The following is a 144,179-nucleotide window of genomic DNA, read 5'->3' on the forward strand; positions in this document are numbered from 1 at the left end:
GCGAACCGGATCACATAATTCTTACCAAACCATCTCAACGAGCAAGTGCCATGAATCCGGCGTTTACGGTATCATCCCTGACCCATAATCGTAACAATAAATTTAAATGAAGAGAAATAATAAAATAAGCAACTAAGAAATAATACATTAGTAGGGTACATGCAAAACAGAGCAATAAACAGTACAAAATGACAAGTGACGAGACATGTTGCAATATAGATGGAAGGGTATCAAAGTTCTTGATTGTAGAGCCCTTCTCGATGTCGGATGGCTCTTGACGAGTGCAGGTGTTTTCGGAATTCCTTCTTCCATCGGGCGAATTTAAACGTGAGGCTGCTTAGGTACACTGCCATAAGGAAGATTCCCATTACGGCCAGGTGTGAAAGCGTGCGGACCCATGGGTGCATTTGGACATTTGAATCCCAGTCCCAGAGGCCCTCCCACCGTACAGTGACTCTAATTTCACTAATGTTCTATTTTATTCCCCATGTTTGTTGCACTTTGGCGAAGGTCTCGTGTTCTCTGATCAACCTTGTCCCAATTTGGTGACGTTTCTCAGCGAGAAGTGTTATCCCGGTATCACATTTTTCACGATAGCCCACCAAGCTTCATCGTTTATTAGTGTTTTCTCTCTTCTGTCTATGTGACTGCCATCTCAATAACCCCTATCCTCGCGGGAATATGTGATTCAATGCAGGTGGTGGTGTTGTGGATGTTACATATGGCTGCACCATATTGATAAGTTTCAGCGAGGTTGTCATACAATATTCTCCCTCCCCCTGTAAGCTTCCCGGGTGACATTCCATTTCAAATTGCGAATTTCCAGTTTAGGTCAGTGGATGTTCTGGATCCACACAGGGCATGTTCATTTTCATACACAGGATATGGGCACATGACCGTTTTGTCCGTGTGTTCCCATCCCTCCAGACTGGTGCCAAAGAGCTTCCCTCCTTTAGCATCCACATCCCTCCTTTACGCGACCTTTTCTTTCAATATTACTGGGATCCAGGCCTGGTGCGGACGCCGGGTTTCCTCTGCAACTACCGTTAGGCCAGACCTTGATCAGTTGCCGTAATTGACAGTTCCTGACTTTGGCGTGTCGTTTTCCTCCGGTCCAGGTGTTCAATCTGTTCATCGCTGATCCAGGACTTTTCCCCTGCTGACCTGGTCAAGGCTCTCCTGTAGTTTGTCGACCATCCATTGCACAGAGATGCTGCACAGGGTTCAGTTATTTTGCCTGGCATCATCTTCCACCCTCCCTCGGGCAATCTGATCAATAGTTTGGGCATGTCCTTCTAACACAGTAACCATAAGGATACTAGCCCTCTTCTCAGCACAATCTTGCTCAGCATCTTGCCGAGGATTTCCATTTTAGCTGTCCAATGTCTGTTTAACTTGTCGGGTTAAGACTTTGAGCTTATCATCCAAATCATCCAATTCTTAATTTCATAGCCTGTGGATTTGTTCTGAATAACCATAGCAGGGCACGTCTGTGCTAATTTCAGCCCTTATTCAGGGCCCTGGGCTCGACAGGCTAGCTCCATGCACCCATGGTTATTGTTCACCCACCAATCACTAGTGAGGGTGGTCCTCACGGAGCTGTTCTCAGAGCTCATATTATCTTTCATGTACACCACTCTTAGCTTGTTCCACCCACAGGTGATACTCTTATTGATGGGTGCACCCATTGCATGCCATTCTCACATTTGCCTGCACCTGGTGGGGGAACCACATATATCCGAGGGATCGTAGACTGATAATCTGGCATCTGTGTTTCGGTCCTTCCCTGTCCACTCTGAGACGAGAGATCCCAGATAGCAAAGCAGGATGGATGTCATTCTGGGGGAGATCAAGGTAGTACTTGTAATTCTTATTAATACCTGATTCTATTTTCCTTTCCTTTGCTAGAATGTCGTCTCACACACATATATTTTTTAAAACAACGAGAAGTACGTGAATGAATAATGAAGGCCCAATAGTGGCATGCGAAGGGTTGTTGGGCGATGAGTGTTTAAAGGGCTTGAGTAGGGGAACCGTATCAAGTGAATTTCCACTCGATAATGGCGGGAAACATTTCTTCCGGGGTGTCTCAAATAATAACAGATGGCGGTAGTATGTAACAATTCTTCTAACCAGTGGGGGAAAAAAAGTCTGTCACGTCGTTACAAAAAACATTTTTCAGGGGGTATGTGCCAGCTTTGGAGTTCGCCCTTGCCTGTGAGGGGTGGTATCTGCACCGTCTGAGGAAAAAGGAAAGGGAGGGAGAGGAGAGGTAAACAACTGTGTGTAGTCTTCCCACTACATTTCGGGGAGCCAATGTGCGAGTCCCTTGGAATGTGGCACCTGTCCTTATTGTCGGTGGACTGTGGCACAGTATCACAATGCACACTTCATCCCACAACACACTGTGGTGTGTCGGGGACTGTGGCACAGTATAACAATACACAGGGGCTGTTTAGCACAGGGCTAAGTCGCTGGCTTTGAAAGCAGACCAAGCAGGCCATCAGCACGGTTCGATTGCCGTAACAGCTTCCCCGAACAGGCGCCGGAATGTGGCGACTAGGGGCTTTTCACAGTAACTTCATTTGAAGCCTATTCGTGACAATAAGCGATTTTCACTTTCACTTCATCCCACAATACACTGTGGAGTGTCGTGGACTGTGGCACATTATCACAATACACACATCATCCCAAATCACACTGTGGAGTGTCGGGGACTGTGGTACAGGATTTTCTGGGTAGATAAGAAGCCCTTTTTCAATTTGATGATGCATGGAGTGGGTGGATAAAGATATTTACAATTCGGACCGTGATGTCCTGATTCCTCCTCAGCGGAGGGAAGCTACGTGAGAGGGCTTTTGCTGTCCGGTATCCGCTGCGTTGCCACCTCTGGCAGTGAGCGCCGGTTCAAGCAGTTATGGTGCCGGTGCTAGGGGCACCATATGGGGTAATGTTGGTGGGTGCCCCATCATTTTCGTCAGGGTCCACTATGTCGGGGGTTTATCCCTGAGGCCCTGAATATTGGGGAAGGTACCGGGGGTGTGTGTTCTGGCCCCGGGGTACCGGGTGGTGGTCGATAACCTGGGGTACAGGCTGTAGAACCTGGTTAAGTTCAGGTGGTGAGTAATGAGGCCCCCTTGTGGCTGAAATAGTCCTTCTGGGGGGACATGGGTGAGAATTCTGCTTGGAGCCGAATTCCTTCGTTGGTTCACATGGTAGCACCCGGTTTTCTTGTTGTCTACCATGACATTGTACACCGAAGGGTTCGCCTTATCTATGAATAGGCTCCGGACTATTTAGGTGACAGGAGCGTACCAGGCTGAAAGACCCTGAGCATTATCTGTTGCCCAACCTCATATTCGATGAGTTTTACATGACCTTCAAAGTCGGCCTGATTTTGCTGCTTCCGTTTGGCCTTCTGAAGGGCTGCGGTCCGTTGTGCGGCCTGTGAGTTTTCCGGGGTCGCTCTCACGGCATTCTCGTGGGTGAGGGCCGTGACTTCGGGCCCCGATGTGTTCGTGCACTACCATTCTCTGACGAGATACAATTTGTAGCAGATGCATTATCTAAAGCACAGATACAAATAATTAGTAGTGAAATTGATGAAGGTGGAGATCTCAATCTCATGTCAGTCAATCTCATTTCTACCCGACCACCTGTATCAGATAGGAAACCACAAGTTATCAAGAAGATACAAGAACGTACCAATGAGGTAAAATCTGTGGAATGTGTGAAACATAAAAATAGTGATGCTCATGTCGGCATGGATCCCAAAGATCTTAACGAAAAAAGTGTACATATTTAAACAAAAATGATTACAGAAAGCAATGGACAGCCAATCTGATCCACATCTCGCACAATTGAGTTACAAATTGTCACATGGTAAATCACCAGCAGAGTTACTCATGAATAGAAGGTTGTGTACCACACTTCCATACTTGGGAAAGGAGGAGGAGAATGCAGTGGTACTGCAGGAAATGCAAAACATTGAAGCAATACAAAAGCAGTTCTATGACAGAGTGTCGAGAACTATACCACAGCTGAGTAGTGACGACATTTTGAGAGTAGAAGATTCAGGCAATTGGTTGAGAAAAGCCATTGTACTTGAAGAAGTGGCACTTCGCTCCTACAATGCACATACAGAGAGAGGATGGGTTGGTTTTAAGAAGGAATCATCGCGCACTCTTGAAAACCCGAGAAGACTTTTACAACAACGTGATGGATGACGAATCTGCATCAGAAACAACGTCAGCTGCAGTGTCAGAGTTCAGCAGTTCTTGAGCACGAGAATCTCATGGAGAATATTGAATCTCCAAGTTCTGAGCAACAAGGTCAAACGTTGAGAAGATCAGCCAGAGACAGAAGAACACCGGATCGACTCAATGTGTAGATTTGAACTATTTATACATTCTGAGCTTGCTGTTCTTGTGTATGTATACATATGTAAATATACGGTTGTTAATTTATTAATTTATTCCTTCAAAGGAACGGGGATGTCGTAATATCAGGTTTGTGTTGTAATTCACTGATCGGCTACTTGGAGTCTTATTAGCATCAAAGTGAATGTCAGAGTCAGGTCAAGTCGGACTGACCAGGGATGTGGCTTGTGCATCTTCATCGGGCAGACCACACCAAACTCCACGTTGCGCTTGTACAATGCTGCCTTGGCTCGACCGAAGGCTGCCCGTCTCGTCAGGTCCTGGTCTATCTGTATACCCTTTTCGTCCCACTCCACATCCCACTTCTGCTTGGCCCACCTCAGCTCCTTCTTCTTCACTTGGAAATTGTGTAAACAGATGGTCATATCTCTCGGTGGCTCATCCGTTCTCGTTTTCGGCTGGAGTGATCGGTGGGCCCTGTCCAATTCATACTGGGAGGGATCCTCCCGGTCCCCCATCAAGCCACATATTGTTGAGGGCTTCTGCCTCCAACCCTCCATCCCCTCAGGCACACCCACGATGCTCGGATGTGTCTTTCTCATCTGTTGTCCAGTTCTTCTTCCTTGGCTTTCAGGCCTCTGTTGATCTACGCCACCCTCCGCAGCTCCTCATCAATCGAGTTGATCTGGTCGCTGTGCCGTGACAAGACCTCCTCCACCCCCGTAGCTTACTCTCCCTGCTCCCCCACCACCATCAAAGTCCTAACTCAGACCTCCCTCACTGGGACAAGGAGCTCACCCGCCCACGCGTAAAGCGAGGCCACCATCTGCATCCGATCACTTTCAAAATGCTTCACGAACAACCACTCGACCTTTCCGTCCATCAATTCCTCCACCGCTCCCCCCACCCCTCGATGGGCTCTCTCCCGCCACCTTTACTCCAGCTGTATCCCTCACCACGCTCCGCGCTGGACTTTCCCTCGCTCCCTTTCTCTCTGAATTCTGCTTTCCGGATTTTGACATTCTATAAATGCCCCAAACGTTCTCACAACTTCTCACAAACGCATTTTCCCCAAAACTGTGCTTAAAGGGCCTAAAAGAGACTGATCTGGCAGGAGCCCCCAAAACTGCGAACTCCACCTACAGGCCACAACCGGGAGTGCACAGCAAACTGTTGAACATTTAGTTTGAAGGGAGGGAGACTTTTTCTTTCACAGTTGTTTTTTCTTTCTGTTGAACAGGCGTTACTATAGTTGTTGATTCTTTTAAAGTAATTTTGTATTTTATTTATGACTAACGGTAATTATTTGGAGGTGAACATAGGTTTGGTTATTTGTTTCAGATCTGGGGAATTATTTCAATCTGCTCGATATTATTATATATATATTTACGTGTGACATGTTTTAAAATGTTTGTCTGTTTTAATTTAGGTTCTGACCATAAGACCCGTAAAGCTCTCCCGGGGCTTGATACTCTCGCTGTCCTCATAACCTCTGATTTTTTTAAAATTTGTGTTCAAAGAATCACTGCAGTGCAGAAGAGATCATTCGGCCCGTCAAGTCACCACTGAGCAGCAGAGCGAACACTCTACCCTGGCCCACGCCCCCATTCTATCCCCATAGTCCCACCTAACCATTGGACGTAAGGGGCAATTTAAAAAGGATAATCCGCCTAATGGATCCAGGTTGGGTGTTCTTCCAGAGAGTCAATGTAGACATGATGGGCCGAATGGTCTCCTTCTGCACTGCAGGAATTGTATGGTTCTATTCCATCGTTCTGGGAAACCGATGGAGACACGAGGAGAAGACACAAATTGCGAACAGTCGCTCAAGCTGTGAATTGGACCCGGGTTCCTGGTGTTTTGAGTCATCTGGGTGACATCATTATTTCACAGTCCGAGATCAAATAAAAACAGAGAAAATGGGTCAAAAGCAGGCAATCCGGCCCTTCGGTTGAGGTTTCAACGTACATCGTATATGTGAATACTTAACCATTCGCACTAAAGGTCTGCATGTTTAATTAATCCGTCCAATCATTACAAAGGCACGTCTGTTATCTTGCAATTAGTGACATTGATGGTCTGATATCTGGGTGTAGCCATCACAATGGTACCTTGTTACACATTTTAAAACAGACCTTTAATTGTAACATATGCAGTTTCTGTCCATGAAAGCTGGCTTCTGAGAGACACACGGTATCGTTGTAATATCTGTTCGACATGGCAATTCCACAATCTGAATTCAAGTAATGAACTTCTCCAGTAACATGATGAAACTATAGATTTTAAATGGTTCTGCTTCTGATATCTACCTCGCACTGCTTGCGTACAAGGCGACACCACTGTCCACTGGCATGTTGCCAGCTCAACTGCTGATGAACAGGGACCTGCCTACAACACTTCCAGCCATACACGTGCCCAACCTGGATCGCCTCCCGGTGCTGCAGAAGGTGCAGCAGTTCCGAAACCAGCAAAAGCAGGGCTATGATGCTCATGTCACCGATTTGACAATGTTATCCACGTTCGACACTGTCAGGATCAAGATACCGGATGGTGACTGGTCTGTTCCAACTGTCGTTGTTCGACAGGCTGCGCTCCACTTGGATGTTGCACCTATGGCTGATGGTGCTGGTGCGCGATGAAACAGACGGACACTGTGCAAAGTTGCCTGCCCACAAACACTTTCTTCTCCATTCCCGTCCATTGTTCTGCCACCTCCTGATACCTCGAACTACGAGGCTACCAGTCAGGCTCTTATCCCGTCTGTCAAGGCGCCATCGTCCCCACCAACACCTCTCTGGCGATCGGCAAGGATCAGACGCAAGGCTCACAGACTGGACTTATGAACATTTGTTTTGTTTGCTATGTTCTTTTTTCTCACATCAGACAGCTGTCTTCGCATGTAATTACCTTCACTGATGCCGCCGCTTGTAAATATGTTCATATATGCTACCACATGGAAGTACCTTCCCATCTGCCAAAAAAAACATAAAAAAGGGGGAGATGTCATGATATGCAGACATGCAGATAATGATATACAGACAGGCAGCTAATGAACACAGAGAACAGGGCATATCCAATGAGCAGGCAGGACACTCAGGGGTGGTATATCACTATAAAAGGCACGAGGCACTCTCACCACCTATTTCCACTGATGAACATCTACAGAGAGAGTCAGGGTGTATGTATACTATCACACCTCCAGCACGTAGCTAAGAGCTAATCTGATTCAGTCAGATTGGGTAACCACACTTATGTTAGCAGAGAGCCGAACTCATAGAGAACTGTGCTAACTGTGCTACTGGTTCAATAAATCATATTGAACTAACTTCAACGACTGGAGTATATTTTTCTCAAAGCTGCATACAGTTGCAGCCCGTGTTATCCCAGTGTACATAACACATCAGTGCCTTGGGTGATGGGAGAGTTACAGAGTATGGTGGAGGAGTGGATAGAGACAGAGAGGGACAGATAGAGGGGGATAAAAAGAGATAGATAAGCACAGAAAGAGAGAGGCAGGGAGAGACACACAGAGACAGGGAAGTGAGAGAGAAAGAGAGTAAGAGGAACAGAGATAGAGCGAGGGAGAGAAAGAGAGACAGGGAGAGATAGAGGGGGTAGAGAGTCAGACACAGGGAGAACAACGGAATGAGACAGAGCGCGGCAGAGAGACAGAGAAAGAGAAAGATAGACATAGAGAGATGGAGACAGATAGAGAAAGGCCGAGAGAGACAGAAAGACATAAAGAAAGAGAGAGAGGGAGGGACAGACGGAGATAGAGACAGAGAGAAAAACAGAGGTCGAGAGAGAGACAGTCAGAGAGAGAGAGAGACAGTCAGAGGGACACACATATACAGTCAGAGAGACACACACAGACACAGATAGTGAGAGGGAGAATTGGAGAAAAAACAGGGAGACGAAAAGCGAGACAGAGAGAGACAGGGAGACAGAAAGGGAATACTACCAGGACAGGTACAGCACGGAGAGTAAAACTCTCCCATTACAGAACCCACACCCTGTTTGCTTTGATCTGTCTCTCTATGTCTCTCTGTCTACCTGTCTCACTCTGCCTCTGTCTCTGTCTTTCTCTCTCTCTTCCTGTATTTCTGTCTGTCTTTTACTCTCTCCCTCTCTCTCAATCTCACATTCTGTGTCTCGCTCTCATTTTGTCTCCCTCTGTCTGTCTGTCTGTGTCTCTCACCGTGTCTCGCTCGCCCCCTGAATCTCCTTGTCGGTCAGTCTCCTTCTCTATCTTTCTCTTTCTCCCTCTGTGTTTCTCTCGTTCTCTGTCTCGCTCCTTCCCTGTATCTCGTCGTCTCTCACCCTATCTCTCTCCATCTCTGTCTGTCTCCATCTCTCCCTCTTCATCTGTCTCCCTCTCCATCTGTCGCTTTATCTCTCTCTCTCTCGCTGTTTCTCTCTTTCGCTGTCTCACTGCCCGTATCTCCGCCTCCCTCTCGCTCTCTCGACCTTTCTCTCTCTCTCTCACTCTCTATCTCTCCCTGTATCTCTTCGCCTCTCTCTCTCTCTCTCTCTCTCTCTCTCTCTCTCCCTCTCTATCTCTCCCTGTATCTCTTCGCCTCTCTCTCTCTATCTCTCTCCCTCTCTATCTCTCCCTCGGTCTTTCAGTAACCACTTTTCTCTCACTGATCGGCGACAGGGCACATTCTGAGTTGTCTCCGCTCTCTGCTCAGTAGTAACTAAACTGATTTTCAGGGTTCATTGAATCTATTTTGAGTCCAAGCAAACAAAATAAAGGTAACAAACTGAGGAACAAAGAAAAAAGGGCCGCTCCAGTTCGGGCCCTGCCCGAACGTAACAACGATCAACGGAAACTTAATAAACCATCAAACGAGAATGCAGTTAAAGGATTCAATAAAGAACCCCAAGCCCTGCGGTGCCCACCGAGTACGGGAGGCCTGGATAGGGCAGATTAGAAGTGTGGGGCTGAAGTGCGAACAAACTTTCAACAAAAGATTCAACAGAAAACTAAACGTGGAGTGCAGCCAATAACACGTAAGATAGACATGGTCTGAGCACTCCACAAGGCCGCAAAAACGGCAGGCTTCTTGGGAATCCATGAACCGGTCCAATCGCTGATTCTGTGGCACTGCGGCACCCTCCACCCCAGGTCCCCAAGATTAGGGTTAAGGGTTAGGCTTAGGTTTAGGGGTAGGGTTAGGGTTAGGGTGATGGGGAGGCCTCCTCCAAGGAGGGAACTCCGGTGGGGGCCTCCGCCGTTGCACTGCAACAAGGACCGCCATGGCGTGTCCGGGCGACAGGCGAGGGTGAGGAGGTGAATCGTGTGCAGCAGCAGCCCACACAGGAAACCCCACCGTGCAGTGCGAAAAGGCACGGAGGGCATTTGCGCGAGGTGGGTAGGATTGTGGTGCACCAGCCCCAGAGCGATGTTTCGGGGCCTGGGGCCAATGTGGAATTCAGTCCGAACAGTTATCACTCAGACGGGATACCACCGCACACCTGTGCGTCCTCCAGACCGCGAGTGCCGTCAGGTCCACGTACAACCGGTTTGAGGTCACGGGTTGACTTGGCCACGAGCTAGATGTCCAACGCCGCACATTGTGCTAACTCACGCGGGGTCATCCAGCTCACTCCTCCGCCACCCAGAACGTCCCCGATCCTGGTCACCCAGCAGCCAAAGCTCACTCCTCCGCCAGACGCTCGAAGTTGGAGGTGCGGATTCCTGAGCAGCGACTCCCTGACGCCAGCCAATACTCCTGACCGAGGCGGGGGGTGGGGGGTGGGGGGGGGGGGGGGCTGTGGCGTGATGCGGCCACGTTCCAGACTTTCAAAATGTCCTGGTAACGACTTTAGAGGGTACGAAGACCCAGCAGCTCAATGAACAGGAGCTGTAAGTCAGAATTCGGGCCATGCACTTGGCAGAAGGAATGCGTCACCAGGGTACAAATCGTGGAGGGGGTTCAATGTAAAGGTGTTGCTGCAGGGTCTGAAGGCAGACGTTCACTACAGACACACGCACAAACATACCCACACACACACTCACTCACACACAGAACTCAACACACACACACCCATATTCAACAAATACGCTCACAAACACACACTCACGCAGACTGACACATGTACCCAAAAACTCTCAAAAACACACGCTAAACACACTCAGACACAAAGGTCGCACACACGCAAACTCACACACACACATATATGCTCATACACACATGGTGAAAACAACATCAGACATACACATGCCGTCAAACATCCACATAGAATCACACACACGCAAATAGTTTGAATCATATCTCCAAAGGAGAATTTGTGTCAGTAACTCACCTGTCTCATTTACAACACTCGGTGTATTCACACACATGTACAGTGATGCGCATGTAGATTATATTACATTTCTCCTTGACTCTGACTCCACCAATAACTCAATTGTCTTCCTACTTTAGAGCTGCCTGTCTCTGCCAGTATAGTTCCCCTGATGTTACATCCACGTTGCCAAAACCCCTGCCCAGTTTTGCCTTCAGCGTCCAGTGTGCTCTGCAGCCATTCAGTGACGTTGGAAACCCTGGCGACAGGGAGGCAATAAACCATCCTGAAATGCAGCTGCAGAATTAACTGCCCAATCCTCGAATTAACTAGATCTCCGATCACTATTGCTCTTCCAGATTTCGTCCTGCCCCCAGGTGGAACTCAGCTTCCTGGTCTGCCAGACAGGTTCTCCTGGATGCATTCCACAGATAAACCCTCACTCACATCAACATTCAGGACTGGGTGGAGAGTGGGTTGCCCACAAGGGAACTCCTGCCCCACATGTCTGCTTCTTATCGACTGTCCTGGACAGGGGGAGCGACCCTGTGTTCCCACAAATCACAGGGACGGGCTTTCCAGGGGAGCGAGGTGCCCTGTCCCACTTCAATCTGTCATCCCACTGCCTCCCCCCCCCCCCTTCCTCAGCAGCAGTGGGCTGGGGTGAGGAACTGGCCCTGTCCTGGGAACCGCGGGGATTGACAAAGAGGCGGAGGACTCTCAGGAGCCTGGGCCGTGCTTTCTCGGAGCGAGTGACCGTTAGATTATGGCTCAATAGAGGGCTGGAAGGCACTTTTACGATGGAGGAAAGAGTTCAGTGTGTCTGGGTCGCAGAGTCAGCACTCAATCCCCAAACTGGTCCTAGATTTCGGTGGAACCACCCAGAAAAACACACTGACGATTGGAACTGAATCACTGATTGGTCATAGTTAAAGAGGCAGCTACACACATAGTGCAGTGGCGCCACCCAGAGAACACATCGACAATTGGAACTGAATCACTGAATGGGCGCAGTTACCGAGACAGCTGCATCCCAGAGTGCAGTGGAACCACCCAGCAATCAAATAAATGGCAGGCAAACTGAACAGTTACTTTGCATTACTCTTCACGGTGGAAGATACCAGTGGGCTGACAGAGCTCCAGGAGAACCAGGGGGCAGAGGTGAGTTCAGTGACCATCACTAAGGAGAAGGTTCAGGGGAAACGGAAAGGTCGGTATGCGGATAAATCAACTGGACCGGATGGCTGACACCCCAGGGTCCTTAAAAAGAATTGCTGAGGAAATTGTGGAGGCATTTATTGTGATCTTTCAAGAATCACAGGAGGGAGGAAGGGTCCCAGAGGACTGGAAAGTGGCTAATGGAACACCACTGTTAGGAAGTGGCGAAGATAGAAGATGGGAAATTATAGGCCAGTTAGCCTATCTTCGGTCATTGGTAAGATTTTAGGGTATGTTATTAAAAATGAGGTCGGGGGGAAGCACAGTGGTGCAGTGGTTAGCCGTGCTGCCTCATGGCGCCAAAGTCCCATGTTCGACCCCAGCTCTGGGTCACTGTCCGTGTGGAGTTTGCACATTCACTCCGTGTTTGCGTGAGTTTCGCCCCCAGAACCCAAAGGTGTGCAAGGTAGGTAGATTGGCCACACTAAATTGCCCCTTTTTTGGAAAAAAATAATTGGGTACTCTAAATTTATATTTTTTAAAATGATGAGATTGCGGAGTACTTGGAAGTGCATGGCAAAATAGGACTGTGTCAGCACGGCTTCGTCAAGGGGAGGTCATGTCTGACAAATATGTTAGAGTTCTTTGAAGAAGTAACAAGAAAGTTATACAAAGGAGAACCAGTGGACGTGATTTGTTTCGAGTTCCAGAAGGCCTTTGACAAGGTGTCGCACAGGAGATTGTTAAATAAATGAGAAGCCCGTGGTGTTAAAGGTAAGATCCTGGCATGGATAGAGGATTGGCTGACTGGCAGAAAGCAGAGAGTGGTCAGAAAGGGGTCTTTTTCAGGATGGCAGCCGGTGAAGTTTGCTGTACCTCAGTGGTCAGTGCTGGGACCACAACTTTGCACAATATACATTAATGAGAAGGAAATTAAGACAATTTTGCGAAGTTTAGAGGTGATACAAAGATCTTTAGAGGGAAAGGGAGTATTGAGGAAGCTTCAGAAGGACTTGGACAGGCGAGGAGTGTGGGGAAAATAGTGGCAAGCGAAATACAACGTGAAAAAGTGTGAAGTTATGTACTTTGGCATAGACCATTTTCAAAATGAGAAGATGCCGAGGAAATAAGAAGCACAACGGAATTGGGGAGTCGTTGTTCGCGATTCTCGTAATGTTAAAGTGCAGGAACACACTAACAATTGGAACCCAATCACTGAATGGAACAGTTACAGAGGCAGCTACACCCCAGAGTGCTGTGGAAACACAGAGAAACACATTGACAGTTGGAACTGAATCACTGAATGGCGAAAATTACAGAGACAGCTACGCTCCAGAGTCTATGGAACCACCCAGAGAAACACATTGACAATTGGAACTGAATCATTCACTGGTCACAGTCCAGTGAGGGATGTCACTGAGACAATGTGAGATCTAGAGATGGGACTGATTGTGTTTGAGTGCAAGGCGTCCATTCTGTTATTGTTAGTTGATCAATCTGATCAACACAGTTCAGTGTTTGGAAAGAGGTCACCTCATCAAAATAACATTTTCCATCACTGAACTCAATGTCGTAATCTCTTCGTTCATATCTTTAAAAATAGATTGAAAGATTTTGCAACCTCAACATCCCTGAGGTGGTTCCACAGGGTATAAATTGAAGAGCTTCGGAATATATAACCTCAGATTTCAAGACAGAGACTCATCACTACACACTGAACATGCTTTATCCAATTGATATTGCTGAGAAAATATTCTACCCAATCCTTGCTGTTGTTGGAATTCCTGGTAAGTGACTATCACCATTGAACTGTATGTGAGCAGTTCATTGATTTTAAACTGTGACTGAAAATGTTTAATGCTGATTTCGTGCTCACTGTTATACAGACACCTGATCAACGATATCATTCACTTCAGTAAAATGCCTCGAAATATATCATTGTTTTAAACTCTTTCATCAAGTGACAAAAAGTCTCTGATTGTAACTCACGTGATCTCTGATCAATGAAGTTATTATATTGAGTGGAATCTTGTCCAATGTTAGATTTGATTTCAGTTAAGGCAATCTCTCTGAAGGAAGGATTAATGCGTGTAGGAACGAAATCACACTGAGTGTGAGTCACTAACCAGAGTGGAATATCTGACAGCAGTGAACAAATATTACTGGACGTATCTGTCAGTGTAGAATTCTACAGTTTACGCCCTCCCCTTCTTAAACACCAAAGACACATTTGTTCCTTTCCTCTCTGCAATTTTTATGTCTGTACCCACTCCTCTACCAACACCACCATCGCCATATGCCTACTGCCCAGTATATTGATGCTGATCTTCTGTACTTACTGTTGGTGGTTCATGTACAATGAATGGTTAATCAGTCATTTCTAGGATCTTCGTCCTTCTCTCTGACAGTTAATTTACTGGGAATTCTGATTCTATGTCGGGGAAAGTGTGGCCTCTCTACCTGCACCACTCGCTACATGGTGGCCATGGCAATGGCGGATCTACTGTTTATTATCACTGACCCCATACTGTACGTCATTCGTGGTTATTATTTCCAATGGAGTTTCCTGTCCTACACATCAGTGTGTCGTGTTCACAATGTCCTGCTATCTACATCCAGAGACTGGTCTGTCTGGTTCACCCTCACTTTCTCCTTTGATCGATTTGTGGCCATTCGCTGCCAGAAACTGAAAACTAAATATTGCACCGGGAAAACTGCGGCTGTGGTTCTGTCAGCAAGCGGCCTCCTGCTCTGTGTAAAAAACATCCCATGGTACTTTACATATAAATCCAGAGTGATAATCGACAATGTTGAGCGGTTGTGTATTTCAAAGACAATCTTTTTCAATGATCCCGGGTGGATTGTGTACAACTGGTTGAATAAGATTTTAACCCCATTGATCCCATTCTTCTCAATCCTCTTGATCAATGCTCTGACAGTCAGACGCATTTTACTCACCAGTCGCGTCCGGAAGGTACTGAGGGCTCAGAGTCAGGGAGAGAATCGAAGAGACCCAGAAATGGAGAGCAGAAGAAAGTCAATGATTTTACTCTGCAGCATCTCAGGAGCGTTCATCCTCCTCTGGACCGTGTATGTAGTAAAATTTTTCTATTTGTATTTAAGTGGATTAAATTATCTCACTGAACCTCAATATATTTTACAACAAGTCGGATTTATGCTGCAGGGTTTAAATTGCTGCACAAACACATTTATTTATGTGGTGACTCAGTCCAGGTTCAGGGAGCAGATCAAGATCATGGTGAAATACCCGGTTACATCGATAATCAAATTGATGAATAAACAAAACTGACTGAGCCCCTCAGCCAATCAGGAGCTCCAGCCACTGACTGAAAGCACCTCAACCAATCAGAGAGCTCAATCTGTGACTGGGAAACTCCCCAACCTATCAGGGCGCCTGAACCCAATCCTGATTCAATCCTATTGTCCAGGAATGTTGTGCCGGTGGGTTGACAGTTTCTGAGTAAACTTGTAACGTGGTTACCCGACCGAATGCCTTTGACAACATTTGCAGCACTCCCAAAATCTCAGACACATTGCTGCCTGTATTGTGTGAATCCAGCTGCGAAATATCTGCACATTTTAAACTTTCACTACTTCTGTCTTCTCATCATTTATAAAGAACACGGTTCTGTACTTTTTAAGCCTAAAGCTCTTCAATTTACATTTCCCGACACTGAAACACATCCGCCAGTTTTGTCTATTCACAAAACATTAATATCTCTGAGCAATTTGTTGTTTCCAGTTACGGTGCTGACATTGTGTCTAATCTTTGTATCATTGTCAAACTAGGATGTGTAGCAGTCTATTGAATTGTCTTAAATGTTAATATTTACAGCAAAACTCTGAGTGCTTGTGTGTGTGTAAACATGCGTGTATGTCTATAAATCTTAAAATAACATTGGAGCAGGTGTCGGCCATTTGGGCCATTGAGCCCGCTCCATCATTCAAACAGATCATGGCACACACACACACATATGCACACACACACACGGACACTCTCACACATGCACTTACACCTCCACAGGGACACAGCCACACTCAGGCACGCACGCACACACGGACATAAATAGTTGTTTAGGTCTGGAATGCACGGCCTGAACACTGTGGTGGGGGCAGCTTCAAAAAGGGAATGGGATCATTATCCGAACAGGAAGAATGTGCAGGGTTACGGCGAGAAGGCAGGGGAGTGGATTTCGCTGAACTACTCATTGGGAGAGCTAGGACAGACATGACGGGCGGAATGGCCTCCTTTGCACTGGAACAATTGTGCGATCCAGTGATGTGATACACAGATCGAGAGAGAAATATATATATTTTTTTTCAACATTTTATTGAGGGTTTTGTTTGCATTGTAACAGCAACAGTATAAACAATATACACGAAAATATAATCATAGTGCAAATACCATCTCCTTCCCCAACAGGTCCCACCATTAATTAAACCTGTAATAGAACATAGAACATTACAGCGCAGTATGGGCCCTTCGGCCCTCGATGTTGCACCGACCCGTGAAACCACCTGAAGCCTATCTGACCTACACTATTCCATTTTCATCCATATGTCTATCCAGTGACCACTTAAATGCCCTTAAATGTGGCGAGTCTACTACTGCTGCAGGCAGGGCGTTCCACATCCCTATTACTCTCTGAGTAAAGAAACTGCCTCTGACATCTGCCCTATAGCTAGCACCCTTCAATTTAAAGCTATGTCCCCTTGTGTTGGTCATCACCATCCGAGGAAAAAGACTCTCACTATCCACCCTATCTAACCCTCTGACTATCTTATATGTCTCTATTAAGTCACCTCTCGCCCTTCTCTCTAACGAAGACAACCTCAAGTCCCTCAGCCTTTCCTCGTAAGACCTTCCCTCCATACCAGGCAACATCCTAGTAAATCTCCTCTGAACCCTTTCCAAAGCTTCCACATCCTTCCTATAATGTGGTGACCAGAACTGCACGCAGTACTCCAGGTGCGGCTCCACAAGAGTTTTGTACAACTGCAGTATGACCTCGTGGCTCCGAAACTCAATCCCCCTACTGATAAAGGCTAGCACATCATATGCCTTCTTAACAGCCCTATTAAAATGGGTGGCAACTTTCAGGGATTTATGTACCTGGTGCCGAGATCTCTCTGTTCATCTACACTACCAAGAATCTTGCCATTAGCCCAGTACTCTGCATTCCAGTTACTCCTTCCAAAGTGAACCACCTCACACTTTTCCGCATTAAACTCCATCTGCCACCTCTCAGCCCAGCTCTGCAGCTTATCTATGTCCCCATTTAACCAATAACATCCTTCAGCACTATCCACAACTACACTATCCAAATCTAAGCTAAACTGCCCCCCCCCCTACCCCCAACCCCCCCCCCCCCCCCCCCACCCCCATCGTCTGCTGACGATTAATTCTCCGTGAAGAAGTTGATGAATGGTTGCGACAACCGGGCAAATCCTAACAGTGACCCTCTCAAGGAGAACTTTATTTTCTCCAAACAGAGACAGCTAGCCATGTCCGATAGCCAGGTCACCGACCTCGGGGGCTTCGAGTCTCTGCATGCTAGTAATACCTGCCTCCGGGCTACCAGGGAAGCAATGGCCAGAACATCTGCCTCTTTCTCTTCCTGGACTCCCGGATCCTGCTACACCCCGAAAATCGCCACTCCTGGAGTCAGTGCCACCCTTGTTTTTAATACCTTGGACATGACGTCAGCAAAATCAACTCAGCTTTGGACATGTCCACATCATGTGGACATTGTTCGCTGGTCCTCCCTCACATTTAGAAAAATGAAATGAAATGAAAATGAAATGAAATGAAATGAAAATTAAATGAAATGAAATGAAAATGAAATGAAAATGAAAATCACTTATTGTCACGTGTAGGCTTCGATGAAGTTACTGTGAAAAGCCCCTAGTCGTCACATTCCGGCGTCTGTCCGGGGACGCTGGTACGTGTTTTGCACACCTGTCTTCCACCCCAAAGAATCTGCTCATCCGGACCACAGTCATGTGAGCCCGCTGAACGACCATGAATTGAATCAGGCTGAGTCTGGCACAAGTTGCGGTCGCATTGACTCTACACAACAGGTCAGCCCAAAGGCCCTCCTCTATCTCTCCCCCCCCCCCCCCCTCCCCCCAGCGCCTGCTCCCACTGTTGCTTCAGCTCCTCGGTCTGCGTCTCCTCTGATCCCATAAGTTCCTTGTAAATGTCAGAAACGCTCACCTCGCCTATCTATCCTCTGGAAACTAACCTGTCCTGAATTCCCCTTAGCGACAGAAGTGGAAAGGTTGATACATGTCTACGCAGAAAGTCCCTCACCCATGCTATCGAAATTCCTTGCTCCCCCATCAATGCAATCTTCTCCTGCAGCACCCTCATACTCGGAAAACTCCCCTCTATAAACAATTCCCCTCATCCTCTCAATCCCCGCTCTCCGCCATATTCAGAAGCCCTCGTCCATCCTCCCCTGGGCAAACTGGTGATTTTCGCAGATTGGGAACCAGACCGATTCTCCCACTGCTCCCACATATCTCCTCCATTGCCCCCAGACGCTCAAGGCCGCCACCACCACGGCGTTGGTGGAGTACCGCGCCGGCGGGAACAGCAGAGGCGCAGTTACCATCGCCCCCAAACTTGTGCCCTTACAAGAAGCCACCTCCATACGTACCCATGCCACCCCCACCCCCTCCCCAACCAGCCACTTCCGAATCATGGCTATGTTAGCCATCCAGTAATAATTGCTAAAGTTTGGCAGAACCAGCCCTCACTCTTCCCGACTCCGCTCCAACATTACCCTCCTCACTCGCGGGGACTTGTCCCCACCCCCCATACAAAGCCCGCAATAACTTTATTGATCCGCTTAAAAAAAGGTCCGTGGAATAAAGATGGGGAGACACTAAAATACAAACAGGAATCTCAGGTGGACCGTCATTTTCACCGTTTGGACTCTCCTAGCTAGAGACAAAGGGAGCGCATCACATCTCTGGAAATCATCTTTCATCTGATCCACCGACCGGGCCAAGTTCATTTAATGTAGCTGGTCCCAATCCCGCGTCACTTGAATACCTAGGTACCTGAAACTGTTCCCTACCAATCTAAACGGCAGTTCCCCCAGCCGCCTCTGACCCCTCGCCTGGACCACAAACATCTCGCTCTTCCCTATATTAATCTTGTACCCCCCTTAACCGGCCGAATTCCCCTAAAATTCCCATGAGTACTTCCATCCCCTTAATTGGATCTGAAACATACAGAAGCAGGTCGTCCGCATACAGCGAGACCCTGTGCTCTACCCCCCCCCCCCCCTCCGGACCAGCCCCTTCCAGCCCCTTGAGGCTCTCAGAGCAATTTGCAGCGGCTCTATAGCCAGCACAAACAGCAGTGGGGAGAGGGGGAATCCCTGTCTCGCCCCCGGTGCAGTCTAAAATAGTCCGAAGTCTCATGTTCGTCCGTACACTTGCCACAGGAGCCTGGTACAGCAACCTGACCCAGTCAATAAAGCCTCTCCCAAATCCGAACCGCCCGAGAACCTCCCATATATAATCCCACTCAACCCGGTCAAAAGCTTTTTCTGCATCCACCGCGACCACTACCTCCACCACCCTACTTTCCGGGATCATCATGATCACGTTTAGCAGCCTTCTTACATTGGCCAGTAGCTGCGTGCTCTTAAAGAACCCCGTCTGATCCTCCACACTGACGTTCTGTACACAATCCCCAATACTGGAGGACACACTTTTTGCCAACAGTTTGGCGTCTACGTTCAACAGGGAAATAGGTATGTAAGGACCACATAGCTTCGGGTTCTTGTCCCGTTTCAGGATAAGCGAAATCGTGGCCTGTGACATCGTTTGGGGCAGAGCACCTCTTTTCCTTGCCTCATTAAACACCTTCATCAGCACCGCCCCCAACATCCCTGTGGAAGTACTCAGGGGTGTGGAACGCCTTGCCTGCAACAGTAGTAGACTCGCCAGCTTTAAGGGCATTTAAGTGGTCACTGGATAGACATATGGATGAAAATGGAATAGTGTAGGTCAGATAGGCTTCAGATGGTTTCACAGATCGGCGCAACGTCGAGGGCCGAAGGGCCCGTACTGAGCTGTAGTGTTCTATGTTCTATCCTGGAGAACGTTTTGTAGAACTCAGCTGGATACCCGTCCGGTCCAGGGGACCTTACCCGACTGCATGGCCTTCAAGCCCTTCACTATCTCCGCCAACCCGATCGAGGCCCCCAGTCCTTCTACCAGCTCCTCATCCACCTTCAGGAACGCCAGCCCCTCCAGGAACTGCCTCATCCCCTCCGGCCCCGCAGGGGATTCCGACCTTATGCCCTGCTGTAGAAATCCCCAAACGCCTGACTCACCCCTGCCGAATTCCCAAGTTCCCATCCCCGTCAATAACTTTCACTGTTTTTCGAGCCTCCTCCCTCTTTCTGAGCTGCTGTGCAAGCATCCTGCTGGCCTTCTCGCCATGCTCGTAGATCGCCCCCTCGCCTTTCTGAGCTGTTCCACTGCCCTCCCTGTGGTTCACAAGCCTAACTTCGCGTGCAGCCTCTGTCGTTCCCTTAAAAGCCCCATCTCTGGAACCTCCACGTACATTCTGTCGACTTGTAGAATCTCTTTCACCAGTGGGTCTGTCTCTGCCCTATCCGTCCTGTCCCTGTGAGCCGGATCGAGGTCAGCTCTCCTCTCTCAACTGCCCTCAGCGATTCCCAGACCACCGCTGCTGAGACCCCCCCCCCCCCATATCATTTACCTGCAGATAATTTTGTATGCATTTCCTCGACCTCTCGCAAACTGCTTCGTCCGACAACAGCCCTACATCTAACCTCCATTGCTGGCGCTGATTGCTATCTTTACTAACCTGCAGGACAACCCAATGTGGAGCATGGTCCGGAATTGTGATCGCCGAGTACCCCGGCCACCAGCCCCGCCAGCAAGACCATATCCAAAACAAATAAATCGATCCAAGAGTATATTTTATGCACATGGGAATAGAAGGAGAACGCCTTTACCCTCGGCTGCTTAAATTTCCATGGTTCAACCCCCCGCCCCATCTGCTCCATGAACCCTTTCAGTTCCTTTGCCATTGCTTGCCCCCTGCCCGTTTTGAAGCATGACCGATCCAGGCCGGGATCAATAATTGTATTAAAGCCCCCTCCCATGATTAGCTTGTGCGATTCCAGGTCCGGTATCTTCCCCAACATCCTCTTTATAAATTCCACGTCATCCCAATTTGCGCATACACATTAAACTGGACTACCTTCAGCCCCTCCAGTTTACCACGAACCATCATATATCAACCCCCCACATCCAAAACTTTTCTACCCACCTGAAATATCACCCGCTTATTAATCAAGATCGCAACCCCTCTAGTCTTTGTGTCCAACCCCGAGTGGAAAACCTGACTGACCCAGCCTTCCCTCAGTCTAACCTTGTCCACTACTCTAAGGTGCATCTCCTGCAGCATTACCACGTCCGCCTTCAGTCGCCTCAGGTGTGCGAACATGCGTGCCCTCTTAACCGGCCAATTTAACCCTAGAACATTCCAGGTGATCAGCCTGGGTGGGGGCAAAGTGCCCCTCCGTCGATCAGACATCCCCTTTCTTGGGCGCGCCTCCAGCCCCTGTGCCGCACCTCCTCCGGCCCACCCCACGGCGGCCTCCGCACCGACCCCCTCACTGTCCGTCCAATAAAGCCCCTCCCTCGTCAGCAGAACCACAACCCCCTCTCACCCCCCCCCCCCAGCAACACTACTCTAAAACCTAACCCATCTAGTAAAATAAACAAATGCACATCCCGCACTGCGCTTCCGTGAGCCAGCTCACCCAGCTAGCTTGGTGACCCCCGCCCCCGGCGCCTAAATGTCTCCCACTGATTGTTCCCTTCCCCCGCCCCCCCCCCCGCTCGTACAAACACATTTCCTCATCTAATAATCCTCACACAAACACCCAGCAGCAAGAAAATACTCCAGCCACCGAAACTCAAACAAGCACGTCTCCACCCCTAAAGGTGCACACCAATGAAAAAGACATTGCCAACATCCACCGAGAAGAGAACCCGAAAAAGAAAAATAGGCTTTCCCCCTCCCCCCTCTTAAACATAACTCAAAAGCAGAAACGAAACAATAAGAGTAGACAAAACCAGTTTAAAACAGAAAAAAGGCCCCAATATAGGCCAACAAGTTGCCTCAAAGTTCGAGAGTTCTCAGCCCCCCCCCCCCCCCCCCCCCGCCACCCCACCCGTCCAATTATTTTAGCATAGTCCAGGGCATGCTCGGGCGGCTCAAAATAATGATGCTGTTTTTCATATGTGACCCAAAGACGAGCCGGATCCAGCAGTCCAAACTTCACCTGCTCCTTGAAGAAGATTGACTTAACTTGGCTGAAGCCTGCCCTCTTCCCAGCCACCTCCACATTCAAGTCCTGGTACACCCGCAGGATACGTTCCCTTCGCCGACCGATGAATACATTCCTTATCCAGGAACCTGTGGAATCTCACTACCATTGCCCTCGGAGTGTCCCCCGCTCGCGGCTTCCTCGTAACCGCTCTATACGCCCTGTCCACCTCCAAGGGTCGGGAGAATGCCCCCTCCCCCAGCAGCTTTTCGACATACTCGCTACGTATGGCCCAGCGTCTGCTCCCTCAGCCCCCTCCGGGAGCCCGACAATTCTTATGTTCTGCCGGCAGGACCGATTCTCTCAGTCCTCCACCTTCTCCAGAAACCTTTTTTGCTGGGCCCGAAGCATCCCCACCTCCAGCTCCACCGCTGTTTGATGGTCCTCCTGCTCAACCAACGCCTTCTCAACCTTCTGGATCGCCCGATCTTGGGCGTCCAATCTGTGGTCTAGCCGAACAATCCATTCTGTAATCGGGTCCAAACAGTCCCGTTTCTTCTTGACAAAGCCGTCCTGGATGACCTGCATTAGCTGCTCCGTTGATCGCTTCGCCGCCACCCCAGTGGTCAGGTCCTCGCCATGCTGTCTCCTGCTGCTGCTTCAGTAAAGCTCTTGCCTATCTACTTATTTCTGCCTTTTCGTGCACTTCTGTTTATTTTCTCCATACACTAACACGGGGACATGGTGCCCAATTAGCTCAACCTTCGAATTCACCGTTTAAAACCAGCAAAGAGCCCGGGGGAAATGTGGAAAAGTCCGACCAGGGCGGGAGCCACTAAATGTGCGACTTACTCCTTCATGGCCGCCCCCAGAAGTGGGGTGTTTAATTTTTATCCTTTTAGTCTGGGGTCTGCTGATTTCTTGGTGTTTGTTATCGAGGGGATTCTCCTGAGAGTGATTGTCATTGATGCGACTGAGTTCTCTGTGATTTCCAGTTATCACGTTTAGGAGATTGTCTTTTAAATCGTTTGCTGCTATGAGTCTACTATCTTTAGCTGTATTTTATATATTTATTTGCCTATTAATAACCAATGTCAATTTTCTGTTACTTAGCAAAGTGTGAAAGAAGTTTTAAGTTTTGTTTTAAAATAAAATACTTGAAAATTCAAATTGAATTACTGGCAAACTGCAAGCTTAGCTCTGATCTTAACTCAGATCTGAATTTAAGATTTGCTGAAGAGCTTGTGTAACTTTTACAACTTAACTCTTTATCTTAACATTTTTTCTAACATTTACAGAAATGTTGGTAGTTTTTGGGAGGAAGCAGTTAGCTGCGGTGATTTATACCGTCGCAAAGTCAACTGTCATCTCCAGTTATCCACTTTTAAAATGGTGGCACGAAGTTTCTATCAATTCACAAATGAACATTGTTTCAAGTAATTGAAACTTAAGCTTCTGGCAATTCCAATCAATTTCTTGCTAAAATAATTAACTTTTATCAAAGGGTGGAGAACTCAGCAATCCACTGGTTTCGTTTATGTCACTTAAAGCTTAACTTCGCTGGAATTTCTCTGACTCGAAAGAAAGGTTTCGGATTACAGGCTGTTGGTGCTGTCATCTCAAAGCCTGTCTGACAAGCACTGAGTTTGTAGTCTAAAACTGTTGGCTGCTGTTAACCCTTTGAGGGATTTCTGTTTTAACCCATGCTGCATTCAATTCTATGGATGCGCCCTTGTTTTAAAATTTTCAGGCTAAACAATTAATTGTCTTCAACTTGGAATAGGGCAGTTCCATTTATTACTTCATTTATTTCTCGGGCAACTTTATATATTCTCCCTGCATTTGGAATATTTGCCATTTTTACAGGTTTGAATGCTTTCCATTTCATCGATCACACGGTTTTTTCTCTGCTTTTATTTTGAAATAAAAAACATTTTTAAATATTTATTATTTTTATGAGGATATTAATATTGCCTCAGGTTTGGGCGCCAAAGGTGATGGATTTAGGTCATTCGGACCAGATAATACTTTATTAATAATCTATGCTCCAGGTTAACCCACCAAAAGAATGAAATCCGTTTCTCTGCTAAGACTCAGAACACATCTCACGAAGGGAGAATGCTTTTCCGGGTCTCAGACCGTTAAACAAGATTTCAGTTACTTTTCATGGGAAAAGTTCAGATACGTTACTCAGAACTAAATCGTTACCTCTGTCGTCATGGGTCCTAGTCAATTAAGACTTCCTAAATGAGTGTCTAGGATTTTAAACTTTGAGAGTAATTATAATTTCATTCCAGTTCTTGTTATAAATAAACATTAATTTTGTTCAAATAGGGTCAGCACGGTGGCCTAGTGGTTAGCACAACCGCCTCACGGCGCTGAGGTCCCAGGTTCGATCCCGGCTCTGGGTCACTGTCTGTGTGGAGTTTGCAAATTCTCCCCGTGTCTGCGTGGGTTTCGCCCCCACAACCCACAAATGTGCAGAGTACGTGGATTGGCCACGCTAAATTGCCCCTTAATTGGAAAAAATAATTGGGTAATCTAAATTTTTTTTTTTTTAATTGTTCAAACTTACAAACCTGGTGACTGTAATTATTGGGCAGCCAGAGACTTTGGATTACACAGTATAATTTTAATCAAAGTATTTTTATTGTAAAATGCACCCAATAGATACATACAGAATTGCAGAATTAAAAATATAAATTGATTAACAGTCTTTAGTTATCTGTTAATAATATAAAACCTGTTAACAGTCCTTTGTTATCTGCTAACACATTAACTTCTCTTAAGAGAATGTGATATCTAAAACATGGAAAATCCTAAAGTATCTTTTATCAATTTATAGTACATTTCTGAGAAGCTTAACAGAAACATACAAAACCATAATGGTCTTTATTTGATGTAGCAAGCTTGAAGAACGGAGCTTTGACCCACACTCCTGGAGGGGAGTGAAAATGTACCTCCCTGCCAAAATGCCCCTCTTTTTATACATAAAATCTTCTAATCGGTCAAGGACTGTCTCTGATGTCTTATCACGTATTTGTGATTGATTGCCTATAGACAAATGGTTAATTTGATGTATTATCATCAATAATGTTTTAATGATCTTACTGTCTGCGTGAATGTCAGGTGTCTTAAGATATATTGGCAAAGAGGGACTCATTTAGAGATCTGTCTTTTTCAGTGTTGCCATGTTTCTTAGATATATAGATTGTCAAAACTACACTTCTTTGAGGGTGTTATTCTCAATGGCAAGATTTACATAGTTAAGGAAGGATATGTCTATTATTTATCTGAAGAATTTCATATCTTCATGGTTTTAATAATTATAGGTGCATGGGAGTGATCTAAATAATTTACGGTGTGTTAAAGCAAGGTTTTCCTTATCCTGTATTTGTTTGGAATGTATTAATGACCCTTGAAGTCAGCTAGGAGTTTCTCCCAACAAATGGAGACTTCTGGATGACGTTCAGCTGAAGTGGTTTTATTCCACTTTGAATTAAAATACTGGTTGTATTAATTTCTGTTGCCTTATTTCAAACCGAATTTTGCGGCGAACATGATATTCATCACACTCAAACCTCCACTTATGAGAAACTCCCTCCCTACCCGGGGTCAACCGAGTGAACCTTCTCTGGACGCCCTCCAGTGAGTACAGGCTCCGGCCTACTCAAACCTCCCCTTATGAGAAACTCCCTCCTGAGACAAGGAACCGAGACTGTTCCCAATATTCCGGCTGTTGTCTCATTAATGCCTTGTATAGTTTTAGCAGTACTTCCCTGTTTCCGATACTCAATTCCCTTTGAAATAAAGTCCAACATTCCATTCACCTTCCCGAAGACCGGCTGATCCTGCACGCGACCTATTCGTGACTTCTGCACGAGGATCCCTAAATCCTCCCGCGCTGCCCCTTTCTGCAATATCTCTCCATTTAAATATTATCAGCTCCTTTGTTCTTCCTGCCAAAGTGCATCACCTCACATTTTCCCACTTTATATTCCATCGGCCAGGTTTTTGCACACTAACCTAACCCCGCCTCTGTCCCTCTGTAGACTCTATGTCACCCTCACCACTTACCTTCGCACCTATCTTTGTGTCATTCGCAAACCTGGCAAAAGTGCATTTACTTTCCTCGACCAAGTCATTAATATATATTGTAACTACTGGCGGCCTCAGCACAGGACCCTATGGCACTCCACCAGTTATTATCAAAAATGCCCCACTTATCCCAACCCTCTGCCATCTATCAGTGACCTAATCCTCTATCTTAAGTGGGACGGTGCAGTCCAAATGGGCCGAATGACCTGCTTCTGCACTGTATGTTCTATGTTGTTCTATGTTTTATCCATGCTAGTCTTCTACCCCCATAACCATGCGCTCTGATCTTATTAAGTAAGCTTCTGTATGGTACTGTTACGACTCCATGGGCTAGTCCACAGTCAATTCCAGCCCACAGCCCCCAGAGCCACGATAGAAATGAATTAACCAGTAATCCAAAGCATTTGGCCGCTGGGTGGCCAATAATTACAGTCATCAGGTTTGTAAGTTTAAACAAAATTGATGTTCATTGATAGCAAGAACTCGAATGAAATCCACAGCAAATACAACTGGTTACCTATTAGCTAATTCCTAACACCCCACTTTAACAATCCCCCCACCCTCTATACACGCACACACATACGACAGACATACAAACACAGAAGGGTGGAAAGGGGTTAAAAAAATAAGCGAAAAGAAAAAGAATCTTTGTTTCAAATGATGGTTTTAGCACACCTTTATTCACAGTAAGCTGTAGTTTAAAGTCTTTGTTTGCAGCCGCTACTAGTCCTCTCTGCAGAATCATTCTTTCCTTCAGGTGTAGTTCAGGAATGCAATACACACAGCCTTTCTGGAGAGGCATCTGACTTCTCTTCAGGCAGTTCGTGGTTTGTATTTAGGCCTCTCTTTTCAGGAATGAGGCCATCCCAGAAGGCCTTCAGGAGAGATATATGGTCGGTCTTTCTGGGGTGAGAGAGGGAGAGTTGGCTGGATCTTGTCCCCATGCTGCCAGAATCAAAACTGAAACTGCTCGGGGCTCTGAAGAGCGTTCCACTGGGATATAATTCAATCGCCACCAGTTACCAGGCAGGGTACGGCCTTTGTACCAATTCATTGGCCACCTACCGATCAATCAAACCGAATGCCAACACATCTCTCTCACTGGTGCCGACGAGTCTGTAGCCTCCTGTTCAAAAAAGCACAGCCAAGCAAAGTGATCTTCTGGAATCTTCTGCTTGCATTAAAGATACTTGTCTTAAAGAGACACATCCATTAATCGTCCACGGATCAAGATAAGAATGGCACAAGAAAACATAGGGGGAATCAGGGGAATAAACATGAAAAACCCTTATAGGATTTCATTTAAATTTTTTGGAGATTTAAATATATTACATCTACTAGTTACCCTTTATCTATCCTCATTGTTACCACTTCATATAATTGTAATACATTGGTCAGGCATGATTTCCCCTTCATGAAGCCATTCAGACAGTCCTTCCTGAAATGTGTATAGTGTGTTTCCGACCTCAAAGCCTGTTCTTCCGTCGCAGCTGGTCTACATTGCCCGGAACCCCAAGAATAACGTGGTTTCCTATTACCACTTCCACCGAATCTGCAACACAATGGTGGAGCCAGGATCCTGGGAAGAATTCCTTGTCAGTTTTATGGAGGGAAATGGTGAGTGAGAGACCCGTAACACGGGGAGAGAGTTTGCCCGTGTGGGCGGGAACCGTGCCCCGGGGAGAGTCGGTGGCCATATGGACGGGAGCCGTGCCCCGTGCACAGTCGGTGCCCGTGTGGGCGGGACCCGTGCCCCGTGGAGAGTCGGTGCCCGTGTGGGTGGGTCCCGTGCTCCAGGGGAGTCCGTGCCCATGTTGGTGCGACGTGTGCCCCGTGGAAAATTGGTGCCCGTGTGAGTGTGAGGGCGGAACCCGTGCACTGGGGAGAATTGATGCCTTTGGGGGGGGGGGGACCTGCACCCTGGGGATAGTCAGTGGGCCGGGGAGGGGAGGAGTGTTTAACCCTGCCCTGGAGAGATTCAGCATCTGTTTTATGTCCAGTTATGTTCTTGGTTTAACTATTTTCACTCACTGTTCACAGTATCCTGGGGGTGGTACGATCATGTGAAAGGATTCTGGAAACTTAAGGATGAACATCAAATTCTCTACCTCTTTTACGAAGACTTGAAGGAGGTGCGATTGGAGTGAAAACTGGGCGGGGGTGGGGGGGGGGCGGGAGTGGGGCGGTATCATGTGAGTGTCACTTTATGAAAGGTTTTCGTCTTATCACATGGCTTCAGTGATGTCATTGCGTGGGTGCAGCTGGGCTGTGGCTCTGAGAATTTTTTGGTTTCACTTTAACTTTGGTTTGACTGCTGTGGAGTCAGACTCAGAGATAATAAGCCTCTTAGCCTGTCTCTCTATTTCCATTTTTAATAGTTGGTCCAGGAATTAAAACAAACGTTGATTGCTTTAGTAACTCAAAAAAAATAGTTTGCTTTATAGGTAGGCTTAAACCTGCTGACGAGTTGGGGTCAGAATCAGAGGGAACGCCAGTCCTATTCAACTGAGAATGCAGAGTGCTTTCCCACGCCCTTGAAAGGGGTTTTTTGGTTTATAAGATTTTGTATTTGAATTGGAACAGTTAAGGGTGGATTCATTAATTGTTATGCAATTGATTGTTATGCATAGATTACTGGAGCTGTCGTGTTGTCTTTTTCTTTGTCATTGATAAAAGTTCTTGCTGTGTGTGTTTATATAAATGTTAACTAAGTTCTCAGAATAAAGCTGAGTCTGATTAAAGTGTTTGGGAAGACTGTTGGGAAGACTGTTGAATCACACCTGAAGTGCAGGCTCTTATGCACACCTTAGCTTAATTCAACAGAGCATTAAAGGTCAGGTGAACTCCATAATACAATTTGGAGTTTTTCAGCCATGAGGCAAGCGGGAAATAACTGGAGGATCCCGAGCAATTGGGAAAATATTTACCGGTGCATGTGTGTGTCTGTAACTGGGGGAGAGGAGAGTGTGCGGGTTAATCCATCCTCCGTTAGGGCTGCCACTGATAAAGTCTTCCCTCTCCTGCAGTGTCTCAAAAGTGAGATAGCGAAGGTGGTGATGTTCCTGGGAAAGGATTTATCGGACGAGAAGATTGAAACAATTGTTGAGAACACAGGATTTCAGGTGATGAAGGAGAATCCGATGGCCATTAACATTTCGTACACTAATGAAATCTTGACTAGAATCTGTCTGCCTCCACGCAGAAAGGTCCGAACCAAGCTCTCTCTATCTCTTTCCGTCTGCCTGTCTGTCTCTATTTCCTGTCTCTCTCTCTCGCTCGGATTCTTTATCTCTCCCTCTCTCGCTCTCCAAATCTTGCTCTGTGTCTCTCCCTCTCTGTGTCTTTCCCTGTCTGTCTCTCTTCCTGTCCCTTTCTCCCTCTTTCTCTCTCTATCTCTCCCACTCTCTCTCTCTGACTCCCCACCCTCTGTCCCCCTCTGGCTAACTCCCTCTCTGTCTGTCGTCCTGCTCCCTCTTTCTGCCTTTCTCTATGTCATTCTATCTGTCCCGCTCTCTGTCTTTCTCTGCATTTCTCTCTCGCTCTCTTCCTCTGTGCATCTCTCTGTTTACCCTGTCTGTCAGTCACTCACCCTCTAACAATTTCTCTCCCTGGGGCCCTTTCACTCTCTTTCTCTCTACCAATATGTCTCTCCCATCACGTCCTCTATTTCTCTCTGTTTCTCTGTGTGTCTCTATGTTTCTCTCTTTATGCCTCTGTATTTCTCTCCCTCTGAATCTGTGTGGCTGTGTGTGTCTCTCTCTGTCGTTCTTTTTCTCTCCCAATCAATCTGACTCCCTCTCTCTCTCTCTCTGCCCGCTCTCTCTGCCGCTCTCTTACTATGTCCTCTCTCTCTGTTGTCTCCAAATGTCCTCTCTGCGTGTACTCTCTCCGTCTGTCCTCACTCTCTGTCTGTCCTCTCTCTCTATCTCTACTCTCTCTCTGTCCTCTCTCTGTCTGTCCTCACTCTCTGTCTGTTCTCTCTCTGTTTGTCCAGTCTCTGTCTGTCCTCTACCTCTATTTGTACTCTCTCTGTCTGTCCTCTCTCTGTTTGTCATCTCTCCACGTACTCCCTCTGCCTGTCCTCGCTCTCTCTCTGTTTCTCTCTCCATGTCTGTCTCTCACCCCAACTTAGGAAACTGATCACCGTGGTAACACTCCTAAATTTCCACCCCCCCTTGCTCCAGTTGTGGTTGGAGATTGGAAAAACCAGTTCACAGTGGCCCAGAACGAGGATTCGATGACGACTGCCGTCGCAAGATGGAGGACACCTCCCTCAGATTTCGCACTGACATCTAATGTTACCAGGGAGTCGCAGCCAAGACAGGATTACTGTTCGAGCCCATCATTGCCCACTCCCCATCTCCCCTTACACCCCCTGTCCCTCACTCAGCCCCTCTCCACCCCCTCGTTCACAGCATCAATGGTCCTCGGCTGCAGCGTGTCGGTGAGGTTCAACATAGAGCTGGACAATTAACTCACCCAACATCAATAAATCGTATTGCCAACATTTTTGTTTTTCTCCAAATTATTTTCCAAGTATTGGTCCCCCCCACAGACAACGTCTCCCGCCCCCTCGGGGGACAGGACCCTTCACAGACATCATCTCGCCCCGGGGTACAGGACCCCCTACAGACACAGTCTCTCCCAATACGGGACACCCGGCATTCACCGTCTCTCCCCCCGAGGATACGGGAACCCCACAGACACCGTCTCTCCCCCTGGGGGTACGGGACCACCACAGAAACCGTCACTCCCGGTACGGGACACCACGCATTCACCGTCTCTACCCCCTTCCCTCCCCCTGGGGTACGGGACCCCCACAGACGCCGTCTCTCCCGGTACGGGACACCCCGCATTCACCGTCACTACCCACCCCTCACCCTGTATTACGGGACACCCACAGGCACCGTCTCTCCCGGTACGAGCCACCCCTAATTCACCGTCTGTACCCCCCCCCCCCCCGGGTGAACGGGACACACCGCATTCACCGTCTCTCCCACCCCCCCCCCCCCCCCCCCACCCCCGGGTGTACGGGACACCCCGCATTCACCGTCTATCGCACTCCGCCCTCCCCCCCCCCCGGGGGGTACGGGACTCCCGCAGTCACCGTCGCTCTCCCGGGGTACACGACCCCCTACAGGCACCGACTCCCCCCCCCGGGGGTACGGATCCCCTGGTACCCCACGTGTTCAGTTCTGGTGCTGGGCCTGACGGAATCAGTGCTCTGGAGAACGTTCAGTTCCTTACTCGTTGAATGTTCATTGTTAAACTCTAGTGTGGGTTAAATAACAACATTTGAACTATCAGAATCTACTAACTATTATATTGCTACTATTAATTAAGTTATTACAAATGTTACTGTCTTCTACGATGACGTTATCCAGGCTCCCCGGTGTAACAGTGTCACGTGGATGCTCTTTACTGCCACCTGTTGGTTGGAGTTTGTATAGGTTAATATTTACATGACTGTTTATGCATATTATCAGACCACAGGCACTATCTGTCCACGGAGTACGGGTTCCCCACGGGCACCGACTCTCTCTGGGGTACGGGTCCACCCACGGGTACTAACTCTCCCCAGGGTACGAGTTCCCCACAGGCACCGACTGTCTCTGGGCACGGGTCCCCCCCCCCCCCACAGGTACCGACTCTCCCCTGGATACGGGTCTCCCCGCCCTCACGGGCACCGACTCTCCCCGTGATACGGATCCCACCACGGGTACTGACTCTCCCCAGGGTACGGGTCCCCTCTTGATCACTGAATTTCCCTGGGGTATGGGTCCCCCACGGGTACTGACTCTCCCTTGGGTACAAATCCCTGAAGGGCACAACTCTCCCTGGGGTACAGGTATGAGTTGATGAAAATTATCACCACTGGGTGTGATCTTTTCCGGAAAGAATTCGAGGAAGGGGATTCTTTCGTAGACGGGAGCTCGCTGACCCAGATTCCCATCACCGTTCTGATTAATCACATCCACACTTTCCTGTATCCACGTTATCTCTGTGGAGAGAGAGGGGCAGACAGATAGAGAGAGAGTGCGAGATGGAGAGAGAGTCAGAGAGATGGAGAGAGCGACAGATAGAGCTGGAGAGAGATATAGAGAAAGAGACAGACAGCAGAAATAGAGAGACAGAGACAGAGAGAACGAAAGACACAGAGAGAGAGACAGAGAGAAACAGATTGAGAGAGAAACAGACAGAGAGACAGGCAGAGAGATACAGAGAGAAAGAGATAGATACAGAGAGAAACAGATAGACACAGACATAGGCAGAGAGAGTGGGAGAGACTGAGAAAGATTGAGAGAGAGAGTCAGAGAGAGAGCCCACAGAGCAATACTTCGAAAGTGGGGCATAGTATGAACCATTAAACAATAATGTGAGATGGGCACAACGCTAATCATGATGAATGTGTATATCGTCTGGATTAATCAAATTGGCAAGGGTAGACTCAAGGGAGACTTCATACACTGTATGCGGGAATGTTTCTTAGAGCAATTGATAAGGAGCCAACCAGGGAGCAGACTACTTTAGATTTCGTATTATGGAATGAAGAAGGATTGATATGTAGTCTTGTCGTTAGGCATCCTTTTGGAAGGAGTGATCACAATATGTTAGAATTTCAAATTCAGATTGAGCGAGTGAAGACTAGAGTTTTAGTGTTGAGCAGAGGTAATTATACAGGTGGATCCTCCAAAAATGGCGTCCGGTTGAGGATGCTGCGAAGAGGCCACGTTCAGCTACAAAAAAGGCTGCAGCTCTCAAATAAACTGAAGGCTGCGGACCTGATTTGCAAGCAACACAGGAAAAAGGCCATCGAGAAGCCACCCCGGGACAATGGGCTCAAAATAGAAACCGATAATAGTGTCGCAGACTTGGTGGCGTCTGTTTCCTTATTTGGAAAGGCATACGTGCCTCGGACCCCAATGGACATGGCTGGTAAGGACACGCTCCCGCCTTCAAGGTAGCGGGTCTTGATTGGACCTAGTCGATCACTGTGATCGATTTCTGAGCGATTGATTAGACGTTGACCTGGGACCAGTCAAAAAGAGTTGAAATCCCCGGGTCATAAAGGGTGTTGCGCAACCGCTCACTCGCTCTCTTGACAGCAACCAATAATGGTGACCCTTCACCCGCAGAAGAAGCGGAAGACCATTCACGCCATCGACAGAAGGACCAGAGCTGAGGACATCGAGCACCAGCAACTGACAGTCAACACTGGCAGACTGTGGACTCCAGATAAGGGCCATGTCATCACGGTACGCGCCAGTGTCCGCTCCAGCACCATGATACCTGGGCCCTTTCCCTCCACAATGGGTCCTAAGGCCTAATTCACTGCTATAGGACCCTCTCCCCGATCCATTCACCTACTTTGGGGTAGGTGGCGATGAGCAGGTCATCGGGCTTTGCCTGGAAGTTTATCACCGTCCCCCACTTCCCAGATACCCAGTCGGGAAAGGGGGCATCTTCCAGCAGTTTCAGCTGCTCCTGAGTGTGTTCCCTGGCAGCTCAGGGTGATAGTCCAGCTCCGTCTCTAGGATCCTGAAACTGGGCAGCACCATGGTCAATTCATTCAGGGCCAAGAGGTTCCCGTCTCACTGCCCCCCCCCCATTCCGCACTGACCCTCACAGACAGAAACCGAGGAGGCTCACGTCGCTCTCCTTGTCCCTCTCTCAGTTCTCCCTCTCTCACGGAGATTTCTGTTCACTGACTGGTGTCTCTCAGTCCCCTCTCACTCAGGGAGATCTCTGTACAGTCACTGGTGTCGCTCAGTCCCCTCTCAGGGAGATACCTGTACACTGACTAGTGACTATCACTACCCTCTCTCTCAAGGAGATATCTGTACACTGACAGGTGTCTCTCAGCCCCCTCTCACTCAGGGAGATCTCTGTACAGTGACTGGTGTCGCTCAGTCCCCTCTCAGGGAGATATCTGTACACTGACTAGTGACTATCACTGCCCTCTCTCTCAAGGAGATATCTGTACACTGACTGGTGTCTCTCAGTCCCCTCTCTCTCAGGGAGATATCTGTACACTGACTGGTGTCTCTCAGTCCCCTCTCTCTCTCAGGGAGATATCTGTAATCTGAAAGGGCTTCCCTCATCCCCCTCTCTCACAGGGAGATATCTGAACACTGACTGGTGACTCTCACTCCTCTCTCTCTCTCAGGGAGTATCTGTAATCTGAATGAAAATTAAAAATGAAAATCGCTTATTGTCACGAGTAGTCGTCAATGAAGTTACCGTGAAAAGCCCCTAGTCGCCACACTCCGGCGCCTGTCTGAGGAGGCTGATACGGGAATCGAACCGTGCTGCTGGCCTGCTTGGTCTGCTTTGAAAGCCAGCGATTTAGCTGAGTGAGCTAAACCAGCCCCTCGGCGTCCCGCATCCCCCCCTCTCTCTCTCTCGGGGAGATATCTGTACACTGACTGGTGTCTCTTTGTCCTCTCTCTCTCTCAGTGAAATGTCTGCACAGAGACTGGTATGTCTCAAACCCTACTCTCCCACTCAGAGAGATATTTGTACACTGCCTGGTGTCTATGTCCCATCTTTCTCTGTGAGATATCTGTACATCGACTGGTGTGCCTCAGCTCCCCGCCCTCTCTGAGGAGATATCTGTACATTGGCTGGTGTCTCTCAATTCCATCTCTTTCAGGGAAATATCTGTACACTGGCTGGTGTCTCTCAGTCCCCTCACTCTCTCAGGGAGATATCTGTACACTGATTGGTGTCTCTCAGTCCTCTCTCTCTCAGGGAGATATCTGTATACTGACCAGTGTCTCTCAGTCCCCTCTCTCTCAGGGAGATATCTGTACACTGACTGGTGTCTCTCAGTCCTCTCGCTCTCAGGGAATATCTGTACACTGACAGGTGTCTCTCCGACCTCTCTCTGTCTCAGTCAGATATCTGTAACCTGTTCAATTATCGATCAGATTTGATGTGAAATAATCCGAGTTTGTGTTTGGTGATTGGAGAAGTATATTTGCTTTATCCCCAGAGTCGTTACAGGACTTTGCGAAACTTCAGTGAGCTGTTAACCATCTGTCTCTCGTAGTGTTCATCAAAATCTTCATTCTGAGAAACTGTGAAGTGATTCTTCCAGTCTCCAACCTGACCTGTGAGCGAGTGAAAGAGAGAGGGTGAGATATAGAGAGAGAAACAGAGCGAGAAAGGGTGTGAGATGGAGGAAGAGAGTGATCCAGAGAAATGGGGAGAGAGAGAGACGATGAAACAGGGACAGCAAGACGAAGGGAGAAAAAGAGGGACAGAGAGAGAGATAGAGAGCGAGATGGAGGAAAAGGGAGATGGATAAAGAAAGAGACCGGGAGAGGAACAGATAGTAACAGAGAAAGAATGACAGGTATGGAGCCATACAGATGGGGAACATTGAGTGAACCCGTGACAGATAGTCAGGGAGATAGAGGCAGAGACAGGTTGATATAGAGAGACAGAGGGATAGAGAGAGTGGTAGACAAAGGGAAACAGAGCGAGTTAGAGTGAGGGATTGACAGAAAGAGAGTTTGACAGACAGATAGATGGAGAGACAAGGTAAGTGAGATAGTGAGAGAGAGAGAGAGAGACAGTCAGACGGAAAGGGTGAGCGAGACAGTGAGTGAGAGGGAAAGAGAGAGTGACAGAGAGAGGGACAGAGATAGAGAAAGTGTTAGGGAAGGAGAGAGTGGGGAAGAGAGAGGGAGAGAGTGTTTAAATTGATTTCGGTGTTATTCCCGTGCTGATGTGTTTGGATTCACCTCATCCCATCCATTCCCTGCCTGGGATCAACATTCCCCTCGCCCCCTGTTGACGGAGGCTTGGTGACTTCCTGCAGTGTCTCTGGCCAATGGTACCCCCCCCCCCCCCAGGATGTTGATCGTGGGGGATTCAGCGATGGTGATGTCATTGAATGTCAAGGGGAGATGGATTTCGACATGGACGGCTTCAGTGTCTGAGGAGTTGTGAAAGGTGCGGAACATTGTGCAGTCAGCAGCGAACATCCCCACATCTGACCTTTCGATGGAGGGAAGGTCATTGATGACGCAGCTTAAAATGTTTGGCCATGATGTGGAGATGCCGGCGTTGGACTGGGGTGAGCACAGTAAGAAGTCTTACAACACCAGGTTAAAGTCCAACAGGTTTGTTTCAAACACGAGCTTTCGGAGCACGGCTCCTTCTTCAGGTGAATGGAAAGGCTTGTTCCAGAAATGTTTATATAGACACAGTCAGAGATGCCCCGGAATGCGAGCACCTGCAGGCAATCAAATCATCAAAGATGCAGAGAGAGAGGTAACTCCAGGTTAAAGAGGTGTGAATTGTCCCAAGCCAGTTCAGTCGGTAGGCCTCAGCAAGTCCAGGCTTGTTGGTGGGGGCCGAATGTAATGCGACATGAATCCCAGATCCCGGTTGAGTCCGCATTCATGCGTGCGGATGAATGCGGACTCAACCGGGATCTGGGATTCATGTCGCATTACATTCGGCCCCCACCAACAAGCCTGGACTTGCTGAGGCCTACCGACTGAACTGGCTTGGGACAATTCACACCTCTTTAACCTGGAGTTACCTCTCTCTCTGCATCTTTGATGATTTGATTGCCTGCAGGTGCTCGCATTCCGGGGCATCTCTGACTGTGTCTATATAAACATTTCTGGAACAAGCCTTTCCATTCACCTGAAGAAGGAGCCGTGCTCCGAAAGCTCGGGTTTGAAACAAACCTGTTGGACTTTAACCTGGTGTTGTAAGACTTCTTACTGTGCTCACCCCAGTCCAACGCCGGCATCTCCACATCATGACTACCAGAATAGACATTCACTACCAGAATAGACATTCACTACCAGAATAGACCATCATTATTAGAATAGACAGTCACTATCACAATAGACAGTCCAATATTAGAATAGTCACTACCAGAATAGACAGTCACTATCAGAATAGACAGCCTCTATTAGAATAGACAGTCACTATCAGAATAGACAGTCACTATCAGAATAGACAGTCACTACCAGAATAGACAGTCACTATCAGAATAGACAGTCACTATCAGAATGGACAGTCACTGTCAGAATAGACAGTCACTGTCAGAATAGACAGACACTATTAGAATTGACAGTCACTATCAGAATAGACAATCACTACCAGAATAGACAGTCACTATTAGAATAGACAGTCATTACCAGAATAGACAGTCACTACCAGAATAGATAGTCACTATCAGAATAGACAGACACTATTAGAATAGACAGTCACTGTCAGAATAGACAGTCCTTATCAGAATAGACAGTCACTATCAGAATACAGTCACTATGTGAATATACAGTCACTATTAGAATAGACAGTCACTACCAGAATAGGCAGTCACTATCAGAATAGACGGTCACTGTCAGAATAGACAGTCCTTATCAGAATAGACAGTCACTATCAGAATACAGTCACAATGTGAACATAAAGTCACTATTAGAATAGACAGTCACTACCAGAATAGACAGTCACTATCAGAATAGACGGTCACTATCAGAATAGACAGTCAATATCAGAATAGACAGTCACAATTAGAATAGACAGTCACTATTAGAATAGACAGTCACTATTAGAATAGACAGTCACTACCAGAATAGACAGTCACTATCAGAAAAGACAGTCACTATCAGAATAGACAGTCACGATTAGAATAGACAGTCACGATTAGAATAGACAGTCACTATTAGAATAGTCAGTCACTATCAGAATAGTCAGTCACTATCAGAATAGACAGTCACTATCAGAATAGACAGTCAATACCAGAATAGACATTCACTATTAGAATAGAGAGTCACGATTAGAATCGACAGTCACTATTAGAATAGACAGTCACTACCAGAATAGACAGTCACGTTTAGAATAGACAGTCACTACCAGAATAGACAGTCACTACCAGAATAGACAGTCACTATTAGAATAGACAGTCACTATTAGAATAGACAGTCACTATTAGAATAGGCAGTCACAGTGCGACAGTGCGTAGTTCTGGTTTTCAGACACATGTCCCCCGCAATATCCAGATGAGCATGTATCACCGAAACACCAAAAGTAAAACAGATGCTCTCATTCATTAGATCTTGCTGTCTTGCAACTTGGCTTCTACATTTCCTACATTGCAACTTTTGACTACAATTGAAAAGTGCGTGAATGGTTTGGAAAGCTGCCTTTGGAAATCCTGAGGTTAGGAAGGGTGCTATATAAATGCAAACTCATTCATTCATGCCCTGACAGGGTTAACATCTCACATGGCACTAAGGCCAAGGGAAGTGTGAAATGCACCGTCATAGATTCTATATTTCTTTTTTTTAACACTGCCAACATAGATACTGGGAAATTCTACATTTTTCCTTGGCTCTAATCGCATGTTTACCTGCAAATGCTTCTGGCTAAAGGGACCAACTAGGGACTTGTAAAGCTCTGCACTCCGTATTCCTATTTACAGGCCAGAAGCAACTGGCTAGAAAGGAAAGGAGGAGAACTGAGTGGTTTGCAATTGCTTGCTCACAAGGAGACAACCCTTAACAATGTTCATAATAACACAGGCATCTGGGCATGCAAATCCAGGCCTAATGGACTAATTTAGTTGCACAGTCCTGGGGAAATACACACAATTTAGGAACATAAATGACAGAAAATCTCCTGACTGTGTCATCTGCTGAGTGACTTGGGACATCGAGGGATGGAATACCAAACGTGCAAGGAGAATGCAAAAGGTTCAGCAAGATATAAAGGGACTGGCGAGCATATTAGCGCCACTGCATAAAAGATAAGAACCATGAACGGCACGGTAGCAGTGGACCACACAGTAGCACAGTGGTTAGCACAGTTGTTCCAGAGCTCTAGGGTCCTAGGTTCCATTCCCGGCTTGGGTCACTGGCTGTGCGGAGTCTGCACATTCTCCCGTGTCTGCATGGGTCTCCTCCGGGTGCTCCAGCTTCCTCCCATTGTCTGTGTGGATTCTGCAGGTTCACTGCGTGGGTTTTCTCCGGGTGCTCCAGGTTCCTCTCACAGTCCAAAGACGTTCAGGTTAGGTGGATTGGCCATGCTAAATTGCCCTTAGTTTCCAAAAAGGTTAGGTGGGGTTACTGGGTTACCTGGATAGGGTGGAGGTGTGGGCTTAGGTCGGGATGATCTTTCCAAGGGCCGGTGCAGACTCAATGGACTGCAAGGCCTCCTTCTGCACTGTAAATTCTATGCAATCAAGACGGGTTTTTTTTTTACAATAATTCAGCCCATAGGCAAATATAAATGATCTTTCCCTTATTATTGCTTCAATAATAAATGTCCAAATGGGTAGGAGGAGATCTTGTGGTGCAGTGGGTGCGTGTCCACACCTCTGAACCAGAAGCACTGGGTTCGATTGCCGCTCCAGGACACATATATCAAGGAAGGTGCGTTGATGACGTGGTCAGGCGGGTTGAATACGTCAACCTGCAAATCCTTCCAAACACACCAATTACTGGCAGGAAGAGCAGGAGAGACTCTTGGTCAACAGTACTTGATGTGAAATGGCGCCCCTCAAGCCCTTGACAGCAGACTAGCAACTGTTGAATGTTGAAGTAGGATACGCTTTCTGTAAACACAATCTTTCCCCGCCCTGAATCATTATCACAGAATTAAGAAATAAAATACCGTGGAAAAGGATTGAGAAAAGCCGAGCCTTTTTCTAGAAATAGTTACTGGAGATGTTACGAGAGATAGGCGGGATCCTCTGATCCTGAGGCGAAGTGTTGACGCCGTCGTAAACACGGTCGCATTTTACGACGGCGTCAACAGGCCCCCAGGATCAGCGATCCAGCGCCTCACAGGATGCCAGCACAGCACTGGAGCGACTCCCGCAGCTCCAGCTGCCGATACCGGCGTCAAATGGGCGCCAAGGGTCTGCGCATGCGCGCTGCGGCTGGTGCGATTTCGTGCATGCGCGTTACGACCGACGCGAACCCGCGCATGCGCACTAGTTGCCTTTTCCATGCTGGCCCCAACCCAACATGGCATAGAGCTACAGGGGCCCAGCGCAGAGTAAAAGAGGCCCCCACCAGAAGAAGCCGGCCCACCGATCGGTAGGCCCCAATCACGGGCCAGGCCAGGGCGGAGGCCCCCTTGGGGCCGGACCCTCCCTCGCCACACCAGGCTGCCCGCCACAGGATGAACGCTGAGGTCCTGCCAGGTAAGAATCCCGCCCAGAGTACCAACTCTCCAGAATTCAATCGAATCCCTACAGTGCAGAAGGAGGCCATTCGGCCCACCGAGTCTGGAAGAGCACTCTACCCAATCCCCTGCCCTATCTCTATAAATCTACCTAACCTACACATATTTGGACAATAATGGGCAATTTAGCACGGCCAATCCACCTAACTTGTACATCTTTGGACCAATCCACCTAATATGCACATCTTTGGACTGCGGGAGGAAACCGGAGCACCCGGAGGAAACCCACGCAGACTCGGGGAGAATGCGCAAACTCTGCACAGTCACCAAAGGCTGGAACTGAATTTGGGTCCTTGCCACTGTGAGGCAGCATTGCTAACCACTATGGCACTGTGCCGTCCTTTATATGTAAAAGTGATCACAGTCCCAGAGGACCACATGCAGTCCTCCACTTTGGGAGAGAGCAAACTGGCAGTGATTTAACCCGAGAGTCACCACACCACACCGCAGCACGGTGGCACAGTGGTTAGCATTGCTGCCTACGGCGCTGAGGACCCGGGTTCGAATCCCGGCCCTGGGTCACTGTCCGTGTGGAGTTTGCACATTCTCCCCGTGTCTGCGTGGGTTTCACCCCCACAACCCAAAGATGTGCAACTTAGGTGGATTGGTCATGCTAAATTGCCCCTTAATTGGAAAAAAATAATTGGGTACTCTAAAATTTTTGTTTTTAAAAGGTTTGAGAAGGCGTAAATAACTTCAGCCAATCCTCGAAGTTGGCATCGCTTTGCATCATGAACCAGCTACCCAACCAACTGAGTTAAACAACCACCGTCTTCAGGAATTAAAGGTTAATTTCCTGGACACAGCTGTCGACAAAAGCAAGATTAAAAATCATAAAGGCACTCAAACCAAAAGTGTGTTCTGATTTTATTTTCGCACTTTCATTTGTTACTTCGAAAATATCAGCGATTGGTTGGAGGTGGAGAGACGGAATGAAGGGAATCCTGACAGGAGTACTGGCGGAGGGGAAGCAGTAGGTGAGGAAGGGATAACCCAGTCAGGGAACTAACTTTATTCATTTTTTAATAAAATTTAGAGTACACAATTATTTTTGTCCAATTAAGGGGCAATTTAGCATGGCCAATCCACCTACCCTGCACATCTTTGGGTTATGGGGGCGAAACCCACACAAACACGGGGAGAATGTGCAAACTCCACACGGACAGTGACCCAGAGCCGGGATTGAACCTGGAACTCGGCGCCGTGAGGCAGCAGTGCTATCCACTGTGCCACCGTGCTGCACCTAACTTTATTCTTACTCTTTATTAGTGTCACAAGTAGGCTTACAATAACACTGCAATTAAATTACTATGAAAATCTCCCAGTCGCCACACTTTGGCGCATGTTCGGGTACACTGAGGGAGAATTCAGAATGCCCAATTCACCCAACACGCACGTCTTTCAGAACTTGTGGGAGGAAAGCGGAGCACCCGGAGGAAACCCACGCAGACACGGGGAGAACGTGCAGACTTCACACAGACAGTGACCCCCAGCTGGAATCGAACCTGAGTCCCTGGTGCTGTGAAGCAACAGTGCTAATCACTGTGCTACCGTGCCGCCCATTTGCACACTTAGCTTTCATTCTCACTGTAATCCCAACCAATTTTGAGCAGGATCACGGAAGGGAACCTTGCCCATAATCTTTAAATAGCTAAACATACAATTTAAATCTTTCTCTGGAAGAGGAACAGACAACGGCATCTTTGGATTTTTACAAAAAAATTCAATACATTGTTCTGTTGTTCAATCATTTGAGCGTCCAACATTGAATTGAACTCTAACCTCAACTGAATTTATAACTCCATATTTTGTTTTTAAAAAGTTACGTGATTAAAAACCTCTTTTAAAAGTCAGAAAATCTGCAAAGGGAACAAAGGTGGCTTTCCTGCACACATGGCACAGTCATCAATCGTAGGTAGCCAGGGGAGACCGAGAGATCGACCGGTGGTGAGACGGGCAAGCTGCAGGAGGCATCAGTTGTCAGAGGCAAAGCTCGGAGAATTGGGGGTGGAGGAGAAAGGGATGTCAGGGGTGCACAAAACCATCAATCAGTGGCGGTTCCGGTAGCCCTGGGAGGCATCGATCACGGGGAAGCTGAGCCTGAAACATCAAACAGGTGATAAAGTGTTGCAGATTGAAGCAGAAGTGCGAAAGTGTGCAATTCCAGGATGTTTCAACAACAAAAAAACCTCAGCTTTGCCTTTATCCGCCGCGTTGCAGAGGGGCGTGGAAGAGAAGGAAGAAATTTAACTAATTGATATCGGCAGAGAAAAAAACATGAGGGAAACTAGGGGGGCCTGAAAATCGACAAATCCGGTCTACATCCGAGGGTTCTGAAAGCGGTCACTGCCGAGATAATGGGTGCGCTAGTTATGGTTTACCCGATTTCCCTTGAGTCTAGAAGGGTGTTGGCAAATGTAAGACTGCAAAGCAAACAAGGCAAGAGAAAGCAGGCATCCACGGGCCCTGGGCTAGCCTGACATCAGCCATTCATAAAACGCAGGAATCTACTATTAAGAAGGACAATACATTTAGAAAATGACAGTGCAGTCAAACAGGGTCTGCATGGTATTATAGTAGATAAATCGTGTTTGCCAAATCTATTGAGTGTTCTTTTAGAGGATGTAACCGGTCGGGTAGATAAAGGGGAACAAGTGGATGCAACACACTCGGATTTCCAAAAGGTATTTGATCAGGTCCTGAGCAGAGGTTTAACTTGTGGAGTTGGGGGTAAAATATTAGTGTTGGGCGGAAGATTGGTTAATGAAAACTCTGGCATGGGGGAGCCTAGAGACCGGGGTGCTCAGTGGTGGACGGGTGGTGGTGATGTGCCAGGGCTATGGCAGTAGCCGCGGAGGGGTGGGTGGGGAGATTCCTGCCAGAACTGTGGGAGAGTGAAAATGAGATGAAAGGAGTTACTCACATGCACAAGATTTAACGGTCTAAATGACATGAAAAACAGAATTCCAGGTGAACGCAACTCAGGCTTAGTTATGGGACAATAACACAAATTAAGGGACGTTTGATCACCCTGACTGGACAGGAGGATACTCGTCGCACATGATCCTCGGGGTCACGTACAGATGCCGGAGGCACTGAACCAATATTGTGCCTCCCTCTTCACTGTAGAATACACTGAAAAACTACCAAGAACTGCAGTTAATGCAGAGGAACTTGGTGCAATAACAATCACGAGGGAGACAATTGAATAAACTGATTAAAGGCGGATATGTCTCCGGGACCTGTTGCCTGCACCCTGGGGTATTAATGGAGATGGCAACAGACATAGTGGATGGATTTGTTATGAAATTTCAGAATTCTTTGGATTCCCAGTGAATTGGAAACACACTAATGTGATGTCCCTATTCAACAAGAGAGAGAGGCCAAAAGTAGGAAATTTAAGATCGATTACCTTGACCTCTCTGGTGGAGAAGTTGTTGGAATCAATCATTAAGGAGGAGATGACTGAACATTTGGGAAGACAAAGCTCAATCCACGATTGTCAGCGTGGATTTATGAAGGGTAAGTCGTGCCTGGCAAATCCGCTTGAGTTCTTTGAGGACGTAACCAGTAAGGTGGATAATGGGGACCCTGTGGATGTGGAATATCTAGATTTACAGAAGGTGTTTGACAATGTGCTGCAGAAAATATTGACCCAGAAGGTGAGAACACAGGGGATTGGAGGAATAGTGCGACATTGGATTGAGGATTGGCCGACTAACAGAAAGCTAAACGTTGGGATAAATGGGTTCTTCTCTGGCTGGTGAACAGTAAGTCGCAGAGTCCCGCAGGGATCAGTCCTCGGAGCTCAGCTACTTACAAGCGAGATAAATGATATGTAAGCAGAGACAGTGTAACATAACGAAATTTACAGCTGATATCAAAATAGGTGGGAAAGCAGGGAGCGAAGAGGAGATAAAGATTTAACAGAGAGATATAGATAGGCCAGGAGACCGGCCAAAATTTGGCAGATGGAGTTTAATGTGAATGTGAGTAACGTCATCAACTTCGGTCGAAAAAATGGAAAGGCACATTATTATCTAAAGGAAATCATATTCAAGACGCGTCTGGGCAGAGGGACCTGGGTGGCTTTGTTCATGAATCACAAATAGTTGGTGTGCAGATGCAGCGCGTAATTAAAATGGCAAATAGAACTTTTGCGCGCGTTTATTGCGAAAGGAATGGGTATCAGAGTAGAAAAGTGTTGTTGCAATTGTGTAGGGCGTTGGTGAGACCACATCTGGGGTATTGTGTCCAGTTTTAGTCTCTTTATTTGAGGAAGGATGTAGTGGCATTGGAGGCAGTTCAGAGGAGGTTCACCAGATTGATTCCGGGGATGAAAGGGTTGACACCTGAGGAGAGATTACACAGTTTGGGCTTATACTGGCTGGAGTTTAGAAGGTTGAGAGGGGATCTGATCGAGGTGCATAAAATACTAAAAGGGAGTAATAAAGTAAACGGAGACAAAATGTTTCCCGTCGTGGAGCAATCGAGGTCACAGATAGAGCATGAGAGGCGGTAGATTTGAAACTGGGATAAGGAGGAACTACTTCTCGCAGCGGATGGTAAATTTGTGTAACTCACCTCCACATAGTGCGGTGGAGTCTGAGTCATTAATGGTTTGAAGAAAGAGATAGATATATTTCTGAAGGTTACAGGCATATTGGGTAAAGAAAGTGATATGGATTTAAGACCAGGAAGAGATCAGTCATGATTTGCTTGAAAGGCGGAGCAGGCTCCAAGGGCTGAATGGCGCCTCCTGCTCTTAATTCCTGTTCCTGTGTTACTAGGTTCCCATTGATTTGAAACTGAACAGGACCCAGCCATCTCAACACTGTGGCTCCCAGAGCAGGTCAGAGGCTGGGAATCCTGCTGGGAGTAACTCACCTCCTGACTCCTCCCAAAGCATGTCCGCCATCTACAAGGACACAAGTCAGGAGTCTGACGGCACCCTCTCAACTTTGTCATGTGAGAGTGCCTTTAAGAAATGAACGTTTAAGCAATGCACCTTTAAGAAATGCCGTGATGTCAGACTGTGTGTGAAGGTCGGCTTTAAGCTCAGCCATTTTGACGTTTTTAGTTTCAGTTTGAGAGAGCAGCTGAAAAGTGGCTGGCTGGTTTGCTGAGATCTGCCGGAAGGATAAGAGCTGGCCTGGTGATTTCTGCAAATCCAAAGACTATAACTATATTTAATGTAACCTGTTTTGCTCCTATTTTTGAAGGGTTGAATTCTCTTGGAGGTTTAAAAGAACAGTTTGCAGGATTGGGTAGTGTTGTATTTTTTTGGGGTTATCTTAGAAGTAAGTGGTGTTAAGAGATCCACTGTTTATTTTAAAAGGTTATGTTGAGTCCATGGAATAAACATTGTTTTGTTTTAAAAACCAAGTGTCCATAATTGTTATACCACAACTAGGGAACAAACCGTGTGCTTCAAAAGCAACAAATCATTAAAGTGGGGGGGGGGGGGGTTGAGTGGACTCCATGATACATGTTTGGGTTTTGAAAACACCTCTCCCATTACAATTGTCCTGGATCAGTGCGGCTCCCAACAACACTCGGGAAGTTCAACACCATCCAGGACAAAGCAGCTCCCGCTCGATCGACGCGCTAACCCCCACATTCCACATCGCTCCCTCACCCACCGATGCACAGCGGCAGCCGTGTGTCCCGTCTACAAGATGCACGGCAGCCACTCTCCGAGGCTCCTTTGACAGCACCTTCCAAACCCGCCACCTCTCCCGCCCAGAAGGACGAGGTGCAGCAGAGGCACAGGGAACACCCACCGCCTGCAGGTTCCACCTCTGAGCTCCCCCATTCCCACATACTCACCATCCTAACTGGGAAATATATCGGCCTGTACTGTCGATGGGTCAACATCGCCAACCGCCCTCCCGACCAGCACTATGGGTGTACCTACACCATACTGGACTGCAGCAGTTCAAGATGGCGGCTCACTCAACACCTTCTTAAGTGGCAATTATTAATAGGAAATACATTCTGGGCGGGGTCAGCGATGTCCCACATCCCGTGAATGATTTAGTACAAAGGCGGCACTTACAGCTTGAGCCTTTCCTGGTGTGTGTGTTTGTGTGAGAAGAGGGAGACAGTGTCTCAGGGAGCCTCCCCGCTCTGCATGCTCTACACTGACCCTTTCAATGGCTGGATCGTCTCTCCCAGTCCAGAATAGAGGCGGTTCAGGGCGTCGGTTCGGGGAGGCTCAATGCGGCCTACCCGGAAAGGCTGATCCTGGGAGTGGTCAGGGCTCAGGCCCCTCAAAGGAGTGAAAACTTAACCCTGACGCAGCTCCCCACCCCTCCCGGATCTCTCCCCCTTGACCCCTGGAACCTACCATTGCGCATGAACCTGGAGATGTTCTGGTTCATGACGCTCGCCGGAAGGGTGGTGTAATTGGCCATCGGATTGTCCTTCATGACCTTGAAGGAGGAAAGGTGAACGATCTTCTCAATTACGTCCTCTTCGAGAACTTTCTCCATGAACTCGGCCACCTTCAGGATCTCCCTTCTGGGATTCTATAGGGTGGAAATAGACCGGACTTAGAGACCTTATGGGTCATTGAGACAGGGGGGAATGAATAACCAGAATCGGGGGTCCGGGGGAACAGCAGGACCGAGAATCGAGAACCAAGGTCAGGGGTCAGTAAAAGAAGGATTGGCCTTTCAGACCAGTGGTCAGCGGGAGAGTGACTGACCATCCAGACCAGGTGTCACGGAGATAGCAGGAGCGAGAATCCAGAACCACGCTGAGGGGTCAGTAACAGAAGAACAGGGCATTAAGACTAAGGGTCAGGGGTCAATGAGAGAGGAATTGAACATCCAGGTCAGAGGTCAGTGACCATCCAGAGTGAGGGACAGGGATCATCTCTAACTCTCTCACTATCTCATGTCTCTCTTGCTGTCTCGCTGCCCCGCTGTCTCTCTCTCTCTCTCTGTTGCTGACCTTTCTCCCTCTGTCTCTCTCTCTCGCTGACCTTTATTCCTCTGTCTCTCTCTCTCGCTGACCTTTCTGCCTCTGCCTCTGTGCCTCTCGCTCTCTATCTCTCTCCCTCTCTCTTGCTTTGTCACAGCCTCAAGACCTCCATCCTCCTCCACACTCGGTCCCTCGCGCTGCCATTACCTCCTTTATATCCTCATAGAAGAGGAAGAGAATCCGATGTTTGTCCGCTTCTGTTTGACCATCCCTTCACATGGTCGTACCAGGGACCGAAGCCCACTGAAATAGAGCAATAACAGACACAGTAAGATCCCGCTGAGTTTCTCCCTGTTCCCAAAGACAAGGTGTTGGATACTCCGCAACCCCAGTGCAGAAATCGCGGCTGACACTAGATAATCTAGTTTGATGCTGTAATTGGGCCCACGCCAGTTCGGCAATTCTCCGGGCACCGAAAAGCTGCATCACGGGGGAGTACGCCGTGCCATTGCCAGAGGCCCGCCCAGCGATCCTCCGCTCCCGACTGGCAGTGTTCCTGACGGCGTGGAACTAACCTGGTATTGCGGTCGGTTTGCTCCATTCGCAGCTGCAGCCGCCCTGGTCAGGGGCGGGTGGATCGGAGGCAGCGTGGGGGTGGTGGGGGGGGGGGGCGGTGGTGGTGGGGAAGGGGGGTTCGGCGGAATTAAAGTGCGGCGGTTGAGGTTCGGGCGAGTGGCCGATCGGGGTGTCACCTTTGTGGGTCTATCTCCGTGGTCCGGGTCCGCCATGGAGCACGGCACGGCTGCAGGGGACCACCGCTCTGCGCATGCGCGGCCTTTGACCCGGAAGTGCCGGGGGCCCTATCTGCAGCTAAAGCTGCGAGATTCCCTCCGGGACCCTGCTCGCCCCCTGCAGGGCGAGGAATTCGTGTCCCTTTCATCCAGGATTTTCAGGAGTAAAACTCCACCATTTTGACGCTGGCGTGGCAACATCGTCTCAATGATGGTAATTATCCCTTTGGTGTAGGAGGCTATGGAGTGAACTGATAGAGGTCTATAAAACAATGAGGAGCATTGATGAGGTAGACGGTCAACATCTTTTGCCAAATGTGGAGGTGTGTGGAACTAGAGGGCATAGGTTTAAGGTAAGAGGAGAGAGATGCAAAAGAGGGGAAATGTCTTCACACAGAGGATCCTAAGCATCTGAAATGGGCTGTACCACAGCGTGGAGGGAGCTTCACTCTGTATCCCACCCCGTGATGTACCTGTCTTGTGAAGATTTGATTGGAACAATGCAGAGGGAGGTTTACTCTCTATCTAACCCCGTGCTGTACCTGTCCTGGGAGTGTTTGATGGGGACAGTGTAGAGGGAGCTTTACTCTGTATCTAACCCCGTGCTGTACCTGCCCTTGAGTGTTTGATGGGAACAATGCAGAGGGAGGTTTACTCTCTATCTCACCCCGTGCTGTACCTTGTCCTTGGAGTGTTTGATGGGGACAGTGTAGAGGGAGCTTTACACAGTATCTAACCCCGTGCTGTACCTGTCCAGGGTGTTTCATTGGGACAGTGTGGAGGGAGCTTCACTGTATCTAATCCCGTGCTGTACCTGTCCAGGGAGTGTTTCATGGGGACAGTGGGGAGGGAGCTTCACTCTGTATCTAACCCCGTGCTGCACCTGTCCTGGGAGTGTTTGATGGGGATAGTGTAGAGGAAGCTTTACTCTGTATCAAACACCGTGCTGTGCTGGTTCTATGGGAGTGGTCATTGAGGTGTTGTTGATGTGCGGATAAATCTCACCTTTACCCTCCATGAATTTTTGTGAGAATTTCTGCCAGGTTCCCGGCTCCGGCATCAGGTTACAGGTGCGATGGAAATGAAAATATTATACGAGACTATCCTTCGCGTTACGAGCGACTAATATTGTCTAGGAACAGGAAGAATCATCAATTAGTAAATCCCCCTGTTTCTTTCAATCCATTGTTCAGAAGTTTGTGGGAGCAAGTGATGGACTCCCAGAGTTTGGAGACTGATGGAAGATGGGAAGGTGTCTATGTGAGGGAAAATTCATTTTCGTAATATTTCTACCACAATATTGTCATCATGTCAGATGCGGGGAAGGAACTTTCGTGTGTGAGCATGGGGATAACTGGCTCAATTTAACTGGAGGGGAAGGTCAAATTATTAATGTAGGTGTGCAGGTAAATAGTTGGAATAGTAAGGCATGGGACCGGGGTGGAGGTTGGTCAAACTTCAAACCATATTTTTAAGTTTGGCAGATAAGAGCCATGATTTTAAACTTGCCTGTTAGGACTTTAAAGGAAACATTTACAATTGGGAGATCGTAAATGTGTGAGGCAAAATAGTAAGTTTTCTTTAGAAAAACAACACCCATCAGCTTAGTCAGAAAAGTGTTGATTAAATCTGGGAAAGGGAATGTCTAATGGGTTGTAGATGCAATAGAATGGGAGATTAAATAGGGCGAAACCAACATTATTAATGTGTGACTGAAGGCATTCGTGACCGTTTGCGCTCAAACCAGACGTATGACCAGTGATTTTGGCATCACCCTCGCAGGGGAATTATGGGTGAGATTCCCCGAAGAGCAGCAGAGCATTTGTGGTAATATTACGGAAACTCCTCTGGATTAGAATATCCATAAGGAGTGTTGCCATCAAAAGGGTTTTTTTCTCAGAGTTTATTCAATCAAATAAAATTTAGGACATGTTTGTATGGCGTTGGTGACGGTGGAAAGGTGTTATTACATCTGTAGATGAATAGATGCTTAAATTTAACATTTTAAATGACCGTAAGTGATCTTGGATTTTTACTTATGTTGAATTGAGACAATTCCTCATAATGGACAAATTACAAAACGTGGTGGCAGCTTGTTCCCAGTTACCCGCTGGAACACGGCATCAAGAGTCACAACATTCCACAGTTTGGTGTCTGAGGGCGTGTGTGTGTGAGAGTCACAGAGTTTGGAGATTGAAGGACGGGGGAGTGAGTGAGTCCCACAGTTTGAACGCTGAGGGAGGGAGTTGTGAGTGAGTCCCACAGATTGGAGACTGAGGGAGGTGGGAGTCAGGGAGTCCCACAGTTTGGAGACTGAGGGAGGTGGGAGTGACGGAGTCCCACAGTTTGGAGACTGAGGGAGGGGGAGTGAGGGAGTCCCATAGTTTGGAGACTGAGGGTGGGGCTGTACGGGAGTTTTGAACAGGGCGAGGGATGAAGGGTTTACAGGGTCGATGGGGGTGATAGGGGGGAGGGTGGTGAGCGATGTGTCCCGGGTCCCTACCTTACAGTCCTGCTCCCAGAAGGATTTGGGAACCAGTTGGATCGGGAGGTGAGTTTTCATCATTCTCGGAGATGCCATTTTCGCAAGTACACCTGTACCTGCAGTGAAATGGAGATGTTACAACATTGCGGTACAATATTCTTGCTCACATTGTAAACCCCACGCTCCCCATGGTTCGGGTCCTCCATGTACACCCACTCTCACAGGGGTGCGGGTCCCCCATGGGCACCCACTGTCCCCGAATGGGCAGCGACTCTCCCCGGGGTACCGGTCTCCTCACGAGCACTCACTCTGTCCTGGGTACAGGTCCACCCCCCCCCCCCCCCCCCCCCGCCACGGCACCTGACTCTCCCCGGGGTACGTGTCTTCCAGGGCCACCGACTCTTCCCAGCGTCTGGAACCCCAAGGGCACCGACTCGTGCCGGGGCACGGGTCCCTCCAGGGGCGCGGACTCTCCCCACTGACACTCGAGTCTGCTCTGCCCTCAATCGCGCCTGTGGCTAATCTTTACCCTCACCTTTGCCTCACTCACCTTAACTTTGATTTCCCCATCAGCCTCCACAAATCTCTCGATCTATCTACTCGGTGACTGAGCGACCCGCAGCTCTCTGGGGGTACGGGGTGGGGGGGGGGAAGATTTCCAAATATTCACATCGCTCCGAGCAAAGAAATTTCCCCTTCGTCTCAGTCCAAAATTGACGACTGCTTACCCTGAGACAGTGAACGTCCCCCTGCCCCCGTGACAGGCGCTCCAGCTGGGTCGCAGGGCGGGGGGGGGGGGGGGGGGGGAGGGGGTACTGGAAACAGTCCCTCAAAAATGTCGTTGCCTTTCGTTTCCCTACACCTCTTTTGCCTGGCATCATCGTCCACCCTCCCTCGGACAATCTGATCAATAGTTTGGGTATGTCCTTCTAACACAGTAACCATAAGGATACTAGCCCTCTTCTCAGCACAATCTCGCTCAGCATCTTGCCGAGCATTTCCATTTCAGCTGTCCAATGTCTGTTTAACTTGTCGGGTTAAGAATTTGAGCCTATTATCCAAATCATCCCATTCTTAATTTCATAGCCGGTGGATTTGTTCTGAATAACCATAGCAGGGCACGTCTGTGCTAATTTCAGCCATTTTTCAGGGCCCTGGGCTCTACAGGCTAGCTCCATGCACCCATGGTTACTGTTCACCCACCAATCACTAGTGAGGGTGGTCCTTCCGGAGCTGTTCTCAGAGCTCCTATTATATTTCATGTACACCACTTAGCTTGTTCCACCCACAGGTGATACTCTTATTGATGGGTGGACCCATTGCATGCCATCCTCACATTTGCCTGCATCTGGTGGGAGAGCCACATATATCCGGGGGACCGTAGAGTGATAATCTGGCATCTGTGTTTCGGTCCTTCCCTGTCCACCCTGAGCCGAGAGATCCCAGATAGCAATGCAGGATGGAGGTCATTCTGGGGGCGATCAAGGTAGCACTTGTTAATTCTTATTAATACCTGATTCTATTTTCCTTTCCTTTGCTAGAATGTCGTCTCACACACATTTTTTTTTAAAACGACAAGAAGTACGTGAATGAATAATGAAGGTCCAACAGTGTCATGCAAAGGGTTGTTGGGCGATGAGTGTTTAAGGGGCTTGAGTGGGGAAACGGTATCAAGTGAATTTCCATTCGATAATGGCGGGAAACATTTCTTCCGGGGTGTCTCAAATAATAATAGATGGCGGTGGTATGTAACAATTCTTCTAACCAGTGGGGGAAAAGAAGTCTGTCACGTCGTTACAAAAAACATTTTTCGGGGGTATGTGCCAGCTTTGGAGTTCGCCCTTCCTTGCCTGTGAGGGGTGGTATCTGCACCGTCTGAGGAAAAAGGAAAGGGCGGGAGAGGAGAGGAAAACAACTGTGTGTAGTCTTCCCACTACATTTCGGGGAGCCAATGTGCGAGTCCCTTGGAATGTGGCAGCTGTCCTTATTGTCGGTGGACTGTGGCACAGTATCACAATACACACTTCATCCCACAACACAATGGAGTGTCGGAGGACTGTGGCACAGTATCACAATACGCACTTCATCCCACAACTCACTGTGGTGTGTCGGGGACTGTGGCACAGTATAACAATACACAGGGGTTGTTTAGCACAAAGCTAAGTTGCTGGATTTGAAAGCAGACCAAGCAGGCCATCAGCACGGTTCGGTTGCCGTAACAGCCTCCCCGAGCAGGCGCCGGAATGTGGCGACTAGGGGCTTTTCACAGTAACTTCATTTGAAGCCTACTCATGACAATAAACGATTTTCACTTTCACTTCATCCCACGACACACTGTGGAGTGTCGGGGACTGTGACACAGTATCACAATAAACACCTCATCCCAAATCACACTGTGGAGTGTCGGGGACTGTGGAACAGGATTTTCTGGGTAGATAATAAGCCCTTTTTCAATTTGATGATGCATGGCGTGGGTGGATAAAGATATTTACAATTCGGACCGTGATGTCCTGATTGCTCCTCAGCGGAGGGAAGCTACATGAGAGGGCTTTTGCTGTCCGGTATCCGCTGCGTTGCCACCTCTGGCAGTGAGCGCCGGTTCAAGCGGTTATGGTGCCGGTGCCAGGGGCACCATAGGGGGTAATGTTGGTGGGTGCCCCATCATTTTCGTCAGGGTCCACTGGGTCGGGTGTTTATCTCTGAGGCCCTGAATATTGGGGCAGTGACCGGGGGTGTGTGTGCTGGCCCCGGGGTACCGGGTGGTGGTCGATAACCTGGGGTACAGGCTGTGGAACCTGGTTAAGTTCAGGTGGTGAGTAATGAGGCCCCCTTGTGGCTGAAATAGTCCTTCTGGGGGGACATGGGTGAAAATTTTGCTTGGAGCTGAATTCCTTCGTTGGTTCACATGGTAGCACCCGGTTTTCTTGTTGTCTACCATGACATTGTACACCGAAGGGTTGGCCTTATCTATGAATAGGCTCCGGACTATTTGGGTGACAGGAGCGTACCAGGCTGAAAGACACTGAGCATTATCTGTTGCCCAACCTCATATTCGATGAGTTTTACATCACCTTCAAAGTCGGCCTGATTTTGCTGCTTCCGTTTGGCCTTCTGAAGGGCTGCGGACCGTTGTGCGGCCTGTGAATTTTCCGGTGTCGCTCTCACGGCATTCTCGTGAGTGAGGGCCGTGACTTCGGGCCCCGATTTGTTCGTGCACTACCATTCTCTAACGAGATACAATTTGTAGCAGATGCATTATCTAAAGCACAGGTACAAACAATTAGTAGTGAATTTGCTGAAGGTGCAGATCTCAATCTCATGTCAGTCAATCTCATTTCTACCCGACCACCTGTATCAGATAGGAAACCACAAGTTATCAAGAAGATACAAGAACGTACCAATGAGGTAAAATCCGTGGAATGTGTGAAACATAAAAATAGTGATGCTCATGTCGGTCGGCATGGATCCCAACGATCCTAACGAAAAAAGTGTACATATTTAAACAAAAATGATTACAGAAAGCAATGGACAGCCAATCTGATCCACATCTCGCACAATTGAGTTACAAATTGTCACATGGTAAATCACCAGCAGAATTACTCATGAATAGAAGGTTGTGTACCACACTTCCATACTTGGGAAAGGAGGAGGAGAATGCAGTGGTACTGCAGGAAATGCAAAACATTGAAGCAATACAAAAGCAGTTCTATGACAGAGTGTCGAGAACTTTACCACGGCTGAGTAGTGACGACATTTTGAGAGTAGAAGATTCAGGCAATTGGTTGAGAAAAGCCATTGTACTTGAAGAAATGGCACTTCGCTTCTACAGTGCACAGACAGAGGATGTTTTAAGAAGGAATCATCGCGCAGTCTTGAAAACCAGAGAAGACTTTTACAACAACGCGATGGATAACGAATCTGCATCAGAAACAACGTCAGCTGCAGTGTCAGAGAGTTCAGCAGTTCCTGAGCATGAGAATCTCATGAAGAATATTGAATCTCCAAGTTCTGAGCAGCAAGGTCAAACTTTGAGAAGATCAGCCAGAGGCAGAAGGAAACCGGATCGACTCAATATGTAGATTTGAACTATTTGTACATACTGAATTTGCTGTTTTTGTGTATATATACATATGTTAATATACAGTTGTCAATTTATTAATTTATTCCTTCAAAGGAACGGGGATGTCGTAATATCAGGTTTGTGTTGTAATTCACTGATCGGCCACTAGGAGTCTTATTGGCATCAAAGTGAATGCCAGAGTCAGGTCAAGTCGGACTGACCAGGGATGTTGTTTATGCATCTTCATCGGGCAGACCACACCAAACTCTACGTTGCGCTTGTACAACGCTGTCTTGGCTCGACCGAAGGCTGCCCGTCTCGTCAGGTCCTGGTCTATCTGTATACCCTGATCATCCCACTCCACATCCCACTTCTGCTTGGCCCACCTCAGCACCTTCTCCTTCACTTGGAAATTGTGAAAACCGATGGTCACAGCTCTCGGTGGCTCATCCGTTCTCGGTTTCGGCTGGAGTGATCGGTGGGCCCTGTCGAATTCATACTGGGAGGGATCCTCCCGCTCACCCATCAAGCCAAATATTGATGAGGGATTCTGCCTCCAGCCCTCCATCCCCTCAGGCACACCCACGATGCTCAGACTGTGCCTTTCTGACCTGTTGTCCAGTTCTCTACCTTGGGTTTCAGCCCTCTGTTTGTCTCCGCCACCCTCCACAGCTCCTCATCCTTTGAGGTGATCTGGACGCGGGATCGTCACAAAGCCTCGTCCACCCCCGCCGCTTACTCCACCTGCTCCCACACCACCACCAAGTCCTCACTAACAACTCTCTCACTGGGACAAGGATCTAATTCGCCCACGCCTAAAGCGAGGCCACCATCTCCATCCAATGCCTTTCACAATGCTTCACAAACAACCCCTCGACATCCGCCACCATTACTTCCGCTATCTTCTCCATCGTGATGGTCGCCACAACACCGCCCCCCCCCCCCCCCCCCCGACTGACTCTCTACCGCCATATTTCCTCCCACTGTAACCCTCACCACGCTCCGCGCTAGACTTTCCCTCGCCCCCTTTCTCCCTGAATTCTGCTTTCCGGATTTTGACTTTCTAGAAATGCCCCAAACATTCTCACAACTTCTCACAAAAGCTTTTTCCCCAAAACTGGGTTTAAACGGCCTAAAAGAGACTGATATGGCAGGAGCCCCCAAAACTGGTAACTCCACCTACAGGCCACAACCGGGAGTGCACAGCAAACTGTTGAACAAGTAGTTTGAAGGGAGGGAGACATTTTCTTTCACAGTTTTTATTCTCTTTCTGTTAAACAGGCGTTACTATAGTTGTTGATTCTTTTAAAGTAATTTTGTATTTTATTTATGACTGAAGGTAATTATTTAGAGGGGAACATAGATTTGGTTATTTGTTTCAAATCTGGGAAACTGTTTCAATATGCACGATATTATTATATATATTTTTGTGTGACATGTTTTAAAATGTTTGTCTGTTTTAATTTAGGTTCTGATCATAAGACATGCAAAGCTCTCCCGGGGCTTGATATTGTCGCTGTCCTCATAGCCTCTGATTTCTTTTTTGATTTGTGTTCAAACAAACACTGCAGTGCAGAAGAGGCCATTCGGCCCCTCAAGTCACCACTGAGCCGCAGAGAGAACACCCTACCCTAGCCCACGCCCGCATTCTATCCCTATAGCCCCACCTAGCCTTTGGGAACTATGGGGCAATTTCAAAAGGATAATCCGCCTAACCTGCACATCTTTCGACTGTGGAAGACGTCAGGGGTAACTGGAAGAGCCTGTAGCAGCGGGTTGGCAGTGGTTAGCACTGCTGTCTCGCAGTGCCAGGGACCCGGGTTCAATTCCAGCCTCGGGTGACTGTGTGGAGTTTGTACCATCCCCCCGTGTCTCCTTGGGTTTCCTCCGGGTGCTCCGGTTTCCACCCAAAGTCCAACGATGTGCGTGCAGTTCAGGTGAATTGGTCACGCTAGGTTGCTCCTGTGTCCAGGGATGCACAGGTGGGGGTCCGGGGTTAGGGCGGGGGAGTGGATCCAGGTAGGGTGTTCTTCCAGAGAGTTAATGTAGAAATGATGGGTCGAATGGTCTCCTTCTGTACTACAGGAATTCTATGGTTCTATTCCATCGTTCTGGGAAACCGATGGAGACACGAGGAGAAGACACAAATTGCGTACAGTCGCTCAAGCTGTGAATTGGACCCGGGTTCCTGGTGTTTTGAGTCATCTGGGTGACATCATTATTTCACAGTCCGAGATCAAATAAAAATAGAGAAAATGGATCAAAAGCAGGCAACCCGGCCCTTCGATTTAGGTTGCAACATACATAGTATATGTGAATACTTAACCATTCGCACTAAAGGTCTGCATGTTTAATTAATCCATCCAATCATTACAAAGGCACGTATGTTATCTTGCAATTAGTGACATTGATGGTCTGATATCTGGGTGTAGCCATCAAATCCCTTTTGCTATCAGCAGAATTACTGCGGCCATCACAATGGCACCTAGTTACACATTTTAAAACAGACCTTTAATTGTAACATATGCAGTTTCTGTCCATGAAAACTGGTTTCTCAGAGACACACTGTGTCCTTGTAATGTCTGTTCCACATGGGAAATCCACAATCTGAATTCAATATTGAACTTCTCCAGTAAAATTATGGAACAATAGATTTTAAAATGGTTCTGCTTCTGATATCTACCTCGCACTGCTTGCGTACAGGGCGACACCACTGTCCACTGGCATGTTGCCGGCTCAACTGCTGATGAACAGGGACCTGCCTACAACACTTCCAGCCATACACGTGCCCAACCTGGATCGACTCACGGTGCTGCAGAAGGTGCAGCAGTTCCGAAACCAGCAAAAGCAGGACTATGATGCTCATGTCACCGATTTGACAGTGTTATCCCCGTTAGACACTGTCAGGATCAAGATACCGGATGGTGACTGGTCTGTTACAACTGTCGTTGTTCGACAGGCTGAGCTCCGCGTGGATGTTGCACCTATGGCTGATGGTTCTGTTGTGCGACGAAACAGACGGCCCTGTGCAAAGATGCCTGCCCACAACCGTTTCGTATCCATTCCCGTCCATTGTTCTGCCACCTCCTGACACCTCGAACTACGAGGCCACGAGTCAGACTCTTATCCCGCCTGTCAAGGCGCCGTCGTCCACACGAACACCTCTCTGGCGATCGGCAAGGATCAGACGCAAGCCCCACAGACTGGACTTATGAACATTTGTTTTGTTTTCGATGTTCTTTGTTGTCACATTAGACAGCTGTCTTCGCATGTGCCACCGGTTGTAAATCTGTTCATATATGCTACCACATGTATGTATGTTCCCATCTGCCAACAAAACACGAAAACGAGGAGATGTCATGATATGCAGACATGCAGATAATAATACACAGACAAGCACAGACAGACAGCTAATTGACACAGAGAACAGGGCATGTCCAATGAGGAGGCAGGACACTCAAGGATGGTATGTCGCTATAAAAGGCACGAGGCACTCTCACTCCACTTCTTTCCACTGATGAACTCTACAGGTTGAGTGTGGGTGCAAGTACACTATCACACCTCCAGCACGTGGCTAAGAGCTAATCTGGTTCAGTCAGGCTGGGTAACCACACGTATGTTGGCAGAGAGCCGAGCTCATTGAGAACTGTGCTAACTGTCCTACTGGTTTAATACATCAGATTGAACTAACTTCAATGACTGGAGTATATTCGTCTTAAAGCTGCATCCAGTCGCAGCCCGTGTTATCCCACTGTACATAACACATCAGTGCCTTGGGTGATGGGAGGGTTACAGAGTATGGTGGAGGAGTGGATAGAGACAGAAAGGGACAGATAGAGGGGGATAAAAATAGATAGACAAGCACAAAAAGAGAGACAGAGAGAGGCAGGGAGAGACACAGTACAGGGAGTGTGAGAGAAAGAAATACAGCGAGAGGCAGGGAGAGTAAGAGGAACAGAGATAGAGAGAGGGAGAGAAAGAGAGACAGGAAGGGATAGAGGAGGCAGAGAGTCAGACACAGGGAGAAACACGGAAAGAGAATGAGAGCGCGGGAGAGAGGCAGAGAAAGGGAAATATAGACATGGAGAGATGGAGACAGAGAGAGATGAGAGATAGAGACCGAGAAAGACAGAAAGCCATAGAGAGGGAAAGAGAGAGAGGGAGGGAGAGACAGAGTTAGAGCCAGAGCCAGGGATAGGCAGAGAGAGAGACAGAGATAGAGAGAGAGAGAGACGGAGATAGAAACAGAGACAGAGAGAAAAACAGAGGTCGAGAGAGAGACAGTCAGAGATAGAGAGAGACAGTCAGAGGGACACACACACACAGATAGAGTGAGAGGGAGAATTGGAGAAAAACAGGGAGACGGAGAGCGAGACAGAGAGAGACAGGGAGACAGAAAGGGAATAATACCAGGACAGGTACAGCACGGAGAGTAAAACTCTAATTACAGGACCCACACCCTATTTGCGTTGATCTGTCTCTCTCTGTCTCTCTGTCTACCGCTTTCACTCTGGCTCTGTCTCTGTCTTTCTCTCTCGCTTCCTGAATTTCTGTCTGTCTTTTACTCTCTCCCTCTCTCTCAATCTCACATTCTGTATCTCGCTCTCATTTTGTCTCCCTGTCTGTCTGTGTCTCTCGCCATGTCTCGCTCGCCCCCTGAATCTCTTTGTCGGTCAGTCTCCTTCTCTATCTTTCTGTCTCTCTCTCCCTCTGTGTTTCTCTCTTTCTCTGTCTCGCACCTTCCCCGTATCTCGTCCTCTCTCTCCCTCTCTCTCTCCCTCCCTGTCTGTCTCCCTCTTCATCTGTCTTCCTCTCCATCTCTCGTTGTCTCTCTCTTTCTCTCACTCACTGACTGTATCTCCGCCTCTCTCTCGCTCTCTCGATTTTCTCTCCCTCCCTCTATATCTCCCTGTATATCTTCGCCTCTCTTTCTCTCTCTATCTTTCTCTCTCTCTCTATCTCCCCCTCTCTCCTCCTCTCTATATTTCTCTCGGTCTTTCAGTAACCACATTTCTCTCACTGATCGGCGACAGGACACATTTTGAGTTGTCTCCGCTCTCTGCTCAGTAGTAATTAAACTGATTTTCAGGGTTAATTGAATCTATTTTGAGTCCATCCAAAAGTAAGGAAACAAACTGAGGAAAAAAGAAAAAAGGGCCGCTGCTGTTCTGGGCCTTGCCCGAAAGTAACAACGATCAACGGAAACTTAATAAAAACATCACACGAGAGTGCAGTTAAAGGATTGTATAAAGCACCCCAAACCCTGCGGTGCCCACCGAGTACGGGAGGCCTGGATAGGGCAGATTAGAAGTGTGGGGCTGAAGTGCGAACAAACGTTTAAGAAATGATTCAACAGAAAACTAAACGTGGAGTGCAGCCAATAACACGTAAGATAGACATGGTCTGCGCACTCCACAAGGCCTCCAGTACGGCAAGCTTCATGGGAGTCCATGAACCGGTGCAATCGCTGATTCTGTGGCACTGCTGCACCCTCTACCCTAGATCCCCAAGATTAGGGTTAGGGTTAGGGTTAGGTTTAGGGTTATTTTTAGAGTTAGGGTTAGTTTTAGGGTTAGGGTTAGGGTTCGGGTTTGGGTGAGGGGGAGGACTCCTCCAAAGTGGGAACTCCGGTTGGGACCTCCACCGCTGCACTGCAACAAGACACGCCATGGTGTGTCCGGGCGACGGGCGAGCGTGAGGAGGTGAAGCATCTGCAACAGCAGCCCGCACAGGAAACCCCTCTGTGCAGTGCGAAAAGTCAGGGAGGGCATTTCCGCGAGGTGGCTAGGATGGTGGTGCACCAGTCCCCGAGGGATGATTCGGGGTCTGGGGCCAATGTGGAATTCAGTCCGAACAGGTATCACTCAGATGGGTTACCACCGCACACTTGTGCGGCATCCAAACCGTGAGTGCCATCAGGTCCGCGTACAACCGGTTTGAGGTCACGGGTGGACTTGACCACGATCTAGATCTCCACCGCCGAATGTTGTATTAACTCACGCGGGGTCATCCAGCCCAATCATCCGCCACCCAGCACGTTCCTGATCCTGGTCATCCGGTAGTCAAAGCTCACTCCTCCGCCAGACACTCGAAATGTTCGAGGTGCGGATTCCTGGGCAGGGGATCCCTGACGGCAGCCACAACTCCTGACCGGGAGGGAACTGTGGCGTGACGCGTCCATATTCCAGACTTTGAAAAGGTCCTGGTAAAAGACAGCAGCGACTTCAGGGAGTACGAAGGGCCTGCAGCTCAATGAACAGGAGCAGTAAGTCAGCATTCGGGCCATGCACTTGGCAGAAGGAATGCGTCACCAGGGTAAAAATCGTGGAGGGGGTTTAATGTAAAGGTATTGCTGCAGGGTCTGAAGGCAGAAGTTCACCACAGACACACGCACAAACATACCCACACACACACACTCACTCACGCACAGAAACGCAACACACACACTCACCCATATCAACAAATACGCTCACAAACACACACTCACACAGACTGACACATGTACCCAAAAACTCTCAAAAACACACGCTAAACACACTCAGACACAAAGGTCACACACGCTAACTCACACACACACACATATATGCTCATACACACATGTGAAAACAACATCAGACACACGCATGCAGTTAACCATACACATAGAATCACACACACACACAAATAGTTTGAATCATATCTCCAAAGGAGGATTTGCGTCAGTAACTCACCAATCTCAGTTACAACACTCGGTGAATTCACACACATGTACAGTGACGCGGATGTAGATTCTATTACATTTCTCCTTGACTCTGACTCCACCAATAACTCAATTGTCTTCCTACTTTAGAGCTGCCTGTCTCTGCCAGTATAGTTCCCCCTGATGTTACATCCACGTTCCCAAACACCCTGCCCAGTTTTGCCTTCAGCGTCCAGTGTGCTCTGCAGCCATTCAGTGATGTTGGTAACCCTAGAGCCAGGGAGGCAATAAACCATCCTGAATACAGCTGCAGAATTAATTGCCCAATCCTCGAATTAACAGATCTCCGGTCACTATTGCTCTTCCAGATTTCGTCCTGCCACAGATGGAACTCAGCTGCCTGGTCTGCCAGACATGTTCTCCTGGATACATTCCACAGATTAACCCTCACTCACATCAACATTCAGGACTGCGTGGAGAGTGGGATGTTCACAATGGAACTCCTGCCCCACATGTCTGCTTCATATCGACTGTCTTGGACTGGGGGAGCGACCTGGATTTCCCACCAATCAGAGACGGGCTTTCCTGAGGAGCGAGGTGCCCTGCCCCACCTCAATCTGTCAACCCACTGTACCACCACAGCAGCAGTGGGCTGGGGTGAGGAACCAGCCCTGGCCTGGGCACCGAGGTGACTGACAACAGGCAGAGGCCACTCAGGAGTGTGGGCCATGCCTTCTCGGACCGAGTGACCATTAGATTCTGGCTCAATAAAGGGCTGGACGGCACGTTTCCGATGGAGGAACGGACTCAATGTGGCTGAGTCGGAGAGTCCGCATTCAATCCCCAAGCTAGTCCCAAAGTTCAGTGGAACCACCCAGAGAAACACACTCACAATTGGAACTGAATCAACGAATGGTCACAGTTACAGAGGCGACTACACCCCAGAGTGCAGTGGAGCCACCCAGAGAACACACTGACAATTGGAACTGAATTACTGAACGGTCACAGTTACAGAGGCGACTACACCCCAGAGTGCAGTGGAAGCACCCAGGAAACAAAAAAATGGCAGACAAACTGAATAGTTACTTTGCATCAGTCTTCACGGTGGAAGATACCAGTGGGCTGCCAGAGCTCCAGGAGAACCAGGGGGCAGAGGTGAGTTCAGTCACCATCACTAATGAGAAGGTCATGAGGAAACAGAGAGGTCGGTATGTGGATAAATCACCTGCACCGGATGTTCGACACCCCATGGTCCTAAACAAGATAGCTGAGGAAATTGTGGAGGTATATATTGTGCTCTATCAGGAATCACAGGAGGAAGGGTCCCAGAGGACTGGAAAGTGGCTAATGCAACACCACTGGTAGCAAGTGTGGAAGGCAGAAGATGGGAAATTATAGGCCGGTTAGCCTGTCTTCGGTCATTGGTAAGCTTTTACAGTATGTTATTAAAAGTGAGATCGCGGGGCAGCAGGGTGGCGCAGTGGTTAGCCGTGCTGCCTTACGGCGCCAAGGTCCCAGGTTCCACCCCAGCTCTGGGTCACTGTCCGTGTGGAGTTTGCACATTCTCCCGTGTTTGCATGGGTTTCGCCCCCACAACTTAAAGATGTGCAAGGTAGGTTGATTGGCCACACTAAATTGCCCCATAATTGGAAAAAAGAATTGGCTTCTCTAAATTTATATTTAAAGAAATGATGAGATCGCGGAGTACTTGGAAGTGCATGGCAAAATAGAAGAAGTAACAAGGAAGTTTAACAAAGGAGAACCAGTGGACGCCATTTATTTAGATTTCCAGAAGGCCTTTGACAATGTGCCGCATAGGAGATTGTTAAATAAATGAAGAGGCCATGGTGTTAAAGGTAAGATCCTGGCATGGATAGAGGATTGGGTGACTGGCAGAAGGCAGAGAGTGGAGATAATGGGGTCTTTTACAGCATGGCAGCCGGTGGTGTGCTGTACCTCAGAGGTCAGTGCTGGGACAACAACTTTTCACAACATACATTAATGATCAGTAAGAAGGAACTCGGATGGTCACAGTTATAGAGGCGGCTGCACCCCAGAGTGCAGTGGAACCACTCAGAGGAATACACTGACAATTGGACTGAATAGCTGAATGGTCACAATTACAGAGACAGCTACACGCCAGAGTGCCGTGGAACCACCCAGAGAAACACACTAACAATTGGAACTGAATCACTGAATGGTCACAGTTAGAGTGGCAGCTAGAACCCAGAGTGCCGTGGAACCACCCAGAGAATGACACTGACTTTTAAAACTGAAATATTGAATGGTCACAGTCGAGTGTGGGATGTCACTGACACAATGTGAGATCTAGAGGTGGGACTGATGGTGTTTGAGTGGACGGCGTCCTCTTTGTTATTGTTAGTTGTTCAATGTGATCAACACAGTCCAGTGTTTGGAAAGAGGCCACTTCATCAAAATATTTTCCATCACTGAACTCAATGTCGTAATCTCTTTGTTCATATCTTTAAAAATAGATTAAAGGATTTTGCAACCTCAACATCCCTGAGGTGGTTCCACGGGGTATAAAGTAAAGAGTTTGGGAATATATAACTTCAGATTTTAAGACAGAGAGACTCATCACTAGACACTGAACATGCTTTATCCAATTGATATTGCTGAGAAAATATTCTACCCAATCCTTGCTGTTATTGGAGTTCCTGGTAAGTGACTATCACCATTGCACTGTGTGTGAGTAGTTCTCTGATTTTAAACTGTGACTGAAAATGTTTAATGCTGATCTCGAGCTCACTGTTATACAGACACCTTATCAACAATACCATTCACTTCAGTAAAATGTCTCGAAATATATCTTTGGTTTAAATCTCTTTCATCGTGACAATAAGTCCCTGTTTGGAACTCACGTGAACTTTGATCAATGAGTTATTATATTGAATGAAATGTTGTCCAATGTTAAATTTGATCTCAGTGCAGGCAATCTCTCTGAAGAAGGATTAATGAGAGTGAGAACGAAAGCACACCGAGGTGTGAGTCACTGACCAGAGTAGAATATCTGACAGCAGTGAACAAGTATTACAGGAAGTATCTGTGAATGTAGAATTGCATTGAGTGTGGATCAGTAACCAGAGTGGAATATCTGACAGCAGTGAACAAATATTACTGGAAGTATCTGTCAGTGTAGAATTGTACTGAGTGTGGATGAGAAACCAGAGTGGAATATCTGACAGCAGTGAACCAGTACTACTGGAAGTATCTGTCAGAGTAGAATTGTAAAGTTTACGCCCTTCCCTTTCTTAAACAGTGAAGGCGCAGTTGTTACTTTCCTCTCTGCAATTTTAATCTCTGTACCCACTCCTCTACCAACACCCCCAGCACCACATGCCTACTGCCCAGTGTATTGATGCTGAACTCCTGTACTTACTGTTGGTTCAGGCACAGTGAATGTTTAATCAGTCATTAGCGGCTCTTCCTCTCTCTCTGACAGTTAATTTACTGGGAATTCTGATTCTATGTCGGGGAAAGTGTGGCCTCTCTACTTGCACCACTCGCTACATGGTGGCCATGGCAATGGCGGATCTGCTATTTATTATCACTGACCCCATACTGTACGTCATCCGTGGTTATTATTTCCAATGGAGTATCCTGTCCCGCACCTCTGTGTGTCGTGTTCACAATGTCCTGCTGTCTACATCCAGAGACTGTTCTGTCTGGTTCACCCTCACTTTCTCCTTTGATCGATTTGTGGCCATTCGCTGCCAGAAACTGAAAACTAAATATTGCACCGGGAAAACTGCGGCTGTGGTTCTGTCAACAAGCGGCCTCCTGCTCTTTGTGAAAAACATCCCCTGGTACTTTACATATAAATCCAGAGAAATAATAGACAATGTTGAGTGGTTCTGTATGTCAAGATAACTTTTTCAATGATCCGGGTGGATGTATACAACTGGTTGAATAAGATTTTAACCCCGTTGATCCCATTCTTCTCAGTCCTGTTGATCAACGCTCTGACAGTCAGACATATTTTACTCACTAGTCGCGTCCGGAAGGCACTGAGGGCTCAGAGTCAGGGAGAGAATCGCAGAGACCCAGAGATAGAGAGCAGAAGAAAGTCAATGATTTTACTCAGCAGCATCTCCGGAGCTTTCATTCTCCTCTGGACAGTGTATGTTATAAAATTTTTCTATTTGTATTTAAGTGGATTAAATTTCCTCACCGAACCTCAATATATTTTACAACAAGTCGGATTTATGCTGCAGGGTTTAAATTGCTGCACAAACACATTTATTTATGTTGTGACTCAGTCCAGGTTCAGGGAGCAGATCAAGATGATGGTGAAATATCCGGTTACATCGATAATCAAATTGATGAATAAACAAAACTGACTGAGCCCCTCAGACAACCAGGAGCTCCAGCCACTGACTAACAGCACCTCAACCAATCAGAGAACTAAATATTGCACCAGGAAAACTGCGGTCTGTGACTGGGAAACGCCCCAACCTATCAGGGAGCCTGACCCTAATCGGGAATCAATCCTATTGTACAGGAATGTTGTGCCTGTGGGTTGACAGTTTCTGAGTAAATTTGTAACGTTGTTACCTGACCGAATGCCTTTGACAACATTTGCTGCACTCCCAAAATCTGACACATTGCTGCCTGTATTGTGTGAATCCAGCTGTCAAATATCTGCACATTTTAAACTTCCACTGCTTCTGTCTTCTCATCATTTATAAAGAACACGGTTCTGTACTTTTTAGGGGCAGCACGGTAGCATGGTGGTTAGCATAAATGCTTCACAGCTCCAGGGTCCCAGGTTCGATTCCCGGCTGGGTCACTGTCTGTGCGGAGTCTGCACGTCCTCCCCGTGTGTGCGTGGGTTTCCACTGGGTGCTCCGGTTTCCTCCCACAGTCCAAAGATGTGCGGGTTAGGTGGATTGGCCATGCTAAAATTGCCCGTAGTGTCCTAAAAAGTTGTTCGGTTACGGGTATAGGGTGGATACGTGGGTTTGAGTAGGGTGATCATTGCTCGGCACAACATCGAGGGCCGAAGGGCCTGTTCTGTGCTGGACTGTTCTATGTTCTAAGTCTAAAGCTCTTCAACTTACATTTTCCGACACTGAAACACATCCGCCAGTTTTGTCTATTCACAAAACATTCATATCTCTGAGCAATTTATTGTTTCCAGTTACGGTGCTGACATTGTGTCTCATGTTTTGTATCATTGGCAAACTAGGATGTGTAGCAGTCTATTGAATTGTCTTAAATGTTAATATTTAGAGCAAAACTCTGTGTGTGTGTGTGTATATATATACACGCGTGTATGTCTTTAAATTTTAAACGAACATTGGAGCAGATGTCGGCCATTTGGCCCATTGAGGCCCGCTCCATCATTCAACAGATCATGACCACACACACACATATGCACAACACTCACATGGAGACACTCACACATGCACTTACCCTCCACAGGGACACAGCCACACCCAGGCACGCACGCACACCCGGACATAAATAGTTGTTTAGGTCTGGAATGCACGCCTGGCACACTGTGGTGGGCTCAGTCTTCAAAAAGGGATGGGGATCATTATCCGAACAGGAAGATGTGCAGTGTTACGGCGAGAAGGCAGGGGAGGTGTATCTCGCTGAACTACTCATTGGGAGAGCTAGGACAGACATGAAGGGCCGAATGGACTCATTTGCACTGGAACAATGTGCGATCCGTGTGGGATGCAAAGATCGAGAGAGAAATATACATATTTTATTATTCAACATTTTATTGAGGTAGGTTTTTGCATTGTAACAGCAGCAGTATAAACAATGTACACGAAATATAAAACTTGTGCAAATACCACCTCCTTCCGCAAACAGGTCCCACCATTAATTAACCCCCTAATCGGACATAGGACATGGAACATTACAGCGCAGTACGGGCTCTTCGGCCCTCGATGTTGCGCCGACCCCGTGAAACCATCTGACGCCTATCTGACCTACACTATTCCATTTTCATCTATATGTCTATCCAGTGACCACTTAAATGCCCTTAAGTTTGGCGAGTCTACTACTGTTGCAGGCAGGGCGTTCCACACCCCTACTACTCTCTGAGTAAAGAAACTGCATCTGACATCTGTCCTATATCTACCACCCCTCAATTTAAAGCTATGTCCCCTCGTGTTGGTCATCACCATCCGAGAAAAAAGACTCTCACTGTCCACCCCATCTAACCCTCTGACTATCTTGTATGTCTCTATTAAGTCACCTCTCAGCCTTCTCCTCTCTAACGAAAACAACCTCAAGTCCCTGAGCCTTTCCTCGTAAGACCTTCCCTCACTACCAGGCAACATCCTAGTAAATCTCCTCTGAACCCTTTCCAAAACTTCCACATCATTCCTATAATGTGATGACCAGAACTGCACGCAGTACTCCAGGTGCGGCTGCACCAGAGTTTTGTACAACTGCAGCATGACCTCGTGGTTCCGAAACTCAATACCACTACTGATAAAGGCTAGCACACCATATGCCTTCTTAACAACCCTATTAACCTGGGTGGCAACTTTCAGGGATGTATGTACCTGGATGCCGAGATCTCTCTGTTCATCTACACTACCAAGAACCTTGCCATTAGCCCAGCACTCTGCATTCCTGTTACTCCTTCCAAAGTGAACCACCTCACACCTTTCCGCATTAAACACCATCTGCCACCTCTCAGCCCAGCTCTGCAGCGTATCTATGTCCCTCTGTAACATATAACATCCTTCAGCACTATCCACAACTACGCTATCCAAATTTACGCTAAACTAACCTCACCACCCCCCCCCCACCCCACCCCCCCCCCCCCGTCTGCTGACGATTAATTCTCCGTGAAGAAGTCGATGATGGTTGCCACAACCGTGAAATCCTAACAGTGACCCTCTCAAGGCGAACTTTATTTTCTCAAAACAGAGACAGGCAGCCATGTCCGACAGCCAGGCCACTGACCTCGAGGGCTTCGAGTCTCTCCATCCTAGTAATACCTGCCTCCGGGCGACCAGGGAAGCAAAGTCCAGAACATCTGCCTCTTACTCTTCCTGGACACGCGGATCCTGCGACACACATAAAATCGCCACTCCTGGAGTCAATGCCACCCTTGTTTTTAATACCTTGGACATGACATCAGCAAACCCCTGCCAAAATTAACTCAGCTTTGGACATGTCCACAACATGTGGAAATTGTTTGCTGGGACTCCCGCACATTTTGAAAAATGAAATGAAATGAAAATGAAATGAAAATGAAAATCACTTATTGTCACGTGTAGGCTTCAACGAAGTTACTGTGAAAAGCCCCTAGTCGCCCACATTCCGGCTACTGTCCGGGGAGGCTGGTACGGGTTTTGCACACCTGTCTTCCACCCCAAAGAATCTGCTCATCTGGATCACTGTCATGTGAGCCCGGTGAACGACCATGAATTGAATCACGCTGAGTCTGGCACAAGTTGCGGTCACGTTGATTCTACTCAACGCATCCGCCCAAAGGCCCTCCTCTATCTCCCCCCCCCCACCCCCCCACCCCCCCCCCTCCCAGCGCCTGCTTCCCACTTTCGCTTCAGCTCCTCGGTCTGCGTCTCCTCTGGTCCCATAAGTTCCTTGTAATGTCAGAAACGCTCCCCTCACCTATCCATAATCGGAAACTAACCCTGTCCTGGATTCCCCTTAGCGACAGAAGTGGAAAGGTTGACACCTGTCTACGCAAGAAAGTCCCGCACCTGAGATATCGAAATTGCTTGCTCACCCACCAATGCAATCTTCTCCTGCAGCAACCTCACACTCGGAAAAGCTCCCCTCTATAACAATTCCCCTCATCCTCTCAATCCCCGCTCATCCGCCATATTCAGAACCCCTCGTCCATCCTTCCACTGGGCAAAACTGGTGATTGTCCGCAGATTGGGAACCAGCCCGATGCTCCCTCTGCTCCCACATATCCTCCATTTCCCCCAGACTCTCAGGCCGCCACCACCACGAGGTTGGTGGAGTACCGCGCCGGCGGGAACAGCAGAGGCGCAGTTACCAGCGCCCCCAAACTTGTGCCCTTGCAAGAAGCCGCCTCCATACGTATCCATGCAACCCCCCCCCCCCCCCCCCAACCAGACCACTTCCGAATCATGGCTATATTAGCCATCCAGTAATAATTGCTAAGTTTGGCAGCGCCAGCCCTCCCTCTCCCCGACTCCGCTCCACCATTACCCTCCTCACTCGCGGGGACTTGCCCCCACCCCCCATACTAAGCCCGCAATAACTTTATTGACCCCTTAAAAAGGACCGTGGGAATAAAGATGGGGAGACACTGATATACAAACAGAATCTCGGGTGGACCGTCATTTTCACCGTTTGGACTCTTCTAGCTAGAGACAAACGGGAGCGCATCCCATCTCTGGAATCATCTTTCATCTGATCTATCAACCGGGCCAAGTTCAATTGATGCAGCCGTCCCATCCCGCGTCACTTGAATACCTAGGTACCTGAAACTGTTCCTACCAATCTAAACGTCTGTTCCCCCAGCCGCCTCTGACCCCTCGCCTGCGGACCGCAAACATCTCGCTCTTCCCCATATTGATCTTGTACCGCCGCAAAACCGGCCGAATTCCCCAATAAATCCCACGAGTGACTTCCACATCCCTTAATTGGAATCTGAAACATACAGAAGCAGGGTCGTGTCCGCATACAGCAAGACCCTGAGCTCCACCCCACCCCCCCCCCCCCCACCCCCACCTCCGGACCAGGCCCGTTCCGCCGCTTGAGGCTCTCAGAGCAATTCCAGCGGCTCTGTATCCAGCACAAACAGCAGTGGGGAGAGGGGGGCATCCCTGTCTCGTCCCCCCGGTGCAGTCTAAAAATAGTCCGAAGTCTCATGTTCATCTGTACACTTGCCACAGCAACCGGACCAGTTAATAAAGCCCCTCCAAACCCAAACCGCCCCAGAAACTCCAGAAATAATCCCACTCACCCGGTCAAAAGCTTTTCTGCATCCTCGCGACCACTACCTCCACCACCCTACTTTCCGGGATCATCATGATCCGTTTAACAGCCTTCTTACATTGGCCACCAGCTGCCTGACCTAAAGAACCCCGTCTGGTCCTCCAAAATGACGTTCTGTACACAATCCCCAATACTGGAGGACACACTTTGGCAAACAGTTTTAGCATAACGTTCAACAGGGAAATAGGCCTTTAAGGTCCACATAGCTTCGGGCTCTTGTCCCGTTCAGGATAATCGAAATCGTGGCCTGTGGAAAGGCGTTTGGGGCAGAGCACCTCTTTTCCTTGCCTCATTAACACTCTTCATCAGCACCGCCCCCAACATCCCGGAGATGTTTTGTAGAACTCAGCTGGGAACCCGTCGGTCCAGGTGTCTTACCCGACTGCATGGCTTAAAGCCCATCACTATCTCCGCCAACCCGATCGAGGCCCCCAGCCCTTCTACCAGCTCCTCATCCACCTTCAGAACGTCCAGCCCCTCCAGGAACTGCCTCATCCCCTCCGGCTGCCGCAGGGGATTCCGACCTTACAGCCTGCTGGAGAATCCCCAAACGCCTTACTCCACCCCTGCCGGATTTCCAAGTTCCCATCCCGCGTCAATAATTTTCCCTATTTCTCGATCCACCGCCCTCTTTCTGAGCTGCTGAGCAAGCATCCTGCTGGCCTTCTCACCATGCTCGTAGATCGCCCCCTCACCTTTCTGAGCTGTCATTTCCCTCCCTGTGGTTAACAAGCCTACCTCCGCCTGTAGCTTCTTGCCGTTCCCTTAAACACCCCATCACGGGAGCCTCCACGTACATCCTGTCGACTTGTAGAATCTCTTTCACCAGTCGGTCTGTTCCTGCCCTAACCGTCCTGTCCCTGTGAGCCGATCGAGGTCAGACCGTCCTCTCACAACTGCCTCAGCGATTCCCAGACCACCGCTGCTGAAACCGACCCCCCCCCCCTCCCCATTCATATACCTGCAGATAATTTTATATGCATTTCCTCAAACTCTCGCACGCCGCTTCGTCCGACTATAGCCCTACATCTAACCTCCATTGCGGGCGCTGATTGCTATCTTACTAACCTGCAGTCAACCCAGTGTGAGGCATGGTAGGAGATTGTGATCGCCGAGTATATCGTGTCCACCAGCCCTGCCAGCAAGGCCCTGCCCAAAATAAGTGAAATCGATCCGAGAGTATACCTTATGCACTTGGGAATAGAAGAGACGCCTGTACCCTCGGCTGCCTACATTTCCATGGATCCACCCCCCCCCCCCAATCTGCTCCATGAACTCTTTCAGTTCCTTTACCATTGCTGGTATCAATAACTGTATTAAAGCCCCTCCCATGACAAGCTTGTGCGAGTCCAGGTCCGGTATCTGTCCCAACATCCTCTTTATAAATTCCACGTCATCCCAATTTGGCTCATACACATTAACCAGGATTACCTTCATCCCCTCCAGTTTACCACGAACCATCATATATCGACCCCCCACATCCGAAACTTTTCTACCCACCTCAAATATCACCCGCTTATAAATCAAGATCTTTGTGTCCAACCCTGTGGAAAACCTGACTGACCCAGCCTTTCCTCAATCTAACATGGTCCACTATTCTAAGGTGCATCTCCTGCAACATTACCACGTCCGCCTTCAGTTGCCTCAGGTGTGCAAACATGCGGGCCCTCTTAACCGGCCAATTTAACCCTCGAACATTCCAGGTGATCAGCCTGGTTGGGGGCAAAGTGCCCCTCCGTCGATCAGCCATCTTCTTTCTTGGGCGAGCCTCCAGCCCCTGTGCCTCACTTCCTCCGGCCCATCCCACGGCAGCCCCCGCCACCTACCTCCTCACTGTCCCTCCACTGAAGTCCCTCCCTCGTCAGCAGAACCACAACCCCCTCTCTCCCCCCAGCAACACTACTCTAAAACCTAACCCATCTACTAAAATAAACAAATGCACATCCCGCACTGCGCTTCCGTGAGCCATCTCACCCAGCTAGTTTGGTGATCCCCGCCCCGGTGCCTAAATGTCTCCCACTCATTGTTCCCTTCCCCCCCCCCCGCTCGTACAAACACGTTTCCTCATCTAACAATCCGCACACAAACACCCAGAAGCAAAAATACTCCACCTACCGAAACTCAAACAAGCACGTCTCCACCCACTAAAATGCACAGCAACGAAAAAGACATTGCCAAATCCACCGAAAAGAGAACCCGAAAAAGAAAATAGACTTTCCCGGTCCCCCCTCTTAAACAGAACTCAAAAGCAGAAACGAAACAATAAGAGGAGACAAATCAGTTTAAAACAGTAAAAAGGTCCCAATATAGTCCAACAAGTTGCCTCAAAGTTGGAGAGTTCTCACCACCCCCCCCCCTCCCCCCCCCCCCCCCCCTCCCCAAACGTCCAATTATTTTAGCAAAGTCCAGCGCATCCTCGGGCAGCTCAAAATAATGATGTTGGTCCTCACATGTGACCCAAGACGAGCCGGATCCAGCAGTCCAAACTTCACCTGCTTCTTGAATAAGATTGACTTAACTTGGCTGAAGCCTGCCCTCTTCCCAGCCCTTCCACACTCAGGCCCTGGTACACCCGCAGGATACGTTCGCTTCGCCGACCGATAAATACATTCCTTATCCAGGAACCTGTGGAATCTCACAACCAAGCGCTCTGTACGTCCTGTCCACCTCCAAGGGTCGGGAGAATGCCCCCTCCCCCAGCAGCTTTTCGAACATACCCGCTACATATGCCCCAGCATCGGCTCCATCAGCCCCCTCCGGGAGCTCGACAATTCTTAAGTTCTGCCCGCGGGACCGATTCTCTAGGTCCTCCACCTTCTCCTGAAGCCTTTTTTGCTGGGCCCGAAGCATCCCCACCTCCAGCTCCACCGCTGTTTGCTGGTCCTTCTGCTCAGCCAGCGCCTTCTCAACCTTGTGGATCGCCCGGTCTTGGGCGTCCAATCTGTGCTGTAGTCGATCAATCGATTCTTTAATCGGGTCTAAACAGTCTCGTTTCTTCTTGGCAAAGCCGTCCTGGATGACCTGCATCAACTGCTCCGTTGATCGCGCCACCTCATGGGTCCGGTCCTCGGTCATGCTGTCTCCTGCTGTAGCTTAAGTACCACTCTTGCCTATCTACGTAGTTCTGCCTTTTCGTGCACTTCTGGTTATGTTCTCCATACACTAACACGTGGACACGGTGCCCAATTAGCTCAACCTTCGAATTCACCGTTTAAAACCAGCAAAGAGCCGAGGGGAAATATCCAAAAGTCCGACCAGAGCGGGAGCCACCAAATGGGCGACTTACTCCTTCATAGCCATCTCCGGAAGTGGGGTGTTTAATTTTTACCCTTTTAGTCTGGGGTCTGCTGATTTCTTGGTGTTTGTTATCGAAGGGATTCTCCTGAGAGTGATTGTCATTGATGTGACTGAGGTCTCTGTGATTTACAGTTATGACTTTTAGGAGATTATCTTTTAAATCGTTTGCTGCTATGAGTCCACTATCTTTAGCTGTCTTTTATATTTTTTGCCTATTTATAACCAATGTCAATTTTTGTTACTTAGCAAAGTGTGAAAGACTTTTAAGTTTTTTTTAAACTTAAAATGCTTGAAAATTCAAATTGAATTACTGGCAAACTGCATGCTAAGCTCAGAACTGAACTTAAGATTTGCTTAACAAGAGCTTGTATAACTTTTACAACTTAACTATTTATCTTAACTATTTTTCGAACATTCACGGAATTGTTGACTGTTTTTAGGAGGTTCGCTGCGATGATTTATACCGTCGCAAAGTCAACTGTCATCCCTAGTTATCCACTTTTAAAATGGTGTTACTAAGTTCCTATCAATTCACAAATGAACATTATTTCAAGTAACTCAAACTTAAGCTTCTGGCAATTCCAATCAATTACTTGCTAAAATAATTAACTTTTATCAAAGGGTGGAGAACTCAGCAATCCACTGGTTTCGTTTGTCACTCAAAACTTAACTTCGCTGGAATTTCTCTGACTCGAAAGAAAGGTTTCGGATTACAGCACAGGCTGTTGGTGCTGTTATAAGAACATAAGAACTAGGAGCAGAGTAGGCCATCTGGCCCCTCGAGCCTGCTCCGCCATTCAATTAGATCATGGCTGATCTTTTGTGGACTCAGCTCCACTTTCCGGCCCGAACACCATAACCCTTAATCCCTTTATTCTTCAAAAAACTATCTATCTTTACCTTAAAACATGTAATGAAGGAGCCTCAACTGCTTCACTGGGCAAGGAATTCCATAGATTCACAACCCTTTGGGTGAAGAAGTTCCTCCTAAACTCAGTCCTAAATCTACTTCCCCTTATTTTGAGGCTATGCCCCCTCGTTCTGCTGTCACCTGCCAGTGGAACCAACCTGCCCGCATCTATCCTATCTATTCCCTTCATAATTTTAAATGTTTCTATAAGATCCCCCCTCATCCTTCTAAATTCCAACGAGTACAGTCCCAGTCTACTCAACCTCTCCTCATAATCCAACCCCTTCAGCTCTGGGATTAACCTAGTGAATCTCCTCTGCACACCCTCCAGCGCCAGTACGTCCTTTCTCAAGTAAGGAGACCAAAACTGAACACAATACTCCAGGTGTGGTCGCACTAACACCTTATACAATTGCAACATAACCTCCCTAGTCTTAACTCCATTCCTCTAGCAATGAAGGACAAAATTCCATTTGCCTTCTTAATCACCTGTTGCACTTGTAAACCAACCTTCTGTGACTCATGCACTAGCACACCCAAGTCTCTCTGAACAGCGGCATGCTTTAATATTTTATCGTTTAAATAATAATCCCGTTTGCTGTTATTCCTACCAAAATGGATAACCTCACATTTGTCAACATTGTATTCCATCTGCCAGACCCGAGCCCATTCCCTTAACCTATCCAAATCCCTCTGCAGACTTCCAGTATCCTCTGCACTTTTTCGCTTTACCACTCATCTTAGTGTCGTCTGCAAACTTGGACACATTGCCCTTGGTCCCCAACTCCAAATCATCAATGTAAATTGTGAACAATTGTGGGCCCCAACACGGATCCCTGAGGGACACCACTAGCTACTGATTGCCAACCAGAGAAACACCCATTTATCCCAACTCTTGCTTTCTATTAATTACCAATCCTCTATCCATGCTACTACTTTTCCCTTAATGCCATGCATCTTTATCTTATGCAGCAACCTTTTGTGTGGCACCTTGTCAAAGGCTTTCTGGAAATCCAGATATACCACATCCATCGGCTCCCCGTTATCTACTGCACTGGTAATGTCCTCAAAAAATTCCACTAAATTAGTGAGGCATGACCTGCCTTTAACGAACCCATGCTGCGTCTGCCCAATGGGACAATTTCTATCCAGATGCCTCGCAATTTCTTCCTTGATGATAGATTCCAGCATCTTCCCTATTACCGAAGTTAAACTCACTGGCCTATAATTCCCTGCTTTCTGCCTACCTCCTTTTTTAAACAGTGGCGTCACGTTTGCTAATTTCCAATCCACCGGGACCACCCCAGAGTCTAGTAAATTTCGGTAAATTATCACTAGTGCATCTGCAATTTCCCTAGCCATCTCTTTTAGCACTCTGGGATGCATTCCATCAGGGCCAGGAGACTTGTCTACCTTTAGCCCCATTAGCTTGCCCATACACTCCCTCCTTAGTGATAACAATCCTCTCAAGGTCCTCACTGTCATAGCTCATTTCTATCAGTCGCTGGCATGTTATTTGTGTCTTCCACTGTGAAGACCGACCCAAAACACCTGTTCAGTTCCTCAGACATTTCCCTCATTTCCCATTATTAAAACTCCTTTCTCATCCTCTAAAGGACCAATATTTACCTTAGCCACTCTTTTTTGACTCAAAGCCGTCTGATAAGCACTGAGTCTGCAGTCTAAAACTGTTGCTGCTGTTAACCCTTTGAGGGATTTCTGTTTTAACTACCATGCGGCATTCAACTCTATGGATGCGTCTTGTTTAAAATTTCAGGCTAAACAATTCATTGTCTGCAACTGGGAATAGGGCAGTTCCATTTATTACTTCATTTATTACTCGGGCAATTTTATATATTCTCCCTGCATTTGGAATATTTGCCATGTTTACAGGTTTGAACGCTTTCTATTTGATGTATCACACCGTTTTTTCTCTGCTTTGATTTGAAAAAACAATATTTAATATTTTATGAGGGTATTAATCTTGCCTCACGTTTGGGGCGTCACTGTGATAGATTTAGGTCATTCCGGAACTGATAATACTTTATTAATAACCGATGTTCCAGGTTAACCCACCAAAAGAAGAAATCCGTTTCTCTGCTAAGACTCAGAACACATCTCACGAAGGGAGAATGCTTTTCCGGGTCTCAGACCGTTAAACAAGATTTCAGTTACTTTTTATGGGAAAAGTTCAGATACGTCACTCATAACTAAATCGTTACCACTGTTGTCATGGGTCCTAGTCAATTAAGACTTCCGAAATGAGTGTCTAGAATTTTAAACTTTGAGAGTAATTATAATTTCATTCCAGTTCTTGTTATAAATAAACATTAATTTTGTTCAAACTAACAAACCTGGTGACTGTAATTATTGGGCAGCCAGAGACTTGGATTACACAGTAAAATTTTAATCAAAGTATTTTTATTGAAAATGCACCCAATAGATACATACGGAATTGCAGAATTAAAAACATAAATTCATTAACAGTCTTTAGTTATCTGTTAATAATATAAAACCTGTTAACAGTTCTTTGTTATCTGTTAATAATATGAAGCCCGTTAACAGTCCTTTCTTATCTGCTAACACATTAACTTCTCTTAAGAGAATGTGCGCAACATCGAGGGCCGAAGGGCCCCGCCCTGCGCTGTAATGTTCTGTGATCTATGATCTATATCAAAAACATGGAAAATCCTAAGTATCTCTTATCAATTTATATACATTCTGAGAAGCTTAACAGAAACCTATTTACAAAACCATAATGGTCTTTATTTGATGAGGCAAGCTTGAAGAACGGAGCTTTGACCCACACTCCCGCAGGGGAGTGAGTAGGTACCTCCCTGCCAAAATGCCCCTCTTTTTATTCATAAATCTTCTACTCGGTCAAGGACTGTCTCTGATGACTTATTACTTATTTTCGATTGATTGCCTATAGCCAAATGACTATTTGAGTATTATCATCAATATATGTTTTACTGATCTTACTGTCTGCGTGAATGTCAGGTGTCTTAAAATATATTGGCAAAGAGGACTCGTTTAGAGATCTGTTTGTTTTCAGTTTTGCCATGCCTCTTAGATATATAGATTGTCAAACATACAATTCTTTGAGGGTGTTACTCTCAATGGCAAGAGTTATAGTTAAGTAAGGATTTGTCTATTATTTATCTGAATAATTTCCTATCCTCATGGTTTGAATAATTATAGGTGCAGGGGAGTGATCTAAAGAATTTACGGTGTGTCAAAGCAAGGTTTTCCTTATCCTGTATTTGTTTGGAATGTATTAATGACCCTTGAAGTCAGCTAGGATTTTCTCCCAGCAAATGGTGACTTCTGGATGACCTTTAGCTGAAGTGCCTTTATTCCACTTTGAATTAAAATACTGGTTGTATTAATTTCTGTTGCCTTATTTGAAACTGAATTCTGCAGCGAACGTGATATTCATCATACTAAAACCTCCCCTCATGAGATCTCCCTCCTACTCGGGCCAACCGAGTGAACCTTCTCTGGACTCCCTCCAATGAATACAGGCCCCGGCCTACTCAAACCTCCCCTCATGAGAAACTCCCTCCTGAGACAAGGAAACGAGACTGTTTCCAATATTCCGGCTGTTGTCTCATTAATGCCTTGTATAGTTTTAGCAGTTCCCTGTTTTCCATTATCAATTCCCTTTGAAATAAAGGCCAACATTCCATTCACCTTCCCGAAGACCGTCTGAACCAGTAAGCGACCTTTTTGTGACTTCTGCACGAGGCTCCCTAAATCCATCCTTGCTGTCGCTTTGTGCAATATCTCTCCATTTAAATACTATCAGCTCCTTTATTCTTCCTGCCAAAGTGCATCACCTCACATTTTCCCACATTATATTCTATCTGCCATGGTTTTGCCCACTCACCTAACCCCGTCTATGTCCCTCTGTAGACTCTATGTCACCCTCACCAATTGCCTTCCCACCTATCTTTGCGTCATTCGCAAACCTGGCAAAAGTGCATTCACTTCCCTCGCCCAAGTCATTAATATATATTGTAACTACTTGCGGCCTCAGCACAGACCACTGTGGCACTCCACTAGTTACTATCACTTATCCCAACCTTCTGCCTTCTATCAGTGATCTAACCCTCTATCTTAAGTGGGTCGGCGCAGTTGTACTGAGCCGAATGGCCTGCTTCTGCACTGTATGTTCTATGTTGTTCTATGTATTATCCATGCTAGTATATTATCCTCATAACCATGGGCTCTGATCTTATTAAGTAATCTTCTGTATGGTACTGTTCCGACTCCTTGGGCTAGTGCACGGTCAATTCCAGCCCACAGCCCGAGAGCCACGGCACAAATGAATTAAACCAATTATCCAAAGCATTTGGCCCCTGACTCCCCAATAATTACAGTCACCAGGTTTGTAAATGTAAACAAGGTTAATGTTTATTTATAGCAAGAACTCGAGTGAAATCCACAGCAAATACAACTGGTTACCTATTAGTGAATTCCTAACACCCCACATTAACAATCCCCCACCCTCTATACACACCCGCACACGACAGACATACAAACACAGAGGGGTGGAAAGGGGTAATAAAAATAAGGGAAAGGAAAACGAATCTTTGTTTGGAATGATGGTTTAAGCGCACGTAAGCTGTAGGTTAAAGTCCCTGTTTGCAGCCGTTACTGGTCTCTGTAGAATCATTCATTCCTTCAGGTTCTCTGTAGTTCAGGAATGCAATACTCACAGAATTTCTGGAGAGGCATCTGACTTCTCTTCAGACTTTGATTTCAGTTCGTGGTTTGTATTTAGGCCTCTCGTTTCAGGAATGAGGCCCTCCCAGCAGGCTTTCAGGAGAGAGATCTGATCAGTCTTTCTGGAGGGAGCCGGAGAGTTGGCTGGATCTTGTCCCCATGCTGTCAGAATCTAAACTGAAACTGCTCGGGGCTCTGAAGATCATTCCACTGGGATATAATCCAATCGCCACCAGTTACCAGGCAGGGTACGGCATTTGTACCAATTAATTAGCCACCGACCGGTCAATCAAACCGAGTGCCAACCCATCACTCTCAGTGGTGGCGACGAGTCTGTGGTCTCCTGTTCAAACCAGCACAGCCGAGCAAAGTGATCTTCTGGAATATTCTGCTTGCATTAAAGATACTTGTCTTAAAGAGACACATCCATTAATCGTCCATGGTTCAAAACAAGAATGGCACAAGAAAACATAGGGGGAATGAGGAAAATAAACATGAAATACACTCAAAGGATCTTAATGACATTTCTTGCAGATTTAAATATATTACATCTACTGGTTACACTTTATCTATCCTCATTGTTACCACCGTAGAATTGTAATACATTGGTCAGGCATGATTTCCCCTTCATGAAGCCATTCAGACACTCCTTGCTGATATGTGTATCGATTTTTTCCGTCTTCAAACCCTGTTCTTCCGTCGCAGCTGGTCTACATTTTCCAGAACGACAAGAATAACGCAGTTTCCTATTACCGAATGAGCAACACAATGGTGGAGTAGGATCCTGGGAAGAATTCCTTGTCAATTTCATGGCGGGAAATGGTGAGTGAGGGACCCGTGCGACGGGGTGAGATGTTGCCCGTGTGGGCGGGACCCGTGCCCCGAGGAGCGTCGGTGACCGTGTGGACGGGACCCGTGCACCGTGGACAGTCGGTGCCCGTGTGGGTGCGACGTGTGCCTCGTGGAGAATTGGTTGCCCGTGTGAGTGTGTGGGCGGAACCCGTGCCCTGGGGAGAATTGATGCGCTTGGGGGAGACCTGCACCCCGGGGATAGTCAGTGTACCGGAGAGGGGAGGTGTGGTTATATCTGCCCTCGAAGATTCAGCATATTTTTTATGTCCAGTTATCTTCTTGGTTTAACTATTTTCTCTCACTGTTCCCAGTTTTTGGTGCGAATGGAGTGAAAACTGGGCGGGGTGGGGGTGGGGGAGTGGGGCAGTGTCATTTAAGTGTCCCTTTGTGAAAGGTTTTCGTCTTATCACATGGCCTCAGTGATGTCATTGCGTGTGTGGAGCTGGGCCTTGGCTCTGAGATTTTTTTGGTTTCACTTTAACTTTCGTTTGACTGCTGTGGACACAGACAGAGAGAAGAAGCGTCTTAACCTATCTCTCTATTTCCATTTGTAATAGTTAGTCCAGGAATTAAAACAAACATTGATTGTAGCTATCTGCTTTAGCAACTCAAAAAAATGGTTTGCTTTATGAAAGGGCTGAAACCTGCTGGCGAGATGGGGTCAGAATCTCAGGGAAAGCCCGTTTTATTCAACTGAGAATGTACAGTGCTGGCCCACGCCCTTGAAAGGGGGTTTTTGGTTTATAAGATGTTGTTTTTGTATTGGAACAGTTAAGGGGGAATTCATTAATTGTTATGCAATTAATTGTTAAACATAGATTACCGGAGCTGTTGTGTTGTCTTTTTCTTGGTCATTGATAAAAGTTCTTGCTGTGTGTGTTTATATAAATATTAACTAAGTTCTCAGAATAAAGCTGAGTCTGATTAAAGTGTCTGGGAAGACTGTTGAATCACACCTGAAGTGAAGGCTCTCGTGCATACCTTTGCTCAATTGAACAGAGCGTTAAAGGTCAGGTGAACTCCATAATACACTTTGGAGTTTTTCAGCCATGACCCACAACAGTGGAAGCAAGCGTGAAATAACTGCAGGATCCTTAGCGATAGGGAAAATGTTGCCCGGTGCATGTGTGTGTCTGTAAATGGGGGAGAGAAGAGTGCGCGGGTTAATCCACTCTCCGTTAGGGCTGCCACTGATAAAGTCTTCCTTCTCCTGCATTGTCTCAAACGTGAGATAGCGAAGTTGGTGACGTTACTGGGTAAGGGTTTGTCAGACGAGAAGATTGAAACCATTGTTGAGAACACAGGATTTCAGGTGATGAAGGGAAATCCGATGGGCAATTACATTTCGTTCCCTAATGAAATCTTGACTAGAATCTGTCTGACGTCATGCACATGGGTCCGAACCAAGCTCTCTCTCTCTCCTTCCGTCTGCCTGTCTGTCTCTATTTCCTGTCTCTCTCTCTCTCGCTCGGATTCTTTCTCTCTCCCTCTCTCGGTCTCCAAATCTTGCTCTGTGTCTCTCCCTCTCTGTCTCCCTGTCTGTCTATCTTCCTGTCCCTTTCTCCCTCTTTATCTCTCTATCTCTCCCCTTCTCTCTCTCACTCCCCGCTCTCTGTCCCCCTCTGGCGAACTCTCTCTCTGTCTTTCCTCCTGCTCTCTCGTTCTGCCTTTCTATATGCCATTCTCTCTGTCCCGCTCTATGTCTCTCTCTGCATTTCTCTCTCTCTCTATTCATCTGTGCATCTCTCTGTTTACCCTGTCTGTCAGTCACTCACCCTCAAACATTTTCTCTCCCTGTGGCCCTTTCACTCTCTTTCTCACGACCAATCTGTCTCTCCCTTCACGTCCTCTCTTTCTCTCTGTTTCTCTGGGTGTCTGTATGTTTCTCTCTTTATGCCTCTGTGTTTCTCTCCCTCTGAATCTGTGTGGCTGTGTGTGTCTCTCTCTGCCATTCTTTTTCTCTCTTCCAATCAATCTGACTCCCTCTCTCTCTGTCTCTCTGTCCGCTCTCTATGTGTCTCTGTGTTTGTGTCTCTTACTCTGAGCATGCCCCTCTCTTACTCTGTCCTCTCTCTCTGCCGTCTCCACATGTCCTCTCTGCGTGTACTCTCTCCGTCTGTCCTCACTCTCTCTCTATCTCTACTCTATCTCTGTCCTCTCTCTGTCTGTTCTCGCTCTCTGTCTGTCCTCTCTATTTGTACTCTCTCTGTCTGTCCTCTCTCTGTCTGTCATCTCTCCACATCCTCTCTCTGCCTGTCCTCACTCTCTCTCTGTTTCTCTCTCCATGTCTTTCTCTCACCCCAACTTAGGAAACTGATCACCGTGGTAAAACTCCTGAATTTCCACCCCCTTGCTCCAGATGTGGTTGAAGATTTGGAAAAAAACAGTTCACAGTGGCCCAGAACGAGGCATGCGATGACGATTACCATCGCAAGATGGAGGACACCTCCCTCTGATTTCGCACAGACAACTAATGTTACCAGGGAAAGGCAGCCAAGACAGGATTATTGTTCGAGCCCAGCGTTGCCCACTCCCCACCTTCCCTTATACCCCCTGCCCTCACTCAGCCGCTCTAAACCTCCTCCTTCACAGCATCCATGTTCCTCAGTACTGCAGCGTGTCGGTGAGGTTCAACATTGAGCTGGACAATTAACTCACCAAACATCAATAAATCGTAATGCCAACATTTTTGTTTTTCTCCAAATTATTTTCCAAGTATTGGTGCCCATACAGACACCGTCTCCCGCCCCCTTGGGGGGACACGACCCCTCACAAACACCGTCTCCCCCTGGGGTACAGGACCCCCTACAGACACCGTCTCTCCCGCTACGGGACATCACGCATTCACCGTCTCTACCCCCCCTCCCCCTGGGGTACGGGACCCCCACAGACGCCGTCTCTCCCGGTACGGTACACCCCGCTTTCACCGTCTCTACCCACCCCTCCCCCTGGGTACGGGACTCCCCGCAGTCACCATCGCTCTCCCGGGGTACACGACCCCCTACAGGCACCGTCTCCCCACCACTCCCCCCCCCCGGGGGGTACGGATCCCCAGGTACCCCACGTGTTCAGTTCTGGTGCTGGGCCTGACGGAATCAGTGCTCTTAAGAACGACCAGTTCCTGACTCGTTGAATGTTCATTGTTAAACACTAGTGTTGGTCAAATAACAACATGCGAACTATCAAAATCTACTAACTATTATATTGCTACCATAAATTAAGTTATTACAAATACGACTGTCCTCTACAACGACTATCTCCAGACTTCGCGGGGTAACAGGGTCACGTGGATGCTCTTTCCTGTTGTATCTGTTAATATTTACATGACTGTTTATGCATATTATCAGACCACAGGCACTTTCTGTCCTCGGAGTACGGGTTCCCCACGGGCACCGACTCTCTCTGGTGCACGGGTCCACTCACGGGTACTGACTCTCCACGGGGGACGAGTTCCCCACAGGCACCGACTCTCTGGGCATGGGTCCCCTCTTGAGCACTGAATGTCCCTGGGGTATGGGTCCCCCACGGGTACTGACTCTCCCTGAGGTACAGATCCCTCAAGGGCACCAATATCCCTGGGGTACAGGTATGAGGTGATGAAAATTATCACCACTTGGCCTGATCTTTACCGGAAAGAATTCGAGGAAGGGGAATCTTTCGTCGACGGAAGCTCGCTTACCCAGATTCCCATCACCGTTCTAATTAATCACATCCACACTTTCCTGTATCCACGTTGTCTCTGTGGAGAGAGGGGCAGACAGAGAGAGAGAGAGTGCGAAATGGAGAGAGAGTCAGAGAGAGATGGAGAGAGCGACAGATAGAGCTTGAGAGATATATAGAGAAAGAGACAGACAGCAGAAATAGAGAGACAGAAAGAGAGAGAGAACGAGAGACACAGAGAGAGAGACAGTGAGAGACAGATAGAGAGAGAAACAGGCAGACACAGACATTGGCAGAGAGAGAGTGGGAGAGACTGACAAAGATGGAGAGAGAAAGCCAGAGAAAGAGCCCCCAAAGCAATAATTCCATAGTGGGGAATAGTATGAATCAGGAAACATTAATGTGAGAAGGGCAAAACGCTAAACATGGTGAATTTGTATATCGCCTGGGTTAATCAAATTGGCAAGGGTAGCCTCAAGGGGGATTTCATACATTGTATGAGAGAATGTTTCGTAGATCAATATGATAAGGAGCCAAACAGGGAGCAGACTACTTTAGATTTCGTATTATGGAATGAAGAAGGATTGATATGTAGTCTTGTCGTTAGGCATCCTCTTGGAAGGAGTGATCACAACATGTTAGAATTTCAAATTCAGATTGAGCGAGTGAAGACTAGAGTTTTAGTGTTGAGCAGAGGTAATTATACAGGTGGATCCACCAAAAATGGCGTCCAGCTGAGGATGCTGCGAAAAGAGGCCAAGTTCAGCTGCAGAAAAGGCTGCAGCTCTCAAATAAACAGAAGGATGCGGACCAGACTTGCAACCAACACAGGAAAAAGGCCATCGAGAAGCCATCCCGGGACAATGGGCTCAAAATGCAAACCGATAAGAGTGTCGCAGACTTGGTGGCGTCTGTTTCCTTATTTGGAAAGGCCGACGTGCCTCGGACCCCAATGGACATGGCTGGTAAGGAAACGCTCCCGCCTTCCAGGTGCCGAGTCTTGATTGGACCTAATCGATAAGGGTGATCGAGCTCTGAGCGATTGATTAGACGTTGACCTGGGACCAGCCAAAAGGGGTTGAAACCCCCGGGTCATAAAGGGTTTTGCGCAACCGCTCACTCGCTCTCTTGACAGCAACCAATAATGGTGACCCTTCACCCGCAGAAGAAGCGGAAGACATAGAACATAGAACATAGAACATAGAACGATACAGCGCAGTACAGGCCCTTCGGCCCTCGATGTTGCACCGACATGGAAAAAAATCTGAAGGCCATCTAACCTACACTATGCCCTTATCATCCATATGCTTATCCAATAATCAATGTCGGCGTGTTCACTACTGTTGCAGGTAGGGCATTCCACGGCCTCACAACTCTTTGCGTAAAAATCCCACCTCTGACCTCTGTCCTATATCTATTACCCCTCAATTTAATGCTATGTCCCCTCGTCCCAGCCACCTCCATCCGCGGGAGAAGGCTCTCACTGTCCACCCTATCTAACCCTCTGATCATTTTGTATGCCTCTATTAAGTCACCTCTTAAACTTCTTCTCTCTAACGAAAACAACCTCAAGTCCATCAACCTTTCCTCATAAGATTTTCCCTCCATACCAGGCAACATCCTGGTAAATCTCCTCTGCATCCGTTCCAAAGCTTCCACGTCCTTCCGATAATGAGGCGACCAGAACTGTACGCAATACTCCAAATGCGGCCGTACTAGAGTTTTGTACAACTGCAACATGACCTCATGGCTCCGGAACTCAATCCCTCTACCAATAAAGGCCAACACACCATAGGCCTTCTTCACAACCCTATCAATCTGGGTGGCAACTTTCAGGGATCTATGTACATGGACACCGAGATCCCTCTGCTCATCCACACTACCAAGAATTTTACCATTAGCCAAATATTCCGCATTTCTGTTATTCTTTCCAAAGTGAATCACCTCACACTTCTCCACATTAAACTCCATTTGCCACCTCTCAGCCCAGCTCTGCAGCTTATCTATGTCCCTCTGCAACCTGCAACATCCTCCCGCACTGTCTACAACTCCACCGACTTTGGTGTCGTCTGCAAATTTACTCACCCATCCTTCTGCGCCCTCCTCTAGGTCGTTTATAAAAATGACAAACAGCAACTGCCCCAGAACAGATCCTTGTGGTACGCCACTCGTAACTGAACTCCATTCTGAACATTTCCCATCAACCACCACTCTCTGTCTTCTTTCAACTTGCCAATTTCTGATCCACATCTCTAAATCACCCTCAAACCCCAGCCTCCGTATTTTCTGCAATAGCCGACCGTGGGGAATCTTATCAAACGCTTTACTGAAATCCATATACACCACATCAACTGCTCTACCCTCGTCTACCTGTTCAGTCACCTTCTCAAAGAACTCGATAAGGTTTGTGAGGCATGACCTACCCTTCACAAAACCATGCTGACTGTCCCTAATCATATTATTCCTATCTAAATGATTATAAATCGTATCTTTTATAATCCTCTCCAAGACTTTACCCACCACAGACGTTAGGCTCACCGGCCTATAGTTACCGGGGTTATCTCTACTCCCCTTCTTGAACAAAGGGACCACATTTGCTATCCTCCAGTCCTCTGGCACTATTCCTGTAGCCAATGATGACCTACAAATCAAAGCCAAAGGCTCAGCAATCTCTTCCCTGGCTTCCCAGAGAATCCTAGGATAAATCCCATCCGGCCCCGGGGTCTTATCTATTTTCACCTTGTCCAGAATTGCCAACACTACTTCCCTACGCACCTCAATGCCATCTATTCTAATAGCCTGGGTCTCAGCATTCTCCTCCACAATATTATCTTTTTCTTGAGTGAATACTGACGAAAAGTATTCATTTAGTATCTCGCTTATCTCCTCAGCCTCCACACACAACGTCCCACCACTGTCCTTGACTTGCCCTACTCTTACCCTAGTCATTCTTTTATTCCTGACATACCTATAGAAAGCTTTTGGGTTTTCCTTGATCCTACCTGCCAAAGATTTCTCATGTCCCCTCCTTGCTCGTCTCAGCTCGCTCTTTATATCTGTCCTCGCTTCCTTGTAACTATCAAGCGCCCCAACTGAAACTTCACGCCTCATCTTCACATAGGCCTTCTTCTTCCTCTTAACAAGAGGTTCCACTTCTTTGGTAAACCACGGTTCCCTCGCTCGACCCCTTCCTCCCTGCCTGACTGGTACGTACTTATCAAGAACATGCAATAGCTGTTCCTTGAACAAGCTCCACATATCCATTGTGCCCAACCCTTGCAGCCTACTTCTCCAACCAACACATCCTAAGTCATGTCTAATGGCATCATAATTGCCCTTCCCCCAGCTATAACTCTTGCCCTGCGGGGTATACTTATCCCTTTCCATCACTAATGTAAAGGTCACCGAATTGTGGTCACTGTTTCCAAAGTGCTCACCTACCTCCAGATCTAATACCTGGCCTGGTTCATTACCCAAAACCAAATCCAATGTGGCCTCGCCTCTTGTTGGCCTGTCAACATATTGTGTCAGGAAAACCTCCTGCACAAATTGTACAAAGAATGACCCATTTAATGTACTCGAACTATATCTTTTCCCTCCAACTTGGGTCCAAATGACTAATTATCTGCTATAGGCCCCTCTCCCCGATCCATTCACCTGCTTTGGGGTAGGTGGAGATGAGCAGGTCATCGGGCTTTGCCTGGAAGTCGTTCACCGTCCCCCCGCTCCTAGCCACTCAGTCGGGAAAGGGGACATATTCCAGCAGTTTCAGCTGCTCCTGAATGTGTTCCCTGACAGCTCAGGGTGATAGTCCAGCTCCGTCTCCAGGATCCAGAAACTGGGCATCACCATGGTCAATTCATTCGCGACCAAGAGGCTCCCGTCTCACTGACCCCCCCCCCCTCCACCCCCCATCCCCCCCCCCCCAACTCCCCACTAACCCTCACCCACAGAGACCGAGGAGGCTCCCGTCGCTCTCCCTGTCGCTCTCTCAGTTCTCTCTCTCTCACGGAGATATCTGCACACTGACTTGTGTCTCTCAGTCCCCTCTCACTCAGGGAGATCTCAGTACACTGACTGGTGTCTCTCAGTCCCCTCTCAGGGAGATATCGGTGCACTGACTGGTGTCTATCACTGCCCTCTCTCTCTCAGGGAGATATCTGTACACTGACTGGTGTCTCTCAGTCCCCTCTCTCTCAGGGAGATATCTGTACACTGACTGGTGTCTCTCAGTCCCCTCTCTCTCAGGGAGATATCGGTACACTGACTAGTGACTCTCACTCCCCTCTCTCTCAGGAAGCATCTGTAACCTGAATGGCGTCCCTCATCCCCCTCTCTCTCTCGGGGAGTTATCTGTACACTGACTGGTGTCTCTCAGTCCTCTCTCTCAGGGAATATTTGTACACTGACAGGTGTCTCAGACCTCTCTCTGTCTCAGTCAGATATCTGTAACCTGTTCAATGATGGATCAGATTTGATGTGAAATAATCCGACTTTGTGTTTGATGATTGGAGAAGTGTATTTGCTTTATCCTCAGATCAATCCATCATTGAACAGGACGTTGCGAAACTTCAGAGCTGTTAACCATCTGTCTCTCATAGTGTTCATCAACATCTTCATTCTGAGAAACTGTGAAATGATTCTTCCAGTCTCCAACCTCACCTGTGAGCGAGTGAAAGAGAGAGGGTGAGAGATGGAGGAAGAGAGTGATCCAGAGAAATGGACGATGAAACAGAGAGAGCAAGACGAAGGGAGAAAAAGAGGGTCAGAGAGAGAGATAGAGAGCGAGATGGAGGGAAAGTGAGATGGAGAAAGAAAGAGACCGGGAGAGGGACAGATAGTAACAGTGAAAGAATGACAGATATGGAGCCATACAGATGGGGAACATTGAGTGAACCCGTGACAGATAGACAGGGAGATAGAGGCAGAGACAGGTAGATATAGAGAGACAGAGGGATAGAGAGAGTGAGAGACAGAGGGAGACAAAGAGAGCTAGAGGGAGGGATTGAGAGAAAGAGAGCTTGACAGACAGATAGATGAAGAGACAGGGTAAATGAGACAGTGAGAGAGAGAGAGAGAGACAGTCAGACAGACGGAAAGGGTGAGCGAGACAGTGAGTGGAATGGAGAGAGAGTGTGACAGAGTAAGGGACAGAGCGAGAGATAGTGTGAGGGAAGGATTGAGTGGGAAAGAGAGAGGGAGAGTGATTAAATAGAATTCGGTGTCATTCCCGCGCGGATGTGTTTGGATTCTCCTCTTCCCACCCATTCCCTCCCTGGGATCAACATTGCTCTCGCCCTCTGTTGACAGAGGCTTGGCGACTTCCTGCAGTGTCTCTGGCCAATGGTAGCCCCCCAGGATGTTGATAGTCGGGAATTCCGCGACGGTGATGTCATTGAATGTCAAGGGGAGATGGATTTGGTGATGGACGGCTTCAGTGTCTGAGGAGTTGTGAAAGGTGCTGAACATTGTGCAGTCATCAGCGAACACCCCCACTTCTGACATTACGATGGAGGGAAGGTCATTGATGACGCAGCTTAAAATGTTTGGGGCCGAGGATACTCGTCGCACATGATCCTGGGGGTCCCGTACAGATGCCGGAGGCACTGAACCAATATTTTGCCTCTGTCTTCACAGTAGAAGACACTGAAAAACTTCCAAGAACTGCAGTTAATGCAGAGGAACTTGGTGAAATAACAATCACGAGAGAGACTATTGAATAAACTGATGGGATTAAAGCCGGATTAGTCTCCGGGACCTGGTGGCCTGCACCCTGGGGTATTAATGGAGGTGGCAACAGACATAGTGGATGAATTTGTTATGATATTTCAGAATTCCTTGTATTCTGGAAGGGAACCGGTGAATTGGAAACACACTAATGTCATGTCCCTATTCAACAAGGGAGAGAGGCAAAAAGTAGGAAATTTAAGATCGACTAGCTTGACCTCTCTGGTGGAGAAGTTGTTGGCATCAATCATTAAGGAGGAGATGACTGAACATTTGGAAAGAGAAAGGTCAATCCACCATTGTCAGCGTGGATTTATGAAGGGTAAGTCATGCCTAACAAATCCGCTTGAGTTCTTTGAGGACGTAACCAGCAAGGTGGATAATGGGGAACCTGTGGACGTGGAAGATCTAGATTTACAGAAGGTGTTTGATAATGTGCTTCAGAAAAGATTCACCAAAAGGTGAGAACACAGAGGATTGGAGGAATGGTGCCACATTGGATTGAGGATTGGCCGACTACCAGAAAGCAAAAGGTTGGGATAAATGGGTCCTTCTCTGGCTGGTGAACAGTAAGTAGCGGAGTTCCGGAGGGGTCAGTCCTCGGAGCTCAGCTATTTACAATCGAGATAAATAATCTGTAAGCAGAGACAGAGTGTAACATAACAAAATTTGCGGCTGATATCAAAATAGGTGGGAAAGCAGGGAGCGAAGAAGAGATAAAGATTTTACCGATAGATATAGATAGGCCAGGAGTCCGGCCAAACTTTGGCAGATGGAGTTTAATGTGAATATGTGTGACGTTATCCATTTCGGCCGAAAAAATAGAAAGGCAAATTATTATCTAAATGGAAATCAGATTCAAGATGCGTCTGGGCAGAGGGACCTAAGTGTCGTTGTTCATAAATCACAAAAAGTCGGTATGCAGATACAGCGCGTAATTAAAAAGGCAAATAGAACTTTCGCGCTTATTGCGAAAGGAATGGGTATCAGAGTAGAAAAGTGTTGTTGCAATTGTATTGGGCGCTGGTGAGACCAGATCTGGGGTATTGTGTCCAGTTTTGGTCTCTTTATTTGAGGAAGGATGTAGTGGCTTTGGAGACAGTTCAGAGGAGGTTCACAAGATTGATTCCGGGGATGAAAGGGTTGACGTCTGAGGAGAGATTAAACAGTTTGGGCTTATACTGGCTGGAGTTTAGAAGATTGAGAGGGGACCTGATCGAGGTGTATAAAATATTAAAAGCGATTGATAAAGTAAACGGAGACAAAATGTTCCCCCTCGTTGAGCAATCGAGGTCACAGATAGAGCTTGAGAGGCGGTAGATTTGAAACTGAGAAGAGGAGGAACTACTTCTCGCAGATGGTGAACTTGTACAACTTGCTGCCCCATACTGAGCTGGAGTCTGAGTCATTAATGGTTTGAAGAAAGAGATAGATATATTTCTGAAGGTTAACGGGATATGGGGTACAGACAGTGAGGTGGATTTAAGACCAGGATGAGATCATCCATGATCTGATTGAATAGCGGAGCAGGCTCCAAGGGCTGAATTGCTGACTTCTGCTCCTAATTCCTCTGCTCCAGTGTTAATTGGTTCCCATTGATCAGAAACTGAACTGGACCCAGCCACATAAACACTGTGGCTGCCAGAGCATGTCAGAGGCTGGGAATCCTGCGGAGAGTAACTCACCTCCTGACTCCCCCGCAAAGCCTGTCCACCATCCACAAGGACACAAGTCAGGAGTCTGATGGCACCCTCTCCACTTTCTCATGTGAGAGTGCCTTTAAGAAATGGATGTTTAAGCAATGCACCTTTAAGAAATGCCGTGATGTCAGACTGTGGGTGAAGCTCAGCTTTAAGCTCAGCCATTTTGACGTTTTCAGTTTCAGTTTGAGAGAGCAGCTGAAAAGTGCCTGGCTGGTTTGCTGAGAGCTGTCGGAAGGAAAAGAGCTGGTCTGGTGATTTCTGAAAAACCAAAGACTATAAATATATTGAATGTAACCTGTAGTGCTCCTATTTTTGAAGTGTTGAAGTATTTTGGAGGTTTAAAAGAACAGTTTGCAGGATTGGGTAGTGTTGTATTATTTTCGGGGTGATCTTAGAAGTAAGGGGTGTTAAGAGATCCAATGTTTATTTTAAAAGGTTAAGTTGAGTTCATGGAATAAACATTGTTTTATTTTAAAAACCAAGTGTCCATAATTGTTATACCACAACTAGGGAACAAGCCGTGTGCTTCAAAAGCAACAAACCATTAAAGTGGGGGTGGGGTTGGGTGGACTCCATGATACATGTTTGGGTTCGGAAAACACCTCTCCCATTACAATTTGCCTCGATCAGTGCGGCTCCCAATAACACTCGAAAAGCTCGACTCCATCCAGGACAAAGCAGCTCCCGCTCAATCGACACCCCCACCTTCCACATCCGCTCCCTCCCCCAACGACGCACAGCGGCAGCCGTGTGTACCGTCTGCAAGATGCAAGGCAGCCACTCGCCGAGGCTCCTTCGACAGCACCTTCCAAACCCCCCACCTCTCCCACCGAGATGGACAAGGGGCAGCAGAGGCACAGGGAACACCCACCGCCTGCAGGTTCCCCCTCTGAGCTTCACCCCAACCCCACATACTCACCATCCTAACTGGGAAATATATCGGCCTGTACTGTCGATGGGTCAACATCGCCAACCGCCCTCCCGACCAGCACTATGGGTGTACCTACACCATACTGGACTGCAGCAGTTCAAGATGGCGGTTCACTCAACACCTTCTCAAGGGGCAATTGGGAATGGGAAATAAATTCTGGGCCGAGTCAGCGATGTCCCACATCCCGTGAATGATTTAGTACAAAGGCGGGACTTACAGCTTGAGCCTTTCCTGGTGTGTGTGTGTGTGTGTGTGTGTGTGTGTGAGAAGAGGGAGACAGTGTCTCAGGGAGCCGCCCCGCTCTGCATGCTCTACACTGACCCTTTCAATGGCTGGATCGTCTCTCCCAGTCCAGAATGGAGGCGGTTCAGGGCGTCGGTCCAGGGGAGGCCCAATGCGGCCTACCCAGAAAGGCTGGAACTAGGAGAGGTCAGGGGTCAGGGCGCTCAAAGGAGTGAAAACTCGACCCTGGCGCAGCTCCCCACCCCTCCCGGGTCTCTCCCCCTTGTCCCCTGGAACCTACCCTTGCGCATGAACCTGGAGATGTTCTGATTCATGACGCTCGCCGGAAGGGTGGTGTAATTGGCCATCGGATTGTCCTTCATGACCTTGAAGGAGGAAAGGTGAAGGATCTTCTCAATGACGTCCTCTTCGAGAACTTTCTCCATGAACTCGGCCACCTTCAGTATCTCCCGTCTGGGATTTTATAGGGTGGAAATAGACCGGAGTTAGAGACCTCATGGGTCAGTGAGACAGGGGGGAATGAATAACCAGAACCGGGGGTCAGGGGAACAGCAGGACCGAGAATCGGGAACCAAGGTCAGGGGTCAGTAAAAGAAGGATTGGCCTTTCAGACCAGTGGTCAGCGGGAAGTGACTGACCATCCAGACCAGGTGTCACGGAGATAGCAGGAGCGAGAATCCAGAACCACGCTGAGGGGTCAGTAACAGAAGAACAGGGCATTAAGACGAATGGTCAGGGGTCAATGAGAGAGGAATTGAACATCCAGGTCAGGGGTCAGTGACCATCCAGAGTGAGGGACAGGGATCATCTCTAACTCTCTCACTATCTCGTGTCTCTCTTGCTGTCTCGCTGCCCCGCTGTCTCTCTCTCTCTCTCGGTTGCTGACGTTTCTCCCTCTGTCACTCTCTCTCTCTTGCTGACCTTTATTCCTCTGTCTCTCTCTCTCGCTGACATTTCTGCCTCTGCCTCTCTGTGCCTCTCGCTCTCTGTCTCTCTCTCTCCCTTGCTTTGCCACACGCTCAAGACCTTAATCCTCCTCCACACTCGGTCCCTCGCGCTGCCGTTACCTCATTTATATCCTCATAGAAGAGGAAGAGAATCCGATGTTTGTCCTTCGCTTCCCACCATCCCTTCACATGGTCGTACCAGGGACCGAAGCTCACTGAAATAGAGCAATAACAGGCACAGTAAGATCCCACTGAGTTTCTCCCTGTTCCCAAAGACAAGGGGCTGCATTCTCCGCAACCCCAGCGCAAAAAATCGCGACCGGCGCTGGATAATCTAGTTTGATGCTGTAATCGGGCCCGGCGCCAGTTCGGCAATTCTCCGGGCACCGAAACGCTGCATCACGGGGGTCTGCGCCGCGCTCCCAGGGGCCATTGCCAGAGGCTCGCACAGCGATCCTCCGCTCCCGACTGGCAGTGTTCCCGACAGGGTGGAACTAACCTGGTATTGCCAATCGGGCTGCTCCCTTCGCAGCTGCAGCTGCCTGGACAGGGGCGGATGGATCGGAGGCAGCGGGGGCGGGAGGGGGGGGGGTGGAGGGGGGGCGTGGACTTGAGGTTGAGGTTCGGGCGAGTGGCCGATCGGGGTGTCACCTTTGTGGGTCGATCTCCGTGGTCCGAGTCCGCCATGGAGCACGGCGCGGCTGCAGGTGGCAACCGCTCTGCGCATTCGTGGCCTCTGACCCGAAAGTGCCAGGGCCCCTATCTGCAGCTAATGCTGCGAGATTCCCTCCGGGTCCCTGCTGGCCACCTGCAGGGCTCAGAATTCGTGTCCCTTTCATCCAGGATTTTGAGGAGTAAAACTCCACCGTTTTGACGCCGGCGTGGCAACATCGTCTCAATTATGGTAATTTTCCCTTTGGTGTAGGAGGCTAAGGAGTGAACTGATAGAGGGCTATAAAACAATGAGGAGCATTGATGAGGTAGACGGTCAACATATTTTGGCAAAGGTGGAGGAGTGTAGAACTAGAGGGCATAGGTTTAAGGTAAGAGGAGAGAGATGCAAAAGAGACCAGAGAGGGAAATGTCTTCACACAGAGGATACTAACCATCTGGAAAGGGCTGTAGCTGTCCAGGGGGTGTTTGATGGGAACAGTGTGGAGGGAGCATCACTCTGTATCTAACCCCGTGCTGTACCTGTCTTGGGAGGGTATGATGGGAACAATGCAGAGGGAGGTTTACTCTCTATCTAACCCCGTGTCATACCTTGTCCTGGGAGTGTTTGATGGGGATTCTAGAGGGAGCTTTACACAGTATCTAACCCCGTGCTGTACCTGCCCATGGAATGTTTCATGGGGACAGTGTGGAGGGAGCTTCACTCTGTATCTAACCCCGTGCTGTACCTGTCCTGGGAGTGTTTGATGGGGATAGTGTAGGGGAAGCTTTACTCTGTATCTAACACGGTGCTGTACCTGGGAAAGGAGAGAGGGAGTTTTACTCTGTAACTTACCCCCTGCTGTACCTGTTCTGACAGTATTTGATGGGCATAGTGAAGAGGGAACTTTCCTCCGTATGTAACCCCGTGCTATTCCTGTCTTGGCAGTGTCAAATGGGGACAGTATAGAGGGAGATTTACTCTGTATCTAACCCCGTGCTGTGCTGGTTCTATGGGAGTGGTCATTGAGGTGTTGTTGATGTGCCGATAAATCTCATCATTACCCTCCATGAATTTTTGGGAGAATTTCTGCCAGGTTCCCGGCTCCGGCATCAGGTGAGAGATGCGATGGAAGTGAAAATATGATACGAGACTATCCTCCGCGTTACGAGCGACTAATATTGTCTAGGAAAAGGAAGAGTCATCAATTGGTAAATCCCCCTGTTTCTTGCAATCCATTGTTCAGCAGTTTGTGGGAGCAAGTGATGGACTCCCAGAGTAAGGAGACTGATGGAAGTTGGGAAGGTGTCTATGTGAGGGAAAATTCATTTTCGTAATATTTCTACCACAATATTGTCATCATGTCAGATGCGGGGAAGGAACTTTCGTGTGTGAGCATGGGGATAACTGGCTCAATTTAACTGGAGGGGATGGTCAAATCATTAATGTAGGTGTGCAGGTAAATAGTTGGAATAGTGACGCATGGGACCGGGGTGGAGGTTGGGCAAACTTCACACCAGATATTTACGTTTGGCAGATAAGAGCCATGATTTTAAACTTGCCTGTTAGGACTTCAAAGGAAATGTGTGAGGCAAAATAGTAAGTTTTCTTTAGAAAAACAACACCCATCAGCTTAGTCAGAAAAGTGTTGATTAAATCTGGGAAATAGAATTTCTAATGGGTTGTAGATGCAATAGAATGGGAGATTAAATAGGGCGAAACCAACATTATTAATGTGTGACTGAAGGCATTCGTGGGTGTGGCTCTGAAATGTTGAAAAAGACCGTTTGCGCTCAAACCAGACTTATGACCAGTGATTTTGGCATCACCCTCGCAGGGGAATTGTGGGTCAGATTCCATGAAGAGCAGCAAAGCATTTGTGGTAATATTACGGAAACTCCTCTGGATTAGAATATCCATAAGGACTGTTGCCATCAAAAGGGTTTTTTTCCTCAGAGTTTATTCAATCAAATAAAATTTAGAACATGTTTGCATGGCGTTGGTGACGGTGGAAAGGTGTTATTGCATCTGTAGATGTTGTCCTATTTTCTCTTCATTAAATAGATGCTTAAATTTAACATTTTAAATGGCCACAAGTGATCTTGGATTTTAACTTATGTTGATTTCAGACAATTCCTCATAATGGACAAATTTCAAAACGTGGTGGCAGCTGGTTCCCAGTTACCCGCTGGAACACGGCATCAAGAGTCACAACATTCCACAGTTTGGTGTCTGAGGGTGTGTGTGTGAGAGAGTCACAGAGTTTGGAGATTGAGGGAGGGGGGAGTGAGTGAGTCCCACAGTTTGGAGGCTGAAGGAGGGACTAGTGAGTGAGTCCCACAGTTTGGTGGCTGAGTGAAGGGGGAATGAGGGATCCCACAGTATTGAGACTGAGGGAGGTGGGTGTGACGGGGGCCCACAGTTTGGAGACTGAGGGAGGGGGAGTGAGGGAGTCCCATAGTTTGGAGGCTGAGGGTGGGGCAGTACGGGAGTTTTGAACAGGGCGTTGATGAAGGGTTTACAGGGTAGATGGGGGTGATAGGGGGAGGGTGGTGAGCGACGTGTCCCGGGTACTTATCTTACAGTCCTGCTCCCAGTAGGATTTGGGAACCAGTTGGATCGGGAGGTGAGTTTTCATCATTCTCGGAGACGCCATTTTCGCAAGGACACCTGTACCTGCGGTGAAATGGACATGTTTCAACATTGCGGTACAATAATCTTACTCACATTGTAAACCCGACGCTCCCCAGTGTACGGGTCCTCCATGGACACCCACTCTCACAGGGGTACGGGTCCCCCATGGGCACCCACTTCCCCCGAATGGGCACCGACTCTCCCCGGGGTACTGGTCTCCCCACGAGCACTGACTCTCCCCGGGGTACAGGTTCCCCCCTCCCCCGCCACGGCCACTGACTCTTCCCGGGGTACGTGTCCACCGACTCTCCCCAGCGTCTGGGACCCCAAGGGCACCGACTCTTGCCGGGGCACGGGTCCCTCCAGGTGCGCGGACTCTCCCCACACTGACACTCGAGTCTGCTCCGCCCTCAATCGCGCCTGTGGCTAATCTTTTCCCTCACCTTTGCCTCACTCACGTCCTCTAACCTCGATTTTCCCATCAGCCTCCACAAATCTCTCGATCTATCTACTCGGTGACTGAGCGACACACAGTTATCTGGGGGTAGGGGGTGGAGGGAGATTTCAAAATATTCACATCGCTCCGAGCAAAGACATTTCCCCTTCGTCTCAGGCCAAAATGGACGACTGCTTACCCTGAGACAGTGAACGTTCCCCCTCACCCCGTGACTGGCGCTCCAGCTGGGGCGCAGGGCAGGGTGGGTGGGGACTGGAAACAGTCCCTCAAAAATGAGGTTGCCTTTCGTTTCCCTAAATTCCAAGGAATACAGACCGTTCTCGTTCTCTCCTCATTGCGGGGGTGGGGTATTCCCTCTTATCCGAGGAGCAAGACCTTCCTCTCCCCCTCTGGCAAATATTGGGAAGTTAGATTCAAAACAAAATTACTGATAGGGAATCAGCTGCGCTGGGGGTTTGTGAGTTTAGACACGTAGCAGGATGTAGCAGATGCTTTGTTAGGCAAAGTGGACAGGAACAGCCTCAGACCCCAGCGCAAAGCCACACCCAGTTGCAAAGCAGAGCTCCATCTCTCTGGGAGAAGCAAACTGTTGTGATTAAAATTCGGCAGCAGGCTTCTGTCTGAGCAAAAACATGAAGATTCTATGCTGAAGCGAAAGAAAGGTTCCCAAAAGAAAGCTATCTGCTCTGTGTGGAAATTACTTCCTGGATTCGGCTCACCAAAACCTATGGGATGTTGTTTTGAGGCGCTGTATTCATGCGGCTGAGGGAAGTTTTAACATTTTGGTAGGAGGGAGTTGTTTCATAAGTAAACTGTCTGCATATCTGCTATTGTAGCTCATTATAAATGCTGTTTTCTGTTGCTCTTAATTTTCTTAATTTAGAGTACTCAATTCATGTTTCCATTAAGGGGCAATTTCGCATGGCCCATCCTCCTACCCTGCACATCTTTGGGTTGTGAGGGAAGAAACCCACGCAAACACGGGGAGAATGTGCACACTCCACACGGACAGTAACCCAGAGCCGGGACCGAATTTGCGACCTCGGCGCCGTGAGAATGCTAATTGCCGTGTGTTTTGGAGTTGAATAAACGTTTTGTTATTTGAATAACATAAGACAAGACTGAACCGCCCCACACCCTCTTCACGTGGTTTCATGTCTTTTCACACATTTCTTTCCAAATCGTAAAACATAAATAGTTACGAACTGGCGTTCCCAGATTCCCCGATGGGGTTTGGGTTGCCCTCATGATGTATGTCAGTGAGGGTAACGTCACGAGGATGTCCCTCCATAGATAAGGGGACTATAAGTGGACACATTTCTCCTGACACGATTTCCGTGCTGGGGACAGTTGTAAGACTCAACGACTTTGATGCTCCACCCCCCTGCCCGTCCCCTATCTCGCCAACCCCTCCACTCTGTCTCGCCCACTACCACCAACGCCCCCCCCTCCACCCCCCACGGCCTTGCCCCCGCGTCACAACTAGTCTAACCAGTTTGCAGAGTATTATCCATGAAGTATTCGAGGGCGGGAACGCGACGATAGATGGGAGCTCGTTTATACATCCCCACATCACCATTCTGACTAATCAGATCCACAATTTCCTGCATCCATGTACTTCCTGTGGAGAGAAAAAAGAGACAGAGAATGAGAGAGCGAAAGAGAGAAAGAGAAGGTGAGAGAGACAGACAGAGAAAGAGTGACAGATTAAGGAGAGAGAGAAGGAGAGAGACAGAGACAGAGAGCGAGACAGGCAAACCGAGAGTGAGAGAGAACATTGAACATAGAACATAGTGCAGAAGGAGGCCATTTGCCCCATCGAGTCTGCACCGACCCACTTAAGCCCTCACTTCCGCCCTATTCCTGTAACCAAATAACGCTTCCTCCCCTTTTTCGGTCACTAACGGCAATTTATCATGGCCAATCCACCTAAGCTGCACGTCTCTGGACTGTGGGAGGAAATCTGAGCACCCGGAGGTAACTACCTAGACGCGAGGAGAACGTGCAGACTCCACACAGACAGTGACCCAGTAGGGAATCGAACCTTGGACCCTGATGCTGTGAAGCCACAGCGCTATCCACTGTGCTACCGTTCAGCTCAAGAGAGACAGAGAGAGAGAATGAGAGAGAGACAGAGAAAGAGAGATAGAGCGGAACTGGGAGAGGGATAGAGAGAAAGAGAGACAGAGAGACAGAAAGAAACAGTGAGAGAGAGTGACAGAAGGAAAGAGAGACAAAAAGAGGGCGATAGACAGAGAGAGTCACAGACAGAGTGAGAGATACAAGGCAGAGGGAGAGAAAGAGAGAGATACAGAGTGCGAGGGAGACACACACAAAGAGCGAGAGAGGGAGACAGATGGAGAGAGTTAGAATGAAAGTGAGACAGAGGGAGAAACTTGGCAGACAGAGAGACAAGGACAGCAGGATCGAGACACAGAAGTAAAGAGAGATAGAGGGAGGCAGTGTCAGACAGAGAGAGAGAGTGACAGACAGAAAGGGAGACAGAGGGAGACAGAAAACAAGAGACAAAGTGAGAGATTGAGATGCAGAGTGAGAGAGAGACACACAAATAGCGGAATTGAATGAGAGAGATAGAGACAGAAGGAGAGGCAGAGAGACAGAGTGAGAGAGAGAGACAGAGCGAAAAGACGCAGTGAAAGAGCGAGAGGCTGAGAGAGAGAGAGAAAACAGAAGGTGTCGTGTTTTTCACCCTGGGGAAACACGGACTGCAACTGGATGCAGCTGTAGTGGAAAGCAGACACCAAACTTAGACGTTGGTTCAATAGGATTTATTGATCATCTGAAACAGTGCACACAGCTTGCTGTGGATTGTCACTCTACTACTCTAAGTGTGATAACTATAACTATCTAGACCACACTAGCTCTGAGTCACGTGTGGAAAGTGCTAACTGACATATACACCCTGTCTGTCACTACAGTTGTCACCAGTAGAAAGAGACAGAGTGCTGATGACTCGTTTATATTATCGTGGGAAAACTTCTTCTAGTATTCTGCCTGGTGATTGGTTGTGTTCTGTCTGTGTGTTGATTGGCTGTACTGAGTGTCTGTCACTGCCTGTCTGCATCTCATTATGTGCACGAGTGCATATTATGACAGAGACAGAGAGATAGATCGAGACAGAGAGACAGAGATACAGAGGCGGTGAAATGAAATGCCTCAAGTCGGCTTCAAATGAAGTTACTGTGAAAAGCCCCTAGTCGCAACATTCTGCCGCCTGTTCGGGGAGGCTGGTACGGGAATTGACCCGTGCTGCTGGCCTACCTTGGTCGATTGAGAGACAGATGGAGATAGATCGTGACAGAGAGACAGATAGAGATGCAGAGGCAGTGAGAGTGAGAGACAGAAGGAAAGAGACAGTCAGAGAGACACAGAGGGAGACCGACTGACAGACAGAGAGTGGCAGAGAGGGAGCGAAACAGAAGGAAAGGGGACAGAGGGAGTGCGACATGAGAGAGCGAAGACACCAAGCGAGAGAGGGAGACGGAGAGAGAGACCGGGAAAGTGATACAGGGCGAGACAAAGAAACAGAGGCCGTGAGTGAGAGACTCAGAAGGAAAGAGAGAGAGAGAGAGGGAGGCAGCGAAAGTGAGCGAGACAGAGGGAGAAAGAGTCAGAAGGAAAGAGAGGCAGAGAGACACATTGAGAGACAAAGAGGGAGAGGGAGACAGGGAGAGAGGCAGAAGGAGAGAGATACAGAGTGAGAGTGCTAGAGACAGAAAGAGAGACTGACAGAGACACAGAGATTGTGAGAGAGAGACAGAAGGAAAGAGAGAGAGAAACAGAGGGAGACAGAGAGAAAGAGTGAGAGAAGAGAGACAGAGAGAGGCAGAGAGAGAGAAACAAGGAGAGGGTAGAAAGAGATCAAGAGGCAGATAGACAGAACGAGAATAACAATGCTGTCAGCTTTAAACTGCCTGAGGGCAGCAAATCGTACCCAACCATTTATTTTAAAGGGATCATCAGGTTGCATTTTTTTAAGTGCTGGTGAATTTTTGATGTCTCCAAAAACTTATTCTTCTGTGTTATTCCTCCAGCAAACAATGATGTTTCTTCACTGGAGATTGTGTGTTGCACTATGCTGACTGGTCTGGGGTTGAGCTCAGAGTAACAATTCTTAGCAATGTGATTTTTTTCCTTTGCATTTGGAACAAAACTTGCCAAACGCTGGGCACAGCCTTAATCTGCGCTTTTGAAACATCTTTTACCCAGAAATACTTCCTCCTTAACTTTAACATGCGTGTTGCTGGGCGAAGAGCTCCAGGAGCCTTCCTGCCTATTCTTGGACGTTTCCCACCTTTTTCGAAAAAGGGCGGCAGTCGGAGCGCTTTCCTCCCAGGAGACGCCACCGTTACTGAGAAACATTTCAGAATGCTGTGCTGCTCGCTCGGGAGCCTGACACATCCTGACTATTTGTTCTAAAGGCAGCTTCCATTCCCTCAGCAACCGTTCCCTCAGCAACCGTTCCCTCAGCAACCGTTCCCTCAGCTTATTCTCATTCACACCAAACACAACCTGATCCCGAATCATGGAAGATTCCATCACAGAAAAATTACAAGTTTTAACTTTTAACTTTAAATCAGTGATGGAATGATCCATAGATTCTTCTGTCTTCTGTAAGCGTGATCTAAACGCATAGCGATCACAAATTTCTTTCTTGCTGGGGGTGCAATGTTCATCAGATCTTCGAATTACAACGTTAACATGTTTACTATCTTTATCGTTTGCAAATGTAAACGTATTAAAGACAGCAATTGCTTCGGGCATTACCGCTGTGAAGAGCATCTCTACCTTACACAAGTCGTTTTTAAATATCACGGGAAAAAAATCTCTACGTGATCTTTCGGCCCTCCAAATTTAAAGTTGTTTCTTCCTTCCTCTCTAAGTGTCCAGCCCACCACCTATTCAGCATCTCTGTGCCGTGCGGGGTTTAAACATTCAAGTCTATTTAGAGTTCTTGAACGCAAGTTGAAAGCTAAAACAAAAAGGGAACAATGCCACGATTCACGGTGGGAGCTCCTCAACGAACAGCCGCGCCGCTGAACACACCGGGACCAGTTTCTAAAAACTTCCTGAACGGGATTCTCTGATTCAGAGGCAAAGTGTTGACGCCATTGTCAACGCTATCGTGTTTCTCAACGGCGTCATCATGGCCTCAGAAGCAGCGATTCTGACCCCTATAGGGGGTCAGCTGGGCACTGGAGTGACCCACGCCGCTCCATCTACCTATCTCCGGCGTCAGATGGGAGCCATGGGTCTGCGCATGTGCAGTGGAACCGGCGCCAAAGCGCACATGTGCAGTGGGACCAGCGTCATTGGCACGCATGCGTTGTGGCTCCCTACTCAGCGCCGGCCCCGATGCAACATGGCGTCGGGCTGCAGGGGCCGGCTCGGAAGAAAGGAGGCCACCAGCTCCAGAGGCTGGCCCGCCGATCCGTAGGCCCCGATCGCGGGCCAGCCCACAGCGGAGGACACCCCCAGGGTCGGCCCCACTCTTCCAACACAAGACCGCTCCGGATGTATCCACGCTGGGAGGAGGGGTGGGCTCTTAGAGCGGCCCCCAACAGGCGCCGCGCCGCGCCGACTGCACCAGCGCCATGGCGAAGATTCTCTGGACTTGCATCGGAGCGGCGTGGCAGGATTCGCGCCCGTCCAGCCATTTCTCCGTCCCGGTCCCATGATGAGAGAATCCCGCCCTATGTGTCCGTGAGATCAAATATAGCCGATTCACTAAAGTTTGACTACCAGTGCCAGTTTCCTGATCCATTTCATTTCTTGTATTGATCTCTGCGACCGGTGAGTATTGAGAATTCTGTTCAAGTGCGGGCGCTGATAATATCTCGCACCACGTATGATATCTCTCTCACTCTATCTCTGCCAACTCTTCCTTCGCTTTCTCTCATTCACGCCATTGAGTAACGAAAGACTGAAAAATCATCAAATCTCGGTGGACTTTGTGACTTCACTTAATTATGTTATAGTTTTTTTCTCAGTGATTAGTACCATCGAACCCTGGTGCCATGTAATGGTCTTTATGGATGGCCTGATTTATATTACAAAAATACTTGCAGCTAAAGCTATAAACAATGTATTAACAATAACTGTGGGCCAACTATCTCCACAATAACAGATGCCTTACGGTATGCTCACGCAGAAGCAACCTCTCGCGCAGCTCCCTAGTCAGTCTGAGGTCACCTGACGAACATTCACTAATCAACTAATGAGACTCCTGGAGGTCAGTCGCTGAATTACAACACAGCCATGATATCACTACAGATCCCTCCCTCTGCAGCATGGGCCCCTCTAACTCTAGCGTGGTCCCCCTCCCTCCAGCGTGATACCCTCCTCTCCAGCGTGAGTCCCTCCTCTCTGGCGTTGATCCCTCCACTCCAGCGTGGGGCCCTCTCCCTCCGGCGTGGGACCTCGGATCTACTCACCTGCTTTGGGGTAGGTGGCGATGAGCAGGTCATCGGGCTTTGCCTGGAAGTTTTTCACCGTCTCCCAGTTACCAGCCACCCAGGCGGGAAAGGGGACATCTTCCAACAGTTTAAGCTGCGGCCTCCTAACTGTGATGCCTCGCGCCTCCGGACGATAGTCCAGCTCCATCTCCAGGATCCTGAAACTGGGCAGCACCATGGTCAATTCATTCTGGACCGAAAGGCTCCCGTCTCCCTCACCCCCACCCCCTACTGACCGTCACACACAGGGACCGAGAGGCTCCCGTCTCCCTCACTCACAACCCCCCCCCCCCCCCCACAATGCCCCTGACCCTCAGGGACCGAGACCGATACATACACACACACAGACACAGACAAACACACGTTCACATTTGCACACTCACCCTCACACCCGCACAAACTCAGAGACACACATTAAGACACACACACATTCAGAAACACACCCTCAGACACAAACACTCAGTCGCACACACAATCACACACTCAGACACTACCCTACACGCTCAGACACACACCCTCAGACATACCGACACAAACTCAGACACACACACTCAGACACACACATTCTGACATTCAGACACACACTCAGACACACACATTCAGACACACACACTCAGACACACACATTCCGACATTCTGACACACACTCAGACACACACATTCAGACACACACACTCAGGCACACACCCTCAGACATACAGACACAAACTCAAACACACACACTCAGACACACACATTAAGACATTCAGACACACACTCAGACACACACATTCAGACACACACTCAGGCACACACGCACTCAGGCATACACAGACCCTCAGACGCACACACCCTCAGACACACACACTCAGACACACAAACTCAGACGCACTCAGAAACACATTCACTCGGACATTCAGGCACAGACACTCAGTCACACACACACCCAGACACACACACCCTCAGACACACACACCCTCAGACACACACACTCACACTCAGACACACACACCCTCAGACATTCAGATACACCCACCCTCAGACACACACACGCAGAGAAACACGCCCTCAGATATTCAGGCACACACACTCAGACCCATACAGTCAGAGACATACACACTCAGACATACAGACAAACACACTCAGACACAAACACCCTCAGACACACACAGTCAGACACACACACCCTCAGACACACACATTCAGACACAAACACTCAGACACAGAGGCAGACACATATAGAGAGATAGAGAGAGAGAGAGATAGTGACAGGGAGAGATAGAGACAGAGAGATCTGGAAACAGTGAGATAGTGACAGGGAGAGATAGATACAGGGAGAGATAGAGAGGGAGAGACAGAGTCAGGGCGTGATAGAGACACAGAGAGATAGAGAGCGCGAGAGATAGAGACGGAGAGAGACAGAGACAGAGAGAGATCGAGACAGATTGAGATAGAGACGGATAAAGAGACAGGGAGAGGTAGAAACAGGGAGAGATAGAGACAGGGAGAGAGAGAGATAGGGAGAGATGGAGACATTAAGAAATTGAGACAGAGAGAGATAGACAGGGAGAGATACAGAAAGCGAGAGACAAACAGGCAGGAAGATAGAGACAGAGAGAGATACAGAGAGATAGAGACAGATAGATAGAGACTGGGTGAGATGGAGACAGAGAGATAAAAACAGGAAGTGAGTTTAACATGGAGAGATAGATGGAGAGAGAGACAGCAAGGTCGTTACAGAGAGAGAGAGATAGAAAGAGAGAGTGAGGGAGAGAGAGAGAGGGAGAGAGAGACAGCGAGGGGGAGACAGAGAGACAGAGAGAGAGACAGAGAGAGAGAGAGGGAGAGAGACAGAGAGACAACGAGGCAGAGAGAGAGAGAGACAGAGAGAGGACAGCGAGGCAGAGACAGAGAGAGCTAGAGATGGAGAGAGAAAGACAGAGTGAGAGAGAGACAGACAGATAGAGACAGCGTGGCAGAGAGAGAGAGAGCGACAAAGAGAGAGATACAGCGAGGGAGATACTGAAAGAAACAGCTTTTACCTTGTTTTCTCTCCAAATGTCAAATGGTTGACGTTGTTCTCCACGTTTATTGGATGGGTTATGCAAATATATACAGTAGATGATGATGTACCTCTGCCCAAGGCAGTCGTCTGTTAGACTCTCTGGTAGGAATTTGGGTGAGGTCAGAGCTCCCGGCCTCATGCTTTTTCCAAATTCCAATTAAGGGACAATTTGGCGTGGCCAATTCGTGTCTCTCAGTCCCCTTACTCAGGGGCATATCTGTATACTGACTGGTCTCTCTCAGTCCTCTCTCTGTCATGGAGATATTGGAAAACTGATCGGTGTGTTTCAGTCCCCTCTCTCTCTCATCTTGTGCTGAAAAACGTATGACTGTTGTATCTATTATTGTATTTACTCACGGCTGTTGTATATATTGTATTCACTCACGGCTGTTGTATATATTATTGTATTTACTCGCGGCTGTTGTATATATTATTGTATTTACTCACGGTTGTTGTATATATTATTGTATTCACTCACGGCTGTTGTATATATTATTGTATTTACTCACGGCTGTTGTATATATTATTGTATTTACTCACGGCTGTTGTATATATTATTGTATTTACTCACGGCTGTTGTATATATTATTGTATTTACTCGCGGCTGTTGTATATATTATTGTATTTAGTCACGGCTGTTGTATATATTTTACTGTTCTTGTATTGATATTATTGACTCCGCCTGCGGCTTTGGCCCTCTCACAAGGTATATAACCCATCGATCCGGGACAGCCTCTCAGTCGGGACGAAGCTACTGGTGGGCAAATTCTAGCTCATTTAAAAAACCATTCTTGTCAACTACCGTTTCTGCCGGATTGATTGTTATCATATCTGCACACGGACTGGCGTCTCTCAGTCCTCTCACTCTCTCAGGGAGACATCTGTAAACAGACTAGTGTCTCTCAATCATCCGTCCCCCCCTCTGTCTCAGGTACATTTATGTACACTGACTGGTGTCTCTCTCTCTCTGTGAAGGAAATATATGTACACTGACTGGTGTCTCTCTGCCCTCTCTCTCTCGCAAGGAGATATCTGTACACTGACTGGTGTCTCACAGTCCCCCTCTCTCTCAGGCAGATATCTGTACACGGACTGGTGTCTCTCAGTTCCCTCTCTCTCTCAGGAAAATGTCTGTACACTGGTGTATCTCAGTCACTTCTCTCTCTAACGGAGATATCTGTCCAATGACTTGTGTCTCTCAGACTTCTATCTCTCTCAGGGAGATATCCGTACACTGATTTATGTCTCTCAGACCTCTCTATCTCTGTCAGGGAGATATATGTACACTGACGTGTCTCTCATTCCCCTCTCTCTCTGGGAGATATCTGTGGACTGACTGGTGTCTCTCAGTCCCCTCTCTCTCTCAGGGAGATATCCGTACACTGACTGGTGTCTCTCAGTCCCCTCTCTCTGTCTGGGAGATATCTGTATACTGACTGGTGTCTCTCAATCCCCCCTCTCTCTCCGGGAGATATCCGTACACTGACCGGTGTCTCTGAGTCCCCTCTCTGGCTTTCTGGGAAATACCGGGGCCTCACGGTAGCATGGTGGCTAGCATCAATGCTTCACAGCTCCAGGGTCCCAGGTTCGATTCCCGGCTGGGTCACTGTCTGTGTGGAGTCTGCACGTCCTCCCCGTGTGTGCGTGGGTTTCCTCCGGGTGCTCCGGTTTCCTCCCACAGTCCAAAGATGTGCGGGTTAGGTGGATTGGCCATGCTAAATTGCCCGTAGTGTAAGGTTAATGGGGGGATTGTTGGGTTACGGGTATACGGGTTACGTGGGTTTAAGTAGGGTGATCATTGCTCGGCACAACATCGAGGGCCGAAGGGCCTGTTCTGTGCTGTACTGTTCTATGTTCTATGTCTATCTGTGTCATAATATGCAGACATGCAGATCATGAAATACAGACAGGCACAGACAGGCAGCTTCTGAACACAGAGAACAGGACATGACTAATGAACAGGCAGGACACTCACGTCTGTTTTCCCACTATAAAAGGCACGAGGTACTCATGCCGCCTCTTTCCACGAATGAACATCTACAGTGAGTCAGGGTGTATGTACAGTATCACACCTCCAGAACGTGGCTAAGAGCTAGTATCGTTCAGTCAGACAGAGTAACCACAATTAGTTTAGCAGAGAATCGAACTGTGCTAACTGTGCCAGTGGTTCAATAAATCAGATTGAACTAACTTCAATGTCTGGAGTATCTTTTGGCTAAAGCTGCATTCAGTTGCAGCCTGTGTTATCAAGAGTACATAACACTACATGCTACCAGGAGACTGCTTATTCTCGATGGTTTTCCTCAGTCCGTTCCGTGACGAGCATCGAATGTATCCTGGCACTATGGATAAGGTTCAGGCTCCTCACCAGCTTAGGACCCCTGGCAACCTCAGTGCCAACTGGCGGACTTTCAACAAAAGTTTCTGCTGTACATCGAAGCCTCAGACCTCGTGGGTGCGCCAGATGCCAGGAGGATTGAGCTTCTCCGCTCAACAGCGGGTGATTAAGCGATCGATCTCTTCAACTCTTTTCACTTCACCGAAGGCCAGGACAAGACAGAGTTTCAGACCATCCTCGACAAGTTTGACAGGCACTTGAAGTGGACACAAATGAATTCTTCGAGCGTTACATATTCAAAAAGCGTCCACAAGGTAAAGATTAATCTTTCAACTCATTCTTAACTAACCTCCGCCTTCTCGGGCTGTCCTTGAACTTTGGTGATATTGCTGACTCCATTAACAGAGACCAAATCGTGCTTGGGGTTCACTCTGATCCTCTGAGAGACAAGCAACTGATAATCACCGACGTCATGACGTGATCGAACTGCGGTAACGCCCAATGAAAGAAACACTGCCCTGCAAGAGGCAGACGATGTTTAAACTGAGGGAATCCTGGACACTATGAAGCCTTGTTCAGGTCTGCACCACCAGTCAGGGGCCAGCACTCCCAATTCCGACGACAGCGCATTCAGAATGTGCAACGACGATTACAGGATTCTGATCCTGACAGCGCAACGGATCCAGAGGTAGACTGCCTGGAATCCGCCTACTGTGTGGGCATCATTAACAAATGTGAATGTCACATCCAACTCATCCCAAATTCAATCCATCCTCGCTGTGGATTCTGTGGACCAATGGCGTGCTGTGATGCAGGTCAACCGCTGCTCCATCCTGTTTCAGCAGGATACAGGTACTTTTGCCAACATCCTCTCACAGGCAGATTTCAAATACATCAAGAAGCCCCTCTCCCAAGGTCCTTCCAGCAGCCTGCAGGCACCTGGTCTACAACAGAAATGCCATCACGGCACTGGGATCCTGCCATCTAATCGTCTCCAACCGGAGCACCCATGCACGGGAACGTTTTTAAATTGTCAAGCCAGACAGGGCATCCCTACTTGGCACGCGTGCCTGCAACCAGCTGAACCTCATACAGCGAGTTTACACAACGACATCCTCCAAAGTAGATCTTCAGGCCGGCTTGACGACATCCTCACTCAGTAATCGGATGTGTTCGACGGGATGGGCACGCTGCCATATGGACACAAGATTTTGCTACGACCTGATGCCAAGCCAATGGTCCACGCACCACTTCGGATCCTGGATCCGCTGCGGGAGCGCTTGAAGGCACTGCTCAAGGATCTACAGCAACAGGGCATCATTTCAAAGTAACTGAACCGACTGACTGGGTGAGCTCGATGGTATGCGTTACAAGCCTTCGGAAGACCTACGCATCTGGGTTGATCCCAAGGATCTCAGGAAGAATATAATGCGTGAACACTACCCCATCCCGAAGCAGGAGGAACTCACCAGTGAGATGGCACAGGCACGTTTTTTCACCATTAGATGCGTCACATGTATTTTGGGAAATCAAGCTGGATGAGTCCAGCAGAAGGCTCTGCACCTTCAACACACCGTTTGGCAGATACTGCTATAATCGCATGCCATTTGGCATTTTCTCGGCAACGGAGATCTTCATTGCATCATGGAGCAGATGATGGAGGGCACTGAAGGGGTTTGTGTGTACGTGGACGACGTCATCATATGGTCCACGACGACTGAAGAGCATGTTTCCCGTCTCCAGCAGGTATTTCGCCACGTCCACGCCAATGGCCTGAGACTGAACAGGTACAAATGTTGCTTTGGCATGTCGACACTCAAAGTCCGAAGTGACCAGATCTCTCAGCAGGGCGTGAGCCCCGATACAGACAAGGCCAAGGTAATCAAAGACATGAAGGTCCCTGAAGACAAGAAGACGGTGTTGCGCATCCTGGGCAATGTCAATTTTATGGATACATTCATCCCAAACCAGGCCTCACGTACCATGGCCCTCCGAAACCTGGTGAAAAAGCCCACTGCCTTTGAGTGGAAGGCAACATATCAGGCAGAGTGGTTGGAGCTGAAAGCCAAGCTCACCAATGCACCTGTTTTGGCATTTTTCAACCCAGGCGGGAGACAAAGATCTCGACAGATGCGATCTAGGATGGCATCTGTTAGATCTGCTTCAACGCAATGACACTTCATCCTGGTAACCGGTAGCCTGCGCATCAAGGGAAATGACGCCCACCGAAACAAGGTATGCACAAATACAGAAGAATTCCCTGGATCTTCTCACTGGCATTCTCAAGTTTCACGACTATGTCTACAGCCTGCCGACATTCACTTTCGAGACGGATCATCGGCCTCCTGTCCACATTATCCACAAGGACCGGAACGACATGATGCCTCGGTTGCAGCGCATCCTCCTCAAACTCAGAAGGTACTACTTTGACTTTCTGTACACGCCTGGCAAAGAGATCATCATCGCTGATGGAGTGTTCCGCTCCACCACATTACCTAGTGAACCACTGTAAATCATCCGGCAGAATGAATCACAGGTGCAGCTGTGTGCCGGCAACCTCCCGGCGTCTATTGAGAAGTTGGTTCATATCCACGAGGAGACAGCAAAAGACCCCCTCTTGCAGCGTGTCGTGCACCACCTCGCCAATAGCTGGCAGAAAAGGCAGTGCCATCAATTTTACAATGTGAAGGACGACCTGACTGTGATTGATATATCCTCCTCATGCTGGACCGGATTGTCATTCCACTCAGTCTCCTGAGCTTTGTGCTCTGCCAAATCCATGAGGGAAACCTGGGCGCAAAGCAAGGTGACGCTCCAACAGCATGAAATCGAGACCACCCCGTGGACGAAGGTTGGCATCGACTTCTTTTGTGCGAATGGTCGTGTCTACGTGTTGATTATTGAATATTTCTCCAATTACCCTGAAGTCATGAAGCTCTCAGACCTCACATCTCGGACCGTCAGCAAGGTCTGTAAGGAGACGTTCACCAGGCATGGTATCCCACTCACTGTCATGAGTGAGAATGGGCCGTGCTTCAACAGCCACGAATCGTCTATGTTTGCCAAGTCATACCATTTCAAACATGTCACTTCCAGCCCACACTATCCGCAGTCCAATGGGAAGGTTGACAAACGGGTGCAGATTGTGAAACAGTTCATCTGCAAGGCCGCGGATTCTGCTTATCACATCTACCTCGCACTGCTTGCTTACAGGGCCATTGTCCACTGGCATGTCGCCGGCTCAACCCCTGATGAACAGGGACCTGCGTACGACACTTCCAGCTGGACACTTGCCCAACCTGGATCACATTCCAGTGCTGCAGAAGGTACAGCAGCTTCGAAACCAGCAAAAGCAGGGATATGATGCCCATGCCACCGATTTGCCCGTGTAATCACTGGCAAGTACTGTCAGGATCAAGATACCGGACAGTGGCTGGTCTGCTCCAGCTGTCGTTGGTCAACAGGCTGCGCCCCACTCGTATGTTGTACGTATGGCTGATGGTTCTGTTGTGCGTCAAAACAGATGGGCACTGCGCAATGTTCTCTGCTGCAAACGCTTTCTTCACCCTTTCCGTCCGTTGTTTTGCCACCTCCTGATACCTCGAACTACGAGGCCACCAGTCAGGATTCTATCCCGCCTGTCAAGGCGCCGTGGTCCCTTCCACGAGCTCTCCGGCGGTCGACAAGGATCAGCCAAAATCCCCAGAGACTCGACTTATGAACATTTGTTTTGTTTGCTATGTTCTGTTTTCTCACATTAGACAGCTGTCCTTGCACGGAAATACATGTATAGATGCCACCGCTTGTAAATATGTTAATATATGGCACCACATGTAAGTACGTTCCCATGTGCCAACAGTACATGAAAAAAAGGAGATATCATGTTATGCAGACATGCAGATAATGATATACAGGCAGGCACAGACAGGTAGCTAATGAACCCAGAGGACAGGCCATGACCAATGAGCAGGTAGGACACTCAGGGGTGGAATTTCACTATGAAAAGGAACGAGGCCCTCATACTCTGCCTCTTTCCACTAATTAACATCTACAGAGTGAGTCAGGGTGTATGTGCACTCTCACACCTCCAGAAGATGGCTGAGAGCTAGTCTAGTTCAGTCAGACAGAGTACATAGAACATAGAACATAGAACAGTACAGCACAGAACAGGCCCTTCAGCCCTCGATGCCGTGCCGAGCAATGATCACCCTACTTAAACCCACGTAACCAGTAACCCAACAATCCCCCCATTAACCTTACACTACGGGCAATTTAGCATGGCCAATCCACCTAACCCGCACATCTTTGGACTGTGGGAGGAAACCGGAGCACCCGGAGGAAACCCACGCACACACGGGGAGAACGTGCAGACTCCACACAGACAGTGACCCAGCCGGGAATCGAACCTGGGACCCTGGAGCTGTGAAGCATTGATGCTAACCACCATGCTACCGTGAGGCCCCAAATGAAGTGGAGAATGTGGGCATCGATCCAACTACCTCTCACATGCTAAGCGAGCGCTCTACTATTTGAGCTAATTCCCCCAACCTAGCTAATTCCCCCAACTAGTAACCACACTTAGGTCAGCAGAGAGTCGAACTCATGGAGAACTGTGCTAACTGTGCTACTGGTTCAATAAATCAGATTAAACTAACCTCAACGTCTGGAGTATATTTTGGTTAAAGCTGCATCCAGTTGCAGCCGGTGTTATCTCAGTGCACATAACACATCAGTGCCTTGGATGACGGGAGAGGTATTGGGTATGGTGGAGGAGTGGATAGCGACAGACAGGGACAGATAGCGGGGAGATAAAAAGAGATAGACAAGCACAGAAAGAGAGACAGAGAGATGCAGGGAGAGGCACAGAGTGACGGGTGTGAGAGAGACAGAGACAGGGAGAGACACAGTGAGAAAGGGAGTGAGAGAGAAAGAGACAGAGAGAGACAGGGAGAGCAAGAGAAACATAGATAGATAGATAGAGAGAGAGAGAGAGAGAAAGAGAGACAGGGAGAGATAGAGGGAGACAGTGAGTCAGACACAGGGAGAAAAAGGGAGAGAGACAGAGAGCGCGGCAGAGAGGCAGAGAAAGAGAAAGATAGGCATAGAGAGATGGAGACGGAGAGAGATAGAGACCGAGAGGGAGAAAGACATAGAGAGAGAAATAGAGAGAGGGAGGGAGAGACAGAGATAGAGACAGAGACAGAGATAGAAACAGAGACACCGAGATAAAAACAGCGAGGTAGAGAGAGGCAGTCAGAGGTTCACACATAGAGAGACAGATAGAGACACACACACACAGATAGAGAGAGGGAGATATGGCGAAAAAACAGGGAGACAGAGAGCCAGACAGAGATAGAGATAAAATGAGAGAAAGAAAGGGAGAGACAGACAGAGGGTGGAGACAGAGAGAGAGAGTTGCAGAGAGATTGAGGGAGATAGAGAGGGAGAGATGGGTGAGGGCTGTTAACTTGACTCTCAAAGTGACAAATGTTGTTGTGGAATTATATAGGGGTTCAAATAGGTTTTGCAAATCTGTGATGTCGGGAATGATGTTCCAATGAAACTTCACAAGCTTGCGTTAGAGACTGGAGAGGGAGGTCGTAAACATTGCCAAGATCTACCTGAATGGACTTGTAATAAATATTTGTGATTGGAACACGTTAAACTCCTCAATGAATACTCCCAGGACAGGTAATGCACGGGGTTAGATACAGTGTAAAGCTCCCTTAACACTGTCCCCATCAAACACTCCCAGGATAGGTACAGCACGGGGTTAGATACAGAGTAAAGCTCCCTCGACACTGTCCCCATCAAACCCTACCCGGACAGGTACAGAACGGAGTTAGATGCAGAGTAAATTTCCCTCTACACTGTCCCCATTAAACACTACCAGGCCAGGTACAGTACCGTGTTAGATACAGAGTAAAGCTCCCTCTACACTATCTCCATCAAACAATCCCAGGACAGGCACAGCACAGGGTTAGATACAGAGTAATGCTCCCTCTACACTGTCCACATCAAACACTCCCAGGCCAGGTACAGCACGGGGTTAGATACAGAGTAAAGCTCCCTCTACACTGTCCCCATCAAACACTCCCGGGACAGGTACAGAACGGGGTTAGATACAGAGTAAAGCTTCCTCAACACTGTCCACATCAAACACTCCCCGGACAGGTACAGCATGGGGTTAGATACAGAGTAAAGCTCCCTCTACACGGTCCCCATCAAACACTCCCAGGACAGGTACAGCACGGTGTTAGATACAGAGTAAAGTTCCCTCTACAGGCGGGAGGGATTCAGATTTCTGGATAACTGAAAGTCTTTCTGGGGAAGGTGGGACCTCTATAGACAGGATGGTCTATATCTGAACCTGAGGGGCACCAATATCCTGGGGGGGGGGAGATTTGTTAGTGCTCTTTGGGGGGGGGGGGGGTTAAACTAATTCAGCAGGGGCATGGGAACCTGGATTGCAGTTTTGGGGTACGGGAGATTGAGAGTATAGAGGTCAGGAGCACATATTTGACTTCGCAGGAGGGTGCCAGTGTTCAGGTAGGTGGTTTGAAGTGTGTCTACTTCAATGCCAGGAGTATACGAAATAAGGTAGGGAAACTGGCAGCATGGGTTGGTACCTGGGACTTCGATGTTGTGGCCATTTCAGAGACATGGATAGAGCAGGGACAGGAATGGTTGTTGCAGGTTCCGGAGTTTAGGTGTTTTAGTAAGCTCAGAGAAGGGTGCAAAAGAGGGGGAGGTGTGGCGCTGCTAGTCAAGGACAGTATTACGGTGGCGGAAAGGATGCTAGATGGGGACTCTTCTTCCGAGGTAGTATGGGCTGAGGTTAGAAACAGGAAAGGAGAGGTCACCCTGTTGGGAGTTTTCTATAGGCCACCTAATAGTTCTAGGGATGTAGAGGAAAGGATGGCGAAGATGATTCTGGAAAAGAGCGAAAGTAACAGGGTAGTTGTTATGGGAGTCTTTAACTTTCCATATATTGACTGGAAAAGATATAGTTCGAGTACATTAGATGGGTCGTTCTTTGTACAATGTGTGCAGGAGGGTTTCCTGACACAATATGTTGACAGGCCAACAACAGGCGAGGCCACTTTGGATTTGGTTTTGGGTAATGTACCAGGCCAGGTGTTAGATCTGGAGGTAGGTGAGCACTTTCGAAACAGTGACCATAATTCGATGACCTTTACGTTAGTGATGGAAAGGGATAAGTATACCCCGCAGGGCAAGAGTTATAGCTGGCGGAAGGGCAATTATGATGCCATTAGCCATGACTTATGATGTGTAGGTTGGAGAAGTAGGCTGCAAGGGTTGGGCACACTGGATATGTGGAGCTTGTTCAAGGAACAGCTATTGCATGTTCTTGATAAGTACGTACCAGTCAGGCAGGGAGGAAGGGGTCGAGCGAGGGAACCGTGGTTTACCAAAGAAGTGGAATCTCTTGTTAAGAGGAAGAAGGAGGCCTCTGTGAAGATGAGGCGTGAAGTTTTAGTTGGGGCGCTTGATAGTTACAAGGAAGCGAGGAAGGATCTAAAGAGAGAGCTAAGACGAGCAAGGAGGGGACATGAGAAGTCTTTGGCAGGTAGGATCAAGGATAACCCAAAAGCTTTCTATAGGTATGTCAGGGATAAAAGAATGACTGGGGTAAGAGTAGGGCCAGTCAAGGACAGTGGTGGGAAGTTGTGTGTGGAGGCTGAGGAGATAAGCGAGATACTAAATGAATACTTTTCGTCGGTATTCACTCAGGAAAAAGATAATGTTGTGGAGGAGAATGCTGAGACCCAGGCTATTAGAATAGATAGCATTGAGGTGCGTAGGGAAGAAGTGTTGGCGATTCTGGACAAGGTGAAAATAGATAAGTCCCCGGGGCCTGATGGGATTTATCCTAGGATTCTCTGGGAAGCCAGGGAAGAGATTGCTGAGCCTTTGGCTTTGATTTTTATGTCATCATTGGCTACAGGAATAGTGCCAGAGGACTGGAGGATAGCAAATGTGGTCCCTTTGTTCAAGAAGGGGAGTAGAGATAATCCCGGTAACTATAGGCCGGTGAGCCTCACGTCTGTTGTGGGTAAAGTCTTGGAGAGGATTATAAGAGATACGATTTATAATCATCTAGATAGGAATAATATGATTAGGGATAGTCAGCATGGTTTTGTGAAGGGTAGGTCATGCCTCACAAACCTTATCGAGTTCTTTGAGAAGGTGACTGAACAGGTAGACGAGGGTAGAGCAGTTGGTGTGGTGTATATGGATTTCAGTAAAGCGTTTGATAAGGTTCCCCACGGTCGTCTATTGCAGAAAATACGGAGGCTGGGGATTGAGGGTGATTTAGAGATGTGGATCAGAAATTGGCTTGTTGAAAGAAGACAGAGGGTGGTGGTTGATGGCAAATGTTCAGAATGGAGATCAGTTACGAGTGGCGTACCACAAGGATCTGTTCTGGGGCCGTTGTTGTTTGTCATTTTTATAAATGACCTAGAGGAGGGCACAGAAGTTTGGGTGAGTAAATTTGCAGACGACACTAAAGTCGGTGGAGTTGTAGACAGTGTGGAAGGATGTTGCAGGTTACAGAGGGACATAGATAAGCTGCAGAGCTGGGCTGAGAGGTGGCAAATGGAGTTTAACGTAGAGAAGTGTGAGGTGATTCACTTTGGAAAGAATAACAGGAATGCGGAATATTTGGCTAATGGTAAAATTCTTAGCAGTGTGGATGAGCAGAGGGATCTCGGTGTCCATGTACATAGATCCCTGAAAGTTGCCACACAGGTTGATAGGGTTGTGAAGAAGGCCGATGGTGTGTTGGCCTTTATTGGTAGAGGGATTGAGTTCCGGAGCCATGAGGTCATGTTGCAGCTGTACAAAACTCTAGTACGGCCGCATTTGGAGTATTGCGTACAGTTCTGGTCGCCTCATTATAGGAAGGACGTGGAAGCTTTGGAACGGGTGCAGAGGAGATTTACCAGGATGTTGCCTGGTATGGAGGGAAAATCTTATGAGGAAAGGCTGATTGACTTGAGGTTGTTTTCGTTAGAGAGAAGAAGGTTAAGAGGTGTCTTAATAGAGGCATACAAAATGATCAGAGGATTAGATAGGGTGGACAGTGAGAGCCTTCTCCCGCGGATGGATGTGGCTAGCACGAGGGGACATAGCCTTAAATTGAGGGGTAATAGATATCGGACAGAGGTCAGAGGAAGGTTTTTTACGCAAAGAGTGGTGAGGCCGTGGAATGCCTAACCTGTAACAGTAGTGAACTCGCCAACATTGAGGGCATTTAAAATTTTATTGGATAAGCATATGGATGATAATGGCATCGTGTAGGTTAGATGGCCTTTAGTTTTTGACTTCCCATGCCGGTGCAACATCGTGGGCCGAAGGGCCTGTACTGCACTTTATCGTTCTATGTTCTATGTGCACTGTCCCCATCAAACACTCCCAGGACAGGTGCAGCATGGGTTTAGGTACAGAGTAAAGCTCCCTCCGCACTGTCCCCATCAAACACTCCCCTACAGGTACAGCACGGGGTTAGACACAGAGTAAAGCTCCCTCTACACCGTCGCCATCAAACACTCCCAGGACAGGTACAGGACGGGGTAAGGTACAGAGTAAAGCTCCCTCTACACTGTCCCCATCAAACACTCCCAGGACAGGTACAGTACAGGGTTAGATACAGAGTAAAACTCTCTCTACACTGTCCCCATCAAACACTCCCAGGACAGGTACAGAACGGGGTTAGATACAGAGTAAAGCTCCCTCTACACTGTCCCCATCAAACACTCCCAGGACAGGTACAGAACGGGGTTAGATACAGAGTAAAGCTCTCTCTACACTGTCCCCATCAAACACTCCCAGGACAGGTGCAGCACGGGGTTAGATACAGAGTAAAGCTCCCTCTACACTGTCCCCATCAAACACTCCCAGGACAGGTACAGAACGGGGTTAGATACAGAGAAAAGCTCTCTCATTACAGAATACCCACTCCGTTTGACTTGATCTTTCTTTCCTTTTCTCTCTTTCTCTCTTTCTATCTCTGTCACTCTGACTCTGTGTTTCTCTCTCTCTTCTTGAATATCATTCTGTCTTTTATTCTCTCCCTATCTCTCTCAATCTCTCATTCTGTGTCTCGCCCTCATTTTGTCTCTCTCTGTCTGTCTGTCTGTCTCTCTCTGCCTCTCACACCATGCCTCGCTCGCTCATTGTATCTCTTTGTCGACCTGTCTCCGTCTCCATCTTTCTCCCTGTCTCTCTCCCTCTCGGTTTCTATCTTTCTCTGTCTCGCTCTCTCCCTGTATCTCGTCGTCTCTCTACCTCTCTCTCTGTCTGTCTCCCTGTCTCTCTCTCTATTCATATGTCTCCCTGTCCATCTCTCTCTGACTCTCTCTCTCTTTCGCTATCTCTCGCTGTGTCTCTCTCTTTCTCTGTATCACTCCCTGTATCACTTCGTCTCTCTCTCTCTGCCCCTCCCTCTCACCCCCTCCCCCCCCCCCCCCCCCCCCCCTCCCCGTCTGTCTCCTGCTCTATCTCTCCCTGTATCTCTTCGCCTCTCTCTCGCTCTCTCTACCTCCATCTCCCTCTCTATCTCTCTCTCGGTTTCAGTCATCGCCTTTCTCTCAGTGATCGGCTGCAGGACACATTCTCAGTTGTCTCCGCTCTCTGCTCAGTAGTAATTAAACTGTTATTCAGGTTAATTGAATCAAAAGAAAAGAAAGGAAACAAGCTGAGGAACAAAGGAAAAAGGGCAGCTCATGTTCGGGGCCTTGCCCGAACGTCACAACGATCAACGGAAACTTAAAAAAACACATCCAGCGAGAGTGCAGTTAAAGGATTGTATAAAGCATCCCAAACCGTGCGGTGCCCACCGAGAACGGGAGGCCTGGATAGGGAAGATTAGACGCTTGGGGCTGAAGTGCAAACAGACCTTCATCAAAAATTCATCAGAAAATAAAACGTGGAGTGCAGCCAATAACACGTAAGATAGAAATGGTCCGCACACTCCACAAGGACGCAAAAACTGCAGGACTCTTAGGAGTCCATGAATCGGTGCAATCGCTGATTCTGTGGCACTGCTGCACCCTCCACCCCAGGTCCCCAAGATTAGGGTTAGGGTTAGGGTTAGGTTTAAGGTTAGGGTAATGGGGAGGACTCCTCCAAAGAGGGAACTCTGGTGGGGTCCGCCGCCGTTGCACTGCAACAAGGCACGCCATGGTGTGTCAGAGCGACGGGCGAGGATGAGGAGGTGATGAGTCTGCAGCAGCAGCCCGTACAGGACACCTCTCTGTGCAGTGCGAAGAGGCACGGTGGGCATTTCCACGAGGTGGCTAGGATTGTGGAGCACCAGCCCACGAGGAAGCTTTCGGGGCCTGGGACCAATGTGGAATTCCTACTGACCACAGTTTAGGCCAGACGGGACACCACAGCACACCTGCGCGTCCTCCAGACCGCGAGTGCCGTCAGGTCCGAGTACAACCGGTTTGAGGTCTCGGATGGACTTGGCCGCGAGCTGGATGCCCACCGCTACACGTTGTGCTAACTCACGGGGTGTCATCCAGCCAACTCCTCCGCCACCCAGCACGTTCCCGATCCTGGTCACCCCGGTAGCCACAGCTCGCTCCTCCGCCACCCACTCGAAATGGTGGAGTGGAATCCAGAGCAGGGGCTCACTGACGGCAGCCACTATTCGTGACCGGGGGGGGGGGGGAGCTGCGGTGAAAGGTGGCCATGTTCCAGAAGGTCCAGGTAAAAGACAGGCAGTGACTGCAGGGGGTAAGAAGACCCTGCAGATCAATAAACAGGAGCTGCAAGTCATAATTCAGGCCGTGCACTTGGCGGAAGAAATGCGTCGCCAGTCCAAAGATGTGCAGGTTGGGTGGATTGGCCATGAAAAATTGTCTAAAATTCTATGATTAACCTAGGACAAAATTTCGGCGCAACATCGTGGGCCGAAGGGCCTGTTCTGTGCTGCATTTCTCTATCTATCTAGGGCTCATATCGTGGAGGTGGCTTAACGTAAAGATATCGCTGCAGCGTCTGAAGGCAGACATCTGCCACAGGCACACACGCAGACATACACATACGCACACTCACTCACGCACAAAGTGTCACTCAACACACAAACACATTCAACAAATACACTCACAAACACACACTCACACAGACTTACACATGTACCCCAAAACTCTTAAAAACACATGCTAAACACATTCATACACACACACAGATTCACACTCACACAAAAATACACAAAACATACATGCACACGCACACAGATACAAACACATAGACACACACACACATGCTCACGCACAGATGCAGTCAAAATTACACATACAATCAGACACACAGAAATAGTTTGAATCATATCTCCAAATGAAAATTTGCGTCAGTAACTCACCAATCTTATTCACAACACCCGGTGTATTATCACACCCGCACAGTGACCCTGATTTAGATTCTATTACATTTCCCTTTATTGTGACCCCACTAATAACTCGACTGCTTCCTACTTTAGAGCTGTCTATCTCTGCCAGTATAGTTTCCCCTGGTGTTACACACTGGTTCCCACACCTCCAGCCCAGATTCGCCATCCACGTCCAAAGTGCTCTGCAGCCATTCGGTGACGACGGTGACCCTGGCGACAGGGAAGCAATGAACCATCCTGAATACAGCTGCAGAATTACCGCCCCAATCCTCGAATGAACAGATCTCCGATCACTATTGCTCTTCCTGCATTCTTCCTGTCTCCAGGTGGAACTCAGCTACCTGGTCTGCCAGAGAGGTGCTCCTGGCTGCAATAGACAGATAAGCCCTCACCCTCATCAGCAATCAGGACTGGGTGGAGAGTGGGTTTGCGACAAGGAAATTCCGGCCTCACAGTTCTGCTTCGTGTCGACAGGGGGAACGACCTGTAGTTCCCATAAAGCACAGTGCTATGGGTCATGGTTTAAAAACTCCAAAGTGCATTATGGAGTTCACCTGACCTATAACGTTCTGTTGAATTTGGCTAGGATGAGCACAAGAGCATTTCCTTCAGGTGTTATTCAACAGACTTCCCAGACTCTTTAATCAAACTCAGCTTTATTCCAAGAGCTTCGTGAACATATATATAGAAACAAACATCAAGAGTTTGTTTTATCAATTACAAACATAAATACACCCCACAGCTGCAGTAATTTATGTATAACACTTAATTAATTCCTCCTTAACTGTTCCAATTAAAAACAAAATCCCGTAAACCAAACCCTCCTCCCCACTTTTTTAAGGGCGTGGCCCAGCACTCTGCATTCTCACTTGAATGAAACTGGCTTTGCCTGAGATTCTGACTCCGTCTCACCAGCCAGTTTAAACCCTTCCAGAAAGCAAACTATATCTTGTAAGTTAATCAATATTTTTGTTTACTGGAACAGATATTTAAAATAAGAATAGAGAGAGACAGGCCAAAATACTTCCTTCTCCTGTCTGAGTCCACAGCAGTCAAATGTGAAAGCAAAACCAAAAAACAGTTCACACAGCCACAGCCCAGCTTCACCCAGAAAAATGACATCACTGAAGCAATGTCATAAGACAAAAACATTTCTTACAGGGTCACTCAAATGATGACAGGGGTGTGCTTTCCAGGGGACCGAGGTGCCATGTGACACCTCAATCTGTCATCCCACTGTCTCTCCCTCAGCAGCAGTGGGCTGTGGTTTGGAAGCAGCCCTGGCATGGGCACCGCGGGGATTTATAAACAGGCAGAGGTCACTCAGGAGTGTGGGCCATGCCTTCTCGGAGCGAGTGACCATTAGCTTCTAGCTCAATAACGGCACTTTCCCAATGGAGGAACGGGCTCCATGGGTCTGAGTCGGAGAGTCATCATTCAATCCCCAAACTAGTCGCAAATGTCAGTTGAACCACCCAGAGAAACACACTGACAATTGGAACTGAATCACTGAATGGTCACAGTTACAGAGGCAGCTACACCCCAGAATGCAGTGAAACCACCCAGAGAAATACACTGACAATTGATGCTGAATCACTGAATGGCCACAGTTACAAAGGCAGTTACACTCCAGAATGCAGTGCAACCACCCAAAGAAAGACATTGACAATTGGAACTGAATCACTGAATGGTCACAGTCGAGTGAGTGGTGTCTCTGCAACGATGTGAGATCTATATGTGGGGCTGATAGTGTTTAAGTGGACGGCGTCTTTTCTGTTATTGTTTGTTGATCAATGTATTCAACACAGTTCAGTGTTTGAAAAGAGGTCACTTTTTCAAAATAATATTTTCCATCACTGAACTCAATGTCGTAATCTCTTTGTTCATATCTTCAAAAATTAATTGAAGGATTTTGCAACCACAACATCCCTGAGGTGATTCCACAGAGTATAAAGTAAAGGGTTTGGAACTATATAACCTCAGAGTTTAAGACAGAGAGACTGTCAGCAGCACGAAGGGACACATCACTTCACACTGAACATGCTTTATCCAATTGAAATTGCTGAGAAAATATTCTACCCAATCATTGCTATTGTTGGAGTTCCTGGTAAGTGACTACCGCCATTGAAGTCTGTGTGTGAGCAACTCTCTGATTTCAAACTGAGTCTGAATATGTTTAATGCTGATCTCGTGCTCACTGCTATACAGCCAAGCTCACTGGTTTAGCTCACTGGGCTAAATCGCTGTTTTTTAAAGCAGACCAAGCAGGCCAGCAGCACGGTTCGATCCCCGTACCAGCCTGCCGAACAGGCGCCGGAATGTGGCGACTAGGGGCTTTTCACAGTAACTTCATTGAAGCCTACTCGTGACAATAAGCGATTTTCATTTTTTTAAATTTTCATTTCACCTTATCAACAATGGCATTGCCTTCCTGTTGGGAGCCATTCTAACTCAGCACCGTGTCCTCCTGCTCACATGTCTTTCCTTAGCCTGCTGCAAGGTTCCAGTGAAGCCCAGCGTGAGCTGGAGGAGCAGCATCTCATCTTCCAATGAGGCACGTTACAGCCCTCAGGACTCAACATTGAGTTCAACAACTTTAGACTGGGATCTTTCTCCTCCATCTTATCAGCCTTGTTTTGTTATAACCATTTAATTAATCTAATGCAACGGGTCCGAATCTGGAAAGTGTCGATTGCTGACAATGGAATCCTGGGGAAAGTCAAATGCTGGAGAGGAAATATTACTGAGAAAAGATTGTCAGGGATAGTTTCTAAACCGGGAGAGCATGTATTCCCGGGAATAGTGTGATCTGGGGAAGTTCGGAACTTGACGATGGAGTGCCCCTAGGGCAGGGTGCCTTATGATTGGCTGAACCTGGGAAGGGTGTGCCCTGGGAATGTTCTGGACTGCACAGGCTCTATTAGTCCCATGATTATGAACTGGGGAGGTCCTGCACCTGTTTTATTTTCCCATTGATCATGGAGGATTCCAATAATCCTGCAGTGGTGCCCAACTCCATCAGGATTCAAGTCCAGGGAACGGTCCAATCCGGCGTGTGGTCCAATAATTGGGAGTGAGGATGGATGACAATCTCTGATATATTTCTATCCTGCTTGGGACACCTGGCAAGTCTGCGTTAATCTTGTAAATCAGATTGGATGAGAAACGTAACCTCCCCCAAAACTATTTGAATTGTGAACATTTTCCCACCACTGCCATCAAACTGGCAAGGCTGCAATCATTTTTCGCATTCCTCTTCTTAAAAACTCAAGTGATATTTGCTACCTTCCTCTGCAATTTTAATCTCTGTACCCACCCCTCTTCCAGCAACCCCACCACCACTGACCCACTGCCCAGCTATTGTTTGTGAACTCCTGTACTTACTGACGATTCCGACACAGAGAATGTTTGATCCGTAATTTATCGGTTCTTCTTCCTTCTCTTTTTGACAGTTAATTTACTCGGAATTGGGATTCTATGTCGGGGAAAGTGTGGCCTCTCTATCTGCACCACTCGCTACCTGGTGGCTATGGCAATGGCGGATCTGCTGTTTATTATCACGCACCCCATGCTGACCTTCATCAATGCTTATTATTTCCCCTGGAATTTCCTGTCCCTGACCTCTGTGTGTAGTGTTAACAATGTCCTGCTGTCTGCATCCAGAGACTGTTCTGTCTGGTTCACCCTCACTTTCTCCTTTGATAGATTTGTGGCTATTAGCTGCCAGAAACTGAAAACTAAATATTGCACTGGGATAACTGCAGCTGTGGTTCTGTCAACAAGCGGCCTCCTGCTCTCTGTCAAAAACATCCCCATGTACTTTATATATGAACCTGGAGTGATAATCGACAATGTACAGTGGTTCTGCCAGACAAAGAGAAGCCTTTTCACTATCCCCGGGTGGGTTGTATTTCTCTGGTTTGATCGGGTTTTAACCCCATTGATCCCATTCTTTTCAATCCTGTTGATCAACGCTCTGATAGTCAGACACATTTTACTCACCAGTCGAGTCCGGAAGGCACTGAGGGCTCAGAGTCAGGGAGAGAATCGCAGAGACCCAGAGATGGAGAGCAGAAGAAAGTCAATGATTTTACTCTTCAGCATCTCCGGAGCGTTCATTCTCCTCTGGACGGTATATGTTGTAACATTTTTCTATTTGTACGTTAGTGGATTATATTACTTCACAATTCCTCAATATAATTTACAACAAGTCGGATATATGCTGCAGGGTTTAAATTGCTGCACAAACACATTTATTTACATGGTGACTCAGGCCAGGTTCAGGGAGCAGATCAAGATCATGGTGAAATATCCGGTTATATCAATTATTAAATTAATCAATAAACAAGATTGACTGATAACCCAAATCCAATCAGGAGCTCCAGCTGATGAATGACAGCACCTCAGCCAATCAGACACTCCACTTTCATACTGTCAGCAGCTCCATCCAATTACGGAGATTTACTGTGTGAGACCCAGAAGGTTGAAACAATCAGAGAGCTCAGTCTGTGACTGGAAAACACCAGAACCTATCAGGAAGTCTGAACCCAATAGTGATTCAATCCTATTGGACAGGAATGTTATGCCTGTGTGATGAGAGTTTCTGAGTAACTTTGTAACGTTACGTTACCCGACCGTGAAAACACAAATACATACACACATACATGCACACACAAACATATCCACACACTTACATGCAAACACATTCATGTACCCACAAACAGACACACACATTCACAAACAGGCACAAACACACAGGCACACACACTCACACATACACGGACACTCACGCACACACGCATGCATGCACACACAAATATTTACACACGCTCACACACACACACGGACACACACACATATTATCTAAAAAGGAAGAATGTGTAGGGTGACGGCGAGAAGGCAGGGGAGTGTCACTCGCTGAATTGCTCATTGGGAGAGCTAGGACAGGCACGATGGGCTGAATGGCCTAATTTGCACTCGAGGAATTGTGTGATCCAGTGATGGGATGGACAGACCGAGATAGGAAATATGAAGGTCGATAGACAATGGTTCCTGACCGAGACTCGACAACCAGAAAGAAGTATTGATTTCCATCGATCCGTTCAGTTTCCATTGTTCTCCTGACGACTTTGATCAAATTCTCCCTGAAACTCCAAAATTCCCTCAATACAACCCTAGTTTGTGTCTCCATGTCTGCGCCTGTGTCACATTTAATGTACAAACATTACCTTAGAGAGGAGCCAACACTCTGATGAATGTCTCAGTGCTTTGCTGACTGATGTGTGTGGGTTTTATTTCCAGATTCCCAGATAGAGAGAGAGAGTGATGGAGAGATCAACAGATGACACATGTGGAGAGAGTGAGAGAGAGAGAGCGACATTGTGAGAGGTAGAAAATGTTTCCCCGTTTCTGCTCCCATTTTAACTTCGGGACATTTAGTTTATATTTTCTCTCCTCACCTTATTGTCCAAAACACTTGTATGTTTTCTCTCCGTTTCATTGAAATTCCCTCTGTAACCTTTCCAGAATACAAATAATTGCCTTGTGGAAAATGACGAGGAGCCTCGGCAGTGAGGATGGGAAGGAGTGAATGGAGAGTAGCAGAAACGCTGAACACATTTCAAAATATTGATTTTAATTGAAGCAATAACATATCCACGTCTGCACTGTCCAATCGCAACACTCAGAGATGGTGCCCCACAGGAGAAGATGCAGAGGAAAGTGACGTCCACACTGTCCCTATAAAACACTGGCAGCAAAGGTGCAGCATGGGGTTACACACAGATTAAAGCTCCCACGACAGTGTTGTAGCCACCGAAGCTGGCCATTTCCCAACATAAAATGGAACATTGAGTTGCCTGCAGGGAAAATTGGACAATGTCAGAAAGGCAAGCAGGTTGCAGAACCTCTCTGTGGATTCTGTCTGTGAAGAAACCAGACAGCATAGAAACTAGCAAGTTTGCATATTAATTGAGCGATTCCCGGTTATTCCCAGGCACAATGGACATAATTTAGAATAACATAGGTCAAGCTAGACTCTTCAGCGCCAGCAGGAGTCCCGGACAATAAATTACAAACAGCCCCAAGAACCGCACAGCGATCGGGAAACAGCCCCAGTATTGGGGAATTCAACTCAATCGATTGGTATGAGGTCCAATCGATTGCAAGCAGGTACAAGGTCCGCCCAGATGGGCGCGAAGCCCCTGTGACCTATAAAGGACAGATCCCAAGTCCAGCTCTCTCTCTTTGCCGGCCCTCCCAGCAGAACACCTTTGCAGCAGCTCTCCAGGAACTTGAACGTGAGAAGGAGAGGCCTGGCCAATTGCTACATCGACAAGTAAGTGTCAAACAACGCAAGCTCCGAGAGTGGACACTCCTGACCCCTTTAGTCCACACCAACTAGAAGCCTGCGGATCCAGGACAAAGCAAGAGGCCATTGTTCCCTGATCTGGCAGATCCCTTATTTCAGATAAGTATTGGCCTAGAAGCGGTAGGAACAGTCTAGTCTCAGAATTATATGCATGAGTAGCAAATAACTGTGTAATAACAAACGTATCTTGTTTGAACTTCATGACTGGTGTATTGAGTCATTGATCTGAACTTGAAATTGAACCTCGTGGCGGTATCATAAAGATACCTGGCGACTCTAGAGCTAAGGAATAAAACAGAGCCAATTGAGTGTTAAGCCGACTCATCCAGAACGAGCAACAGTGTACCCATCAAACACCCGGAACACTGGGACATCCTGGGGTTGAATACAGATTAAAGCTCCCACGACAGTGTCACCAACAAACACCCCCAACACTGGGACATCCTGGGGTTAAACACAGATTAAAGCTCCCTCAGAATCACAGAATAATACAGTAGAAAAGAGACTTTTCGGCCCATCGAATCATCACCGACGCACGAAAAACACCTTACTTCCTAACCCCATTTGCCAGCACTTGGCCCATAGCCTTGAATGTTGTGACGTGCCAAGTGCTCATCCAGGTACTTTATAAAGAATGTGAGGCAACCCGCCTCTACCACCCTCTCAGGCAGTGCGTTCCAGACAGCCACCAGCCTCTGGGTCAAAAATGTCCCTCACGTTGAACTTGTGCCCCCTCGTGACTGACCCTTCAACTAAGGGGTACAGCTGTTCCCTAAACACCCTGCCCATGCCCCTCATAATCCTGTACACCTCGATCAGGTCGCCCCTCAGTCTTCTCTGCTCCAGTGAAAACAACCCAAGCCTTTGCAACCTCTTCATAACTGAAACGTTCCATCCCAGGCACCATCCTGGTGAATCTCCTCTGCACCTCCTGCAATGCAATCACATCCTTCCTATAATGTGGCGACCGCAATTACACACAGTTCCAGCTGTGGCCTCACCAAAGTTCTTTTCATCTCCAACATGACCTCCCTGATTTTGTAATCTATGCCTCGATTGATAAAGACAAGTGTCCCATAATTCACCTATTAACCTGCCCTTCTGCCTTCAGAGATCTATAGACAAACAGGCCAAGGTCCCCTTGTTCCTCGGAACTTCCCAGTGTCAGGACATTCATTGCATGAATACTTCCTTGTCACATTACTCCTTCCAAAGTGCATCACCTCACAATTTACTGGGTTAAATTCCATCCGTCCTTTTGACAATTCCGTCTACATCTTCCTGCAACCAAGACACTCAACCTCACTGTTAACCAGCTGCCCAATCTTTGTGTCATCCGTTAACTTACTGATCCTACCCCCACACAGTTATCAATGTCGTTTATATCAATGATTAATTGGAGATACAGCACATATCCCTGTGGTACGCCACTGGACACTGGCTTCCAGTCACGAAAGCAGCCGTCTGTCGTCACCCTCTGTCTCCACCGTCAAACACAGTTTTGAATCAAGTTACCCTCTGACCCATGTGCATTTGTATTCTTGCCCTGAAGCTGCCAGACCTGACTAAGCTATTCCTCATCTTCTGCCATTAGGATAGAGGAATGCAAACCGCTGTAGTATCCCAGAGGCATAGGGATAGATTAAGAGCAGTCGGATATTACTCTGCCTAAATGGATGCGGTAGCCACAGACATGCGCCGATGTGAGGAGACCTTACCGTGCGCCTTTCGGGCAATAAATGCTTCAGAACTCATCACACTGATGGGAAAGATAATCCTCCACAGCCCTCACACTAATGTTCAACTCTGAGAGGCCGGGAGACTGAAGGTCGTCTCGGATGGGAGGCAATCGAAATGGAGAGCTGGTATTGTACTGGGAGACAGACATGTTGAATCAAAGATATCCGGGAAAGTCCAGCGATAGGATTAACGAGACACTGAACGGAGCATGAATGTATTGTGGACGTGGAGGAGGACACTAGAGAGGCCTTTGGTTACCAAATTCTGCCAGCGATGCACCCTGGCGGAAACGGGCCTTCCCTGCATGATTGAAATGGGAAATCAGCCCTGACATTTGCAGCAACTGCTCTTGTGCTTGGAATAACCGGGATTTGTAAATGGCCTACCAGTGTAGCCCAGGCTGTGGGTCAAAGGAGCAGAGAGGATGCAGACGAGGAGGGATTGTAAATGATGTGAATGATATATGACAAACTGAACGCCGGAAGGCATTTGTTTACAACCACGGGATTCTATTGCTAGCACTCCCTGGGATCCCATCTCATCTCTGGGTGTAACCACCGACATTGACCTCCTCGCCCTGGACACAGAAGGAGCCGGTCGTCGCTGACACAAAACCGAATGATCACATGCCTACTAATGTCACGCGCTTGAGTTGGCACATTGTAAAAGGAGTGATATCGTTTTTTTTATTATGACAGGACCCCGGATGTATGCACAAACGGGACGACCCCTAGGCCCGAATATGATGAGCAAATCACTGGCCACACTATGGGACACGGGTTAGTCTGACCCCCACTGAATAATCAGTGACAATAGTACCTGGATATGAACATGTGAAAGTTATGGTTAATCTCACCAGCCTGCACGTACCAGCCGAGAGCTACGGCCAGGGATTATTTGTGACCCTGGAGCGGTAAATTCTGGAGTGGAGGGGACTGAAAACGTGTAAGCGACAACAGAGAGGGAGAGTGGAACTAGCGGTTCGAGGATATGGGGCAGAATGTTCAACAGTTATTGCCCTTGACATTGCAGAAATTAGTGGATAGACTAATGTTGTGAAAGGACCAATGAGAGCGGCAGTTGAGGACATATACCAGGATGGCGGACTGGCTACAGACCTCAGCCAGCGAGTCAATCAGCTCGTGTGGAAGGGGTGTGCAGCCGTATCAGATAACGATTAACGAGTTCATTGAGAGACAGGGCGCGATTTCACAGCCAGTACACAGGGTGCAGGCATGTCACATGTATGTAATGAACATGTTCCAGGACAACCTACTCCAGCTGGATTCACACCGATTACCTAATTGGGTGAGCAATGACCAATTGAAGGCTAGCATAAAATCGGCCCACCGAGCCCCTGAAATCCTGAGGGAATTGATGTTCCCTTTGAGAATGATGACCACACCATCCTGGTGGGAATGATGTTGCATATTCCCCGGGAAGGGGAGAACAGCACACCAGCTTCTCTCGGTGAACAATTAGGGATACGATGGGAACGGGGTGTTGGTTAAACTAAAGGATGCCCCTGAAATTACAATCCAAAAAAGAGAAAGAATTTACACCATCGACCTCGGAAATGCAAAGGAGGGGGAACTAATTGGTTGCGCCCAGAGACTGCCATTAGTACAGGAGATTACTGCGGGTACACAACATTGAGATCTGCACGTTAGCTGTCAAAGTGAAATACCAGACTGTCTTTAATAGTGCTCAATACTGGACCAATTGCTATATTGTGATGTCACATAGCAACTGTACCAAGCGTGGCAATGTGTGTGAATTGCCTGGGCATCATGTTATTCTCACTAATTTTTCTGAGCCAATTATAATTGGCCATCATGCGCTAACTTCACACAGAGATGTGTCCATCGTGGAAGCAGATGACCTCGAGCGCACTGGTGATGACAAACAGACTGACCGATACGTCCAGAAGGAATTTCCACGCATCCAGCAATTGTGGATAGACTGGGAAGGACTCAGGAAGGATGGCAAAGAGATTGACCACCTCTGGAACTTGGAGCGGGAGCTGATGAAGACTCTCACCGACGAGGCTGAGGAACTGTTTAAATTACAGAATGTTTCTCTAAAATATGGAATTGGTGAATGAATACCAACATCCATCCATGGATGCACATTGTATCGCACATTATTGTAATTCTGCAGCTGTTTGTGCTGATCGTCTTTCTTTATGACACTCTGCTGCCTCAGATGACGAAATAGAAAATGGCGGAAGGGCAGGTGCCCCGAGATAAAGAGGAGCTGCTGCGGCTCTTACCTAATGGCCATTCCACACTTATCCCTGAACCCAACAAGTTCAGTATGTCTATTCAATGGCCTGTGCTTGGGTTAGTCAAGTGCCACAAGGGGGTACTGAAGGGGTCCTGAGATGAGAATCCTTAAAACTAGAAAACTATGATAACACTCGAATACCTCGACCTAAGTTAGTTTATTGTGGACTGAAACTAACCAAAGAAAATATATCCAGTGATCGTTATTAAACATTAAACATGTAATCTTATAACACAACAGCAACAAGCATTAGAATTCTTGCTGATAGAACTGGTCGCAATGTATGGTGGGAATTAAGCGAGCTAAATTAACCACATTCCTGAGCAAGACAGAATAATACAGAGAGAATGAGGTCAGCAGAGACACACCCGGAGGAGCAGTTCTTATCAGCAAACCCAGACATCGCGGACTCAGCCAGATAATGGTACAGCTTGGGATCATACTCTGGGAAGAGGAAATGGGAGTGAGGGACAGCGAAGGACAGGGGATAAAGGGGTCTTGAAAACCTTCAGGTGGCTAGTGGGGAGGACATGACTGCACCATGAGCTGATCACAAATTAGCCATGCTGCAGAAAATAAAATTCATTGGTCAAGGTTTAATCTACAACCGCAAGGGTTCAACCAGTTGAGGCTGTGAAACTGAATTTTTGGAAATTGTAGAACTGTTGAACCGAGAACAAGGTAAAGCAGTGTTGGTTTTGGCACTAATCCCATTCACTCTCCTCGGACGTTGGCCAAGCTTGGACAGTAAAGCCGTGTTAACAAAGTTGCTATCTCGCGAGTCTTTGTGATGGCTGTGTCGTAATCAAGAGTCTCTGAAAATGCACTTACAATACCAACACGAAGTATTTGAACTCTAATCGTGACAATAAGCGATTTTCTTTTCATTTCATTTCATTCATTTTCATATACAACTGTAAAATGACCTGCCAACTCTTGTAATCAGTACCCTGTCCAATGAAGGCAAGCATACTGTCTGCCTTCTTTCCCACTCTATCGACCTGCGTTGCCAACTTCAGAGTACAATGGACCTGAACTCCCTGATCTCTCTGTACATCAATTTTCCCCAGGACTCTTCCATTGACCGTATAATTCGCTCTTGAATTAGATCTTCCAAAATGCATCACCTCGTATTTGCCTGGATTGAACTCCATATGCCATTTCTCTGCCCAACTCTCCAACCTATCTATATTTTGCTGTATTCTCTGACAGTCCTCCTCGCTAGCTGCAACTCCACCAATCTTAGTATCATCTGCAAACTTGCTAATCAGACCATCAAAATCTTCCTCCAAATCATTTATGTGCATCACAGACAACAATGGTCCGAGCACGGATCCCTGTGGAACACCACTAGTCACCTTTCTCCATTTTGAGACACTCTTCCACCACTACTCTCTGTCTCCTGTTGTCCAGCCAGTTCTTTATCCATCTAGCCAGTACACACTGAACCCCATCCGAATTCACTTTTTCCATCAACCTGCCATAGGAAACTTCATCAAACGCCTTACTGAAGTCCATGCATATGACATCTGCATCTCTTCCCTCATCAATCAACTTTGTGACTTCCTCGAAAATGCTATTAGGTTTGTAAGACACGACCTTCCCTGCACAAAACCATACTGCTTATCACTAATATGTCAATTTTCTTCCAAATGTGAATAGATCCTGTCTCTCAGTATCTTCTTCAACAGTTTGTTTTCCACGGACGTCAAGCTCACAGATCTATAATTCCCTGGATCTTCCCTGCTACCCTTCTTAAACAAAGGGACAACTTTAGCAATTCTCCAGTCCTCCAGGACCTCACCCGTGGTCAAGGATGCTGCAGAGGTATCTGTCAAGGCCCCAGCTCTTTCGCTCCTCACTTCCCTGAGTGACCTAGGATAGATCCCAACCGGACCTGGGGACCTGTCCACCTTATTGCCTTTTATAATACCCAAAACCTTCCCATTTCCTATGCCGACTTGACCTATAGTATTTAAACATCAATTCCCAGCCTCAACATCCGCCATGTCCCTCTCCTTGGTGAATACCGATACAAAGTACTAATTAAGAATCTCACCCATTTCCTCTGACTCCACGCAAAAAATCCCTCTTTTGTATTTCAGTGGGCCAATCCTTTCTCTAGTTACCCTCTTGCTCCTTCCATTGTTCTCCTGATAATTTTGATCAAATTCTCCCTGAAACTCAAGAATTCCCCATAATACATCCCTGGTGTGTGTCTCCATATCTGCGTCTGTGTCACAGTTAATGCACAAACATTTCCTTAGAGAGGAGTCAACGCTGTGATGAATGCCTCAGTGCTTTGCTGACTGATGTTTGTGGATTTTATTTCCAGATTCCCTGAGAGAGAGAGAGATTGAGAGATCAACAGATGACGATTATGGAGGGAGAGAGAATGAGACACCGAGAGAGGTAGAAACTGTCTCTCTGTCCCTGCTCCCATTTTAACTTGGTGACATTTAGTTTATATTTTCTCTCCTCACATTATTGTCCAAAACACACGAGTTCCCCTTTCTGTCCGTTTCATTGAAATTCCCTCTGCAACCTTTCCAGAACACAAATAATTGCCTTGTGGAAAATGACGAGGAGCCTCGATAGTCAGGATGGGAAGGAGTGAATGGAGAGCAGCAGAAGCGCTGAACACATTTCAAAACGACATTGATTTTAACTTGAAGCAATAACCTCTCCACACCTACACAGTCCAATCACAACACAGAGATGGTGCCGCACAGGAGAAGATGCAGAGGAACGTCACGCCCACACTGTCCCCATCAAATACTGGCAGCAAAGGCACTGCAAGGTATTACACACAGATTAATGCTCCCACGACAGGCTCCTGTTGAAACACCCGCAACATTGGGACATCCTGGGGTTAAACACAGATTAAAGCTCCCTCAGAATCACAAAACAAAACAATAGAAACGAGATCATCGAGTCTTCACCGACACACGAAAAACACCTGACCTGCCGACCTAACCCCATTTGCCAGCACTTGACCCACAGCCTTGAATGTTGTTTCATTGGCAGAATGGTGGCACAGAGGTAGCACTGCGGCCTCATGGCACCGAGGTCCCAGGTTCGATCCCGGCTCTGAGTCACTGTCCGTGTGGAGTTTGAATATTCCAACCCAAAAATGTGCAGGCTAGATGGATTGGCCTCGATAAATTGCCCATTAATTGGAAAAAAGAATGAATTGGCTAATCTAAAATTTAAAACAAAAAAAAATTGAATGTTGTGACTTGCCAAGTGCTCACCCAGGTACATTTTAAAGGATGTGAGGCAACCCGCCTCTACCACACTCTCAGCCTGTGCATTCCAGACCGTCACCACCCTCTTTCCTCAATTCCCATCAACGTCCCTCGCCTTGAACATATTACCACTTGTGAATGACCTTCAACTAAGGGGACCAGCTGCTCCCTATCCACCCTGTCCATTCCCCTCATAATCCTGTACACCACGATCAAGTCTCCCCTCAGTAGTCTCTGCTCCAGAGAAAACAACCCAACCCTATCCAGCCTCTCGTCATAACGTAAAGGTTCCATCAATCCTTGCTATTGTTGGAGTTCCTGATGAGTGACTATCACCATTGAAATTTAGGAAATCTGTGTATGAGCAGCTCTCTGATTTTAATCTGTGTCTGAAAATGTTTAATGCTGATCTCGTGCTCAGAGTTATACAGACACCTGAGCAACAATGTCATTGCCTTCCTGTTGGGGGCCATTTTAACTCAGCACCTTGTCCTTCCGCCCACATGTCTGCCCTTGGCCTACTGCAAGGTTCCACTGAAGCCCAACATGTGCTCGAGGAGCAGCATCTCATCTTCCAATGAGGCACGTAACAGCCCTCAGGACTCAGCACTGAGCTCAACAACTGTAGACTGGGATATTTCTCCTCCATCTTATCACCTTTGTTTTGTTATAGCACATTTATTAATCTTATGCTTTGGGTCCGAATCTGAGTAGGGTCGATTGCTGACAACGGATTCCTGGGGAAAGTACAATGCTGGAGAGGGAATATTACTGGGAAAAATTTGTCAGGGATAGATTCTAAACCGGTAGAGGATGTAATCCGGGAATAGTATGATCTGGGGATGTTCGGAACATGACAATTGAGTGTTCCTGGGACAGGATGCCTTACGAGTAGCTGAACCTGGGAAGGGTGTGCCCTGGGAATGCTCGGGAGACTGGACAGCCTCTATTAGTCCCAAGATTCTGAACTCGGGAGATCCTGCACCTGTTTTATTTTTCCATTGATCCTGGAGGATTCCAATAATTCATGGGTCTCTCCCAACTCCATCAGGTATCCAGTCCAGTGAATGGTCTAATCCGGGTTGTGGTCCAATAATTGGGAATGAGGAAGGATGACAACCTCTGGAGTATTACTGTCCTGCTTGTGAAACCTGGCCAGTCTGAGTTAATCATGTAAATCAGGTTAATTGAGAATTGTAACCTCTCCGAAAGATATTTGAATTAAGAGCATTTTCCGAGCATTGCCATCAAACTTTCATGGCTGCAATTCACAATTTCTACCGTATCTTGCATAAACACATTTCCTACTTCACTCTCTGCAATTATAATCTCCCACACCTCTACCAACACCCTTCCCTGTTAGCTTCTGGCTGCTGTTCAGTAAAGAAGCAAGAGTTCGGCTCCTTTCCCAAAGGACCATTATTTTCCTTGAACACGCTGTGTTCAAAACTCCATCACCACACCAAACAAGTGCCACCTGCAACCAATTTACATCTCAGTGTCAATTCCTGGAAACTTAACATCAATGAGACACCTAATTGTGATGTCACTTAACACAGTCCTTAACGTCCCCCACCACCCACCCGCTGAGCAGGTTATTGTTGCTGAGCTCCTGTACTTACTGTCGGCTAAGACGCAGCGATTGATTTATCAGTCATCTCCACGTTCTTCTTCTTTCTCTCTTTGACAGTTAACTTACTGTGAAGTGCTGTTCTCTGTCGGGGAAAGTGTGGCCTCTCCACCTGCACCACTCGTTGCCTGGTCGCCATGGCAATGACGGATTTGGTGTTTATTATCCCTCACCCCATACTGACCTTCATCAATTTTTATTATTTCCGCTGGATTTTCCAGTCCCTCACTTCTGTGTGTCGTGTTAACAATGCCCTGCTATCTGCATCCAGAGACTCTTCTGTCTGGTTCACCCTCACTTTCTCTTTTGATCGATTTGTGACCATTCGCTGCCAGAAATTGAAAACTAAATATTGCACCGGGATAACTGCGCCTCTGGTTCTGTCAACAAGCGGCCTCCAACTCTGTGTAAAAAAAACATCCTCCCGTACTTTTATATATGATAAAAGCAAATTGCAGCGGATGCTGGAATCTGAAACGAAAGGGACAATGCTGGAAAATCTCAGCAAGTCTGGCAGCATCTGTAGGGAGAGAAAAGAGCTAACGTTTTGAGTCCGATAACTTTGACAAAGAGTCATCAGACTCGAAACGTTAGCTCTTTTCTCTCCCTATAGATGCTGCCAGCTGGAGTGATAATCGACAATGTCCAGTGGTTCTCCCAGACAAAGAGAAGCTTTTTGACAGACCCCGGCTGCGTCGTATCTAACTGGTTTGATGGGGTTTTAAGCCCATTAATCCCATTCATTTCAATCCTGACGATCAACGCTCTGACAGTCAGACACATTTTACTCACCAGTCGAGTCCGGAAGATACTGGGGGCTCAGAGTCAGGGACAGAATCGCACAGACTCAGAGATGGAGAGGAGAAGGAAGTCAATGATTTTACTCTTCAGCATCTCCGGGGCTTTCATTCTCCTCTGGACCGTGTATGTTATAAAGTTTGTTCTATTTTTCTTTGAGTGGGTTATAAGATCTCACCGAAGCTCAATATAATTTCCAACAAGTCTTATTTACGCTGCAAGGTTTAAATTGCTGCACAAACACATTTATTTACATGGTGACTCAGTCCAGGTTCAGGGAACAGATTACGATCATGGTGAAATATCCAGTTACATCAATTATTGAATAAATAAATAAACAAAACTGACTGACAATTCCTCAGCCAATCAGGAGTTCCAACCACTGACTGACAGTCCCTCAAGCAATCAGAAACTCCAGCTCTGAATGACACCCACCACAGTGTGTGTCGAGGGACCTCAGCGAACCGGGTGTCGCCCGCTGACTGACAGCGGCTCCATACTCCCACGGAGATTTACCGCGTGAGACTCAGAAGGTTCAACCAATCAGAGAGCTCAATCTGTGACGGACAAACCCCCCAACCTATCAGAGATCCTGAACCGAATAGTAATTAAATCCTGTTGAGCCTGTGGGATGGTAGTTTCTGCGTAACCTTGTAAAGTTAAGTTACCCGACCGAGTGCCTTTGACAACATTTGCAGCACTTCCAAAATCTCAGACACATTGCTGTCTGTACTGTGTGAATGCAGCGGTGAAATATCTGCACATTTTAAACTTCCACTGTTTCTGTCTTCTGATCATTTATAAAGTACACGATTCTGTCCTTTTGAAATCAAAAGTGCTTCAACTTACATTTCCCGACACTGAAACGCATCCACCAGCTTTGTCAATTCACACAACATTAATATCTCAGAGCAATTTGATGTTTACAGATGTGATGCTTACAATGTGTCTAATACTTTGTATCATTGGCAAACTAGGATGTACGGCATTCTGTCAAATTGTCTTTAAAATGTTGTGTGTATCTGTGAGTGAGTATGTGTGTGTGCGCGCACACGTCTATATATATTTAAGTTTTCACACACACACTGACACACACACACTCACGCACACACACACTGATACACACACGACACACACAAACACACTGACACAAACACTCGCACACACCTACACAGACACATCCCCACTCCCACCCACCCAGACTGACTCACAGACACAGAGAGACATAATCACAGATCGCAAAATGAAATTGCACATTTCCATTTGGCTGCTTGCCAAGTATACCAAATGATCTTCACCGGTTTTGCCACAGAACCTAAGGGGATGTCTTGGTTTGGTCCATCACGACAGGGGTTCCAGCTCTGACTAAAATGTGTAGCTAATCAGTAATCCCAGATAGTGCTGCAACGTTGTCGCAGCGAAACCAGAAGGCAGGCAGCAGGTTGGAGATAGAATTGATAACACGGGATGGAAAAAAAGGGTTTTACAACAGTATCTTAACACACAAAACACACGCACGTACACTGACTTGGACCTCACCCAAAAGCTCTCAAAACACACACACAAAACACACTCATGGACACACACACATACACACACACACAGGTTCACTCTTCCAAAAAGATACACAAAATACTCTCACACGCACGCATACAGACAGAAACACACAAGCACAAACTGACATGCACACTCACGCATCCTCACACAAACTCTCGCACTAACAGACAGACAGAAACACACAAACAAAAATTTATACATACTCACGCACATATGCTACAAAACACTCAGACGCAAAAGCGTTCAAACACACACAATCACACAAGCACAAATAGGTTCAATCATATCTCCAAAGGATAATGTGCTTCAGTAACTGACCAATCTTATTTGCAACACCCAGTGTATTCACACGCATGCACAGTGACCCTGATTTAGATTACATTATATTTCCCCTTTGCTCTGACCCCAGCAATAACTCAACAACACAACGTTAGAGCTGCATATCTCTGCCAGTATAGTTTTCCCGATGTTACATCCATGTTCCCACACTCCTGCCCAGATTTGCCTTCCGCGTCCAGGGTGCTCTGCAGCCATTCAGTGACACCCATGAACATGGCGACAGGGAGGGAAGTAAACTACATGAATGCAGCTGCAGAATTAACTGCGCAATCCTCAAATTAACGGATTTCCGATCACAATTGCTCTTCCAAACTTCTTACTGCCCCCAGGTGCAACTCACTACCTCGACTGCCACAGAGGTGCTCCTGTCTGCATTGTACAGCTAGATCTTCACTTCTATCAACATTCAGGACCGGGTGAGAGTAGGATGCTCTTAAGGGGACTCTTGTTCCACATGTCTGCTTCTTATCAACTGTCATGGAGAGGGCCCTGAGTCACTAGCTGAGTGCAGTTTACACATTCTACCCATGTCTGCGTGGGTTTTACCCCCACAACCCAAAGGTATGCTATTAGTGTTCAGTGTGTAGCTTAGTGTCTGATCGGCTGAAGCGGCCTCCACCCTTATTGCTGAGAGGCAGTTATCTGTCAGTCATCTGAGGCCTGTTTAGGGGCACAAAGGGCACATTGTATTCTTCTCTTTGAAGTTTAGGTATTTTTTGAGTCATCGGTTAGCTGAGGTCAGCATACAAGACAGACAGAAAGCGCACTCAGTAAGCTTGCGCTTTTCAAGGAGACGCAGCTGGAGTGACGCACATCCAGAGTGAGAATTGCAACTTGGAAATTTGGTGCAGTGAGGTAATTCGGTTCAGAGTGAGAGAAGGTGCTTTTTCGGGGGTGATTTTTTAACCCTGATAAGTGACTGGTAAGTAGTTTTTCTTTTCATTGTCTAATTTAATTATTTTTCTTTTGTTTTTTGAAATTGTAGTTGTATAAGTTTACCTAAGGTTTAAGACATGGCAGGAGATCCCATACCCGTGTCATGCTCCTCGTGTGCAATGTGGGAGCTCAGGGACACGCCCACTGTCCCTGGCTCTTTCACGTGCAAGAGGTGTGTTCAGTTGCAGCTCCTGTTAGACCGCTTGACGGCTCTGGAGCTGCGGATGGACTCACTTTGGAACATCCGCGATGCTGAGTAGGTCGTGGATAGCACGTTTAGCGAGTTGGTCATACCGCAGGTGAAAGTTACTGAGGGAGATCGCAAATGGGTGACCAAAAGACAGAGCAAGAGTAGGAAGGCAGTGCAGGTGTCCCCTGCGGTCATCTCACTGCAAAACAGATATACCGCTTTGGATACTGTTGGGCGAGATGGCTCACCAGGGGACGACAGCAGCAAGGTTCATGGCACCGTTGCTGGGTCTGCTGCACAGCAGGGCAGGAAGAAAAATGACAGGGCTATAGTGATCGGCGACTCGATCGTAAGGGGAATAGACAGGCGGTTCTGTGGACGCAATCGAGACTCCAGGATGGTATGTTGCCTCCCTGGTGCAAGGGTCAAGGATGTCTCGGAGCGGCTGCAGGACATTCTGGGGGGGAGGGGTGAACAGCCAGTTGTCGTGTTGCACATAGGCACCAACGATATAGGTAAAAAAAAAAAAATAACGGAATGAGGTCCTACAAGCGGAATTCAGGGAGTTAGAAGTTAAACTAAAAAGTAGGACCTCAAAGGTAGTAATCTCAGGATTGCTACCAGTGCCACGAGCTAGTCAGAGTAGGAATGTCAGGATAGATAGGGTGAATGCATGGCTCGAGAGATGGTGCAAGAGGGAGGGATTCAAATTCCTGGAGTATTGGGACCGGTTCTGTGGGAGGTGGGACTTGTACAAACCGGACGGTCTGCACCTGGGCAGGACTGGAACCGATGCCCTGGGGGGGGGGGGGGGGGGTTTGTTAGAGCTGTTGGGGAGGGTTTAAACTAATGCGGCAGGGGGATGAGAACCGATGCAGGAAGTTGGAAGGTAGTAAAACAGGGACAGAAGCAAAAGGAAGTAAGGGGAAAAGTGCAAGACAGAGAAGACATAGTCAAAAATCAAAAAGGGCGACAGTACAAGGTACAGTGACTGAGGGGCGCTCAGTGAATAGGCCCAGTAATACGAAAAGGAATAAAACTGGAGATGTTTAGATTCAAAACAGAGGTTAAAAAAACCCAACATAAGTGTACTTTACCTAAATACTCGTAGTATTCGTAATAAAGTAGATGAGTTGATGGCACAAGTCATCGTGAATGACTATGATTTAGTGGCCATTACTGAAACATGGTTAAAGGATGGTCACGACTGAGAATTAAATATCCGAGGGTATCAAACTATTCGGAAGGACAGAGTGGATGATAAGGGAGGCGGTGTTGCTTTGTTATTTAAGGATGACATCCGGGCAATAGTAACCGATGACATCGGTGCTATGGAGGATGAGGTTGAATCCATTTGGGTGGAAATAAGGAATAGTAAGGCGAAAAAGTCACTGATAGGAGTAGTCTATCGGCCACCAAATAGTAACGTTATGGTGGGGCACGCAATAAACAAAAAAATAACTGATGCATGTAGAAATGGTACAGCAGTTATCATGGAGGATTTTAATCTACATGTCGATTGGTTTAACCAGGTCGGTCAAGGCAACCTTGAGGAGGGATACAAGAGAATGTATCCGCGATAGTTCCCTAGAACAGTATGTAACTTACGAGGGAACAAGCGGTCCTCGACCTTGTCCTGTGTCATGAGACAGGATTGATTCATGATATTATAGTTAGGGATCCTCTCGGAAAGAGCGATCACAATATGGTGGAATTTAAAATACAGATGGTGGGTGAGAAGGTAAAATCAAATACTCGTGTTTTGTGTTTAAACAAAGATTACAATAGGATGAGAGAATAACTAGCTAAGATAGACTGGGAACAAAGACTTTATGGTGGAATAGTTGAGGAACAGTGGAGAACTTTCCAAGCGATTTTTCACAGTGCTCAGCAAAGGTTTATACCAACAAAAAGGAATGACGGTAGAGAGAGGGAAAATCGACCGTGGATATCTAAGGAAATAAGGGAGAGTATCAAATGGAAGGAATAAGCATATAAAGTGGCAAAGATTGATGGGAGACGAGAGGACTGGGAAATATTTAGGGGGCAACAGAAAGCTACTAAAAAAAGCTATAAAGAAGAATAAGATAGAGTATGAGAGTAAACTTGCTCAGAATATAAAATCGAACAGTAAAAATTTTCACAAATATATAAAACAAAAATGGGTGGCTAAGGTAAATATTAGTCCTTTAGAGGATGAGAAGGGAGTTTTAATAATGAGAGATGAGGAAATGGCTGAGGAACTGAACAGGTTTTTTGGGTCGGTCTTCACAGTGGAAGACACAAATAGCATGCCAGCGACTGATAGAAATGAGGCTATGACAAGCGAGGACCTTGAGAGGATTGTTATCACTAAGGAGGTAGTGATGGGCAAGCTAATGGGTCTAAAGGTAGACAAGTCTCCTGGCCCTGATGGAATGCATCCCAGAGTGCTAAAATAGATGGCTAGGGAAATTGCAGATGCACTAATGATGATTTACCAAAATTCACTAGACTCTGGAGTGGTCCCGGTGCATTGGAAATTAGCAAACGTGACACCACTGTTTAAAAAAGGAGGTAGGCAGAGAGCAGGAAATTGTAGGCCAGTGAGCTTAACTTCGTTGGTAGGAAGATGCTGGAATCTACCATCAAGGAAGAAATAGAGAGGCATCTGGATAGAAATTGTCCCATTGGGCAGACGCAGCATGGGTTCATAAAGGGCAGGTCCTGCCTAACTAATTAAGTTGAATTTTTTCAGGACATTACTAGTGCAGTAGATAACGGGTAGCGAATGGATGTGATATATCTGGATTTCCAGAAAGCCTTTGACAAGGTGCCACACAAAAGGTTGCTGCAAGAGGTAAAGATGCATGGCATTAAGGGGAAAGTAGTAGCATGGATAGAGGATTGGTTAATTAATAGAAAGCAAAGAGCGGGGATTAATGGGTGTTTCACTGGTTGGCAATCAGTAGCTAGTAATGTCCCTCGGGGATCCGTGTTGGGCCCGCAATTGTTCACAATTTACATAGATGATTTGGAGTTGGGGACCAAGAGCAATGTGTCCAAGTTTGCAGATGACACTAAGATGAGTGGTAAAGCGAAAAGTGCAGAGGGTACTGGAAGTCTGCAGAGGGATTTGTATAAGTGAATGGGCTAGGGTCTGGCAGATAGAATACAATGTTGACAAATGTGCCGTTATCCATTTTGGTAGGACAACAGCAAACAGGATTATTATTTAAACGATATAATATTAAAGCATGCTGCTGCCCAGAGAGACCTGGGTGTGCTAGTGCATGAGTCACAGAAAGTTGGCTTGCAGGTGCAACATGTGATTAAGAAGGCAAATGGAATTTAGTCCTTCATTGCTAGAGGGATGGAGTTGAAGACTAGTGAGGTTATGCTGCAATTGTATAAGCTGTTAGTGAGGCCACACCTGGAGTATGGTGTTCAGTTTTGGTCTCCTTACTTGAGAAATGACGTACTGGCTCTGGAGGGTGTGCAGAGGAGATTCACTAGGTTAATCCCAGAGCTGAAGGGGTTGGATTACGAGGGGAGGGTGAGTAGACTGGGACTGTACTCATTGGAATTTAGAAGGATGAGGGGGGAGGGGGGCGTTGTTGCTCGTTCTGGGTAAGTGTGCTTAACACTCAATTTGGCTCTGTTTCGTTACTTAGCTCTGGAGTCGCCAGGTATCGTTAAGATACCGCCACAAGTTTCAAGGTGAAGTTCAAAGCAATAAAACCATACACCAATTAGTAAGTTCAAACAACTAAGTTTATTATAATACAATTATAAAACTATCCATGCACAAGCTAAGAGGATTAAACTATTCCTACCGCTAAATAAACAAATACTTATCTCGAAGGAACTGCCGGATCGGGGGGGGGGGGTGGTGGCAAGGCCTCTTGCTCTGCTCTGGTCTGCAGGCTTCAGGTTGGTATAGGTTAAAAAGGGGTCAGGAGTGTCTATCTCTGGTAGCGATCGTTGTGAGACACTTACTTGCTGGCGGCTGCTGTCCCAAATGTCTCCTCTCTCTCGTTCAAGGTCTTCTTGGCAAAAGCTGGTCGAGGTGCTGGTCCACAGAGGAGGGCTGGTCAAGGAGAGAGGAGGGCTGGACAAGAAGAACGAACTAAGTGTGGGACATGTCTTTTATAGGTCCCAGGGCTCCACACACCCCTTTGGGCGGACCCCTATACCTGCTCGGAATCGTTTGTGTCTCTTCCCAATCGATATGTTTGAATCCTCCCCAATACTGAGGCTGTTCCTTGGCTACTGGGCGGGCTTTCAGGTGCTTTGTTTTCGGACCCCGGTGGTGCCGGGGTGTCTGGTATCCTATACAATGTTGCAGTTACTTCCCCATTTGTGTCCATTGTCTCTGGGATCGTTCCATTACTATGCTAACTGCCTCGGAGATTGCCTCATTAGTATGCGGAATGTTCGTTTCGGTGGCGTCTGCTCTCTTAGCATACATAATCCACATTTGCTTGGTGCAGCCTTCTGGTGCTGCAAACATTGTCCATTTTAACCTGGATACTTTGCGTTCCTCCATTTTGTATTTAGGGAATGACCAACTTCGATGGCTACACTCCCTCCTTGTGATGCTCATTAGAAATCATGAAGGATCACGTAAGTACGGTGTCTATGGGCCCCCTGACCTCAGCGAGTTC

At 47.7% G+C, this 144,179-nt stretch overlaps 1 protein-coding gene and 1 pseudogene across 1 annotated transcript; one reads left to right on the forward strand and one right to left on the reverse strand.

Annotated features, from left to right (window-relative positions):
* Positions 1–13,545: 13,545 nt before the first annotated feature.
* LOC119954803 (sulfotransferase 1C4-like) lies at positions 13,546–30,568 on the forward strand. Its single transcript, XM_038780345.1, has 6 exons — positions 13,546–13,612; positions 23,473–23,510; positions 27,763–27,889; positions 28,313–28,404; positions 29,299–29,429; positions 30,457–30,568. The coding sequence occupies exons 1-6, from the start codon at positions 13,546–13,548 to the stop codon at positions 30,566–30,568; spliced, it is 567 nt and encodes a 188-aa protein (XP_038636273.1).
* A 4,693-nt stretch (positions 30,569–35,261) lies between these two features.
* Positions 35,262–103,811, reverse strand: LOC119954804 (annotated as a pseudogene).
* Positions 103,812–144,179: the final 40,368 nt, after the last annotated feature.

The sequence above is a fragment of the Scyliorhinus canicula genome, chromosome 20, assembly GCF_902713615.1.
Source record: "Scyliorhinus canicula chromosome 20, sScyCan1.1, whole genome shotgun sequence".
NCBI classification, from domain to species: domain Eukaryota; kingdom Metazoa; phylum Chordata; class Chondrichthyes; order Carcharhiniformes; family Scyliorhinidae; genus Scyliorhinus; species Scyliorhinus canicula.

Bases quoted from the DNA above. Each gene is read 5' to 3' on its own strand.
- LOC119954803 (XM_038780345.1), top strand. From the start codon at position 13,546: ATGCTTTATCCAATTGATATTGCTGAGAAAATATTCTACCCAATCCTT. The intron at 13,613-23,472 runs GTAAGTGACTAT...TAACATTTACAG, and splicing joins TGCTGTTGTTGGAATTCCTG to AAATGTTGGTAGTTTTTGGG. The intron at 28,405-29,298 runs GTGCGATTGGAG...CCTCTCCTGCAG, and splicing joins TTTACGAAGACTTGAAGGAG to TGTCTCAAAAGTGAGATAGC.